General features: G+C 41.1%; 4 protein-coding genes across 7 annotated transcripts; 3 read left to right on the top strand and 1 right to left on the bottom strand.

The window, feature by feature from the left end:
- The first annotated feature begins 9880 nt into the window (after positions 1-9880).
- On the top strand, positions 9881-27725 carry smad1 (SMAD family member 1). 2 transcript variants are annotated; one of them, XM_053332429.1, is made up of 7 exons: positions 9881-9963; positions 18372-18936; positions 21613-21876; positions 21980-22096; positions 24375-24596; positions 24836-25092; positions 26056-27725. In XM_053332429.1, exons 2-7 carry the CDS (start codon positions 18537-18539, stop codon positions 26197-26199), a joined length of 1404 nt encoding a protein of 467 aa, XP_053188404.1. In that variant the 5' UTR covers positions 9881-9963; positions 18372-18536; the 3' UTR covers positions 26200-27725. The 2 variants fall into 2 exon arrangements, with proteins under 2 accessions (XP_053188404.1, XP_053188405.1); XM_053332430.1 differs by having other exon boundaries at positions 9907-9968; positions 18375-18936.
- A 2785-nt stretch (positions 27726-30510) lies between these two features.
- mmaa (metabolism of cobalamin associated A) lies at positions 30511-40762 on the top strand. The gene is made up of 7 exons (XM_053332472.1): positions 30511-30545; positions 30864-31293; positions 33117-33239; positions 33459-33629; positions 34893-34978; positions 36152-36301; positions 39770-40762. The coding sequence occupies exons 2-7, from the start codon at positions 30864-30866 to the stop codon at positions 40058-40060; spliced, it is 1251 nt and encodes a 416-aa protein (XP_053188447.1). The 5' UTR covers positions 30511-30545; the 3' UTR covers positions 40061-40762.
- A 15297-nt stretch (positions 40763-56059) lies between these two features.
- On the bottom strand, positions 56060-119891 carry znf827 (zinc finger protein 827). 3 transcript variants are annotated; one of them, XM_053332435.1, is made up of 16 exons: positions 119623-119891; positions 98313-99590; positions 95870-96042; positions 95068-95563; positions 86846-87124; positions 77714-77956; positions 75224-75278; positions 74908-75008; positions 69885-70022; positions 68501-68530; positions 68188-68359; positions 67314-67480; positions 63083-63292; positions 61386-61563; positions 59045-59095; positions 58573-58710 (listed from the first exon to the last, which is right to left on the bottom strand). In XM_053332435.1, exons 1-15 carry the CDS (start codon positions 119663-119665, stop codon positions 59047-59049), a joined length of 3612 nt encoding a protein of 1203 aa, XP_053188410.1. In that variant the 5' UTR covers positions 119666-119891; the 3' UTR covers positions 58573-58710; positions 59045-59046. The 3 variants fall into 3 exon arrangements, with proteins under 3 accessions (XP_053188414.1, XP_053188410.1, XP_053188411.1); XM_053332436.1 differs by lacking the exon at positions 68501-68530; XM_053332439.1 differs by lacking the exons at positions 59045-59095; positions 68501-68530; positions 119623-119891 and adding an exon at positions 104210-104264 and having other exon boundaries at positions 56060-58710.
- A 15354-nt stretch (positions 119892-135245) lies between these two features.
- Positions 135246-138404, top strand: lsm6 (LSM6 homolog, U6 small nuclear RNA and mRNA degradation associated). Its single transcript, XM_053332639.1, has 4 exons — positions 135246-135313; positions 135731-135836; positions 136464-136577; positions 138240-138404. Exons 2-4 carry the CDS (start codon positions 135743-135745, stop codon positions 138272-138274), a joined length of 243 nt encoding a protein of 80 aa, XP_053188614.1. The 5' UTR covers positions 135246-135313; positions 135731-135742; the 3' UTR covers positions 138275-138404.
- The last annotated feature ends 5775 nt before the right edge of the window (positions 138405-144179 follow it).

Below are 144179 nucleotides of genomic sequence, written 5' to 3'. Positions count from 1 at the left end.
CTCTACTTTATTCTATCTATCGATGACACTTGAAAAGACTTTGACTTTTTGTCCTAAATCGTTCACTGACCATTTTCTACCACTAGGTGGTGCTCAAAATCTACTTTTAGAACAGCTGCTCTTTTCTGTCAGTGGACATTTGTGTCTGGTCATCTCATACTTAATGAATTGTTATAAATGATAACAAACAAAAAATGTTAAAGCCTACACCAAATAAAACCTTGTTTATACAATGTTTGTGTTGTATTTATGTTGAATTATTGTTGAAAAACCCGCAACAATAGTATTTAAGCCTTTGGTTAATCAAAAGCATGATCTGACAATTGAGGGAGTTTTAAGGGTGTTAGGTGGAAAACGAACTCAATTTTGTTCATAAGAATATCTTAAATATGCATTTCTGCTACATAATTGTACTCAAATAGTTGACAGGAATTTGTGATGTGACATGATGTGATTTTTTTTACTCATATGGCTAAGTTCCCTAACTCATGTTGTGTGCATTTAATCATCCTATTTCCTTTGTCAAATATAAACTACAACTAATAATACGCATCATGGTCCTATTCTTAGGTTAAATCAAATTAAACAAACAGTTGTGGAGTGGCAGGAAGCTACAAGTTTATATAAACACCTCTCCTAAAAACTCAAGACACAATGAACAGGATAACAATAAATTTAAATAGTGAGAGCTGGAAGGGCTACTCAAACATAAGTTAATATTAAGAAATACACAGCAATTATGTCTCATTCCAGTTGTCGAACAGTCAACACTGTACTTGGTACTTGTACTCGTTGATACAATTTATGTTGTAGTTTAAATGTGGCTCTGTGCTATCATCAAATCATGACCTTTAATGTTTTTTGTTTATATCAGAAAAAGGTAAGCTTATTTTAATACCATAAGACAAACTATTAATATTTATATTTGTTTTGATAAAAATGTCATGGCATTTTGTCATTAACCCTTATGGATTCATGAGGAGCAGGTTTTACGAAGGTGTTTCAGCCGGCAGCAAACTGAGCAGCTGACTGTTGCTCTGATGTCCTGAAAGGTAGGACTGTTGTAAATGCTCGTGATCGATGGGTCTCCCCCCAAGGGCAGAGTCTTTAAACTGAGGATGGAGTGGTGGGGGTGGGGAGAGGAGAGGAGAGGAGAGGAGAGGGATGATGCACTTAGCTGGTTAAAAGCAACACATGACACCTCGCTCACACATGAGCAAAGTCTCAGTTCGTTTACACAAGAATGAACTGAATGAGAGCTGAGATTATCTAATAAGGTTGGGCAGTTAAGTGAGCTGGTCCTGTCATTATCTGATCCTGTTCAAGTCCCTATAAAATGTATCAACCTTGACAACAGCAACCAGGGATCAATAAAAAATTGGTGACATCATCACAGTGTCTGGGTAGTTCCTGTCCCCAAATGAGGAGGGAATTCCCATGTTGGCCATACATAGCCGAGGTTTCACTTAATTTACTGCTCACGCTCCTGCTGTAGTTTGAGTTTTAAGTAAATATTGGCTCAGAAATGTGTTTAAAATAATTTTACATTTTTAAAGTAATTTATCTATAGTTTTAGATAAAGAGATTATATAAGCACAGTGATCATGGATGTGACTGAAAATGCTAAAATCTACATGCTAACATACTCACAATGACAATGCTACCACACAGATGCTTAACAGTCATGTTTACTGTATGTTCACCATCTTAGTTTTTCATTTTAGCATGCTAACATCTGCTAATTTGCACCAGACTCCAAGTATAGCTGAGGCTGCTGGGAACAGCAGCCTCAGCTGTACTTTGAGTCATTGTGACTTTGTGTCATTAGTTTTACTGGTAATTGCTCATAAACCAAAGAATTTGAACATGCTAGGAGATTACTAAAGTGATCAAAATTGTACAACATCCAATTGTTAAAATATATCACTAAAAACTATATCAACCTCAGGATGGTGCTAGAGGAAAAGTCAGGAGACCATTAAAGTCATTAGGACTCATCCCCTAAGGATTATTAATGTCTGTTCAGAATTTCACAGCAATCCATTCAATAGATGTTTCATTCAGACAGACCAGCGCAGCTGTAGAAACATGCAAGTATTATGATGAGAAAGAGTTTTTAAAAATAGATAAATAAGCAAAAAAGTACAAGAAACTGGAGTGTTTCTTCTGGTTACATTCAAAAGTTAACCTTGCACATGTAAAATTAGGTATCCAAAACCTTTGTTCCTAGACCTTTAACAATCACAGACAATGAAAAAAAATGTTCCTCTGTGTTCCACATTTGCTACAAAGACATTGAATATTGGTATTTAATCAATTTAGCCAAGTCGAATCTCATTATCCATTTACGGCTCCTCTCCTTACTATATGACATTTGCCCTCAAATGTCCTTGTGGTTTACCCACTGGTGTAATCATTTTTGCAGCAAACAATCAGTCATCAGCTTTGTTTGAGGAGCGGTCTATTTTTGCCCTGCAGATTTCTCTTTGGAGGCCAAACCAGGAAGAGGTGATGTCATGATGGCTATCGCTTACAATGCTCCAGCCAGCTGCAGATGTACAGACCCCCTCTCTCCTGAGGTATGACCTCAGCCATGGGTGTACAGAGGGAACATCTGCTTGATGATCTGGTCAGCAGGATGCAGATTTGATCTGATCTGACACAAGACATTACACTAGAGAGACCTTTCTTATATGATTTGGAGGAGCATATTTGTGATTAGAACTCATTTAGCTGTGATTGCTGTCTTGAAATAGGTCAGAAACAAGGAAAGCAGTTAAAAGATGTGCATTTGTGTCATCAATCAGATCAGCTCTCTCTTGAGTGCTGGGAACTCAAAAACCTGTGTATGTCTAACAACTGTGTCAGGGAAGATCGCAACTATTGCTACTGCCTTTGAAATCTGTATTAAACCAAAAAACACAGCCAAAGACATGACCTTTGCAGATATCATGGCTGACATTTGGCAAGACCATGAAGGCTTTACTGTTACAGAGAGAAACAGACAACATGGAAATGCCTTTGGCAAGAAGATCCAGCAAAATATTTTATATGCTGCTTGAAAGCATGACCCTGACATTTTTCAACAGTGTGTTAGATGACTCAGTATCTGCTCACTCCAAGGATGATCCAATCTACTGTACAGAGGTGCTACAATATATTCTTCAGACATCTTCATTGACACTTAACTGACATCAAAGCAACTGCCTCTTATCGACCTAAAAATAAGATTACAAATTGAATATTAGAAATATGTGAGTGAACACTGTTTTTTGTTTGCCAACTTACAGACTTATGAACTGTCATACATTGATTTAACCTAATCTCTGCAATATCTTTCCACTATGGTGAGTTGCTAACAATTTGGTGCTTAATATGTTCAAAAAACATAGATGTGAGATCATCACCAGTCTGGAATTCAATGGCTTGGCTTTAAACTAAGTATTTAAAGTTGCTGAATAACCTCTTTCACTATGTTTGATCCATCATTGTTTTAAACACTAATAATAATACCAAGATTCATTCCAAAATTTTTCCAAATTTGCAGGTTCAAGGTTTTGGTAGTGCTTTAAAACCATCTACTAGGGGCTGGTAGATCATGTAAACAACATACCTTACAAGCATCTTTACTTGTTTACATGATGTTGAGAGCTTTCATGTTGATATGCAATGTTCAGTCTAAAAAAATAAATGCCTGTTTTCTTCAGTCTAACTGATGCAACGGAGCAATCATCTGGCACATTAGGTATTGATCAGCTGCTCCTGATGGTTTCAAAGTCAAACCGAAAACTTGAAACTGTAAATTTGCTGTCTCTGTTCTCACAGTAACTCTACTTCTATTAATGGCCCTGTGGTGGCTCTGTTACATTCAGCCTAACACCTGAATTTGCTTTATCACCATGACCAAAATAAAAGAATAATATAACAAAGCATGTTGGTCATGGCTTACATTATAAATAAGATAATTCAGAAGTCCTTCCTATATCTTTTACTATCTGATAAAAGCTGTAAAAACTGTTACAAAATCGCTTAGCAGGTAACAGCAAGCCTTTACTGAGCAGCTGAGCTCATAAGCATCTTCAAAGGTATAACATGCCAAGCACAGATTCATTCATCAAAGAGAAACACTCTGGGACTGGTCGCCAAGCCTTCACAGGGCCAAGGAAGAATACCTGTGGGCAAGTCATAGTCATAATTCTTTTGACTTACGTGTCTTTGCAAGAGGAGAGGACATTCACATTACAGACAATACCATTGAAATGTATAAGTGGGACAAAAAGACACTTTGCACCTGTATAGTGAAGGACAGCTGACCAAGATACAGGTGCATCACCATGTGTCCTGAACAAGCGTCAGCAGTTGGTTGAAGTTCAACATGTTGCCACCCCCTTGTGCAAAATGTGCCACGACTGCTTTGACTGACAGCTGTGATATCTAGGGTTAACTGTCCCATCTAACAAGTGACTGTGACAGCTGCTGTTAGATAACCCCCGACACACACACACACACACACACACACACACACACACACACACACACACACACACTTGAACACTTCTCCTCAATAAACCAAGCAATTGGGAGCTCGGTAGACCACCCTCCATAGCAAGCCTAGGGAATCTCTTTGCTGGGGATGAGGAGACTGTGTGTGTGTGACGATGTAGGGGTGCAATAAGGGGGGTTGTAGATGTAGTCCTCAAGGGAGTCTCATTTTACACAGTAGGTTTAGATTAGAAATCCAGCATTGTCTCGTAAGAAGGCCAGTGATGAAACCTCCAAAAGACCTGTGAGAACAATCAATCATGTCTGATAAAATGAGAAAAAGTGTCTGATAAGGTGAATGTCTGACTTATCAATGAACCTCATTGCATGTAAATGATCATATCTTGACCTTAAAATGTCAAAGTTGTGCGCTAGTAGGGCTTAAGGTAGTGTCACCCTCTGATTGGTGCATCCTCTGTCTCTGTGCAATGAAGGTAGAGGAGGTAAACCGGGAGCCCCTGGAGACAGCATTCAAATATTACCACCCCAGACATTATTTCTAGAAGGACTTGCAAAAAGCCACGCCAAACGAACCACCCGTTTGAAATGTGAGCTGGCTTGATGCGCTGCTGCCATACCTCGCATTGCTGCAAAAATTTCGATGGCCCTGCCAAAAGCCCCGGGATGGCGAAATGAATTGCATGTGTGAAGGAGTGTCATCTAAACACGTGTGTCAGTCATCGTTAAGCATTTCAACCCCCGTGCTAATTCATGGAAGTCTATGGAGTTAATGTTGTAATCAATCCTAACCCATGAGTCCACTCTTCCTCCGTCTGGCTAGAGACAGGCAGCGCTCCAAGGTTTCTAAATGGCTCCCGCTCCTCATGAACCCTGACCTAATAAAGCCTACTACTATGTGGCTCAAATGTTAATGTCCTGTCTACACATTTTGAAGTCAACATATCGGCCTTGTAGTTCTTGCCCCGTTTTGGGTTGAGGGAGCAGAGACGTATTTGACTATTTCAAGAGTTGGAGCTCTTCTTTTAGATGAGGCAATTTACCCTGCATGCCCTCCAGTATGATATCTCTGCATTAGACAGTAAAACTTACTGGGAAAGAAATATTGAGGCAACAGGATACGAAATGAAATTTGAGCATGAAGGGTCATTTTTGACCTTTGGAAACAGAACGTGCAACAAAATAATCTAAGCTTTCAGAGCTTTCAACCAAAATGAAAAATAAATGAAATGCTTTTGACATGGTATGACCCCGTGCTGCTATTGAATATGTGATTCCAGTCTTTATTATTTATACTAAGCTAACCAGTTCCTGCCATTTGCTTCATATACACATGAGAGCAGTGTCAATCTTCTAAATTCTAACCCTCTGCAAGGAGGTAAATAAGAGTATTTCCCAAAATGTCAAACTATTCCTTTGATATATTGGATGTTTAAATTTTGTTCACCTAAAATGATCATTGTTTTTCTTCAGATAGTAATTATACTACTGCAACACTGTTTAATCTCTTGTCCATCCTGAAAGAAGGATCCCTTCTCTGTTGGTTTTTCTCTGTTTTTGCTCTCAAAGGCAAATGTGTCAGTTGTGATTTTGGTTCTATAAACATAAATAAAAGGAAAAGAAATCAGTTGCTAATTTGGGTTTATGATTAAAAGGAAAATGGTGGCACATTAGAAGCTGATTAATGGTGCATTGCTCTGTTGTTATGAACCATGCTAATGATAATTCAATCATGGCAAATTCTGACTATACTCAATTAGAGTGGATTAAAGGTTTATACATTTCGATGAGGTTTGAATTTAACCTTACTTTCGTCACAATTTCTTTCTCCACAATCTTTTTCTTGCAAAATGTGTTGCATTTTTAATAGGTTTGAATCCCATGAAACCTTCCAGCTCTGTGTGTTGGAGTGTCCAGCTAAACCAGATGTAGTTCACACATGCTTGGGGTGGGAAATGGTTCATGTTGCCAAGCTGCAATGGGGCCATACTCTGCACCTTCATGCTCCAAAGTTTGGATTCATTGATGAAAACTTTAAGTCTGTCACATTCTTATAATGTGTTTACACCCAGTTGCAGTTTATTAGGTCTACTTAGCTAAACCTAACATAGTCATAATACAAAACCCCACAATATATCCCACCTATGAAGTTAACAAAGTTCTATTCAATTTAAAAGTAAATACATTTAAATAATAATTCAACTTTGTGGTAATTTTGGAGGCTGTAGTTCGTGGTGAGGTTTTTTACTAATCTGACATATTGACATGTTATTTGAATAGATGACGGAACAGTAAATTTTAGAAACACGTATCAGTACTGGCAACTTTGTACAGAGTGTACTATTTTGTGCGATGAAACAGGAAATCACATTTCAGTTATTAACTTTTCTTAGACCCTGAATGTCGTGATAAGAAAAGACTCCCTAGTTTGCTAGTTACTGCTACAACTCAGACACTCATGAAGTGACACATTAACACACAAGTGAGTGTGTTACAAGAGAGATGGGAAAGAGCTGACCTCTCTGTTGGCCTTTTCTCTTCTCCATCAGTGGTTGGTGTCCCACTGTGTGTGATGGCTCAACAATTGGGATTGTCATCTACTTCTACCCACATTGAGTTCTCACTACTACAGAAGAAAGCTGATGTAAGGATAGGAAATAACAGTAACTTCACTTTGTCTTTTTAGTGTATGTATGAGCATATTATTGTATTACTTTACCAGCACAGCATAACAACACATTAAGTTTAGTGTGAATCATCTAAGTGGGATGTAGCCATTACAAATGCATCCAATAACTTGTGTCATGTAAAATTGAATTGGCTTCCTGTTAGACGTTTCAGAAATGCAAATATTTGCTTTGTGCCTGTTTTATGCGAGAAAATGGCTGACACTCTTCAGCTACATAATCAAATTTACAAGCAAATATTTGAGCATCTGTGTGGCCTTGATGCTACCTCTTCCAGTGATTCCCAAATCAGGGCATGTAAGACAGTGGGGGTTTGCAGGATCCACAAAAAAGGGGCAACTAGTTTAATGAGGCTTTTATTACATTTTACACAGTAAAATGGAAAAAGGTAAAGATGATTGCTTGTAGTGTTTATGGTTTATGGCAACAGTGCAGTGAGATCTCAGATGAAATTCTTTCAAGCAAAATAACCATTACAGAAAACAGCGGTGGAGGACATATTCAAAATCAAAATACCAATACCACTGTGTAAAGATAGCCCATTACAAATAAGTCTTTCATTACTTAAGTAAGAGTATGGAAGTATCAGAGTAAGATTAAATTTGCAAGATCCTTTCAGTGTTATAGGCATGATTATAAAAACTGAATTACTATCATTGATGCATTAAGTTCAGGACTCTAAATTGTAATGAGGTACTTGAGTAGCCCATTTGAGTAAATCTCTCTTTTAAAAAAAAACTTTTCACACACAAGAACAGAAAATAGTCTAATACAGTTTCACAATGTACAGTACAGTTTACCAGTTTAGTGAAACCAGTGGGTACTGCAGATATCAGTAAAACTACATCTTTATTAGTGATGAAGATAATATTACAGGTTTAACACGCTGTTATTATGAGATACAACTGTCATGGTGAAGCCTGCAGTATGAACTCAGTAGCCTCTTATACCCAAAGGTCTACAAATGTTTGGGGTTTAATGTATGTGTGATAGTATGAATCCTTATTATGAAAAAAGTTTGGGGAGCCTTCCTTCCATTCCTACATCATCATCATCATCATCACAGCCCCTCCCTCCTCCTCCTCCTCCTCCTCCTCGCGCTGTGTTTTTTTTTTCACGTGCAGCTCGCTCCCGCCTCACTCAGACATTCTGTCGCCAGCGCCGTGACGTCACCTGCGCCAGGAGCCTCCTCCGCTCTGAACGGTTTCCCTCCGCCGGTCCTCAAGATAATCTAGTCCCCCCTCACTCACCGCGGAAATCCTGAACTTGACTAATGATCTCGCAAAAATGCTGCAAAATGGTTCGATGTTTTTTTTATATCTCACCATTAGAGTTAAAAGAAAAAAGAAGAAAATATCTGTGGATTGATCCACGTCTTTTTACAGTTTGAGTTAATTACTATAATATTCATCATAAGTACTATTTAATGCGTTTCGTGCTCAACATGACTACTTTACAGGTCCTATGATATCTGAACTTGCAAAATGTTATTTGTGGAAATCTACTTTCACTTTAAAACCAGAGATTAGCTTTCCTATTTCAGAAAATCATTCTTGCGATCTGCTTTTAGCAACAGGGAATTCACCTCTTCACCTCAGTTTCGATCAGATAAAATACAACGTTCCCATTGCATCACAAAGTATTATTTTGAATTCCTCTTAAATGTGCCTCGCAATATTTCTCATGCACATAGATGGTCTGATTTAGCTCACATCGGAGGAAATGACACTTAGTGTCCTCTGCTGCTGCTCTGCCTGAGGGCTATTTTCATGCATTAGCATGCAATATTAATGAGATGGTTTGAAGAACTGTCAAAGTTTCACTCTTGACATTGCACAATTATGCCCTTATACCCACAAGAGGAAAAGGGTACCTATCAGGCCTGAACTGGTTGTGTGTGTGCATTATTGTCTTGAGGTGAGAAGTTAGAATGATGGCATGTATAAGCATGCTCTGGTGCTTACCCTGCTGCTCTGTGACACTTTTGTTCCTCTGACAACATAAATAGTGCTTATCATATCACAATCAAAGCAAGAGTGGAACTGAGAGGCAGGCTTAACACATTGCAGTTCAAGAGTTCACTATCAGATAAAACCACAGAGTTCCCTGTCAAAACGTCTGCCAGAACTGTTTTAAGAATGAATGCAAGATTCTGCATTGGTAATGTGCAGTAACATGAAGTTGTTTTATAGCCTGTGTTTAGAAAGATAGTCTTCTAATCAAGGCATTCTCTTATTAGCCCCTATTTAAGATTATTTTTGATGATATGGGCAGATTACCAGGGTGAAATCTGATCAGAAAAAGTCCTTATTGTGCAATAATACAGAACAAAGCAATATCTAAAACCTGTCCCACATGTTGCTGATATGTTCAGGGAGCCTCGTGTTGAGAAAGATACCCCTTCTGCATTCTTTTCTCTCCAAAGTGCATCAACCAGACAACATTTCACCCCCTTCAACAGGCAACAAACTCTGACATCTGAAAGGAAACTCTCAGCTGGTGAGGACCTTTTCTATTTTATCGAGAAAACCGCATTGTTTTACAGTTACATAATCCATTTCCACACAGTGACTGAAGATGTTAAGATGTGTAAAAAAAGTAGGTCTTGTTATTGTCGGGGGCTGCATCCCGCGGCGTGATACTGGCGCTCAGCGTAGGGTTAGACGGCCCCGCGACTCACTGACGCCAGGCCGAGCAGACCCAAGACAGGCAGGCAGAGCGCACACACAGGAGGAGACACAGAAAGAGACAGAGAGCTGCTGTGAAAGAAAAAAAGGTACTGTAAACTTTTCAGGGTTTCTTTTTCTTTTTGTCTGCACCCTTTCGAACATGCTAAATGAAAACTTTTTTTAAAAAATCTTTAATTTCACTATTTGTAGTGTGCACGGCTGTGTTTGCAGGGGAAGTAGATCCCAGCGGTTCTCAACTCAACAGTGTGTCAAACTTTTTTTTCTCCTCCTCTTTTACTCACAGTATCAGACTGAAATAGCAAATGAGACACATTTTTTAGACGTAAATTTATTATTTAGGGTGACTTTTATAAAAAAAATATATGTAACTACAGTAATGTGCAATAATGTAGGCTATCTTACTGTGTATTGCGGGAAAAAATGCCAGTTTCCATAGTAACATTGTTGAAGTGCTGCATTTGTGCCTTAAAAACTGCACTAATTTCGGTTAAATCACTGTAAAGCAGGTATCAGTACAAGCACTTGTAAATATGAACTTTACAGAGGCTTTTCTGCAGGAATAAAATGTTATTCTGCTGTTATTCAACACATGGCACAGGCCACAGTATTAAGCGACAAGATGTGGAGTAATAAGTAGCATTTTGGTGTAATACCCCTTTTCTTCATAATGAATTGAATGTCTGGTCTTTAAAATGACAGTAAATTGTGAACATTTTCAGTTTTATATCGCATGGGAGCATTATATCGCTTGATATATAAGCAGCTGGAACAAGGTAATGTTAGGACTTTATTCACTAAAATGACTTGACATGCCAACATTTGGAGATAAGTTTCCTGTGCATCCACTCATCGATGAATTGACTCATTATTTCCGCTCTGCACTAGTTAGTGATATTTTAATGTCACTAAATCAGTGTATCATGTATGCAGTGCAGCACCCGTTACAAATCTTTACATGCCATCCTTTTACCAAAATGCCATTATTAACTTTTCAGTATTGTATTATCTTCTGACTGATGCAGAGTTAATGCGGCTATTTAAGCTGCACTGGTGTGCTTCACTTGTATCCTGTGTGTGGTTTTTAGTTATGTCAATGTGTTTATGAATTTGTGTGTGTGTGTATGTGAGACAGGGAGAAAAAGAAAGAGAGAGAGAGAAAGTGAGGGAGAGTGAGACCTACAGCAGCTAAGGCTAGATCTCCTGACATTATTGAAGATGACATATCAGATTACCCAAAGGACAAGAATTTGTCCTTGTCCCTGATTTACCTCAATTGTTTTATCATCTTGCTTTCTCAGGGTGTGCAGCTTTAAATTGTGTGTGTGTTTTTTTTCCTGGAAATTAAACAAATGGTTTTTACAGGATTTGAAAGGGCTGGGTTAGTGTTGCTTAAGGGTGAAGCCTCTTTAATAAATTGTAATGTCAGATGCTTTTTTATCGGGTTCATACTCTTCTTCATGCTTACAAAACAATGCATTTACATGTATTTCCCTCAGCATACTTCACATAGCAAACATTACAGTGTTATTACTATCTAACTATCTATTTATGATCATGGCAAAAAAACCAACCTGCTAAACTACAAGGTGCAAATATAGGTTAGCCGCATTCCTGTATCCAAAGAGTCGGTCACAACAGTAGTGAGCAACGTCAAAACCCTCCTGTGTGTGTCTGTGCGGCCCGAACAACATACCCTGCCATGTGTCGGGGTGAAGTGTCCACCCTAACACAACACTAACCCAACACTGAGTGCCAAGCATGGTTGAGATAGCTGCTTGAACCCCCCATGTGTTTGCTAGTTATGTCTGCAGTCATGTGTGGACTGGTGCGTCTGGGACACAAAGAATCTGATCCCAGTTCAGCCTTTTTAAAGTCGTCGCTTGTACCCTGAAAGTACAGGACAATGCTCGCCGTGGTTTTGGTGGCAGGAGGCTTTTCTGGCGTATTTTTGTGTGTGTGTGTGTGTGTGTCGTGCTGGAAGTGGTGCGATGGCTGGATTTGAACTCTGTTGTGCAGTACAGTGTCTTCTTTACCAGGTCAGAGCTGTGTGTGTGGGACTGTGTTTGTGCGGAAAACTGACCCCGATGAGTTTAAGGAGCCTCTCAGGTCAATGCCATGTCTAGTCACTCAGGGCAGCCCCTCATGTCTGAGAGTGGAGTTATTTCAAGCATTGCTCTTAGAGTGTTGTATATTGACATTCGCTTACCACTAGGGCCAGGTATTTAACTAAGTACTTTTCTGGCTTTACTGCCTGAAATGTGTCATTAGTAGAGCCCAACAGATAGATACATATTCTGGGCCAATATTATTGATCACTATTTGCTTATTATATATATATATTATCATTGTTAACAGAAAATGCAGCACATAAATCCCAAATATTTGTTTTAAATCATTTAAAAGCAGTGTCGCTATAACAGGTTAGTCCACTAGAGAGCACTGACAACCTAATTTTTTAAACTCTAAAATGCCCCATTTAGTACATAAAATACCTTGGTCAAAATACTATTAATTAATTAGTAAAATTTTAAGGGATTCTTATCAAAAATGGTAGCGCTTAGTATCGGTACTCGCACTGCAGCACCTAGCTACAACCTGTCTGTGGCCTTGACGTTGTGATGAATATTAGTCGCCTAGCAGTTCGCCAGCTAACGCCTAGACGCTCTGAATCCCTGAACACCTGTTACGCCGGATGAAAGAAAGTGCATGGAATGTGTACTGGGTATTAAATTAAGTATTCAGTTGGTATTGGTATCACTTTAAGGGTGCTTGGATTGGAACTGGTATTATATTTTTTTTAAACGATACTCAGCCCTAGAAATGGGCGTTGGATGTCTGGTCTGATTTATCATCATGTTTATGTATCGTATAGTTCTCGACTTTATTCAAGATTTATTTCCAAATTTAGCCTTTTTATTTCAGGTAAAGTTTTTGTGATTTGACAATGTTGAATATTTGAGAACTTTGGTCTTTTTTGTTTAATGAAAAAAAAGGTTTGTCTATATTGTCAATATAGTATTGTTTTGGTATCTATTGTATCAACGCTAATAAACAAAAATATCAAAGGATAAGTTGTAACGCCTGTGTGTTTCTACAGTGACCAAGAGATTCCAACACAGTGCAACATAAGAAAAGAAAAGAAAAGAAACAAAAAGGCAAAACATAAGCTAATGAAAAAACATCGGTACTACTAGTGCATCCTTAACATATATAAGCCATAAAGTCACAGAAGACACAAGCTAATTAAGAAACCAATTTTCACCAGGTTGATGAAACAATGTCTAAAAGAGTCAAACTGTGCAGAAAACACAGACGAATACTAAAATGCTGCAAGTTGCACAGACATAACAGAAATTACTGGGTACGTTGAAAAATAGTTTTAAACACTTGACAATTTGTGAATAATGTTTAAAAATGAGCCAACGTGATGTTTTCTTCATTTGGGTCTATTTTCTCATTGATTTCAGTGATTTGAGCTCTCTGAGCCTCCGTAGGTCTGAATGAAGCGAGCATCAGTCGTTCGCTTCATGTTGTTACAGATGTGATTTTCCGAGGATGTTTTTGTAAATACATTGAGTCTCAACGCTTTAGTGCCGTTATTAGTATTTATGTAAAAGCACATATAACATCCTCATAGTGTCACTGTTTACTCAGTGAAGACCCTTGAAGGCACTTAATGGAGAAGTGCTCTGTGAGGAGACGAGACACACACATAACGAGCCTCCTCCGTCTCTTTCTCAAAAACACTCACTCTGTCTCAGATCTCTGGCTTTGCCGTCACTCTCACTTTCCTCCCCTCTTTTTCTCTCTGCATCATTTCCCTCTCTCCATCCCTTTTCCTCTTTATCTATCACTCTCTCTCTTCCTGCACTCCTCTGTTTATAGCCAGTGACTCCATTGAGCGGGGGCTAATGGAGGCCCCGTCCAGGACCCTGCTGATAAATAATGTAGCTTCTTTATAATGCCCTGTCCCCGGGGAGGGTCCAGAGAGCATCATTACTGCCTCCTCATCCTACACAGCCCAGGCCTAAATTGATTAACAGACACTGGAGCGGTGCAAAATGATCCATGGGGCTAGTGTAGTGGCTAACAGCTCACACCAGGTGGTTCAAATGCTCCTCCTGTCAGTGTCGCATGATCCCACTCTGTGCTCCCATTAGCCTCAGTTTCTGTCCAGTGGACTAACTGATGGCCATAACGAGCTATCGCTAACGCCATAGCGAGAGAGCATTGCTTGGACTCGGCTGTAGAGAATGTCAGAGTGGTTTTTATGGGGCTGTTGTGTAAATGATGATGTGTGTTTCAGCTTTTATAGGGAGGTGGAGTGCGGCGGCCGAGGCCACTGCAGGCATCTGTGTGACTCTTCATTGGCTCTGTGAGACTCAGCGGTTCATGTCTGCATATTGATGATTAAATTCCGCTAATCAGTGAAGAAATCTTCTTCTCTCAAGGGAAAAAGAGCTACAAGCTCGTTGGGAGCGTTTTCCGAATATCTTTAAAACAAAAAATGTGATAATCCATTGATGGTTTAAGTCATTTATTAAGCAAAAATCTTTGGGTTTTAGACTACCGCTTGGACAAAACAAGTAATTTGAAGACTTTGGGCTTTAGGAAACTGTAACTTCAGTATTTTGTGGCATTTTATGGATGCAAAAATAGTTGATAGATGAATAATATGATGAATAATAATATAATTCATTAAAATATATCAGTTTCTACCCTAATTTGATCAGATCTGAGAAAAACACCAAGTATTCTTGATTTTATAGCTATAAAACTTTCAAGTGGAATATTTCAGATCAAAAGTTGCTGCAGAAATCGTTCCAGCAAAACATCATCGCCTATACATAGGTGAAGGAAAAGGGAGGCACAATGGCGTCTTTGTATTTTGACTGCGTTGCAGACATTTCTAAACTCGTATTGTCCAGAGAACCAACACAAAGCCAGATCAGGACAGCAGACAGACGAACCATCAGACCTGGAAATGTGCGAGAGATTTGGTCTCAGAAATGACAGCAGAGACTTGTGCAGAGGCTGCTCCAGATGTTACAGCGCGTTACATTCATGAATCTTCCATCTGAAACGGATTAAAGGCTGTCTTTCTGCAGCCGGTCCTGAACTGCTGCTGATAGTGCTGGCTGTCACTAAAAGGCCATCAAAGCAGCTCTGCGGGCTGAATGTGGATCAAAAAGACTTGCTGCGTGTCTGGGTGGTGACCCTGGCTACCAAGATGTTGTAGCTGTTTTTTCCTTTTGAACTTTATGTTGTATTGTTATGCCCCCCTGTAAAGTATGTCTTATGCTCTCTGTGAAGATGTTTTGAGTCCATTTTACATCAGACACCCATAAGGTCATAACAGAGCGCCACATACAGCTTTACAGATGTTTAAATAACAATAACAAGAATACTTTATATATGAAGTTTAAATTTCATCTCAATCTTACCTGCTAACTTTTATTCATTGTTTTTATTTTCTTTTATATTGATTTTTCTTCAATGGTCTTTTAAGCTAAAATGTAGTTTAATAATGTCAACAATTCAATGATCCAGCAATTATCGTGTAAAAAGGATTGATAAATTATCATCTCCCAGACTCTCAAATGTGAAGATTTGCTGCGTTTCCTTGTCTAAGTAAACTATGCTATTTAAATTCAGTCTGGTATGATATTTAACAGTGAACATTTTAGAAGCTTGTTGTTATTAGTACCATATCAGCACTGCTTTTGTGAATAAAACTCTGTTCATGAATTTTGAGGCAACATCTATGACAAAGCAGGTTTGAACAGGTGCTTTATCCACATGACATTTTAAACCTGTGCTCCTCCACTATTAACGGTTTTACTACAAAGAAAGGAACCTTCATGGTGTGAGGAGAACAAGAAAGGAAGATAAAAGTCAAGGGGTGGGAAGTTCAGGAAACTCCCTTTTTCCTCTCCCACCCTGCACCTGTGGAAAAAAAACCTGCAGGTCTCAGCAAAAGGAAGTGATGAAAGATATGAAGACATAACTGCGCAGCATGTTTCCTGTCGTTCTCTCTCAGATGGCTGTGAGTAGCACACTTAAGGTGCTAGCATGGTGTAATGTCATAGTTGGTTCTTGATATTCTCCTTTGATCTTCCACACACACATACACATAGACACACCCTCGCCCCCCCGTACGTCCCCCCCTCCTCCTCCTGTTCCCTCCTGTGTTTAGAAGTTCAGCGTCACTTTTTAGATGAGCCAATGTGATTCGGGGGCCAAGCTAAGTATAGGTACAAGTTGCCGCTTTCCTGTCAGTGAGGTTGGCAATAGTAAGTGACTAGGGCCTCCACAACACACACACACACACACACACACACACGTTGTAAACAGCACCTGTTCTCATCAAACTTCCCTGCCTGTTTGTCAGTATGATGTAGCCTACACACGCAGTAGCCGACAAAGATAGAAATCGCTATTCATCCCTTAATCTGAAGGGCCAAGAATAACTCCAGAGCAGCCTTAATGATGTATTTGTTCTTGCTCGTAGGAAATCCAATATACTGCGGGCTTTACTGTCAGAGAGTGATGCATCCTCCTCCTCCGTGAGTCAGTAGGGATGAAAAGGTGGTGGATTTCTGACATGCTGTTTATTCGATTCTGGCGTTACATCTGCACATTTATGCTCAGCCAAACCTCAACCCGTAACTACGTTTTTATCTCCCTAATTGCATTCAGAAAAAAAAGAAAAAAGATAGAACTGGGAGAGCTCAATGCCCTGTTGTTTTCTCCACCCTCTTTTAAAAAGCTCGAATGCGTGCACCTCCTGGCTACTGAATTGCTCCTGTGGGACCCGAGTGAATGGGCACATTTATCCTGGGGTCCACACACGCACTTCCTTTTTATTGTCCCACATTTTGCCAGATTCCTGCCCCCAAAAACCAGTGTTTGTTGGTCTGTAGTGTTGAAGCTTTGTAGGACATTTGCCTCAGCAGGCCACTCATTAAAAGTCTCCTTTCTTTTTCAAACCTCACACATTTATTCAGAGCTGTCAGGAAAACTCCTTTCTCTGCAATGACTGCTTCCGACACACATATGCACGAAAGAGAGCGATTAAGAAAGAGAGTTTTAAAATCTTTCGGTTAAAATAAGTAGCCAGGTAGGTGATATGGATAAAATATCATGGTGTATGTAACTCAATATTGTGATATCAATTGTAGCGGCTCAAGTGGTGAAGCGGGTGTCCATTGATTGCAGGGCTGGTGGTTTGATTCCCGGTCCCCTCCCTTCCGTCCTTGTCCATATGTCAAAGTGTCCTTGAGCAAGGCGCTGAACCACAAATTGTTGATAACTCTGCTGCCATTGAAGTATGAATATGTTTGAGAGGCAAATTGTAAAGTGCTTTGTCTCTTAAGGGATATAAGTAATTGTCACATTAACCCTTATACGGATCTACTATTCCGATCAAATTCATTGTTTTACCCTGAAATTTGATGACTTTTGTCCAAAGTTTTGGCTTTTGCCGGTCAAATTTGATCCATTGACATGGCTTTTGGTTAAATGAATAGTTAATAAGATAGTAGTTTATGATGATTTCTTTTTATGATGCAGCAGTGAAGACTGATGGCTCTAATGGTTATACAATAAACTCCACAGCTCCATAAAGATCTTGCAATTTTCACTTTAAATAAAATACATTTAAATCATTCTTGCTATGTTATATTTTGATGTCTAAAATAGGACATGATATTGTGTTATAGTAGGTGTTTTTTCTGCAAAAATGAGTGGTTTAAAACCTAAAAAATACCCCCTCTCTTCTCTCTGAAACATTAATCAAGGTTTAATCACCCATTTATTGATCAGTCAGATCAGCTGTTGAGGTATTCTGAATAGATATGTGGTTCAAAATTTGGTAGAGACACTTTTTATTAGGGGATTCTTAGACTGGGTCAAAACTGAACCGTAACATACTGTGGGGGTGTAGAATATGAAGAGTATGTAAGGATTAACCAATGATTTAAGAAAATGCTTAGAAGAAGCTCTGATGGATAAATAGATCTTCAACAGTGCTGTTTAAAATTCCTGCAAAGTGAGTCAGGTGTTTAATATGAAGCCTAAATTCCTTCCTAAAGGTGGCGTAGGCTGTGTGCTATACGTGAAGTCCTCTCCTGTGACATTAGTGAGCAATGGTAATGTGACAAGCCATACAGACAGGAAGGCATGTGGAGAATGTACGGTTGGGGCTGATGTTCACAGGTGGGGCGTCCCGTTGTGACTCCCCTCTGCCAGTTTCCCAGAAGCCGTGACAGGCATAGCTATGACAGCTTTAATGGTGACATCATTAGCCCAGCACTGTTCGCTGTGGGTAAGACATCACAGCTCATAAAGCAAAAGAGGATTGGAAGAAGTTAACATCCATCACAAGTGCTTCAACTTTGTGAGACAGAGGATGCAGCGAGCTAGACTAACATGCAGAAGTGTTGTGCATTTTTAATTATCTAAGCTAATCTACTTCTTCTTTTCTTTCACGCAGAAGACTCGATCTGACGTGCTGGAAGCTGAGGAATAACTGAAACTCCAAAAAAGACGAACAATCACTTATTTCAGCCTTTGTCCTCTAAAGCTGGACTGTCCTCCACCTGCTTCTCTTAACTTCTTTTGAACTGAAAGGAGAGGGGAGGAGGGCGGCTTGTCCATCATGAACGTCACCTCGCTCTTCTCTTTCACCAGCCCCGCGGTCAAACGGCTGCTGGGCTGGAAGCAGGGAGACGAGGAAGAGAAGTGGGCAGAAAAGGCAGTGGATGCTCTGGTTAAGAAACTGAAAAAGAAGAAGGGAGCCATGGAGGAGCTGGAGAGGGCTCTCAGCTGCCCCGGTCAGCCCAGTAACTGTGTGACAATCCCCCGCTCCCTGGACGGACGGCTGCAGGTGTCCCACAGGAAAGGTCTGCCGCATGTCATTTATTGTCGGGTGTGGCGCTGGCCCGACCTGCAGTCCCACCATGAGCTGAAGGCCCTGGAGTGCTGCGAGTACCCGTTCGGCTCCAAACAGAAGGATGTGTGTATCAACCCCTACCACTACAAACGTGTGGACAGTCCAGGTGAGTGATGTGCTCCTGAAATAAGGTGGATCAGATTCTCTTAACACCTCAAGTTGAGGTATTTGAATTGGGAGAGTAAAAGTTGGATTGATGCAGCACTAGAAAGTACGACACAGATGTTGAAATTATGTAAAATTAAATTCTGCAGAAGGAATCTCTGAATTAAGAGACTCAGACCATGTATGGTGATTGTACCTAGTTCGATTCCAGTAGAAATATTTTCCCTTTTAAAGCAAACCAAAAAAAAAAAAAAGACTCCTTCCTGAAATCCCTTTCTTTTCTTTTCTTTTCTGGTAATGCCTTCTGCACATGTTCACTTGTTGTACTCCACTCCTTTATCTCTTATCTTACTGTTGTCCATCTGTTTAAAGCCACACACACACACATTTCACTCACAAGATTTATTTGAGAAATTTGACCTTACTAGAAGAGGATGTTAAATTCAGGGTCGAGATTCTAGTGAGCTGCTTCCCGTAGTGTAGACGCGAGACAAATCAAACACTATTTGGCCTCTTACTAAACAGAAAATGAGGGTCAGCTGACAAGATAGAAACAGCTGTGTGCCGGGTGCTAGAGTAAAGGGCTAAACGGTTGTGGTTGTGTGTGTGTGTGTGTGTGTGTGTGTGTGTGTGTGTCTGTCTGTGTGCATGCATGAGTGTGTGTGTGTGCGTGCGTGCGTGGAGCAGGAAATTCCATCCGGGGAGAATGAGGGCTTTGTTTTGGGCATGCTCTGTACTGCTTGCTTCTTCTTTTTTTTTTTTACATTTATGCACACATTTACCGCACTCAGGCACACATACACACGCACTCTCACACTTGCACGCGTGTTACGAAAAAGGAGGATACACACACACACAAACCTATGACCACACGCACAGTTTCTCTGGAACAGGAAGCCAGTCACCCACACACAATGGGAGGAAAGAGTTGCTGCCTGCCTTGCACACTTTTTGTTTTAGCAGCGAGTGGAAGACTGAAGCCTAAGGTGATTCAACTCCAGAGCACCTGTCTGTCCTCTCCCCCCTTCTGCACTTCTCCCCTAACACCACACACCCACACACAAAAAAACACACATCCTGTCAATCTCCCTGGACTATTCTACCAAACACCACAGCTGTCCTCCTGCTCCACATATAACCTTTTGAAATAAACTGCTACATTGATGCATTGGCCCGCTGCAGCACACATGGGCTACCTGCAGGAACACTGACAGCAGCGCGGGCCCCGTCTAACATTTCAGCACAAGCTTTATTTATCTGGGCAGGTATTTATAGACACAAGTGGAGCGTATCTCTATGGTTTGTATGTACTGCACCTGAATAGGCCTCACATCAGCCAGGATATTTACCCCAAGTGATGAATTCCTCAAGATTGGCTCGCCTTAAAATCTGAGAGTCTGGCCAAATACTGCTGGCTAAGACCAACAGGCTGCAGACTGACATTTGGAGAATGCAGAGACATCTGCGCTCCGAACGTAGACTGATGGAGAGCACCAGAAGGAGATTTCTGCATATACTGCAATCAAAGAACTCAGTGCTTATTGAGTCTGTATCTTTACATTTGTATAAGTGTGTTATTGTGATTGTGTAGTGGTAAAAAGATCTGTTGAATAAATAACAATGAATACATAAATGTATTCATTAAAACCCAGTTGGAAAATTGTTGGTTATATCAGCTAAGTTACATAACCCCTGAAACAATGAGAAAAAGAAAATGTAAGAAACAACCTACAATAAAACCCATCAAAACTGCACACTTAAAAGAAAGAGGTGTTACACACTCAAATGTTTTTTTGAGCTGTAAACTAAATGAGATTTCTGTACTGTGTTGAAACACATCAGTGCTGGTATTACTATTGACAGACACCAAATTTATAAAAAATCGTCCGTTCATGGGTTGAAAATAGTTAAAATATCATCATCTGCTGTTTAAAATCAGCCCGAAAAAGGCGGGGCCAATGCTGACGTAGAGTCAAAATTTATATAAATGGCACAATGTTTACACCCACCTCCTTCAGCACCCACCCTTGAGTGTGAATATGTGAGACCCTGCAGCCCACTCGCGCTCATTTTCTAATATAAGCTGATAGAGACAGTGCTGGAGGAAATCTCTCCAACTGTGACTATCCATGGGAGGAAATGCTGCTGGCAGCCACAAAAACAGCTGAAATCCTCTTTGCATTTCGTCCTGCAGCTCTTTCAGTCTCCATCTGTCTGTTCCTGCAACTATCAGCTGGCAAAATCTTGTTTTAAAATGTTAAATTGCAGTGTAACCAGAGCTTCACTGTTACTGAACATGTCTGCTGCGGAGTGCAATTTTTAGTAGTGTTACCTGCATTCAGGCTGCCCCCTAAAGATCCAAAGATAAGGTCAACAGTCAATATCACCTATGGGGTCAAATAAAACAATATGATTTTAAAAAGACTGATTTCAGAAAATAGTGAAAAACTTCCATCATAGTTTACCAGAGTCTAGAGTGACATCCTTTTAAAGAGACTTGAAACTGAAAGTCTGTGGCACTTTTTTTATAAATGACTTAAACACATTGTTGATTTTCAAAACTGTTCCAGTAGTAGTGTTTTATTCTGCTTATGGGTAAAGTACAGTTTCAGCTAAAGGATTGTTGTTGGACAGTGTCTGAGGCCTGTTTTAACTATTTGTCTGTCTTTGTTCACAGTGCTGCCCCCTGTGTTGGTACCAAGGAACAGCGAGTTCAATGCCAAGCATACGATGTTGCCTCGCTTCCGCAATCCTCTACAACAGAACGAGCCACACATGCCCCAGAATGCCACCTTCCCCGAATCCTTTCCTCAGGCCAATACAATGCCTTTCCCTCATTCGCCAGGAAACAGCTACCCAAATTCGCCAGGAAGCGGCAGCAACGTCACCTTCCCTCATTCACCATCCAGCTCCGAGCCCAGCAGTCCATTCCAGATGCCAGGTAACATCTGTACTTTTTTATCTTCCATTTTACTCCTCTTCTTCCATACTGAACTACAACAACTAACCTCTCTGCTCTTTGTTCTGCCTCCTCCCTGATGCAGAGACTCCCCCTCCTGCCTACATGCCCCCAGAGGAGCAGATGACTCAAGATTGCCCCCAGCCAATGGACACCAACCTCATGGCACCACCCTTGCCCCTAGAGAGTAACAACCGGGCAGGTAACCATGGTAGTAACTATCTCAAATACACAAATGTCCTTGTGTTCACAGTGATATCATCCACATAAATCTGTCTGCACCTGCTCTCCTTGATCTGCAGGTGCAAAGGTTTTCGGGATACTTCTTGTTTTTTAAAGGTTTTTTCTCTGTTGTGGCCAAACTCCAATTATACAAAAAAAAAGAAAAAACTCAGTTTGGTTAGTATCCCATATCCTGTCAGACAAAATGTGAACAGTGTGTGGAAAGGATCCGTTAGTTTACAGTGAGACTCTGTGGGTGTGAGCCCAGGGGAAGCTCAAAGCCTCAGCAAATTAAGCCAGGCCTCAGAACAGTTTTATGAGGCCTATAAAAGCAGGGGCTTATGTCATCTCTGCTGGTGGTAATGACTTGAAACTCGTTAACGATAAGATTCACTAATTATCTCCAACTTTCAGATCTGAAATGCGGTGCAATAATTGCTGCTATCTCGACTTTGTGGTTTTGCCTTTATTGTGCGAGACAGACACATCTGAACCTTGCGTTCATGAATACGTAATAGACAATGGACATATAGGAGACTCAAGGGCCGTCTGATTTAAAGGGAAAATCTGTAATTCTGGTAGTGTTGGCCATCAGTTCAATCTGTAATAATAAAAATGTATTCACCAAGTTATTTCCTGTGAACTGGGACCAGCGTTGCTTAAAAGTGTGGTTGGGTAAGGTTTCAAACAAAAGCCCATATTAGCAAAACATATTTCAAAGAGAAAAGAAACACAAATAGTTAATTTAGCAACTCACCATTATAAGCATCCATCACAGTTTACAGACCGACTTCCTGGTTCAACTTTGACCTACACACAGTTTTTATGTGCAATGAGGGATTATAACAGACATTTCAAGTGTGTTCACTTTAAGGTTTTATGTATAGATCTCTCTTCATCTGTCTGAAGTAATTTAGATAAGTGGTTCCAAGCATTTTTGCTCTTGGTCCCTTAAAACAAAGCAATGTTTACTTTGGACTCCTCATCACAACATGCACATCCATGAGGTGTAAGCAATCAAAGAGGGATTTTGCTTCCTCATAATAATGTTAGAGACCTTAAGATGTAAACTGTTAGTTTACAATGTAAATATGTCAAAACAAAATACTATGAAAATCAACAACTTTTTTTTCTCATTTTATTGTCTGGTAATCATCTCCATTGTTGGGGTCCAGATCCACAGAGTGGGAACCTCTGGTTTAGATAATCTGGTTAAATTGTTAGCTTGTTTACAACCTTTACAATTGCTGTCAGACTTTAGGTTAGGGTTATAAATTGGTGTAACAACATCAGTGTGTTCCCAGATCTCTGCATTTATTTTGGTGAGCGTGATGTTACAACAGATAGAAATGATGACCAAAACAAAAGAAATATGGCCCAAGTTGTAAACCTGAATGTTCCTTCAGTGGTTACATTTTTATGAAATATAGTAAGAGGCTGCTGCTGGATACACACCAAGCAGATGTTTGCAGTTAAATTATTCTCACTTCACGTTGGAATAACAGCTGCCAGAACGTTTGTTTTCCACAGCTTACACACAAAATATTTGTACTTCTGTATCATCATACACCCCAGAACCAAAAATCATGCCCACACGTGGTGACAATAGTTGCGGGAAGAGATGTTCAAATGTTTGCTTGGAGTGGGAGTTTGGGGAGTTTTTAAGTTATTTTCCACAAGCTGCATCCTGTACAGAGGAGCTAGCTTCTATTGTAAGCCAGCTCTGGGAAGAGGACAGACAAAACACACCTGCTAGCCACTGCCACGCTACAGAGGAAGTTCAGGAGAAGTATGCGCTTAGATAAACATGATTTATTCCTCTCTCAGAGAAGCTGAGGCCAGCTGGCACTGCCTCGTCCGAGATACCAGGCACACAGGGCATAGCCAGGCACCTTCTATTGACTGTTTGCCTGCTCAATAAAAGTTGGCACACTGTCCACAGACAGTCTGCATGCTTTAGGATGTGTCTGCATTGATTTTGGTGAGCATTAACATACACAAATGTAGCCAGTGGGTCCTATGTTAATGCAAATCTCTATTATGGGCTACAGGGGACAATTTGGAAGAAATAATTGTGCGGATGAGTAAGATTTACAGCTGTGCCTCTACTGGCATTAGTGGCTCCTGGCAGCTTGTCTGCACAGGAGTCAGCACAGAGGAGTCTTAAATGTGCATTAAGTGTGTCTGTGTCTGTCTGTCTGTGTGTGTACAGTGTGTTCAGCTCACTCCTCTGACCTTTTAATGTGTTTCCTGTGCAGATGTGCAGCCAGTTGCCTATGAGGAACCCAAGCACTGGTGCTCCATTGTTTACTACGAGCTCAACAATCGTGTTGGAGAAGCGTTCCAGGCTTCCTCCACCAGCGTGCTCGTTGATGGCTTCACAGATCCCTCCAATAACCGCAACCGATTCTGCCTCGGCCTGCTCTCAAACGTCAACCGCAACTCCACCATTGAGAACACCCGGCGGCACATCGGCAAAGGTGCAGTATGCAGAGCCTGTCAATGATTGCAATGCACTGACTGTCATCAGACGAGACTAAATCAATTCATGTTGTCAATAGATGCTGGCATTGGGATCTACAGTAGAAAAAGAACAATAGCAACAACTTAAGCAAACATTTTAGTGTATTGACTGTTAACTGACCACACTGATTTTTTGGGGCTTTTGCTTTTGTCATGGAAAGAGACCAACACTTTATCCTCTGCTGCTTCTTCTCAGGTGTCCATTTGTATTACGTTGGTGGTGAGGTGTATGCAGAATGTCTGAGTGACAGCAGTATCTTCGTCCAGAGTCGTAACTGTAACTACCATCACGGCTTCCATCCCACAACTGTGTGTAAGATTCCCAGCGGCTGCAGCCTGAAGATTTTCAACAACCAGGAGTTTGCTGAACTGCTTGCCCAGTCTGTTAACCATGGCTTTGAGGCTGTTTATGAGCTCACCAAGATGTGTACCATCCGTATGAGCTTTGTTAAGGTAGGTTTTCAGATTTAAATGAGAAAAGGAAAGATCAGTATTATTTTTGGGGACTGCCTGATATTGATAACTTACTCTACTTGAGTAGACGAGTTGAGTTTTACAGTTGAGTCACTTGTAATACTTAAAATCAACTTGTTGTTAGGGCTCCAAACTTGTAGACATTTAAGAATTTATCAACATTTATTTTGATGATTAAACACTAGTGAAAACTGGACTTCAAAGATCAGTAACACTAAATGTCAGTGTTAAGCAACATCTTGCAGTGCCAACTGACTTTCACAGTGCATGTATACGTGCATGTGATGTATACAAAAATTTCTCTTTTCCTTAATGGATCAATTTTGAACTATTCTAATCAGAAATTGTGTGTTACGATGTAAAGTGCAGCTAACAGTATTTTCTGAGATTAATTTACAACCTTTGGAGGCTTGAGAATGTAAGATCAATACTCCATTTGAAATGGTATTTATCTACAAAATCTCTAAAAACATCACTTCAACACCTTAGCCCCTTTAACCTGTAGCCCTTTGCTGATTGCTGCACTACAATCTACTCATCTCCCTTCAGCTGTTTCTTACTTTTATAATAAGGACTTCCTTTTATAGCACTTTTTTGTCCTTGCCTCTCTTGTAAGTTGCTTCAGATAAAAGCGTCTGCCAAGTGACAAAATGTATAGTAATGTAAAGTAAATGTAAAAACAGTGAGTTTTGTCTATCGTTGGTACACAACTAAAGCTACCACTACTTTGCTGTCTGTAAAAGTGTCTTACTTTGAAAACCCATTTGACGTTCTGAGTTTGGTATATACTTCAGCCTAAACATCTTGATACAAAGTTAAGTATTTACATGGACTAAAGTAAACCTCTGCATTATACAAAAATCAACAAACAACTAATTAGGTGAAAAGAAAACATTTGTGTCCTGATTTTTACACTAAGCCATGTGTTTCCATTTGTTCCAGGGCTGGGGCGCAGAGTACCACCGCCAGGATGTGACCAGCACACCCTGCTGGATTGAGATTCACCTGCATGGTCCCCTGCAGTGGTTGGATAAGGTGCTAACCCAGATGGGTTCCCCCCACAACCCTATATCCTCTGTGTCCTAGGCTTCACTGTCCTCAGCCCTGTGGCTGTCCATACCCCAGCATTTTGGTCTAAGTAGCAAGAATAGGGGCTAGTTGGTCCCAGACTGGTTTGTGTTTTAGCCAATCTGCTTCTTTTTTTTTCTTGTACCTGATGAGGTTTTGACTGAAACACAAGCTGATCTTGGACCTGTAAGGCTGCGCGGGTTGTTAAATGGATTGGTTTGTTCTCTACTTGAAGGACGTCTGAATTGGGCACATTTACAGACTGGGAGAGGAGTAAGCAAAGTGAGCGTGATGCAACTGGAAGATACTTGATCTTTGTGACCAACTGTAATAATTAGACCATCACACTCATCATAACAGAAGTATCCTCCCTGATCTTGCTCCCACAACTTCTCTTTTTCATTGTTCTATTATTCTGACTCATGGTGACTAGTTTGCATCTAAATATTCCCTCAGAAATCCAGATATACATGTGTAGTTACAATAATTATGGGACATTCCAGGTCACCAAAATTGCAGTTGGCCGCTCTTTACTGTCTGACTGCAATGAAGTTGGCATGAAATGTACTTATGACATGTACAAAATTAGCAGGGACATGAGGATGACCAGTATGACTGAAAATTTTAATCATCCCCAGATACTTATATAAGTATGCTGTTTCCTCAAAGTGTTCTTTTTTAAGGTAGAGCTAAATGAATTAAAGCAGTGCAAAGTTAATATAACATCAAAATGAAATCCCATATTTACAGATCATGAGAAAATAATACGAGGGAAAAATTAGGGGGAGTTTGAGAGTTTAGGGTGGGGTTTAGTGAGGGGCATGGCACTAAAAGGGCATTTCAGACAAAAAAAGACTAATGTTTAAATGTCGCTCATCTTGTTTTACACTCGTGTTTCAAATGAATTTTAAGAAAAAAAGACTAGTATTTAGATATATTCACTCCTAGAATATGTGCTGTGCAGTCTGGTTTTGCAAAGCATAGTTTGGTTAGTGTAGTGCTACACATTAAGACTGGTATCTGAACACCAAGCAGAGGCAAGTACAAGTGCAGCTTTATTAGCCCCTTACTGTATCCACTACAGCAAAATCTAATGTGTCAAGTACAGAGTCACACTGAGGACATAAATATTTCAGTGACTGTGCTTCATTCTCTTACTACATTGACTGAGCAAAACTTGTTAAATGACTGTTATGGGAAAATGTTGAGCATTCAAATTTTAATTGTCGACTGAGAAATCCGTTACTGATGTCCCAATATGATTTGTTTTTTTTTTAATAAAATGCAGATTTTGCCATTCAGTTCTTTTATGCTTTGAGCAATCTTACTTGCTATTAAACTGTTATACTCTTTACATTCTTTTTGTATTTTTGAACTTGTTTTCTGTTTTGTTTGTCTGCACTTTGACACATTGCATCTTTGTTTGTTTTGTTTTGTTTTTCTCCTTTTTTCCTGTTTTTGCTCAGTAAAACTCCCAGAAAAGCAGTTTTATTCCATGAATATCAAGTCTCTACTGGAAGATTCAAATAAATTTGTTTCATTACTTGCAACATGTCCGTCTCTTTTATGAACAGTTAGAACATGTTTATGTGTGTGTGTGCATGTTAGCGTGTCATTGTGTGTCTGTTTAATAACAGGCCACCCATGCTAAGAAAATATGCATCATGGTATTGTCAGGGATTTTCAAAAACATGAACCAAACTCTTTGTGTGTGTGTGTGTGTGTGTCTGGAGGTAGACCTTCAATTATAGAGGCACAATGATTAAAAGTGCATCTGAAAGCCAACTTCACTAATGTTAAGTGTAATTGCATTTTCCAGTAAATTGCATGAAAACGCACAAAATAATGTGTTTTCTCTTGTTTTATGGGACAAATTGTGACAGTCCTGGCACAGTTAGAACCAGCTTCCAGGAAGCTCCCCTGGAAATTACTAATTTAAGTGTGTGTGTGTGTTTGTGCGTGCAGGGGTTTCATTTGACTGTACATGACTTGGGTGGCATGGTTAGTCCTGCGGCCTCCTAAGAGTTTGCATGTTTCTCCCAAATTACACACACAGGCACATCAAGTGGACTGGAAATTCAGGATGTCTTTGACTTAAAATGTCTCCAAGTGTGTACCTCGAGTGTTATAGGCCTGAGAAGAACTGACAGTCTGTCAAAGCTGCTTCACTGCCCTGTGTCCTATATATTGTAGATGTGGTTTAATCTATTTGTTCTGTATCTATTTAACTGAACAAAAACACAGATGGTATACTTAAAATAAACACTGGCAGTCTAAGTGGTATATAATCAAAGGATCTCTTTCCAAATCTCATCCAGCCTTAGTGGTGCCCTTTAAGGATGGGTTCACAATTCTGTCTTAAAACAACAGTCAGGTGCCTAAATGAATACAGAAATATGGTTAGCATTCTTCCTGTTCACAATGACCACAAACAGATCTCTGCCTAATGTGTTTACTATGTAAGTGATGAAAGGAAATCCACAGGCCTCCTTCTGTGCAAAAATGCATTTAAAAGTTCATTTGAACTTTTTAATGTAGCTGTCCAATTTAGTCAAACCAAGTAGACATCTTACGAAACCCCCCTCCACAGCTCAACAGGGAACCACAAAGAGGGAGTTGTATATTAAAAAGACTATAGCTTTTGATATCTGCTAGACTAACTCTGTGACTATAAGTGTAATTGTTAACGTAGCTTTGACTATGACAGGCCTCTCTAAGAAAGGTTTCAGGTATTCAAAGAATATAACCCATATAACCAAACATCCATTAATGTTACAAGAATCAATTCTAGATTACCAATTGGGCAAAGCACACCAGGTCCTGGATCCAAGATTTGATGGATTTATCTCTTGACCCTTTGTCAAAATATAGCTTTAAGACCTTAATTATTTAAAATTGTTTTGCATGGTGCACATTCCTAAATTCATTTGTGTTTCACACAACTCCCACACAGACAACCTGGGGCTATTTAATATTAGAACCTCAGAATGTGGGGGTTAACAGGGGCCCACCTGCTCATTTTTGGATATAAAGTCAGTGAAAATGTTCAGTGAGGTTTATGGGCACAAAACAAGCACATATTGGTTACCCGCAAATAGGCTACAATTTGTCAATTTGAGAAACACAACAAAACATCATGCAAGTTGTTTCAGATGTCATGCTAAATATTGAGCTCTGCTGCCACTTGCTGGCTGAAACTGTCATCACTTTGTTTTCATTTTTATTATAATTCGAGTATGTTTTGGGAATGTTTTTATTTTCAAAAAATAGTAAGGAATATGATATGATATACATATAAAGATAACTGAAATAAAAGTAAATAGTAAATGAATAAAATAAAAAAGGTGGGGGAACTTATATATTTACAGGCTTGAGTGATTTTAATGAAGAGTCCAACTTTATGAGGAAAGGTCCAAATTTATGTGATGTATATGAATAAAAAAATGCATAAAGAATTACAATATGAATCAGATATTCTGCAGTCATGGTAGCAGATGATATCTTTGAGGTTAAGGAAAAGAATATGCAGTTGTGAGTTCAGAGCTTCAGAAATGTGAGACTTCAGATGAGTCCAATTCTGATCTCAACAGATGTGAGATAATTTCTGTATCATGTTTACAAAAGGTGAGACACATCAATGTTCATGAACTTACCAATCAGATAATTAGGTTGGGATAGGTTACTTTGTAAATGTAATAGGTTACAGTTTACTAGTTAATTTTTGATTAATTTTCTAATTTTCTAACAAATGTTGTCAACTGTTAGGATAAGTGTTCCCATTAAACCTTCCAAAATCAGGTGTTTTTCATGGATACTGACATGATTTATAAGGGAAATCATTTCTTAATTTATCTCTCATTAGAAACTGTTTTCATTAGTACATTTACATTTTGGAATATAAAAAGTCAAAAGTCTAGCATGGGCTTATTGATACTGTGACACCATTTTAGCCCATGTGTGCTCCAAATAAGTCAAAGAAACGTTTTCAAAGAATTAAAAACAGCAATATATGTATTAAGTAACATGTTAAATATTAAACAATGAGGAAATAAAACCCTGAGCAAATCAGATGTAACACCTTTGTAATCAACATTTTCATAAGTAACTGTAACGGATTACAGTTACATTTATTCTGTATTTTTTGTAAAACTAGTTACTCCTGGGTACTGTCTATGGTACTCCCCAGTACCGGATAATTAGTGGGGTACATTTTATTTTGGAGAAATACTTTTATTTTTCTAAATCAAATGACGGAACTGTTAGTAGGGGGCGGTGCTGACGTCAGCGGAAACAGGAAGAGAATGAATGAGACTGCTGTGGATATGTAACCTGTAACACCTCCGTGCAGCTGGTGAGAGGTCAGCGTGAGTTGTTGTTTCAAACTATTATTAACATTTTTGTCTAAACTCTTTATTCGCTTTATTTTTGACAACTGTATACAGTTACAGTATGGGCTAGCGTTGCGTTGACATATGTTTTGTGACTGCTGTTAGTGTTACTGTTAGCTCAGTTGTCGCTATCAGTGTATGTTTTAGCTTTAAAGACAGCTAAATTTAAGGTTCAGAGGAGGCTGTCTTCCTTTGTGTTCGTTACCTAAATCCTAAAACATTGTAGCTCGAGTTAATGACTTTTTTTTTTAAAATCACAACTGCCTCATTGTTTTTCTCTCTTTCTCCTCCTAGATGCCCCATATGTACCACAAGATGGGGCGGTTTAGCTTCTCCCTCCTCCGCCACATCGCCTCCCTTTCCTCTTCACTCACTGTCCCATCAGCCACCAGGACATGCTGCCTCCATCGAGGGGTTTTGACCAGTTCCCACCCCTGTCACCAGACCACGGGCCCTAGTCACAGCTCTCAGCACAGGAGGGGTGTGAGCACAGCCCTCAGCCAGGAAATACAGGACCTGAGCGGGCCTGAGCAGAGGCTGCTGAACAAACTGTATGAGGGGCTGATCGGAGGACAGCGGGCGTCTCTGGCCGAGTCCATCACACTGGTGGAAACCCAGCATCCCAGGAAGAAAGAACTGGCTCAGGTGCTGCTGCAGAGGGTGCTGGCCTACAGGAGGGAGCAGGAGAGTCGTAATGGGGGGAAGCCGGTGGCCTTTAGAGTCGGTGCGTGGTCTGTTTCTGTATTCATCTGGGGATAAGAGAGAAGACAAGGCCAGGGGAACTATACTGCATTGTGTGTGTCTTTTATCCCCTTAAATATCCCCTCCAGACATGTGTTAAGACACACACAAATACTGTGCTTGTCTGATATGAAGTACTTCAAAAAATAATCCTTCTCTCTCATTAAAAATTCAAGTATCTCTGAAAACCCAAATATATTTCACTTCAAAAATTAAACTAATGGACACGAGATGTCTCCAACTTAACTGAAAGTGAATTCTTAGTGTATATGAGGCTTCAAATTTCCACATCACACTTTGTAAGTGGAATATCGGACCAGAATTGGCATTAAAGGACTAGTGTGCAAGATTTAGTGGCATTTAGCAGATCGTAGCTAACGGTATACCCCCCCCCCCCCCCACCAATGACTGTGTATGAATATTGATGTCACGACAGCTCCAGTAGTTAACTGCAGTATAGTATATAGGTCATAAGTCTCGACTCCTCCATGTTAGCGGATGGGACATCAATCTAAACAATCAAAGATGTTTCCTGTTGTTAAGGTGCTCATTTTCCTGATAAGTTTATTTTTAATTAGGTGTTTGACAGTATAAAATGGGTGTGTGACGTCATGATTGACAGCTATGAGAGCCGCCCTCAAACCCCACCCGACGTTACACAAGCAAGACTTAAGCTCCCAGAAACGAGATATTTTGGCTTCACTTTGGCATAGCAGTAGGAAGTGGAGATGTGTCTTCCATACTTATTTACATCCAGTGAGGAGAACGTGCGATGGCTATGAAACTTGTGAAAAACGCGAAAGGCGCTCTCTAGAGCCTGTGTGGAAGGTCCGCTCCCTTTGTACATATATAGGGGTCATTCAAAGGTAACAAAAACACAATGATTACTTATTTCAGGGGATTATACACTAATTAAAACATACTTATTAATATTACATTTCTGCCAAGTCTGCTCCAGTTGTTGCCACTAAATTTTACTCACTGCACCTTTAAGTGTTGGCAGAAATACTACAGAAACTAAATGATTTATATTCACCCACCAAAAGCTTATATGTGGTCATGGTGCTGTTGGCACACATGGTATTTGATTTATTTGCCACACAGGGCTGTCAGCTCAAGTCAGTTCTGATTTTAAATGGAGTAAAAATCCCCCCAAACTGATCTGGATTTTGGATCATACCCACTATTAACCAAATGCAACTTCACTGATTGTGACAGGAGGTATTATGAGCTGGCTTAGAGATATAGTAGATTTACAGTATATTCATTTTTTATTTTGTTATTCTCTTTTTATTATGATTTTACATAGTTCACATGTTCATTAACATTACAATAAACCATTCATCTGTAAACTACAACTGAATCACACAGCAGTACATTTGCAATTCCATAAATAATACAGGGATGAATGATTGGTCCTTCCACCATAGATAAGAGATGAATTCTATAAAATACAGAATAAGAACTAAACTCCCTAGAACAGGAATGCTGGGGTGCACCTCTTTACAGTATATTCTTTGAGGATATCAGGAATATACTTTGGCCCCAGGTTGTAGCGTTATTTATAAAATGGAAACAGTTCTGTACTTAACTAACAGTTTAATAGTAGCTTGCTCTTAATATGGAAAACAGAAATTTGTTGAATGATAACCTGAAAAGATCATACTGTACGATCACAATATGATTTTTGCTTACAGTAAGTATGATAATGTTGAATTATCGTACAGCCCTATGTGAAAAAACAAACAAGCCAAAAAACAAAAAGTAGTTTCATTTTTTTGCTGATTTGATTTTCTGTTTTCTCAGGTCTGTCCGGTCCTCCAGGAGCAGGGAAGTCGTCCTTCATTGAGGTTGTGGGGAAGATGTTGACAGGACGAGGACATAAATTATCAGTGCTGGCTGTTGACCCGTCCTCCTGCACTACAGGAGGTAACATCTGTGATGCAGATCATCAACATATGATACTGATACTGACGGTTGTTATTGGGAGAATGGTGTTTCACAATGTGCAATGGAACTATGTGGGAAATTCTAATTTAATTTTATGAAAAATATTTTTTAGTTGTATGTGATTACTGTGCTGATTATGTTCTGATTACGAATGTCTTTTAATCTCTGCTACAAACTGGAAAATTCTTCTTGTTGCAGGGTCTCTGATGGGTGACAAGACTCGTATGACTGAACTCTCCAGGGACATGGATGCTTTCATCAGGCCATCGCCGGCCTCTGGGACACTTGGTGGAGTCACTAGAACAACCAACGAGGCCATTGTTCTCTGTGAAGGGGCGGGATATGACATTGTCCTTGTAGAGACTGTGGGTAAGACATGCTTGACTGATGCATCTCAAAATTAACTTTCACTACTGCTACACTTACTCAGCAGGCTCAAATTTCCTATGAAAATGACTTTTCATAGGCAGTTTTCTTTAGTTGCAATCAGTTTTGGCTATCAGCTGATTCTATTTAATGTAATATACAAAATATATGACACAAATGTTTTAACAGTGTAGTGGTTGACCGATTAACCAGATATCGTGCTGAAATCTGACATTTTGAGATAATGGGATAATGCTCAAGAGGTCAATAACCTAGTGAGCGATGATAATCATAGTTGTGAATTCTTATAGTAGGTCTTCATTTGACTGCGAGAACCCTCGCCAATGCTGAGCAGTGTGCAGAGATGATTGCTGTGTTTGTTCACCAGGTTTTCATAATATAATCATACAAGCCACCGCCTCGGGTCTTACTGGACAACAAAGCAATCCTGTCCACCCAGAGAGCGGTTAGCCCAGCCAGCTGGATAGCCTAGACGGAGATACTTTCATGCACCCATGTCTCGGTTAAGAAGGTGCAGCAGTTTGTCATTTCTCTGTGGGAGGTCAGAAGCAGTCTTAGGTACTCTATCTTATTGTCGATGGAGTGGATGTTGGCAATGAGCATTGACAGGAGGCCCAGGCGTTGCGGATATGAAAGCAATACTTATTTGATGCCTTATCTTTTCCTAGTATAAATGTAAAAAATGTTTTTCTACAACCATCCAACTTTTTTGCATTAATCAAAATAAGCCAAAACGAAAATTCCTATCAGTGTTCTCCTAACACTGCCTTACAAGAAGACAGAAAAACATTCACAAAATTGCGTTTTAAATGAGGAAATATTTGATCAAAGAATTAAGAAATTAAGAGTAAGAATCTCAGCAAGTATGTGTAGTAACTCTTGGTAGTTATTTTTTGATACTTTATGCTACAGACACATGTTGAGTTTTGATACTCAGCCTCACTCAGACACTTTGATGAGTCCCAGAAGTTAGGTTCTTGCCTTCATTTTTTTTGAGGAAGCTCATGATTATTCAAAACCATTTCTAAACAACTTTTATTTTTCTCTTGTTAAACTGATCAATCGAATGTGCCCTACACAGGAGAACCTGCACTGTAACTCTCCAAGATATGACTTTTAAAGTAACGATTGTGCATTTATCACAGTTTGAAGCTTTTTGGGTGGTAATTTAGTATAATTCGTTGTCATCACATCTTATCATATTGCTGGTTAGCAGTAGTATTTAAATATGTCTTTTGTTTACAGGTGTGGGCCAGTCCGAGTTTGCAGTGGCTGACATGGTTGACATGTTTGTGTTGCTGATTCCACCAGCAGGGGGCGATGAACTGCAGGTCAGTGACAAACAGCAGCAGCACCAAGGAACCCATCAGCTCCAGATCTTGTTGCATCTGTTTGGAACTTGAAGGAAGAGATTATTAGACATGCTTTATTTTAATATCTTATACTTAACAGCACTGTTAAAACACAAATTGTTAATATTAAATTAATTTATGTTACTGTTACTGTAGCCCCTGCTGTCTTTAGTATATCCTGTAATTAGGTCTTGGCATATGAGAGCAGTACATTATACAAACTTCAGGTTTGTTTATTCCTGCATAATCTAGTTGTTAGTTTGTGTTGATGAAGTAAAAACTAATTTAGCTTTTTGCTTCTACTTTCTTACACTACAGATTCACTGAGAGTAAAGTAATGCCCTAATCTTCATTTTTAACTGCATACATTTCTATTTACTAAGAAGAAACTGATTTCTAGAAATACAAGCCGTGTTCATGCATGAGAACATAAGTATGTTGGAAAAACCTATGAGCTAATTGATGAATTAATTAGTTAAATTAATCACCTAATTAGCCTAACTCATTAAGATTAATATTATAATGATTTATTGTGGGACATTAGGCAGCTCAAGCGTTATTTGTTTTAATTATTTTGATTAAATCTTAAATGAAACACATTGCCATAGAAACATTAAAATGAATCATAATAATAACAAACAGTAAACCTTTTGTTATACAGATTGCAAGTACAATATTCCCAACAACAACCAGAATTAAAGTAGTTCAAACTATATCCTGCAAGTCAGAAAACTATGTGTCATACAGACATCCAGTTTCACTGAGATATGACATATTGCATGACTCAAGTGTGCAAAAACGAAGCACAAACAGTATTGACAGCGATAGATGTTCTATATAGCTGTTGTACTGGATACAACAAAAATGAACTGCATCTACTTTCAACAGGTGAAAGGAACTTTTTAGAGTAGTTTATTTACTTTGTCAGACCAAAGCTGATGGGGGATGGGTACAAAGTAACAATAAAATATTATATTGGTTTCTGGCTCATAGTAAACTGGCAGCAGCTGCCAACCATCACCCCATCCATCCATCCATCAGTCTCTCTGAATGCAGATCACTCAGCAGATTAGACGTCTAGACATCAGATTTATTTACAGCGTTTTGAGAAGTTAATGAGCCCCCCTCTCTAATGCCAAAATCTCTCTCCAGGGTATCAAGAGGGGCATCATCGAGAAGGCCGACTTGGTGGTGGTGACAAAATCGGATGGAGACCTGGTGGTGCCGGCCAGGAGGATCCAGACTGAATACACAAGTGCACTCAAGCTGCTCAGGAGAAGCTCCAAGTCCTGGAACCCAAAGGTGTGTGCATGTGTGTAAAATAATGACTCTGCGTGTGTGTGTAGATAGTTTGATGAGAGAAGAGGTCAGAAATAGAATGATTAGGACTTTAAAAAAAAGATACAACATTGTTCAACATTTGACCTACTGGGCAGCCGCAGCACAAGTATTACTGCTTCATAGACCCAACAAGACGTCCTGCAGAGAGGTCAGCTAACCTGGGAGTGAGGAGGGGGGAGGAGGATGATAATGTTGATGATGTTGATGATGTCATAGCATTATGGGTCCAGTACTGCAGTGTCTCACCCCTCCCCAGCACATCCCAGCTCACCCGCCTGCCTCCCTGCCTGGCCTTGTCCCTTTGTTTTCGCAGCCCAATGCAGCATCTGCCCGCTGGGCAAACTGCCAGGCAACACCCCCATCTCCACCTCCCCATCGCTACCTCCCCCCTCACTGCTGCTCTGAATACTCGGCTGCTGTGTCATGCATTTCGCTTATTAGAAGCCCGCACACTCACATTAAAGCTGATAGGCTGCTCTTGTAGTTTCGGTCTCTGTATTCATCCTTACCTTTGCTATCTTTGCCTTTTTTGTTCCTCTCTGTTTGGCCTTCTGTACCATAATCTATGATTTATGTTCGCATTGTCTCAACAGTCTGCCAGTCTGTTTTCCTTGCTCTGCATGAAAACATAAACAACACTTTTACTAATAATCTGCTGATCATTTTCTCAATTAACAGATTGATCATTTGGTTGATGGAATCTCTTGAAATATCTATCAAAAGTTCCTCTTCAAATGCTGTTTTATTCAAGCAACAGTGGAAAACCCAAAGACATTCATTTTACAATGATTTAAAACATAGAAAAGCCTCATCATCACATTTAATGCACCTAATGCTTCTCATCCTGAATTTCCAATCCTCAGTGTCATTTGCCAGTCACCAATCATCAAAGTTAAGCTTGACTATGAACAGTATTCTCTCTTCATGTCTTGGTTTTAAAGTGGCAATCCATTAATTTTACATGTCCTGCTGAGCTTTTGAAAACAGTTGTATAATATCCGTGATACTGAAGGTACTTTGTCAGTCCTGAGAAAATTGCTCAGTTGATATCACTTCTACTCAATTAAAATCTCCTATAAAGACTGATTTGATTTATTCTCAAAGGGATTTTACGATCATTTCTTGCCTGATTTATTATTACTCTAACAATTTAGCTAATCTTCAATGTGCATTTTTATTCAGTTGTCTTTTTTTTTGTGAATTTGAAGAACTTTGTAACTCTGTTCCTGAACAGTGCCATACATCTCAGTTTGAGTTTAAAGACACCAAGTTTTAACAAAAACTCTGTGTGGAAAGCCATCTGAAAGGCGTCTATGAGGCAGTGAGAGTCTAACAAAAACTATTGAATTGGATTGCAGGAAGTGTTTTTGGAGCTTAATCTGTCTCTTGTGAGTTCCCCAACTTTAAGGAAGTACAATACTGATCTGCTAGAGTTTTTTTCCCCCTGTGGGGCAGTTAACCCAAATGACAAAAAAACATATTGTCTTACCTTTGGTGGCATTTATGTCCAAAGTTTTCATTGGGACTCTATCTTTGGTTAAAAACAGTTCAAATGGAAACTGTTCACAGAGAAGTGTGTGGACACAGTTCCCTGGAAAACATTTTAAATGTCATTTTTAACACCACATCAAAATTCTGTTTACTTTTATTGTATTGGGGTGGAAGCAGAAATCTCGCAGACAGATAACTTAAAACATGGACATAAAACCAAAACTATATCTGTGTGGTATCAGAGGGGACAAGTAATGCAGCACGTTGGTTTTTGATTTGTTTTAAATTGCCCTTTAAAAAACGATAATTAGCGAACATGCAGTTCAGTTAGTCTCACAAAGTTCTATTTCCTGTTTTTGCATCAGATTTGAATCCAGTCCTTGTAAAATGATTAACTTCATGATGTAATTAGAGGATTCATAATTGGCTGTTGATCACAGGCCTCCAATATTTACCAGGCTGTCAAATTCAACTTTGGCAGTTGCCAGTTGATGCAAATTATCTCCTAATGATACGTGTAATTTCATTACACTGCCTGGAGATTGTGAAGGATCTGTGAGATTTATTTTACATCAACACTGTTGTCTCTGTCCTATCCTAGTGCTTCCTCTGAACTCCCCCCTCTTCTCTTTATTCACAGTCTGTAATGAAGTGATACATAACAGAAGGTTAACTGTTGTATAAGTATTTTCATGAGTCCTAAATGCACATCTGACTGACCTGACGTTTTCATTTTCCTTTTAATCTGAGGCTCTTTCACTTTTGTGTCTGCTTTGAGTTTGATCGTTACCCTGAATTTCATCATGTGCTCTTGAATCTGTAGCAAGCTCAGAAAAGAGACATGAAGTCACTTATTGAAGTACTAAAGACATAAAATGACATTTATCCTCAGGATGACTGTGTGAACAAGGTGTTATACCAATGCTGCATGTGCAGTGACATGACAGCTTCTTTCAGGGCTGAGGTGCACCGTAAATAATTCTCAAATATATTACAAATCCCATAGAAAGGAAAAGCAACTCCAGAATTAAGTGCCACAGTTTACATTAAAAGAAATGTTTTGCTTATTTGAAAAAGTAGTTTAAATAGTCGCAATCAATCATTGAAGCATTTGGTCTATACAGTGTCATCAAATGGCAATGCATGGCATCAATGGCATCATACTGTCGCATGAAGAAAATCAACAATAGTCACATTGCCAGTTGCCAGGAAGGAAAGAACAACAAGCACATTTTTGAGTGGAGGGGGCTTCCAAGGATAATTAAGCCATTAATCAATTTACTGGCAATTAATTGTTTCAGGTCCAGTTTATTTGTTTATTTATGGAAGACAATGTGCATCAATTAACATAGACATTAAAAATATGAGTGTGAGCGTGCCGGGTTTGTTCATATGCTAATTTGTACCCGTGTTTCCCTACACGATTAAAAACATTTAACATAGTGAAGTCAGAATGAAAATAAGAGAATAAAAAATGTATTGCAGCACTTTGTTCTTGCTAGCTATAACGAAAAATACAGTTGAACAATTATAAAACACCAGATCACTCATGAGTAAATCTTTATTTTTAAGATTTTTGTTGGACAACTGACAGTAGAGACCAAAAAAAGGAGGAGGAGGAGAAGAAAAAAAAGATGAGATGACATGAGACAAAGGTCATCAGCTGGAATTGAAGCAGTGACGCTGTGGTTATTTATTATGTGTTTGGTTACCAGGACAATTTTAACCACATCTTAAGATGAAGTGTCTCAAAGAAGAATTATTCATTTCTCACTGATCTTATATATGAGACAAAAATACATAGATCATTTAAAACTTTCCATGATCCTAACCTTAAGTATGTCTTTGGTGACATCCTCAAGCCAAATAGTTGTCTAGTCTAGAGCATACATACTCACGCATACATCCCGCACCCCTCCCCTCTAACTCCTTCCTCAGGTGGTGCGTGCCTCCTCTCACACAGGTGAGGGCATTCCAGAGGTCTGGGCCAAGATGGAGTCTTACCGGGATGCCAAGTTGGCCAGTGGTGAACTGCAGGGCCGGCGGAAGGCCCAGCAGAAGGTTTGGATGTGGAGTCTGATCCAGGAGAACGTCCTCTCCCATTTCCAGAATCACCCCCGTGTCAGAGAGGCTCTACCACACCTTGAGGAAAAGGTGACAAGAGGAGCCATCTCCCCTGGACTGGCCTCTGATCTGCTTCTCAAAGCCTTTCTATCATCATCATCATAGTTATCACTGGTACTGCTCTTTTTTGAGGAGGATGGATTGGTACCTCGTTGCTGATCAGGGCCACTCAGTGCCAAATAAAGCAGGACAGAGTGAAAAACTGTGACCTTGATTCTGCGGTTTTTGCAAAAAGGAAGCAGCACTGCTCTTTTTACACTGAATCTGAAATTTAAATTACCTGAGATAGAAGTCACCCCTCGACAGAAGCTCCAGCCTGCTTTTATCCACATCAGGGGAGGGCAATTGTCACTTCTCGCCCACCGCTTAAGGGCACATTCACATTTGGACTATAGATGTCAAAATTGAACATTTCACTTGTGAGGAAATGTTCAAACATTGCTGTGAGATTTGAAATGTTTTTCTGCCATTCTAAAACAGATATCGGGACTGTTTTAGTGGACAAGAACACCAAAGACAATCATGAACATTTTTAGGACGATAAGCTCAACACACCGGGAGGATTGTAAAGGCCACATTGATGCACTTGGGGAATAGTTTGCACAATACCCATCGCCTTTACTAACAGGGTCATTCGAGGGTGAAACTGTGACTTGTTCACGCCATAAATACTGACATGACACATACTGTAGTTGGAGTATGATCTATGATGAGCAGTTTTCCCAGCCACTTCTGAACACCCCTCACACAGATAGATCATTAATACACACTACTTGTAACCATAAGGAAAAGTGTTAATGGGAGGAATAAGTTATTGTCTCTTGTTCTTGTTTCTCTTGTTAAACTGCCACGGACATTGCTCTAATAACAAATACAAATTTTCCTTGGAAAAGCAAATGGACTTTGAAAGTGTGTTTTATCTGCTACTTTTGTTTCTGAGTGGAATAATTAAAATATAAAAGAATATGAATCATAAATGTAAGTAGATAAGTGAATAACATTAAATCTGTCGGTGCAGTTGGCTGGGATTTTCTCTCACTTTGTGTTTGCCCATGATATGAAAAAGGGGGAGTGATTAATGTAACCTCTACGAATATTAGTCTAGAGATTTGTCAAAGATCTAATTAAATTTTTTTCTCATTCTGGAGCCAGAAATGTCAGTGCTACGAATGATCAGACTGAGACAGTTGCTTCTAATTCAGGCAAAATATTAAAATAATATCTTCAGAATTTACTTCATAATGCACTGCACTCCCGGACACCACCAGAGATCAAAAGACAAAGAGAAGCCACACACTCATAACCGCTGTGCAGCTACTTTATTAATTTAAATGGAGAGGCCGCTGTCTTTGGGTTAAAGAGGGAGAGTCCACTGTCATTGACTGTGCTTGTATAATCTACAGGAGAGATGATCACAGAAGGTATTTCCCAATTACAGACATCACATTTATTATGAGAATATCCTGCTTAAAAATGTCAGCAATTAGGTTTTAATGTGTCAAATAGTTTTTCAGTAAATCAGCTTATCATTCAGTCTATAAAATGTCAAGAAATGCCCTAAGTTGACATCTAAAAATAGTTTATTTTTGTCAGAACAGTCCAAAACCCAGATATTCAGTTTATGTATTATAAAACTGAGAAAGGCAGTAAAAATGTTGTTTTTCTATAGACTGGGTAATCAACTCATCAGTGCCATTTGTGTATGTGTGACCTCTCTCTCTGTGTTTTGATGCTCTTGAGCCAGCATATCACTGATACATCAGAGGCTGACAAAATAACATGAACATGTCCATAATCCAACACAATAGGCAGGAAATCCTACCTGTGTAAGGCCTTTATGTGTCATATTCGGTTGTTAATAATACATAATACAAGTTTATAAAGCACTCTTTGTAGATGTAGATTTACAATGATTTACAAATGAAAAAAATGCACAAAAACATTGAAACAATACAAAGCAGATAAAGAACAAGAGCAAAAGGGCGATGCTTGTTAAAACTAGCACCTTTATAGCAGTGTATGAACTGTAGAGCTATAACTGTGATTAAAAAGCCTTTTTATAAGAATGCATTTCTTATAAAAAGAAGACTGATCTAAGCTCTTATGGCAGACTATTGCAGAGCTTTGGGGCTCTGATGACAAACATCCAATCTCCTGGGTCAGGAGCTCAGCAATCTAATCAGGTGCTAGTCCTTGGAGGGCCTTAAAAAATATTAGTAAAATTGTATAAATTAATTCTGACACTGAGTAGTTGAATAAAGATGAGAGTGAACAACCCTCTCAAATCAAACTAGCCCTCTCTAATCATGAGTATAGTGCATATACACTAAATAGGTACAGTATATACTGTAGTATTAATGATGTCTACCCCCTGTAAGGTGTGATTTTGTGCTTACTTTAGCCACTAGAGGTCTCCCTTATTCCACTCAGCTGTGGTTTCATTATCCTAATGACTGGGCCCTCAGTGCCAACCACCCTCCCCTTCATAACGCCCCCGCCTCCTGCCCTCCATCCATTCTTCATTGAGGTTGCCTAGGGTGCCAGGTCACTCAGAGGTGAGGACATCAGCAGCTGCCACTCTCCTGGAGCACAGGCTGTACTGTAGTCCTCACCCTCGGTGACAAACCCTCCTTGGCTATTCTCAGTCCTCGTTGAAAAACAGAAAGGAGCAGTGCTTCTTAGTACAGGACAGTAGTGTTGAGTGTGCCACTGTACAGTCTCTGAAAATTTTATGGGGTTAAAAAAAATTGGTGTATTCTGCACTAATCCACGCTTGTCCTTGCTGGTTTGCTTTTGGAAATACCGATTCTGAGCCCCCCAACCGCTGGACGGGTTCCCAGGTCGTTGCTCGTTTGCTCCCGCCTGCGTACGAGAGGAAGAATGCCCCTTGAATGCAGATGGATTCATTAGGTCTGAATAACACCCTTCTCCTCCATCATGCTGACACAAACACATACACACTGTAACTGCTCTGGCTTTGCAAAAGGGAACAGTGAGTCCTGCAGCTCTGGACACTACACACACACACACACTCACACATGCACACACAGTTGTCTCCAGTGTAAACAACACCATGCGGTTTCACTAAGGAAGATTAACTCAAATGCTGCCGGATCGTGTTCAGCCATTTTAGCCTAAACATAGGGCCCATCCACATGTGTTTAGCATTTCGCTGGATCTCTTGAATGTAAGCAGAGGACAGAGACTGGCTCTTTGATGAGGTTTTTTCATGTTTAATGGAGGGGGTTACATTGACAGCCTTTCTTTGTGTCAGCAGTCTGAAGTCAAAATGCTTTCCTGGCTCAGGACAAAACAAAACGATGCCCTCATACTGTTGTAATTGCAATCCGAAAACTCAGCTTTTCCCCTTCAAAACCTCAAAAGTCTGGAATGAGCGCTGAACAATGGGCCGCTACAAATGTCAGTAAACAAGGCAAGCATATTGTAGCACGGATAGACGTTTATGTTTTTTTTCTTGTTGGTAGCGTCAGTATTATATTTTGGTTGTTTGCTGGTCAGATCAGTGCGTGAGGATAAGCTTGACACTGAGGGAAATGTCAGACTGGCCCTCCTACCAGGCTGATTTGGGAGCTTGTGTATGTGTGTGTAGTGTGACAACCGGTCATGGGCTGCTGATCCACAAAGCCTCAACCCGTCACTGCTATGTTTGCTCTGCTCCTCACACATAAGCACATACCACCACACTCACAGTCACTCACCCTCCCCTCTCCTTTTTTTTTACACACACATGAACACCGTTCTGCTCACCTCCTACACATCTTGTACATACATACAAGCCTTCCATCCCCTTGTCACACACACACACAAACACACACACACACTGCCTGCCTTGTTGCCCACCCGCTCCGACTCGGCTGGCTGCACTGCTGTCTCTCTGTAGTGACAGATGAGTGTGTGAGAAGCATTTCCTCCAGACTCGGGGCTCACTTTCATGACGGCTGCAAAACGATACAAGGAGCCACACGCTAATGGGGTTGGAGAGCTGCAGCAATGCTCTGAGTGTGTATGTGTGCTCGTAGATGTAACACCCCACTCATTATGCTCCTCTGATGGGTCACTGTGCAGCCTCTTTATAAGGAGACCCTTATGGCAACATGTCTTATTATATCAACTGCTGAGATGGATGTTAATACCAGGCTGCACTGTGTATGCTGTGTGCTCTCTAGCCTGTAGAGTGATGAGATGTGGTTGGTATGCGAAGAGCATCTCATTGCATGGGCTAATTCTACTTAACCTGGTGAAGCCCGCTAGATGGTACGGTCAGAATGCCCTAGGGAGACCAGTATGTACCTCTGCTTTATTACCCACCTGAGGAGGCTGACTCTCCCACACATGCACACTCCACTGTTTGCTATGTGTAATTTACTGGGCAGCCTGTGGGCCAGGCCTTCATCTGCAGGAAGGCGCGAATAGAGCCTTGGCGCCAGTAATTGGACTTTAGAACTGATTGGGGAACTTGATTGACCCCCGGTAATGGATTTGAGTGAATAATTATTTGTAGTTATGGTTGGAAGATGATATCAGGGAGAGAGAGACCAATCCCACCAGTGTGACTCACCCCTGCCGCCAGAGCAGAACGCTGCCAGCACTCAATTAATGAAATCCAGCTGCTCAGACTCCCCACGTGTAGTGGCTGATCAAAAAAACACACAGGGGTCTGGTCAGAAAAAGGGTTATCTTCATCCAACCTTTCCCTTTCGCACAACTGGCAGCCTGTGGCCCATCACAATAGTGATTATAAAATCTTCCCCGCTCCAGGTACAAGACATTAAGGTTGATAATGTCTCCATTATTTTTTAACTGCCTGTGGCAGTGCTCAGCACAGCCCACGGCAGCCATGTTAATGAGACCTCTCAAGATGGCAGGCAGCGCCTCCTCAGGACACAAAATGCAATCACTCTTAATCCAGCACTTTAATTGCTGGCCAAGCCTGCCTAAGTGAATTCAGCTGTTCCATCTCTGCAGGCTCTGCAGTGGTTACATCTCAAGAATTCTCCAACATCATACTCACAAGGATAAACTGGGCTTCAAAACAAATGTAAAGTGATGCGAGGTGGTCTGTCTTGTTAAAAATTAAGCTCATTTTTCTGGTTAGAGGATGAGAGAGACGGAGAAGACAGACTGCACAAGTCAGATTTCCCCTTCTCTTTCCCTCACTGCCTTTAGCATAATTTTTAGCTCTCTTCAGAGGCTTGAGGAGGTAATATGCAGGTAGAACAGCAGCCACCTTCCTTACCTTCCCTCTCTTTTATCTTCTTTCTTTGCTCCTTGATTGACCCACTTGCTCCCACATCATTACCCTCACTGCTCTCCTCTCTACAATAAATTTCTCTTCCCTCTCTTCTTCTCACTCTCTTGCCTTCATCCTTCCACCAGTCCTCCTGTCATATGTCCCTGTCCCCTCTACCCCTCCTATTTCTCCTCCTCTCTCCCTCCGTGTGACCCCTCATTGCCCTCTTGCCAGTCTCTATTATTTCTGGCTGCCCAGTGGCCTGGTCAGGCTGGTGCTCCAGGGCTCCAGACAGCCCGTGTTATGACAGGTAACACTGGGCCGCACACTCTCTCTGGTAACATGTGGAGGTCAGCCTGTCATACCTGTCCACAGCTCCACTGTGTGCACACATGCACATTTGTGCACATACTCAAACGCCATGATTTGCTGTGTATGGATAACTGCCAGACAGCCCCGGCCGTAACCTTAGATTCAGCAGAAGTAAGCGATGAGGCACAGTGGAGAAGACATATACCTTTCCCCATTCTGTTCTTTTGTGCTTGCAAAACAATGTCTTTTTTTCCCCAAAAGGTCTTACATGATGTATTGCTTTTACAGCCTTGGCAACCAGTGGGAATGCCATAGTTGTTCCTGTTTAGCTGAGAGGAGGAGGATTTAACTGGGTAGTGGCTGTTTAACTACCACTCTCTCTCCTGGCATGGCCTGCTCCCCGTGTTAATGACCACTCACAGTTGCTGCCCTGAGAGGGCTGCAGAAAAGAGTCAGCCAACATCAGCCCCTCACAGCACCTCCAAGACCATCCACTCAAACAGCAGAAAATATGTTCCGCATGTTATTCGTCTTCTGCGTCCATTGTCTTTGGCTTGTAAGAAGAGATGCCAAGTTACAATTTGTTTCATTCATAACAGTTTTAATGGGATAGGATTGCTTCTGTGTGGGGTCCAAGCATGTTCCCCTAATGCATTTCCTGCTGGTGATGTCTCATTTCTATCCAGCTGCCCTCTATCAACTAGTGAATAGCCAAGTTTTGTAAGGTTCAGGGCCAGTAATGAGAACAGTCATCCTCTACCCCACCGAACAAGCTCTGTCCGCCCAGGACAAGATGGTAGCGCCACGGTAGTCGATCAATGATTGTTGTTACCATGGCATGTTCCTGGCTCCCCGTCTGATCCAGGGCAGCTCCCCACACTACCAGGCCTGCGAGGGCCAAGGGGCCGGCATGGGTTTGTCACGCCAGGTTGACATTTCGGGGAGCTTTGCCAGGACACCATAGCACATTTCGTCCTCCTGGACAAGTGGTATGGGAGCAAACATGTCAACTCGGGCAGATGGGCAGGCGTCAGTGCCAACCGCACTGGACCATACCGGACCGCTGGCCTGGCAACTGTCAGCCAGCCAGCCAGACGTAGCACTTCCTGGCACGTAGTAGAGAGGCAGGTGTCTCCCTCTAGCAGCAAGCTCTTTGTGTATGCATACGGCTTACTGTATGTATATGTATCTGTTTTTGTATCTGTGAGTGTGAAACAGACAAATAGTTATTTACACACAAAATATCTAAATTGAAAAAATTGTAATTCATTTTGATGGTATGGAAGTCTTGGGCTGCCAATACTAAAATAAAAAATCTCTCTGCACACCTGATTGTGTAACAGATGTGCCGAAGTACAACTTTAACAATTTCATTACAATCAAAAATAAAGCACCACAACAAAATCCATATAACAGCCCCACACTGTTTTTCCCCTCCTGTTTACATCTGTTAGGGTTTGTGTACATTTCAGTCCTCTTGGCCTTCATTTGGACAAGCAACACTTCCTAATATACATAGATATCCTGTGTAAAGAGGATCACAAACATGGGTGTGATGTTTTATATATCTATACAGCACTACACTTTCATAAGGTGAGAAAAAGAAAAGGTGCCATCCTAAATCATAATATTACAGTTTATTCAAACATAAATTAAGCACTACAACAGTATCCATTTGACAATCCCGACTGAAATTAATACACCAGACAGTGCAGCAACCCCAAATTTGATTATAGCAGGCAGAGCAACTGTGGCCAGAAACCAGAGTAGTGGAATTGTGTTTTGAATTTTGTGGATATTCTTCCCAGTGGTTTTGATAATTGCCTTTCGCCACATTTCACAAAAGAGATCATTAAGAATCCTGGCAATAGCAAAAACATTTTCTTTTCATTTTGATTAAAAATAACCTAATCTTAGGATATAATTCATACTTAATGGTCAAATTTGTAGCTTCCTTTTTAAAGTGTGTGTCTGAATAATGGTTGCTGTGTTACGCTTTGGAATACACTAAAAGGTATTTGTAAATGGAGTTTTAAATTTGATGGTCAAACAGGCAGTAGTTATAGCATTTTCAAAATAAAAATCTGAAAGTTTTGAGTTTTTAATGTTATTTTGAAAATACATTTCAATATGATTAGGTGCTTTTATTTTAATCGCAACAATGGACCTCCAAAGATGGTGCCCATATTTAGTAAATGTCCACTGTAATCTTCCTTAAAGCTAATATATGTCTGGGGCAGTTGGAAGGAAAACAGGCTAAAGCTTTTGTTAGATCAAGCGCAGTCAAATATGATTTGTGAGTATATGTATATGTGTTTGGATGTGTGCATACATCTCATTCAATTTCATTATCTGTGTTAGCATACACCTGTGCTTCTGTAGCAGTAAGTCTGTGATGTGCTGCACATCTCAGCCAGGCCTGCTAGGAGGGAGGGCCATTAATCTTAGCTAAATCAAATAAATCAAGTGCACTTTAGAAAAGAACTGTCAGTGTAATTGTTGTGATAGCCATTCCCCAGCTACTCCAGGGGGAGCTCTATTGAAAATTGTGCCAGGGAATGCACACTCACCGCCAGTCCAAAAATGCAAGGGGTCTGAGAAAAGATATAGCCAACGCTGCCCTCTGAATGAAGACATCTGAAACCACCCAGTAACATGATGAACACTGCTGAGTGATGAGATTGAAGTTTGAAGCAATGTGTTAACCACAGAGTCCATCATTGTGGGATGCTCAGACAAGGCCGCTGCAGTCCAGTAGGCCTGTCTTTGTGTTTGATCTTCCCCAATGTAAAATGTGACCAAAACACCCCTAATGCTCTGCGCTGCAGTTGGCATTGCCGTTAAACGATTTTGCTCAAGAGAAAGCCACTGCGGTGATAAAAACATCAAACCTAATCTTCAGCACCATCCTGTGCGTCTGCGCAGAAAGAGCACAGTCTGGTATTTACATTTAAAAGAATGCTAAACCCTTTCAAGGAAGCCATACTGGTGGTTGCGGGGATGAGACAGAGGAGATAATGGGGATGGAAAGAGCAGCATGTGAAAAGGCTGCGCTGGCCTCAGTTTCCCTCTCAACCAATGACGGTTAAATGACTATCTGGGCACCTTGGCAACCATTTCTGTGCTTCTTCTTCTTTCTCTAATTTGGCTGTGAACTGGCTGAACAGGCTGCATTCATCAGTCAAACATGCCTTTGCTCTTCTGTCAAAAATAACAAATCTGCTATTAAGGAGGAATTGCTTGTGTTCATTTGATCTTGCTGGAGCAATTTACGGATTTTGTTTCAGACTTTTCATTGGTCAGTGTTTACTTTATTACAAATATCCTCTCAAGCCTAATATTTCTCCTACATATTTCTCAAGGTTCCAGCAGATGGTGCCAAACTGTGTATGTGTGTGCGTGTGTGTATGCGTGTGTGTTCGTGTGTGGTATGACTTAAGTCACTTTCAGGGACACACACACCAGACTTAAGACCAGCTGACAGGGGACGGCTTGAGCAATTGGGGACAAAACCAGGGTCTCCAGTAGATACGAACGCTGATTTTTGGATCAGTGGTAAAGGTTAGGGTTATAACAGGTTAATGTGTGTAAAGATTTCGGCAAGGGTTGGTTATGATTAGGGTAACTCTGCAGTATATTAATGTAAATACCCCCAAAGTGACTTAAGTAAACCTGTGTCTTTGTGTGTTGATGTGTAAAAGTGTGTGCCTCAAGAACATTCTTGAGAGATGTTGAGAGCCACTGTCACTCACCCTCACATTAGGTATCACAATAACCAGCGGAGAGGAGCAGGACAAAAGAGGTTTTAGATATAAGTCTATACAGTATTTATTCAAGGTTTTCAACTGAATATATTTTAATGACAAGTGCAGCTGTCATCGGTGCGGATGAAAGGTCAGGGTCAGGCCCATGCTTTGCAGTAGAACCACATCGTGCTTATTTCTTTTGTTCCTCTCTGTAATAAATAGTAATAATGAAATATTTGACTCTAACTTTGACCTTCTTGGAAGAAAATAGTCAGGACACAAAACCAGAGGACACATGAGCTGATGAATCCGGCCTCCACTCCAAACCCTCAAAACACTCAAGAGTTGCAAAGTACAACTAACAGGAAAGGTTATAAAATGTGAAAAAAAATGAAAAGACATGGATGGATGCGATCTCTGTTAATTTGTTTGACCCACTCTCTTCTCAAATGAGAATGGATGGAGGGATTCCCGATGTCTTGATTGGAAGATGGATGAGTATGCAGCTATGGCTTTAATTGATTGAAGACAGGAATTCAGTTAGGCATAATTGAATCATGGAAATCATTAAAAGCTCAAGTGCATGAGATAATTAGGAGAGCTAACCAGGTTGTAATCAACCCTCAGTCAAATCATCTTTAGGATGCAGACAAAAAGGAGCTTATTATCTCCGAAGATTTGTGGTTTTATGACAGTTGGTGTGAAACATTAAACTATTCTTGTCACATAAAGGCACATTTAGCTGCTTTGAAGCTGCTTTTTTTGGGTGACCCGGATTATATTTATTAATAAATGACTGCTCTGTTTTACTGTTTCCGTTTACTTTTGTCTAATTGGTCTCTAGGCCAGTTTTCCCTGCTACAGATTCCCAGGGTCAGCTGGGGGTCAGCGTTCTACTTCATTACTCCATCCAGGGAAATGAGGAGCCTGATTAGTTTGGGCTTGACCTTGAGCTATTCTGTTAAGCTCTCTCTAACTAAATCTCCTCACTTCAGATCTCAGTAGACCTGAATCATTGAAATCACTGCGTCTCACAAGCAAAACGGTAAAAGAAAGAAAAACGGAAAAAAAAACATCAAAGAGTGTGTGTGTGGATATGTGGATATTTCAAATCAAGCACCGCATTGTGTTTGAGAAGGGAGACTTTACTTATAAGCTGCAGAGAATTGGTGGGCGATATCTTTAGGTTTGGTGTCACAGGAGATGTGAATGAACTGTTACCCATAGAAACCAACTAACCTATTGCTGGTGACTGTCACAGAATGCCATGGTAACAGCAGAGCGTAACAACAGGGGAGTTGGCTGGCTTGTGCCCTATCTATTTCAAAGACATGATCATTGTTAAGTCCCGTTGCTGCTCTCCCTCTGCCCATTACCATCCTCCTCCTCCTCCTCCTCTTCCTCTATGCTATAATGTGTTTGTCATCCAGTTGGAGTGGCCACGCAGTAGCTTTATATTTGAGGCAGCAACCAGCAGGGGGGGTACGATCTGTCCCCCCCTGCTGATTCAGGCTGCCCTAACTTTGGATATGCCAGGCACAGAGCCTTGTGGGTAATCCCCCCCACCCCACCCCACAACACCCCCTGCAGGGCTTCCTGAATCAGATTGCTGCTGACCCCCGCCGAGTGATGTCTCACCCCAAAGGATGGGGAACAGGCGCAGCAGGGGGGTCGGGCAGGCAGTGATGCTATGCCCCTGGGCTGGGCACCAAATATGCATGTAAATACATGTCCCACCATGCGTGTCCAACCCAAGTCCAACTGCCGAGTGAGTGACACGCTGCACAAGCGCGACGATCATCTCTCCCATGTGCAGCTCAGGTGTGGATTGTCTATTTTACGCATACACTTGAACGTGACATCTTTGTTTTCGGGTTTGCGCTTTTTGCATAAAATATGTATTTTTGAGCAGCCAACATAGACTTTCACGGCTTCTGCACACTGAATAAATACGGAATTGTATTTTTTACATTTCATTTCAGTGCCTAATGTTTCAATGATGAGTGAATTTGCGAATCAACAAGCAGCCTCAGTGGAGCCTTATTCTGCACAGTTTTAGCTCTGGCTTCAACCCATGCCAAATCGATTCCAGAGGTCATTTTCTTCTTTCATTTTCTCTTTCCTGTGCACCAGTGGTCCTGCACTGAAGGCTGTCTATGGCAGGGCCTCTGAGTTAGGACTTTGTGTGTTTATTTTTTCTGGTGGAGCAAAAAAAAAAAAAAAAAAAAAAAAGGAAAAGGAGATCTGTCTCCACTTAGAAAGCCTTTGCTCCTTAGCAGGGTAAAAAATCCAGCGGTGAGTAGAAGTCTTGGAGGTATTGATCCTGAATGAAGCATGCATGGCGTTAACTATAAAAGAGAGAGAAAATGAAAAAGGGGGGAAATTGGGATGGTAAACAGGAGGAGGAGAGAAAAGAGGGTATTGAGGGAGGGGCAAAAGGAGAGATTCCATGGGATAGAAAGATATATATGGAGCTACAAACAGGAAAAAAATACGAGTGAGGTAGCAAAACAGAGAGAAAAAGAGAGACAGAGAGCGAGGCCAGGCAGCTGGGAGCTCCCACAGACACGCACTTCTGTCTAAGCAGCTTTCCTCTCAGGGCAGGGTCACGGCGGGTCACAGCGGGATTACACTTTTGGCAAACAAGAGGGAGCTCCTCTCTCACAAAGCCGTGCACGACTCCCCCATGACTCTCAGCAGCTGTAATAAAGCCAAGGCAGCCTGAACCTACAAACAAAAAGCTAACACGCTATCGATCGACAGCGGCCAACTTTCGCGAGGTGGTGTCGAAAGGTCGACATTGTGCAGACAGCTCGGGCCAGGGTGAAGGGCTATTATTGGGATGAGGGAAAACTCCGCGTTTGGTCTTATCACAGAAAATTCCTCACTTAGTTGACAATTCCACCAAACTGTCAGCGCAGGAATGGAGTTATTGTTATTCACCAAATGAAGAAAAACAGCCCCCTTGTACTGTGATATTCCAATCACAAAATCCAAATGAGCTTTTCTATCCTTTTAATCAATAGCCATCCCCTGCAGTGCCTGCATGTCTCTTCACTTCCTAATCAACACTTCCACTCATAGGGAGGTCAGCTGAGCAGGCGCACAGTGCCCCGAGCGCTGCTTTGAACTTAATTAAGCAGCTTTAAATACAGCCGAAAAGATTCATTAATACACAGGCGAGATGAGCAGCTAGATGAGAACATGCCCCCTCAACAGAAGAGATTCAGCTTCGGATGGCTGTTGAACTCATATGGGTCAACATCGAGGGCACGGTGATGGAGGTCCCACAAGGACTTCCAAATCCTCTATATTTGATAAAGGTTCCACTAAAACTCAATTTCTCCTGCGAAAACTTTACTCTCTTAACTAGTATGAAAGACAAAGTGTATGGCGAGTTTTGGTGGCGACGTAAACAGCAGATTATACTGTGAACACAATATAAAGAGTAGAAGAGAGAGAGAGAGAGAGAGAGAGGTGTAAAGATGGAGGTGTGTTCATGTGGATGGAAGGCTGCAGCGAGCCACCAGGGTGCTGTGAGGCAGGGCCTGTTAAAGAAGCGCTCCAGACCAAGGTGTTCTATAGCTCGGGGGCTAACGGTGATAAATGAGTCCCTTAATGTCGGCAAACACTTTATCTCTGCTTCATCTGTTTTCATTAGGCAGGGCCAACCTTTGGCTGGGCGAGAACGTGCTGTAACTTTCATTACTACAACACAGAAAGGAGAGGGAGAGAGACCTCCCATCGGTCTAATAAAAACACCAGCTAGACACCATGACAGATCCTATTCCTTATTATTATGATGGCACGCCACCCTTATAAATTAGGGAATGCTATGTCCCTCAAAGATGATCAGTGCTTTTCCTAACTCTTACTCCCTGTCTCCACTGAATGATATCTACTCTTTTCTGCTTTTTTTATATTGATCTAAAATACTTGCATATCTCTCTGACAGAAATACTGAATGGGCACCAAGGCATGTGTGTTCCCTGTTAGGTTGTGATTTAGGAATTAATCTATTTCTTTATTGCTGTGGAGAGAAAACAATCTCACCACCAGGCCTATTCAGTAGCTGTCCTGAAGCTTTTGATCATATCACGTGGCCTTCATCATTAGATTTAGTTATCCAATTTGTCACAAAATTGTAGTTGTTTAAATTTCTATTTTTTCTCAGCAAAACATGAACTCCTCATCCATGTTGGATTAGAAACTGAGGATCAAAGTTCATTCTCATCACACTGAGATGATAAGAATGAAACACTGTCAACTTTTGATACTGTATGATTATTATTTTAATGATCTTAAATGAATAATTCCAAAATTATAATTGAAATAAAATGTGTTTGTGTGTGTGATATAATAAATTAGGTTAATGAGCAGGTTATTGTGAACATCAAATTGATAATGTCATGCGATTTTGGATGTATTTGGTGTATTGTGATATATCAATGTCATTATTTTATCTTTTATTTCATCAAAATAATCTTCACTCACCAGCTTTTTCTTTCTTTCTTTTTCTGAAACTAATTGAATGAAGTCTGCTAAGTGTGAAAAAAATAGACATAAAACTGCATGATAATTAGATTTTTGCAAATGAGCGTTCCCGGGGCATGCACAAAACCCCCTTACGATATTGTTTAGCAAATGTTTGGAACATATACGTGAACGAGAGTAAAATGCAACTGTTCCTCTGAGTTGAGTTACGACCATTATTGGGTATTATATAGTGATTGACTATTGATGCATCATTGTGTATAAAATGTGAAAAGAGACAGTGAAAAAAAGCCTCTGATATCTTGTTGCAGCCATTTAAAAATAGCAGAAAAGCAACATATTTGTGATTTTCGCTCAATTAACTGTATATAACAACTGAAAAGTGTTGCCAAGTAATCTTCTGTTGATTAAATAATCTTTATCCTTTTTTCACCTTTACTCTGACTTCATTTAGACTATATATGCGGCTGAAGCAATGAGCATCTCAGTCAGTTCATCAAAGAAATGAACCGTTATATACTATATTTAGCAACACGGAACAGTGTTTGAAGTAGTAGGGAGATCAAATAAAAAAATTTTGACAGAGAAAAGACAAACGACCAACATAATATCTGATGTAAGCTTTACTTTCAAATCCTGTTACATTTAGATCTGGCAAGTTGAACATAAAATAATGCCAAACAAAGAAAACAAATACAAAACCAAAAAAGTACAAATGATCTATTTACCAGTTATCGTCACAACCCTGTACAGCCTTAACAATGGTGTAATAAAAAAAAGCTTTGTACAGCACATACCAATCTTTACCGAGTGCCAAAAGATAAGATAGTTGAGCCTTTTTCTAATCATAAAATACAGCCAAACTTAAAGCTAACTGATTGTAGACAGTGCAGTGTGATGCTAACTAAATGCAACCAAAGGGAGTTAGTTTTAAACACAATTAAGTGCTAAGAACTAGAGAGGGCAATGTCATGCATACTCTGAAGTGCTGAAAAGGTAGTCAAGCTTTTTTTTCTTTTTTTAAAAAGGTCACTGTGCTGCTTACAATTGGGCAAAAAAAATAAAAATATAAACAGAATAAGTGCTTAACAATACTGGTTTTCAAAAAGGATAGAGCCCTGTTGCCTTTTTAAATATTACACTCAAACTATAGGGACTTAAAGAAGTGCAGCCATTCATGATTACGCTGTATTAAAAGGCAGACCAAAAGGGTTGGACACATTCTTTTTTATTTATCTTTATCTTTTTTTTTTTTTTTCCTTTTGGACCCTGACAATTAGTTTGACTCATTCTCAGAAGTCTCAGGTGGTTTCCTTCCACCAAGTGGCACTAGAGTATAAAAGATAACGTAGATAGTACAGGGAGAGAGAGAGTGTGTGTGTGTGTGTGTGTGTGTGCGTGTATGTATGTGTGTGTTGGAGGGATGCTCCTTTCACTCCAGAGACAGCATGCCAGATATTGACAGAGCAAAAAGGAACAAACAAACAGCAGTGTAGAGAGGAAGGGGGGAGACAATCGAGGCTTCACTCCAGAACAGGACATGACGGATTCAATCCTAACATCATATCCTGCGGCGAGTTACATTTTGGTCTTGGCAATTTATGTTCTCTGTCCAATCAACATTTTCTGACATGATTTAAGTAGAAAAATAAAAAAAAGTGATTCACTGTAAGAAAATGCATGATCATAATAGACAAAAGGAAAATAATAAAAAAACAACCCCTTTACAAATAAGGGATTTTTTTTTGCTTGAAGACCACAAGCGCTAACAAATAATGGGTAAAGCTCTTTCAAAACAAAAAAAAAAAAAAGAGAAGAAAAAGTGTGTACTATGCTGCCCTATCTTTCAAACATACGTCCTTTTGCGCATTTTCGGATAAATACATATTCTCATAATCAAAAAGTGCAGCACTGTGCAAAATTGCCTATCACAATTTAGCCTGGGACCTTTAGTTCCCAGGGAGAGCTTGACCTCTACTGTCTAATTCATGCAATTTGTATTAATTTAACTTTCTCCGATTTCACAGCGGCAGACCCTTTGCACTGCCAGAAATGTCTACATGTAAAACTAAAGGGTGTTGATTGAGTCATTTCCAGCAAGCACTTTCAAGCTACTGTCTACTTCACATTATAGTAACTCGATGGATCCAAGTTTGCACTTTCAAAAAAAAAAAAAAAAAAGGAAATAAAGGTTTTAAGTGCTTTTGGCTTGAAGTGTAACTACATTAAGTGCAATTAAAACTCAAAAGGTTGACAGGAGGGGGGGTGGGGGTGAGGACGAAGAGGGGGGGAGAGGGGGGGGTACCATGTCTGCCGGCCTTAACAGAAGCCAGTGCCATCGAACACAATGCTGTACAAGTGAATGGCTTTGCTTCATCATTGCACCTACAGGAGCTTTTTTTCCTCACAATGGGTTCTCTATGAATGTTAGTAGAAAAAGTTTTATTATGATGTAAAAGGCTCAGTAAAAAAAGTAAAAAAAATAAAATAAAAAAAATGAAACAAAAACAAAAAAAACAAAAAGACACAGAAGGCCACCAAACACACTAACTTTCCCCGTCTTTACCAGCACAGAAGACGTTCTCTGTTCACACTTCTGTATCACTTCTTTTTCATGTACATAAACAAAAATACATTCATTCAAGTCATTTTGGAACAGTTTTTTTCTTTTTTTTTGTACACAAAAATTACAAAAAGCTCCAAAAAGCACCATTGAATCGGCCTGTGGTGACCCTTGCTTGTGGGTAAGCTCGCTAACCCAGAGCTGGTCACCTCCACAAAACAGTTATCTCATATATCTCTTCTAAGTATAGGTGCGTGATACATAGTTCTGCATACGATGCTGCACTGATACCCACCTGGTCCCAGAAATAATGAATGAATTTTTACTTCTTGTTATTCGTAGGATTTCGTTGCTTATTCGCCTGGGAGTGCAAAAAACATTACGTAACATTTTAACATCTATTATTCAAATCAGGTAAATTCATATTAATAAATTTATCTTTGTTGTCATGATTGGTCAGATTAAATACTTTCCATATTTACACGATGACAGCTTATTTTCTGTTTGCTTCTGTGAGATTAAAAAGGAAAAAAAAAAAGGATTCAAATTAGCTAGTAAACCATTAAAATAACATTTACAGTATTCTGAGACAGAAGTGGCATCAGGCAGCAGCTATGCATAATATGGTTTCACCATTATACAAAAAAAACAACAGAAATCAAAAAAAAAGATGGGAAGGGGAAGGGCTACAAAACTATGTACAAGATTGATAAATAAGTAAGTGCGTGGTTTGAGGCGTTGCTTTGGAAACGAGCCTTTATCAATGAAAAGCGTTCCGTTTCATTGGTTCTGTCCACGTCGCACCGCTAACACTTCAGGATATTTCGAATTTAGCTTCCTAATGACGTCAAAGCTAGTTGAAACACAGAAACAGGCATGCTATTTCGATGCATAATAGCAATAGACAAAAATGCACTAAAATATAGCACTTGCAAGTTTTGTTTCGTCTTTTTCAACTTTTTATCTTGTCAAACGACTAAAGAAAAATATCTATAAAACTGAGATACGTTAGTTTCCTCAGGTAATGCAACTGGGTCCAAGTCATTCAGACGTTTAAAAACAGAAAACAAAAAAAGGTAATAGAGAGTAGTAGTTGAAGTAGTAATAATTCAATTGATAGAACTGATAAGAAAAGCAGCTTTTTGATATAAATGCATTTTTTAGCATGTACAGCCTTTTTCTCATATAAATGTTTTTTTTTCTTTTCTGCAATATGTTTGTCTGGTCCAGCTTATTCTGCTGGTCTGATTGGAAAAGATGTTGCTCCCACTGCAGTGGTCAAGTGTCATTCACACCACCGTCCGAGGAGTGAGGGGAGGGGGAGGAGAGGAGAGGAGGTGGGCGAGGTCAAACAGTCTTGGCCCTCTCCATCAGTCCCAGGTAGGCCAGGAAGGAGTGTTTGTGGGAGGCGGGTGAGGGAGGAGAAAGGGAGGGGGACACCGGGTTGGAGGAGAAGAGGAGAGGAGATGTGGCGGGCCGCCATCTGGAGTGGAGGTGCGAGTGGAATGTGAAGCGGCTGTTATGGGTGAACAGGGTGGTGAGGGGAATCAGGTGCGCCCGGTCACAGTTCCTGTACTGCTCGAAGACGTGGCGGGAGGAGGGGAGGAAGAGGGAGGGGCTGCCACTGCTCAGGCTGGCGGGGTTTCTGGTGGTGTCGTTGCCGTTAGTGCTGACCAAGCGGTGCAGAGCGCTGGTGGCGTCCAGCTGGTGGGACTTGCCCAGTTTGAGTGACAGAGCGACAGACTGCAGCGCCTGCGATGCTGTTAGACTCATGAGGGGGCTGTTGCTCCCACTCCCTCCACTGCTCCCTCCTCCTCCTCCTCCTCCTCCTCCTCCTCCGCTGAAGAGGAAGTTGTCCTGGCTCCTCCGCGCTGACAAGCCCCCTGGTGATGTTCCCTCAAGTTGCAGCTCCTCCTCTCCTGCCTCCTCATCTTCCTCCTCCTCTTCTCCTCCTCCACCTCCGTCCAGTCCCCCTGCTCCTCCACTCTGGTGTTTCTTGAGGTGGCGGCTGAAGACAAAGGGGTGTGTGGTGGTAAAAGGGCACTCTTGGCAGCCGAAAGTCTGGCGCGGCGCGTGCTTCAGCTTCTTGTGCAGGTTGAGGTTGTCCTTGCGCTTGCAGCTATAAGAGCAGCGGTCGCAGTGGAAGGGCCGCTCGCCCGTGTGCACACGCACATGCTCGATCAGCTTATTGGCCGTCTTGGACAAGTAGCCACACTGCTCACACTTGTAGTGGTTGCCCAGGCGGTGCCCGCGCATGTGGGCCTCCAATGAGGCCTGGTTGGGCCACAGTCCCTGGCAGATGCGGCAGCGGTACTCCATCTTACAGTGCGTCTTAAGGTGGCACTCCATGGCCGCTGGACGATTGGTGGAGTAGATGCAGAAAGGGCACCTGGGTAGTGCAACAAAAGGGAAGCAGGGAGGGAGGGAGAACACACAGAAGCAAAAAGACAGTTGAAGGGGGAGTGTACGTAAAGAACCACGTAACACACCTTGAAATTTAACAACACAAAAGTGATGAAGAGGAGAAAGACAGGTAAAGGAAAGTGTGTGTCATGTATAATTCTGTGTGCTCATGGTGGTATGTGTGGCACTTTAATGGTGGGAGAATTGAGGTGATCAGATATGTGTATGTGTGTGTGTGGGAGGGAGGGGGTGTGACAGGCTGGAGAAAAGTTTGGAGCAGTAGGACATGAAGGGAAATGAAGGAATGGAGTGGCACTTACATTTAAATAGCACCTTTCATCTGCTCTGGGCCCCAAAGCGCTTCACAAACCCTGCAGAACAGAATCACCTCAGAAAAACCTCGAAATGGTCAAGGCCCTCTCTCCCTTTCTACACACTCCTACACATACAGAAAGACTTCACATTGCTCAAGTGTATACACGTGTACACACTGGTCTGGAGAAACAAAAAAACCTTGATCTGGACTTAGAGGGCAGAAATTGTAAGCCATCTGAGTTTATCGAAAAACCTCAAAGTATAAATGCGGTTTACAGGAATTAAGCGACTGTGTAAACCTGGAAGAATGAAGAATAAAACCCTACATGTGCAGATAGAAAGGCAAATATTTTAAAAAGTTCTGATAAATTTAAAAAATATCAGTTTAATCTCAACTGCTTCCACCTCTTTTTTCCTCCATTGAATATAAAACTAAACTAAAATATCCAGCACCTGTTTCTTTCCCTTTTTGAATGCTAGCTTGAGGAAATCAATCTGGCTTCAAAAACATTTAACACCAGACAGAACATAACATTTAACATAACTTTACAAACCCCATAAACTCCTTGTATTCATGAATTCACTCACACACTACAGCTAACAAATCCTCTCGTTAGAAAAGATGCTGTGTGAAGATTTTTAGAACTATGAAGGGGCTCTAGTGTAGTTTGTGTTATCTACAGGATATCTGTATATATATTGCAGGTAAATGTGACTGTGTTGGCAGCTTACTAGTTTACATTCAGTGAAATGCTACTATTTCCAGACATTTAGCAGTGTTGAGCACATCCTAACTCTACTGATGGCTGCACAGAAAGAAGAGTAGAACACAGATCTTTTTGTTTATGACAAGATGAGGCGATAATCATCATGATATTCGATGGTTCTGCACATGCACAGACTGGAGTTATGAGAACAACTTAAAAAACAACACAAAAAAAAAAACATGGCAGACTTGTGTTACTGGAAATGAAACTTCACAAAATGTTTGTAATTCATTCACTGAGATTACTACTTGGCAATCATAGAAGCCTTTTTTTTTCTTTCTTCTTGATTTAAAATGCTACCCTGGAGCTGAGTATGTGTGAGATGTTTGTCTGAGTTTAATACATTATTGTGACTAGCCCAAAATCAAATATTAACATCATCATCAGTGTGCAGTGTGGCATGTTTAAGTCAACAGATGGGCTTCATGTTAGCTGGACAGGCCTGAAATGGGACATAAATATGTCACAGTACAACAAAGGCTCCTGTGGGACTGGAGTATGGAGATGGAAAGGGAAGCATGTGAAGAGACTAGAGCTACATAAACAGTCAGTATTAGAACAATTAGGCAGCCTTAATCAAGAAAAAATAAAAACTATATATTTGGAGGTATTTGTTTGTATATTTGTGCATGAATAAGTGTGAAGTGTTCAGGATGCAAATTAGCCTGTGAATTAGTTCTTTTCATTAGAATTAATCTTTCTACAAAATGCATGCATCAGATCTGCGAGCATATAAGCTTGACTGCATGCGTTAGTTCAGGTTGAGATATATTTAGATTGACTTGTGTCCGTGTCCAGTGTGACAAGAGGTAAGTGATCTGACATTTGTGCCTATCCTATGGTGCACTTCCTTGTTAGTGATCATTCTAGGGGTTGTGCCAAGAAATGTTACATACCATACATAGAGTATAATGACTGTAGCAGGCCTGTAAGCTTTTCTGGATTGCAGGTTTCATCTGATCGTTTTCGTTCTTTGGCATGGCTGTTAGCTGTGGGCAGTGGAACAACAGACCCTGAGGGGACGCCCATTTCCGCTCTCCCTTCTGTTCAGAGCAGCCACTGCAGACCCAGAGACCACTGTCTAATAACTTCTACTTGCCAAGAGAGTCTGTCAAGCAAAACTACAGCTTGTATGATTTCATTTGCTGGCTACAGATAACTGGGGGGGTTAACAGATTACGGACATGTGGCTAGAATCATATTTAAATAAGTCATTAATGTGTTTCTCATACACGTCTCATTGGTTGAAGCTTACAGTGTTGCTGTTACATAACAACCTCACATAACTTATTAAATAGCACCACAATTTGTGTCAGCCAGCTTCATGTATTTACTGATGCATATTTTTGTACGTATGTATTGTAAAATAAGTCAAATTATCAATCTAGCTTTTCAATTCTCCACGTTTATCGACATGAAGCCAAACCTGAAATATCTCCTAATTGGCACATCTCTATTGTTGATCTATGAATGTGTGTATGTGTGTGGCTTTTTATTTTGGGTGAGGGGTGGGTGAGGGAGGGAGGGGGGGGGAGGACGGGCGGAGTTAGGAACCTCTGTCTGTACTTGCTTTCCTTACTTGAGCCCTCCGGAGGGGACGGTGTGGCACTTCTTGTGCTCCAGCAGCTGCTCGGGCGTCTTGAGGAACTTGTGGCAGACGTCGCACTCAAACATCCGTGTGATGAGGTGGATCTGGAGGTGCCGCTCATACATGCTACGCGTCTTGCACACAAAATTGCAGAAGACACACTCGAAGCCTGGAGAGAGCGGAAAGAGGAGGAGGTGGAGGAGGTGGGGAGAGAGAGGGGGAGTTAGGACTACAGTGTTTCCCCAAGGCTGACTGCTTTGGGGGTGGCGAGGGGGAGGTGCGCAAAACAGCTGTCTCCCTTTAGTGAGCCTGGTCAGGTTAGGCTAACCCATTGTCGCCAACTTTGGTGCTAACCCTCTTCACTTTACTAGCAGTTGGGAAACAACAGATGAGACTTTTCTTGCTCTGGAGAGGCTGCAGCATTAAAGTGACACACTGTAGCCTGTACTGTACACTTACTGCCAGACTGATAACTTACTGCTAACCTTTTCCTCTGCTCCGCTCACATTCACCATCACTTTTCTGCTGCTCACTCTAGCTCCAGTTTCCCAGCCAATGACAGAGGTTGACTCACTTTTTGGATCAGCACTGCACAGGAGCTCCCAAACACTATTGATGTCAGTATAAATAGATATTTGGCGTTATTTTTTGCTTCAAAAAAGCCTGGTAGGGGTTCTTGTTGGCCCGGTGGCCCACCAGGCCTCTACAATAATGGAGGAAACACTGGACTGGATGATTTTGAAATTGATCCTAAACCTTGACTCCACAACTGGGTCATCTTCCAATACTGTACTTCATTCTGTGAGGTCAAGTCTGGTCATGCTCCTGTGGTCTGACTGCACCACCGTGGGTCGGGAGCATTTCTTTTTTTGTTTAAATGTATGCAAGTACACAAGAAAATGACAATAAACTAAATCGTAAATCTTGAAGGAGAGCAAGAATGGAAAAAACCAAGGCCAGATTACCAGTCGGGAAAAGAGGGCAACTGCCCCAGCATCTGCAAACAGAGCGTTGCTAATCTAAACTGCCAAGTTTCTCTGTGATTAATCTAAAGGATCTGAATCTAACACACAGGGAAAAAAACTAACTTTACAATATAATGCCAGAGCAGGGATGTAATGTGACTGTTATAATTCATAAGGCCAAATACAGCGCTGTGTAATCAGACAGAACAGTATGGAAGAGGAAGAGACCACCAGACCGGAGCGACACTACAGCCACAGCTTGACTTCAGCTGCTGAGTTTCTCCGTGATCCTAACACTAACACAAACAAACAACTAGCTTTACAGTATAATGTTGAAGCTTAGATGCGGCGCCACTGTTTACAACTTCTGAGGCCGCATATAGGCGCTGCAGCTGGAGAGGCTGCTGCAGTAATGAAGGTAGACAACAAAACATTCTTGTAAAGCTGTCACTTAAGAACTCATTTGCATTGTTCCTCAAGTATTCAGGATGAATGTGTAAAGAAATCCCCTGTCTTGTTTTCTAATGATCTTTTATCTGTCACTCACAGCCAACAGCTTCCTAACTAAAAGGCAGCAGCCACACAAGACGTGGGTAATTATAGTGTAGGCCTACAAGATGGTTTTTAACTGATGAAGTGTGTAACATTAAGTGTGACTTTTCAAAACTCTACCACAGGTCACAGGTAGAGTATCTGGTTGCAATAGCTCCCACAATTCCTTGCCTTTGTCAGACTTGTCCTCAGTTCCTGATCCCGAGTGGCTTCCGGAGCTGGACTGGCTGCCTGCGGAGGAGGGCGGGGCTAGCAGGCTCTTGAGTTCTTCGTTACCGTGGGTGAGGTCTCCGCCCTCGGAGCTGTTGAGTGAATCGCTGAGGGCCGAGAGGGACGAGGAGGTGCTCTTGGTCTCGCTGAGGGGACTCCTTGAGTTCAGACCTAAGTGCAAGAGGAGAGCGGGCAAGAAAGTAAGATTAAGTATCATAAAGACACACATTTCTAGAGAGAAATCAGAGACAAAGACATTAACTAACTGAAAACCTGTAGGAAATGTGGGGTATGCTTGATGCAGAAAAATCACACACACACACACACACACACACACACACACACACACACACAAACACACACACATACACACATATTACAAACAGCTCCCTCTCCTGCATAGTTCTGTGTTCCAACTAAGGCCCTGCTGCCAGTCCAATCAAGATGCAGTGTGCTTTTATTGATCCCCCCTCTCTAAGTCTGCAATTCACTGGGAAGAGAGAGGGAATTAGAAGGGGAGGAGGCGAGAGGGAGGGGTGAGGAGCGCAGGTCATGGCCGAAGGAGCTAAGATGGCGAGAGCATCTCAGGGCACAGCTCAACAAAGGGCATTCACTCAGGAGGGAGTGAAAGGAGAGAGAAAAGGCTGCGCGGATCCTGAAATGGTTGACCTATCTTTTTAATACAGGCGCGCACACACGACTGAGTCTAAAACACACAAGCATGCACACACGCAGTACACACACACACACACACACAAGGATTCATAGAGTATCCGAAGAAGTGATTAAGTGCCTTCAATCAAATCTAAATACACCAGGGTCATTTACAGCAGTCTTAGCCGCATTTTCAATGCAGTATTAAACAAGCTTGAGGACGCTTTTTACGTCCTCTGCTGCAGTATTTAACATCTCCTTGCCTTCTCAATATCCTAAAGGCTAATGCCTAAGAAAGAAGAAGAAAAAGACGTTTCTCTGGGCCAATGGGCCTCGACCTTGAAACACACCTTAACTGAGAAATAATTCATTTTCTCTTTTATGGAATAGTATCGTCTGTGAATGGCCAGCAATATTTGTGATATGGAAACTGAAATAAAGTAGTAGAGTCTGTCTGCCAAAGTATTCCAGGCCAGATATCAAGGAATACTGACAGATAATTCACCACCTTATTGAGAAGGGAACCCAACCAACCCTTTTCCTGCACAGAGTCCAAGCTTCACAGGAGGTCAGCTTGAACTACGACACCTGCTGAGCTCAGCCAACTCTTGCCTGGGTGTGTCCACACAGTTGACCAGATAACTGCCTTTCACAGTCTCTTAGGATTCCCTCTAAGTGGTGCTCTATCTGCCTTAGCCTCTTAAATGCAGACACTTTACCAAACAGGGCAGGACCTCAGCAAATTATTAAAATCTCCACAAATAGAAGACAGGATGGGTAGTTTTTAGGGGTGTGACGATACACTCAGCTCAAGAGACGAGACGAGACACGATATTAGGTTCACGAGATCGAGACGAGACGAGATTTTAACTATATTTTTTTTAAAAACTATATGACTGTTCTTTTATTTGAAATTCACAAAATGGAAATTGAAATGTTTTAACTAATCATCTTGTAATGAATCACTTCAGTTCTACTTTCTAAATATATAATTATCATATGCAGTATGCAGCACTGTAAAAGGTTTCCCCATATAGACATTTTATAGATGGATCATTTTGGTATTAATGGAAATAACAATCATGAACACAAAAGTTAGATACAATCACAAATACCAAAAAGTAAATTTATAAAGAGTAGAAACAATTCTAATATATAAATATAAATTAAATAAAGAATCCAATGATCACAAATTATAACATATTGCTATAAATAAATAAATAAAAGTAAATTGCACAAATCCTATATCACACACATACACAAGTAGAACAACATACATTATAATTGTGTTATAATTTGGTAGTGTGACTAATTTTACTTTTTTCATCATTAGGCTTCCATAGCTGCTCATCCTAGAGTAGAGACCTGAGGTCAACCTGCTCCTCTCCTCATCTCCTACTATTGACTGAGATCTTCTTAGCAGGTAGAAGCTGCAACATGGTTAATGATCCACACGGGACATTATATAAAGAAGACATGATGTGCAAATGAGCAATCGTCTTATTTTTATTTTTTATTAATTATAGCTTCGAGGCACGAGATCTCGTCACACCCTTAGTAGTTTTTGTAAAGCGTGAGGTAACATAAGGCCTTTAAGCCACTCTCCTGTACATTTGTGTGTTTGGTTGTGATGTCCATCTTGTATGAGACTGAGATAAATGCCAAGCCAGGCTGAGAGACTTAAAAGATGGCCACAGTGGCATCGTAAACCCAGCTCGTCTCCAAAGGACCCAAGGCCTATTGATTTTTTCCCCTCAGGCACGATAAGGGCCAACCTTCTCAGATAAACAAGGCCACTGTGGCCTGTGAAAGACCCCTCAGCTGTCTAGGCCGGACAATCCCACCCACCCACACATAGACACACAAAAAGCGCACACACACACGTACTTACAGGAACAGTGGAAGAGTAAAAAAACATCAGTAATAAACTGGACAAAGCTGTTTTCAACAAAAACACTAGTATTTACCACCAGAGGTTCTGACGAGCAGCTTTAAAAGTCCAAAGAAGGTCGACTGGAGGAGGCTGTCCGACTCTTGTTTGTGAAACATAATTCTACTGCTCATCTGTCCCTGTGTCCTCTGAACTGATGGAGAATTGTGCGTGTGTCATGTTTAAATTACTATTTTGTTACAATATATTGTGTTAAAAGAGTCTTTTATCTTTCATTTGAAGGTGCCCGACTACTGATACACTGTTACTGCAGTGGTACCGACCACTACCTGAGCACTTGTAAAAAATTGTGCTGCAGCTACAATATTGAACACTTGTGCAAGAGTACTCCACCGATGTAGCATTACACTCCTACATAAGGCTGCCAACTACCTGCTGAGTATTTTCTCAATTAATCTGCTGGTTGTTCTATAAAATGTCAGAAAATGGTGCAACATTTGAAGCCCAAGATGCAACCCAAAAATGTCTTGTTTTTCCTGACTAACTGTCCACAAGCCAAAGATATTCTGTTTACTATCATAGAGGAATAAAGGAACCAGAAAATACTCATATTTAAAATGTTGTCTTTTTTCTTGAAAAATGTCTCAAATCGATAAAATGGTAAGTCAGTTAATCAATTAATTGTTGCAGCTCTGCCCCTATAAGATGAATAGTTTTTTAAAAATTCTAAATAAATACAGAGGACCAAGAAATATCACCTTTTTAATTCATTGCACTCTTCTTTGTTGTCAAAATTTGGCAAACTGTTCACTACCCACAATGCAACTCAATCGTCGACAGCTCCCCTGAAAATTTGCATGTGTTACGCTAGTAGCGGCTGATTGTCGTCTCCTGTTCTCGACCAGTGTTATCAGATTTTGCACGGTTCCATCTGGAACCACTAAATGATTTATACAAATTTTTCACATATGCAGTAGCACTCCTCAAGACCTGAACACTGACTTTGATGTGTAAAAAAAAAAAAAAGAAAAAAGAAAAGGAAATAGATGGAGTTTCACTTTAAAGCTGTAAGTCATCTTCCTTAACCACAGTTATCTTTAAAATGAAACCCAATGTGCTGGATGGAGCGCAGAGCCAAAACAATAGAAAATGTGTCACTGTCCAAATACTGCATGGATTCCTATTCTGAGCTGTGAACAAGAGCCACAATGTGTAAGCTACCACCCACTCTAACATGTGAGAGTAATTTTGAAAATAACTCCGTAAATCATTTTCCTAGGGTATCAGTCTTGTATTTTGCTACAGTTCAGTAGATGTTTGAAGTGGGCCACAAGAACAGCAAACAAAAGACACAGGGACATTTCACCACAGCTGAAAGGATGATGAAAATGAATCAGTTAGTTCATCTATTCTATTTTTAATCCATCTAAACGGTTTTGATGATCGATTCATTGCAAAAATATTCAACAACAAAAATAAAAAGTTCCATATCAATTGTAAATTTGCCCCTCTTCCTATGTTTTATTTAACTGTATATTAAATATCTTAAGGTTTTGGACTGTTGGGATGCACAAATAAACACCTATTAAACACTATTTCATTAAAAGCCTCTTCTGGGATTTAACTTTATCATCAGAGACTCTGTACCTGCATGTCCAGTACTAATGTGGTTCTTCATGTCGTTCTCCTCCATGCAGACGTAGTCACAGACGTTGCAGCACAGTGAGAACATCCACTGCTCCTTGTCCACATGGAGCGACATGTGGCCGACAAACTGGGCATTCAGCTCCGTCTGGAAACCACACACATGGCAGCTGGACAGAGAACAGAGCGGGAAAAGGAAGGAAGACAGCGGAGAAAAAAAAAAAAGAGGAGACAGTCACATTTAGTGTTATATTATGCCCACATAAATTGGTAAGTGCTGCAGCTTCGCCACACTTCTTGTACTTCAAAGTATTTGCACTCTTTCAGACATAGTGAAAGTCAATCCTGCAAATTATTAACCACATAATAAAAATATTAAAGCATGATTTGACCTTTTGTGAAATATGCTTTTTTTTTTCTAGTTTATGGCTGGAGATAGGTGAGAAAATCGATACCAGTCTTTAATCTGTCCATTAAATATGAAGCTTCAGCCAGTAGCTGCTTAGCTTAATTTAGCTTAATACAAAGACTGAAAAACTAGTAACAAGCTAGTCTGGCTCTGTTCTAATGTAACAAAGTTTGCAAAAGAAGACTAAATAACTAAACTCAACAAAATGATTAAACTAACAAGATAAAATATGTTAAATAGTGAGTGGTGCTAGTAGGTGGATTTTATTTTTAAACTTTTAAACTGAGCCAGAGGGAAGCTGATATCTCCTGGCTGTAGTTTCACATGTAGCAAATCAGGATTTAATTGTGCATCAGGCAGCAGATTAGGATCAATAAAAAAATCAAGTGAAATTACAATTTTCTGTTATTGGCTGGAGGCATGCTGAAGAGAGAAATGAATGTTATGTTGTGGTCTGTTTCTTTCTACCTGTAGTAGTATGGGCAGTTCTTGCGCTCGGCTGAGTCGGCTGTAACAGCGCTGACGATCTGGTCAGTGTCTGTGTTGACCAGCTTGACAGAGTGGATGGTCAGGTGCTGATTGAGGTTAGCCCTGCACTTGGCTGCGTAAGGACACAGGTGACACTTGTACTTCCTCTCTTCTGCAACGAAATACACACAGACACAAGATCTCCGGGTTACAGTAAACATTACATCAGATAATATTTCATTAAGTTGCGCTCAGCCTCTGAGTCTTTAAAGCAAGCTTAAACCTAATTACTTAATGCCCAACCCTGTCTCACCTTCGCCTGACCCCAACTGAAACTCTGATCCTGGGAAGAGGAGGGGGAAAAAAAACAACCTTGTGATGTCTGACAAAAATCAACTTTTCTGGGTAGCAGCCAGACCTGCTTCAAGATATTAATTTGAGAAACATACAAAGATAATTGAACCTTATTTGTAAGTACTATAAAATCTATGCAAATAACACATCCTTCCATTTTATCCCAAAACAAATCAACATAACAACACATCCTCTCCTCTCCAGCTCCCCCTCAAAAAAACACACACACACACACACACACACACACACTCTCTCTCTCTCTCTCTCTCTCTCACACACACTCCATTTGCCCCAAGGACATGAAGCCAGGCAACCTTTATGTCGCCGGGGAAACCAAAAAGACCATCACACTGACATATGCCCCTGCTTCTGCTCTCTGTGGTGTGGCCAAGCTGTTCACAGCCAGCACTCTCAGATGGTGTGTGCGTGTGTGTCGTGTGTGCACGCAAAAAATGTGAGAGCATGTCCAATTGAGTGGGGGCATTTTGTACACGGGTCTCCATTTGTGCGCGCCACGATTTTACTCTGCCATCCCGAGTAGGTTACATTAATTTCTAATCCAGTGTTAATTTGCTTTGAATAAAATTGTATAAGTGGGATATTCTTTTTTTTCCCCTTATAACGAGCAAGGGGGGAAGGGGTGGGGGGGTTGTGGAAGATGGTGATGGAGTAGGATGGATCAATTGGTAGCAAAGTAGGGCCAAGTTTGAAAAAAGAGTGTAATCAGGGCACAGGGGAGTGTATGTCTTCATCCTGAGGAAGTCTCCCGTGTCTGTGAGAGTGTGAGTGTGTGTGTGTGTGTGTGTGTGTGTGTATGTGTGCACCTACGCTGCGAGCCATCCTTCTAGCTGGGTAATTAGACGGGCAGTTTTCCCAGTGAGACTAATCATGGTAGTAATCTCTTTAAAGGAAGGGTAATCTAGTCTAGTCAACCTTATTTACTTACTGGGGGCAGCACAAACACGAACACATGTGCACAAACAGCAGAGAACATCTACAGTGTACGTTAACAAATAGATGCAAATGTACAATCTGCTGCGTGCCAACGATGTCCCTGTGTGAGTGCATCTGTCACGGGTTACTTTCAGGGACAAATTTCAGACAGAAGACCAGTTTATTGGGATGGCTTGTCCAATTTTGAGACTAAAGCCAAGGTTAGTTTTGGGTCAGTGATTAAGGTTAGCATTAGGCAAGTGGTGGTGATGGGGAGGGGAAGTCTCCAGGAAATTAATGTAGGTCTATGTAATGTTTCTAAAAGTGACCATGAGCTGATATATATATATATGTGTGTGTGTGTGTGTGTGTGTGTGTGTGTGTGTGTGTGTGTGTGTGTGTGTGCTTACCTGTGTGTAGAGACAGATGTCTAGAAAGGGTCTGCTGTCTACCAAACACTTTGCCACAGACAGGACAAGGGAAGAGCTGTTCACTTAGTCTCCACTGGGCAATTCCGTTTCCCGGCTCCCCGTCATCTTTTTCTGAGTCTGAAAAACACACAAACACAGAAAAGCGTACCCGTCATTCACTGCTGACACAATCAGCCACAAAAACATCTGCAGGTGAACAAACGGCAGTGAAGTCATGATGCTACAGACCAAACAAAGTAACCTACATTGATGTCATATGTATTAATGTTGAAACCATAACTAGACAAAGATACATATATTTGAAAGTAGATAGTTGAGACAGGGATAACAGTACTGCAATCACTGTGTATGGTGAGCAACCAGGAGGCCACCAGGATGCCCCAAATTTTTCCATCTTTCATCAGACTTCCAAAAACAGCTAGAAAGACGTCGTAAAATCGGGTTTCTTCCACTAATAAAAATTCATATCTAAATAAAAGAAGGGTTATTTCTTAGAGGTTGACAAATGACACAAATGAGAATAAAAGATGACACAAAATATAGATGGATGACTGAGAGGCAAATAGAGAGGAGTATAGTCTTTCTATATATATCAATATTTTGTATAGTTATTCTTTGAAGACTCTGGTGTGTCAGAAGAAAATTGCACAGAGCTGCAACCGTTAGCCAATAAATGAGTCAATCATTACTTGAAACACTAGTCTTTCATTCACACATTTTGCTTTCTAAGTATAACAACGGTAAAACTGAAAACTACAAGCTCAAGCTCCCTGAAGTATGCAATCCAGAAAAGTTACATTCATTTCTGTTTCAGTGCAACAGCTGGACATTTGATACACTGAAGGCCTAATTTGCAAACCCAAAAGAATGAAACCTGTCTGCTACCATTTGACAGATGCTCCTTGTTTAGCCTGAGGGTGGGATGCAGTGCGAATGCATTCTTAATGTCAACAGCGAGCACCAGTCCTTCGCTCTCAAGCCTACAGCAGACAACTGTACTGTAGCTCAACACCCACCCCCTCCCTGTCAACACCCTGCCTTCATCCACCCCTTAATCAAAGAAATAAAAAGAAGTGAGCGAGAGCATTTTCAGAGGCTTTAGTCGAATCTCAAGAATTGAAAGTTGCTGCTTTAAATTTAACTCCCGGCACATGAATAGAGCACAGTGTGATTCAGGAGAGTAAAACATGCGCTGCCTTTCTAATTGTGCTATACAACTTCCTCAGATGAAAAAAGGGATTTTTATCTCTTGTCTATATTGTTCAGAGGACATGCTACACAGACTGACCTTGACTGAAACTTTGGTATTTGCAAGGCGCATAAAAAGGAAAAAAAGATTAAAAGTTACCCTTAGAGCATTTTTTAAAATGTTTATAAAGGGATGGAAAAACTCTGCTGCTCAGTTGCTCCGGCTCCTTCACAATTTTTGATTCTTTGCAAATGGAAATCAGTGCATATAAAACTTGACAGTTCTGCTTAACTTGACAAAAGAGGAAAAATGAACAAAAAAATAATCTGTAAAGCACATGATGTACAAGTTAATGTTCAAATTCTTGAAATCAACGTTTCTTACAACAAGGCATTTATATAGAAGTTGCTCTAAGAAACACTACAGATGATATGTGTGTGTGTGTGTGTCTGTGTGTGTGTGTGTGTGTGTGTTAGAATAGCACAATGACAGAAAGTAAAGACGTTTTTTTGGCATTTGTGGGCAGGTTTTATGTTAACCAAATGTTAAAGAACAGACTGGCTTTAGATGTTAGTGTGAAAGGACATTTTATTGGTGTTGCACTGACTCACAGCATTTTTTCTGTATTTCTCACATATTTAATCCTCTCTTTGCTCTCTACATGCAAACTAGTGACGTCTATGTTGTGTGTGTGTGTGTGTGTGTTTGGGTTTTTTTTTCCATTTACTTGCTTTCTCTCATCACATCAGCTGTCACAGATAATATGGATGGATGGAATGTTTTAAACAAAATACAGCACAATCTGTTTGATCCAAACTCAAACTATTCATCTATTCATTTTCTAATCTTTCAAAAGGAGAGTGGCTTGTTCATACATGCAGACAACTGAAAGGTAAAGAGCGAGACACAATAAAGGCTGCACAGTGGACTACCTATATCTTATTTTGTCATTTAGATAATATTTGTGCCACAGAAAGATGGTTTTTAATCAAATTTCAATGCACTGTGTTTCTTATGTTATCTTATCTCTATCTATATATTTTCATTCATAGAAATACTGAATTTCTTCTGAGTGGGAAAAAATACAGCTCTTATAACTTGGAGTACAAGAATAATATATTTTAATGAGCTCAGCTTCGAGTAAAAACACCTGACTTCTACTCTCAGTAATGATTACACATTATTTTCAATGTTTGATTTCTTTCTAAGAAACGTAGTCTCCCCTGCTGACATAAATAACAAATTGTACAATCTGCTTATTGTTACTTCAGTTGGATGCTTGAGCTTCACTGTGCAGAATGATGTGTGTGCAGAGTTTGACACTTGAAGGCTGTTTTCACATTCATCTGCTGAAAGTGGAAAAGTTTCTCTGTGCTCACCTTACATCTTTTCAATGAAACAGGAGACATCTTTGTGCCTGCCGGTTCATCTTTACAGACAAAAAACATTTGCATAAATTCATAAATTCAGGATTTTTCAATGAGGAAGGAATTTGTAACCCACTAATTGAATTTTTTGGCAAAGACATATCCATCAGGAATGAACATAGCCAGTAGAATATTACTATTATTATTATTTGTCATAAAACATGTCTGGAGGGTGATCTTGAACTACGATGAGCCTGCTGACATGTAGATTCATTTTAACCATTCTGTTGCTATTGAGTCAACCGTCATGTGAGTCTTTTCTGCTGCAGGTCTGTGACTCACCGCTGTAACGAGGGTGAATGAGGGCATGTGTGTGATGATAAATGCATGTAAGTAGACAAGTGGAAAGCTACAATTGCCTGTAAACAAAGTAGGCAATCAGCAAAGGTGGTGCGCATGTTTGTGGCTCCTCACACCGGTGGCGAAGGTGTCACAACACATGCACGACAGACATGTCAAGAAATGTGAATTACTGCAGGTCGTGGACCTCTTGACCGTCTGCATTAGTTGAAATCTGCCCCTCACCATGACTGTGATCCTGAAATCTCACTATGACCAGCTTTTCACACCACTTTTCTCCAAACTCATGGTCTTTATATGGCTTATTCTGAGAATCCTACACCTTCTTATGGGACTTGCAGCTAAGCACATAACAGCATTAACTTGTCCTGACTCACACAAGTGAGAATAGGGGATGGCCTGGTCACACAAGGTGACGAGAAGCCGGCCGGCAGGGGCTTGGGGCCGTGGCCTGGCAAACACACTGATGATTAAGCCAATTAGGGTGTGGTGTGGGCCTTGAAGTGGGTAATGGTTTAATTAGTGCTATTAGAGCTGGAGAGAGAGGGGGACATAAACAAGAAATGAAAGATTGTGCTGAAACCCCCGTCTGAAGGTAGAAGACGGCAAGCTGCTGAGGTCCCGCTCATGTATTCTTTCTCGCTTGTTTAAAGGGAAAAGCTCACACTTTTCAGCTCTATCTCTACATAATTGTTGTTGCACTCACGCTCCATTAGCAGCCATAACAATGAGCAGTTTTCTGTGTCCCAGAAACACTGCTGATGATGTTACAGTACATCTCCAGTTAGGCTGCTGGCAGAGAAACAGCATTATAGAGTCGCTGAGTGAGTGTAAAAAATTGCCGTTCTTACTTCCTGATTTTTGGCAGAGCTCTGAATATTTTTTCTTCTACAAATACAGGTTCCTTGCCATAAATAGCAAGTTTCAAGATATTCATGATACATCAATTACTTACAAATTGTTTAACATCCAGTAGATGTTTTGTATTAATATATGAATTCAAAATAAAAGTAGCTAAAATTATGACTCTTGATGCTGGATCCAAAAAGGATGATAGCTAGTGCAGCAAATGTGTGATGAATTGACAGGAAAGTATCCTACAAGTTCAAGTATCACTTAACAGAAAATCTGTTTGACTGAATGTTTGCCTCCCTTCAGCTGCAGGTAAAAATGTCTACTAATGTTAAGAGTGTGGGGGTGATGGAAAAAAAGGAGAAAAAGAAAACAGAAACAGTTGAGAGAAAAAGAGTAAAACAGAACTACAGTAAAAAAAAAAAAAAAAAAGAGAGCAGCAGAGGCTGGATCTGAAGCTTAAACACACAAGGGAAAAGGGGAGGTGGGCTGGGCGAATTAACTTTCAGGACACTCTTGACACCCAGAAGCCAATCAGATTTTCATTAACTGGCAGAGGGACAGGCAAAGCTGGCACAAGCTAATTAACCTCTGGATCTCTCACTGCCAAAGGAACGTGAAGGGAAGTTCTGGGATGCCGGAGGAGAGGAGAGGAGAGGGAGACGGGGGATGCCCTAGGCAGAGGCCTTCAGGATGGGGTAATGTGAGAGTGCACATAAAGGCCTGTCGGAGCTCTAAGTATGACATGGGGAGGGGGAGAGGGAGGGGTACACCAGAAACGGGGGTCAAGACCATGTAAAGTTGGAGGTGGTTAATTGTGATGTGTCCTCACACGTGGAGGCAGATGTTGAGTAGCTCGCCAGGCTACGCAGCTTCTGTGTGAGAGAGTTTATGTAAATGCATGAAGATGTATGTGCATGCAGTTTATGTGTATTTATTACATATAACCTGCATCATCAATCACCTCAGCCAACGTGAGAATAACAAGACTTTGTGGATCCTGAACTATGAATTTGACTGTTGACATGATTACTTTTCTGCCTTTTCTTTAGAGAACATTTTTGTGTGAAACTTTGCAGAAAATGTGCACAAATTCAAAAATGCAATATGAGCAAAAATACCACCCCCAACTATCTATTACTTGCCTGAAACTACCACTAATATGGCTATGTTCCTCTACTACTCCTCTAGTAATGTTCCTCTACTGTGCATGTGTTATATATGTGTCTCTTACCATGGAATGCTGCCCTGGTAGAGGAGCTGGCCTCTGCGGGGGAAGAGCTCTTGGAGCGCGAGTTAAAGGGTGATTGTCTGAAGCACTCGTCCAGGAACGGACTGAAACACAGAGACATGATGCCTCAAACATTGACTTACACTGGTGCTGAACTATACAAATATCAAATATCTAAGCTATGTTCAAAAAATACACTTTATTACTAAACATGAAGATTAAAAACATTATAATGTGTGAAACTGGGAAGAAAGTATAGACCATTTAGACAATTCATTGCTAAAAAGAAAATAAAGTATATGAAGTATTAGTGACTCACCTGTTTATTCCCACCATGTTACTGTCTTTATGGTTGTTGGCTTTGCTGACTTTTTCTGAAAAAAACAAAAACCCAAAACGTTAACCAAGTCATTACAATTCCTATATTTGTATTTTATCGTCTTTGCTCCATTTTATTTTAACAGTTGTTGGCTGCTGTTTTTTATCGGTTAAGCACTTTGAGCTTGAGTATTATGTGTATGAAAGTTGCTATATAAATAAGTTAAAATGTATTTTTATTCATATATTGCCAAAGTACTGTTTCCGAGTACAGGAATAAACTTTTACACTCAATTTACGTTTATATCATTAAGAATAGACTGGCTGCCACTATGTCAAAAATGTAATGAAACTTCTCTGCACACAAGGTACTGTAGAAAACAGATAAGAGCACTATATGAGCCAGACTGGTGCATTACTTTAAGTTTAGCTTGGCTGGTAAAGCACAGGTTTGCCATGCCAGCAGGGGTGCACTGGCCATCTGGAGTAGTGGGAGTCTCTCTGGTGGGCCTGCTGACCTGTGGGCTGAAAGTTGGCCCAGCAACACAAATATGAGAAGTTTTTAAAGAATAAAAATGGCTAGCCAGATCTGCATTAGACTGTTTGGATGGCATATGTGCCTGTTTGTGTGTACGGTCACACTCTTGTATGCTAATGGAGATTTTCGATATTAATATTAATTGAGTCCCATAAAACACCAACAATAACTACAGCCTCGGAAACAGCCGTGGAGTCGAATCGACACCTTTGACATAATGTCAAGAAAAATATTTCAAGCTTGAAAAGGTCTGGATTCATTGAGAGGCTGATTTAATGATATTTTACATTACATTCTACCAGTTGTGTATTTCTTGATGCCTTTGAGGCAGTCTCAACGTTAGATTTCTAACAATGCTCACACCCGCCTGCCTGGCGCCTAAGATCACACCAGTTATAAAGGGTCAAGATCACACATTACGCTAATTCTCTGTGACCTGTTCAAAAAGCAAGTGTGAAAATGGTGTAGTATGCATCTGTGGTGACACATATGCAAATGTGGAGTGAAGGCCCTGCAGGCCACCTCTGTACATGTCAGAGATCCTGCTTTCTTATCCCAAGTCAATTATTTTAGCTCCAGTGTGGCTGAAGCTCATCAAGAACTGAATAGCCTGGTTTCTCACAGAAAGGTTGAATCTTAAAACACTAATGATTTTAAGAGGTTTCTAAGTGGTAAATAAAATTAGAATTGTAAAAGAAGATAATATCACTACTTGGCTGGCCAGTGTGAGTACAGACGGCGTGTTTTCAGTGTTCAGCAGTAAAGAGCACTATACTGAATGCCTGAGAATGGAGCCATATGTGTGAATTTCGAGGCGATGCACTGAAGTGAATTTCAAAGCTGCAACCATCTCAGTGTTCAGAGCGACCTTGCTACTGATGTGTCTCTGAGGTCTTACTGCTCTGGGTAATTCATATTGATTGCTCATTGTGTGACAGCAGCCCACTCTGTTCCAGTCCCCCTCACATTCAAACCCAGTTTTGAGGGGGCGGTTGTCGCTGTTGCCAGGCTAGTGATGCCCTGGCCTCCCTGGGTGGGCATACTGTGTACCCCCGCTGCCCTCTCTACCCTCCTTATCCTCTGCCCACCCCCCCCCCCCTTTTTCCACTACAACCCAACCACCCCCCCTTCTACCCTAAACACCCCACTCCGTCACACTGCTCGCCAAGGACAGAGGTCTCTTTCCACGTTGCCATGGAGATGCCGCACGGGAGAAATGTAAAGGGAGGAGGGAGGGAGGGAGGGAGGGAAGGAGGGAGGGGAAGTGCAGGGGGAGAGCGTGTGCAGCCAAGTGTGCTTGAGCCGGCATGTCTGAAAACGAGTCAAGGGAGAGAGAGAGAAAGAGAGAATGAGAGAAAGGAGGAGAGGGAGGAGGGAAGAGGGGGGCATTTGTGCAGACACCGCTCCCCATGGGGCCTTGTGTGAGGAGTGTGTAAAGGTGTGCATGGAAGACTGTGTGGGAAAGAAAGACTGTCAATGTGTGAATTTGTGAATATGTGTTTGAGAGCGAGAGAAGAAAAGAGATTTTACACGCGCTCTATATGGCGTTTAAGCGAAGCAATCAGAGGCTGGATAGAACTAGGGTCACAACCCGGGGAAGACGAGCCTGACCACGCACACACATCTGCACCTTTTTTTACTGTGTGTGTGTGCGTGGAAGGCCTCAAAGCACTGTCTTAATCCAGCAATACAAACAACTGTCTGCTACTTCAATGTCACTTTCATGGCCATACAGGTAAAAGGCAGGATGTCATTACATGGCGTATATCCTTGACTTTACTACATAGCCACCAGAGGATGGAAATGGAAACATGTAGGTTTTATAGTCATGTATTACAAACTGCCCAAGGTTTACAGCGGAAAGGAGGGGGGGGGGTGGCTGTCATGTTGTTGTGCACGTCTGTTGTGGGTCCGCTGTTGCTCTCAGACTGACAGTTTCCTGAATGAGCGTACCTGACAGTTTGAACAGAAGTTCGGAAGCCATTTTGACCGATATGTCCTGGGAGAAGAGGTCTTTCTGGGGGCGGGTCAACGTCTCGGGTAGGTTCGTCATAGGCTCACTCTTCTCACTCGCCCCTAAAGTGCTGAAGGCCAGCAGGTGAGAGGCAGGTGGGGTGAGTTCTGCAGGGGGTGGGTCCACTTCCATGGGCTCCACCTTTACTTTCACCTTCTGGTACTGGGCATCTTTGTTGCTCTCTGCGGAAGATGATTGAACCAGAGGATAAATGACAGGTTAGATTCAGCCATTATACAGTATCATAGACTAACACTCATTGACTAACAAGGAAAACCGAAGCCTGCAAAATTGAACACAATGCAGCAGCCCTGCAAAAAAGTACTTAAAAAATGATTAGTTATTTTTGACTTCTGATACAGGTCATCTCTGAGTTCCACATAACCTTAACAGCAACATTTTATTATAACAAGAAACTGATTGATTTTCTTATTAATGTCTTGTACTTGTCAGATTTGTTAACCCTGTAAAAATTTTATTTATTACTGTAGCTCAAATTCACAAATCACATATTTGTCTCAACGGGTTCTGCAATCTGTAAAATATATCACCCTCTAAACTTAGATTCTGGATTTGGATGAGGAAAAAAACCCACCAAAAATGTATTAATTTTTTTTTTCAAATGGGGGAGAAAACCAAAAATGAACCTCAGGAACACGAGAGAGGAGGAGTTTTTCTTCCAGAATGACCAAACATGCAATAGACATAATTAATATTAAGTTAATATTGAAGACAAACAATTTGAGTCTTAACAGAGTCTGTACAGTTGAGAAAAAACAATTTCTGCTGTTTTCCTCAGATGATTCATTTACTCTATTGGTCTGAATTATCAAAGCAAAAACACTCAAACATAAATGAAGTGTTGAGCATACATGTTTGAAGAAGTTGTATGAATGGAATCAAAGAGAAAATATGGAAATCCAAACAACTCCCAAAACATGAGTGTTGCCTCTAAAGCTGAGCTGAGCCGGTTAGCATCTAGCTGTGCGATTATTAGGGCAAGAGGGCACGGCGAGGTCACACAGTCACTTGGGGAGGGCTCCAGCAGCTCCATGCAAGTTCACTGAAGCAAACAGAAGAGACACTCAGACATTTGAAATGTTAACTAAGCAGCCGTGAATCTTTGTGTAAGATAACCAGATGTGCTGGGTTGTAAGAGTCACAGATTGAAAGTTTTTTTTTTTTTTTTTCCTAAATCTCCTAGCATCAAAAATGCTCCAACGGGTGAAACCGCCACTGACTCACTTCTCATACAAGTTCAAAAGGTGAGACGACGAGAGTGGGCTAAAAATAGTCGAGGGGGAGATGGCATCTGTTAGGAATGTCCCGAGCTGAGCTGCAGAATCAAACGCAGTCCCTCCTCTCTCAAGGGATTTTCTACAAAAGACTAAAGGCCATTAAACCATTAAAAAGAAACTGTGATGCAGGTGATACTTTCTTAATGCAGAACCATTCCGCTGTCAGAAATTGGCTCTCTAATAGCTATATTTACTGAGTTAAATGTGAGCCTACTTCAGGCTACAGTAACTGTGCAGCTGCATTATGTTGGGGGGAAAAAAATAAATTGGATTGACTGGGACATCCCTTAGAGTCTGCATTTCCAAGGTAGCTGATCTTTGACTGGAGTGATGGCAGGAGGCTGTGTCTCAGTGTGGTGACAAGCAGGAGCAAGACAAAGCAGTGGGGGTGATACAGTGCTGCTGACATGGCGACTCAGCACGATTATGGGATATATGAATTTGGCAGGGCATCGGGAGCAGTGGGAGGGGCAGAGGGAGGTTAGAGGAGTTGGAGAAAGAGGGAGGGAAAGAGGGAGATACAAGACAGTAACCCTGCGCTAACCCTGCCACCCCTCCTCCCCTCAAATTCTCCACTTTTAGGCTGAACGAGGCCAGTGTTAGACACCAAGACTGGACCTACAGTGCACTGTGTATATGTGTGAACGTCTACTATGAGCTCAACCAGCGTGTGTGTGTGTGTGTGTGTGTGTACTATACTGTTTATGTGGTAGAATTAAAGTGTAAGGTCCCCCCGGCCTCCTCCCCTAGGTCCAGGTGTCTGGATTATTGGTAGAAGCCAGCATGAGGGGGACACTGACAACCATCAGCCCCACTAATCCCTTAATCAGGTGGCCAGAGTTGGCCAAGAGTAACCTAGGAGAGGCTGATGGAGGGGCAGAGCAGAGGAGGAGAGCGGGGAGGGCGGAGGGGGTAGGGGGGCACTGCGTTGTAAGGGTCAACCAAGGGACACGCAGGCTTCCATCACTGGATCACCACCCTTAACGACAGGGGCTGAGTGGACTGCTGTGCCACAGAAACGCATTCACACGCACTAAATGTTACTATACTGTAAGTGCTTGAGCTCCCAGTTCTGACACAAACATGCTTATAAGCCAAAAAGAGACCCTGCAGAGAGATCACATGACACAGAGAGAGAAAACGGTTCATTGTAAACACACGAGAGGCATCACATCACAGCAGGCCAGATCAAAAGTCTACCTGTCACAAAATTTAAAAAAAATGAAAATATGGCTTCACTCCCACACTGATAATAGCTGTGGCTTATTGGTCTGGGTCATGACCTAATGTTCTGCAGCCATAAAAAGCAGCCCTCAGTCCATCTGAATCAAGCATGTGTGTTTGTGTGTGTGTGTGTGTTCTCTGTGATACACCAGCTGCCTTAAGGCCACAAAATCAGGTCTGAGAGAATGTATGATGTGTTTGTGTGCCCAAAAAAGAGCTTTTAATAAACATCCTAGCTTTGTTGTGTCTAGGAAACGTACTTCTAAAGTTTGATTTCACTACAAAATGCACGTTTTTTCATTTCATTCATTATGTCTTTCTCATTTTGTCTTGCATTAATGCACAAAGTCCTCAGCAGGAGTTTAGGTCGGTCTGCAAGTAGCATTCATTTGATTAAATTTAACAACAACAACACCAACAACATCTAGAGAGGAGAGCACACGTACGCAGACATACCTTCAGATTAATTTGTCATATTTTGTTTTTGTTTTTGTTTTTTTTAAATTCACTTTTGCACAACTTTAACAACAATATCCCTGCAGGCAGTCTTGCTTTAATCCAAAGGTTTATACTGAGAGATATTTCAACTTTTTTTACACCAAATTTGAAAACAGGTTTGGCAATGAAATATAATGTATTTTCATTTTACACTTTTAATTAAAACTGAACCAATTTGCATCTTTATTATATTGGTTGTTGCTTTTGGTTACTAAGAGGCTGGATTTAGTTTCAGTGCTAAAATTTCATATATTTGTTTAGATAGGTGAATACATAAATCCAGTTTGTGAAACACTGCAGGGCTTCAACAATAATGACAGACTCTTACATGGTAAGTCTGTGTGGATTATCAAAATGTCACCCTTAACCAAATAAATGGTTGCAAATGAAAGCTCATATTAGCTCTGTTAGGTATGTAATGCAACAACAGCTCTTCATCATGTGTGTGAATGTGAGCTGTATGCCAAGTTACTATAAATGCACTATACATACCTTGTTCCCTCTGACACAGCACTACTCAGGTTTTGAGTCAGAACGAAAGTGACTGGGGTTTGTGCGATGTTCTGTTTTTAGTGATCAACTCTGACCTCAAGTGTCTACTTGAATCTATGTGGACGTGACAACCTAAACAAATTCACTTAGAGTATACTGTACAGTAAGCACAGGCCCAGGACAGATTTGTAACTGCACTTAGAAAAAAACTGTCACATACCATTAATGATTTAATGCATGCAAAGTCAATTTATTGCAGTGCTTTGATGCGTCAACAGTATCGGAACAAAAACCTGGACGGACGGGCAAGGGTGGGAGACAGACAGAAGGAAGGGTAAAGAGAGGGAAAACATTGTCAAACAGTGCCAGAAAAAGAACACCTGAGGGTAAAGAGAGGAAAGAAGAAAGTGGAATGAGAGAGAAGAGCTGGGGGAGGACAGAAAGATGAGGAATGGCTCGAGCATAAATGACAACCTCTCCACCTCTCCCCCTCCCGTTATCCTAGTCTACCCTTCTCCCCTGCTCTGTTATTCCACATCTCACCATCCCTGCCCCCATCCCTCTCTCTCTCTCAATCTCTCTATTCTCCTGCTCTCTTGCTGACCTGCTCAGACAGGGGTGAAGAGTTCAGGCGCTTCAAAGGCTGCAGTGTGGAGACTGCATGTCATGTGGGAGCCACAGCAGCCTTGCCTGCAGCCTTCACAGACAGCTGCTGCTACAATTGATCCTCGACCAGCTAGTTCTCAGTAGTTCAGCCTCCCAACGATCGCAAACTGCAGCAATATCTGACTCTAGAACAGCATGCTTGATAAACTGCCCATAAAGAGCCAGATATAGACCTTATAAAGTGGTCCTACACAAAAACATTTGGCTCAAATGGCAGCTCATACAAGGCTAGTAAGGCTTTATCAAATAAGGTCAAGACAAAAGAAGACAGTTGGTTGCCTCAGTGATTCTGTCAATCTCTTAAATATATATATAACTAGCTATCCAGGAGACAAGCACAGACACTACACATCAAGGGGCAAAAGGATGCATTTCTTTGAATAGAACTATAGGCAGTGATGAGGAGCGAGTAAGACAGACAGACAAATATGTAGGTGGGGGGGTGAGAGTGGGAGAGGTCAGCGAGCGGCCACACTGAGGGAGCATGGTGAGGACACCAAGAGCAGATTACAGAAAGTAATACTGTACAGTAATGCCTGTGTTGCACATTAAAACGGTCAGTTGCTTATACAGTATGCTGTGATAAGCTTTATTGCATATATGGTGAGTCCTTTCATGTGAGAGTGAAGATAAATAAAGAGCATTACACGGTTTCCCTAACTTACAGGGGACTCAAAGCTTCCTATATTATTCAAACCATTATTAATTCATTTTTCTTTGTCACAAAACTGGTTGCTGACTACTAGTGCTACCGATACAAAGACAAGTTGGTGTTTTCTTCACCTTCACCTGTGTTTTTCTGTCCATCATGCAAAGGCTGGAGTAGTAGTAGGAGCTCGTGTAAGCTCAACAGAAGCTCGTATAATGAAGCAGTGTGAGGGGAAGGTGATGGCAGGTTTAGTGAAAATTGGCTCTTTAAAAATTACACTGAGAATCGGTGTCAGAGGACCAGTTCTGTTAGTGATGGTGATTCAATCATCAAGTGCAATGCAAGTGTGTGGAAATGTGCAGCAATTACATAATAATGCTGAATAATGTAAATAAAAACATTCTACACCCGGCGGACTCACGCTGTGGATGAAACACACATTTAATGTCAATGAGCCGATCCAGCAGTGAGCTATGAATTAACAACAGGTGAGGTGATACTGACTAGTACATCATCCACACCTGCCTTCATCTTCAGTTGACTAATTTCTTACAAATACCTAAAGGCAGCAGGACAGATACAGTGTGTGCTCTGCAACTTTATCCGTTGCATTTTAATGAATCTATTTTATTAGCAACGTGGAGTAGTGCAGCAGAATTACAACAGTAACAGTCTCAAATACATTTTAAAGTGGAAAGTCAGGAGTTGAAGGAGTCTTTGTTGGAGAAAGAAAAGAAAAAAACTCTCTTCCTCTCTGAATCACAAACAGTGAGCTGTCAGTTTATCCGGTCGGCAGTGACAGTATTCAATATCCACTCTGCAGGCCAAGAACACGTGGTAGGTCAGTCAGTTTGGCTCCAACAGGTGATGCAATTGTGTCAGGTTTATTTAAGAGAAAACAGACGATGTTGGCATCCTTTGATTAATAAAAAAAAAGGAGATTTCAGATTTGTCCATTGCTGCTCACGCTTCTGGTAATAAAACACTCATTTTCCAGCTAATTGCTTCGCCACAGTGACAATAACCAATTTTAAAACAAAAGGCATCCACCCTTCACTAGTGTCGTTCAACCAAATCAGACATAACCATCAGTGAACACTGAGCCTACATTTGAATGGTAACCAGAAAAACACTCCACTGGGACGCCTGTGTTTCTCTTTTTTTTTTTAGTTTTTCAGTTTTCTGCCCCTTAATGGTCAAAATATCTTAATACAACTTTTATTAGCGAGGTAACGAGCACTGCAGAGGGGAGAGGGCCTGTAAAATGTTCTCTGAGATGGAGGGCCTGTTCCTAAGGAATGAGTTAAGCGAGTACAAAGTGTGATTTCACACCTATAGCGCTGGTGGCTGCATGGTGAGTGGGTGGCACGGCTGTTACCCACACGATGCCAGTCTGCCAGGGCACCACCTAGGGCCCTGTACCCCTCCTTCCCCCTCCTTTCCTGTGACGCCATGTTCCCCTTGCCCTGCAACACCAGTGCCCATCTGCTGGTACACGTTAGCCGCTGGCGCCAGGGACTATTTAGCCCGGCGTAATTAGCCCCCAGACACCAGCAGCCTGGTTTTAAACAGATGTGGGGGAGGTAGCGCTAGCAAGGCGACTCAACGCGACCAACCAATGTTTGATAAGAAAGAGAGGAGGGGGGGAGGAGGAGGGGGTGTGTGTGGGGGTTGGGGGGGGGGGGGGGGGTGAAGGAGTGACCTAGTTAAAAGGATGATGCAACTCATGTTACAGCACAATGGACAGTAATGATGACAACCCCACTTGCTCCGACTGTCCAATGCCATGGTCGAGGAAGGATGAGTACAAGAAATTTAATTAGGCTGTGTCCATTTGCTGCAGCGACACTACAGTAAGAATGAGGAAATAAGCATGCAATAACAGAAAGATATGGATGTGAACAAAGAATGCCTAGCCCAAACTCCCTAATGTGATTTCCCCATTTGAGTACCCATACTGAGTTATTGTGTTCTGGGGCCGACCTTTATCAGGGGACAGAGAAAGGTTACAGTGTAGATGCCCTTGAACCTCATGACTGTAATCACACGTGACTGTAACGGCAATGACCTTTCCCCAGCTCTCTCCTTTCCTCCTCGCCATCTTTTCTCCTTCCCTCCCCCCCAACGGGTCATTTGAGGGTCCAGACTCTTGTCAAGGCTGTCACTCTAGACAGCCCTCTCCATCTACCGCCCCCGCTGTTGCCATGGCAATGGACGGCACTGCGCTCTGAGGACTGTGTGAGGGGGCAGAGGGAGCCAGTGGACGGATGAACGCTGCAGCATCTTTCCCTAACCTAGGTCAACCTTGCAGAGCTAGTGTAAGTGATGGGAGGGGATAAACGCTGGCCGTGCTGCTTGTGGTCCAAATAAACTGGCAGGATAACGTCAGTGCAGGGATTGGAAGACGGCAGAAATGACAGGAGAGAAAAGATAAACAGTGATAAAATATAGTGGAGGCAGTACAGTAGAGGAATTACATACTGCCCACATCATTCTCTGTTTCTCCCTCTCTGATTTACACACAAAAGGCCAATTATCTAATTTTTTTTTTCCATTCTGTTGTATTTAGAGTTGTAATCATGTCATTTTTGTCTTCCTCAAACCTGCACACAAAAGCACATGCACACACACAGGGAAACGTGACCTGGGGGCAGGCAGCGGAGCAGCACACGTGTAGTACCACCGAGCTCCCAGCCAGCATGAGTCACTCTGAACACCAGTCGACCCAGAGAGAACAATGGCAACCGGTGTGTGAGGTGTCTGTCAAGCACGCACACACTGGCACAGGATGAAGAGCTGTGGATGGAGCAACGCCCCACTGCGCCACCATCAGACTGCCATTTGCTTTGTGGTTTTTTTTTTTCTTACAGTATGTGTCACATTTGTAAATTTTGTGGCTGATCAATTCCAACATACCAACCATGCCAAGGTTGTTCTTAAAAAGAGTCATTCTGGTGTTATGCAAAATATCTACTATAACAATTATTAATACATAATAATTTGTGTATTTGCATTTAGTTGTTTAATCAGAAAAAAGAAAAACAGTTTTTCTAAATATTGAGTAACTGTGGAAACTAGCTCTGTCGATACATAGCGATACATACTCCAGCAAATTTCATTCTTGATAGCCTGTGAGACGCTCTTCAGCAGCCCACAGTGGACAAACAACTGTCCAAAACACACTTGAACTAGACCTGACATCCAATAGTCATTTTGGATGGAGACTAAAATAAGCAGCAGCTTGAAACTTGATTTAGCAGCGACACAAAGTGTATAATAATTGGAAAAAATTAACATTTACATAATGCTGAGTACAGTGGCACACGCAGAGTGTGGCAAAACAATGAACAAAGCTGGAGTCCCTGCCTGACTTCTTGTTACCAATTTATTTTGAGTGCTCAAACTAAAAATGTACAGTAAGAGCTAAATCATCACTGCAACTGTGCACTGACTTATTCCAGAGTTGTATACACATATTGAGATGGGGTGCATGTCAAAAATCTGACTGTTTTACTGTCTATCGCAGAACAAGGAGAAAGTCGTAGTAAAGTTTTAAGTTCAATAAAGCAAACAGATCCAGCACATCATCTCCTAATTGTCTGGCAGGGAGAGCAACTTCAGAAGTGAAAACAATCAACTGCACAAAATAAAACTTCTTCACCAAAAGTTGGAATAACCCGATGCAGACAAGAGTAGAAAGAAAATAAAGGATCAAGACAAGTGACCTGAATATCATCTCGGCGGATACAAAGGCTTTGCAACCACAATCCAGAGCAGAGGCCACAGAGACACAGAGACCATTTCAGCACATATGCTTCTCCCCCACCTTTCAGAAGCCCCCAATTTTAGCTCTGTTAGGTATACAATGGTTGAAAACAACAGAACCCTTTTATAGCTGTCAGTGGCATAACTTTTGGCCTATAGCTAACCTTCTGAGCTGCTATCGGCTGATCTAAAACTCAAACTGCAGACCAGCACAACAAATATTAATAACAAAGAAGATGTCTCCAAAAATCATTTCTGTAAAGAAATGGGCTGTTTCCCACAAATTTAATAAATGCACTATCTACAACTAATACATACACATTTCAAAATCACAGATTAACTCTTCTTCTCAGATTTAGAGGAATCACAGAATTGCAGTGGACTGTTTTATGGGTCATTCTGAGAGATATAAAGCTCATTAGCATGCTTGCAACTTTATTGCAAGCATGCAAAGATCCGTAGATGTGTACACATCCTACCTGAAAGCTTCATCAGCAACTCAGAGGCCACCTTAACGTTGATATCCTGGCTCAGCAAGCTGTTCTTAGCCGGGGGGCTTCCTTCCCTTGGTTTCAGCGGCCCTGGGCGCTCTGCAGCTGCTGTTGCCCCCGTTGACCCGTCCTGGCAGAATGTCACAGGGAAGCTAGGCTGGATCTGGCTCTGCGACCGGGAGGCTGGTCTGGGGCTCAATGCTTCCTCCACTTTGGGCTCTTCCTTCAAGTGGAATGGAGATTTCAACGTCTCCCTCTGGTTGGCCGCTGCAGCCAAAAAGACAGAAGAGATTGAAAGAATGAGAAGAAATTGAGACAAATCATTTGAGGCGGAAAACAAACAGCCCAAGTACTTGTGACCAAACCATTGACGTTTGAGTAGTTGGAAAGGTGAACGTTCAGTTAAGATGTGTATAATAATTAAATCCAACAATAAAAAGAACAAAACAGAAAAGTTCTGAAACGTGGATGCGCCGAAGGGTCACACATTTATCAAATATTGCTTTACAAAGAATTAAATCATAGTGTAATATCCAACAAAGACATTAATTCACATTTCTTTCAAGCAAACCTCAAAAGATACAATGTATAACACAAGAAAAGGAACTTCAACATGGCACCAAGTGGTCAATTGTGGATTTTTATCACTCCAACAGGCACCACAGTTGGGGAGCAGTGGGATAAAACAGAGGTTATAACCTCATGACTGTCCTCCTCTCTCAGTCTTCAGGGCATCCACAACAAATTCCCAAACTCCTCTCCTTCATCTTTTCTCTTTCACACTTCATTTTTGTAGACTTTACACTCAGCTACTTTCCACTTAAAGTCTGGCTCCCTCATCCTCTCCCTTGCCTCTGACATCGTCTGAGTCCATCTCAGGCGTGAGGACATGAAATAATTCCTGTACTTCTGTAGGCTGCGATAACAATCAGCAGAAGTCTTATCTGCCATCTCTGCAGAATGTAGCCTAGGTTAGGGAATGAACTGTCACATGGATCCCTCTGCTCTAAAGTCATCTTCAAGAGAAACTGGGCCACATCTAATCCGCCTTAGATGAATAATTAATAATTAGACATGGAGCAACTTCCGATAGCCGCCAAGAAAAGAACAGCGGGGCAAGCGGCTCTCTTTGTGTCCCTCGTCAGATTCCACTACATTCTGTACTAAAATGAAGGTTTACCTAGGCTACAGTGTACAACATTGTTGAAATTTAAAATGGCCATAATCAGCCAGACAAGCGTTTTTAAAATATACAGCATGTCTGTGCACAGTCACTTCATACCTTAGTGTTATTCAGTGCACTAGAGGACCTGTGAGGAATGTTTAAGTACATCATTCACTATTGTGACCTGATATACTGCAGGTGCACCATACCGTTTTAAAGAAACAATTAAGAGTATCAAGTTCTTCATGTAGTGGATGTTGTTGGCAGAACCAATCCAAATATTTGAAACATGACATCATAACATGAATGCGTTATGTTATATTGACAGAATATTAACATTTCTTTTCTTGTATGAGTCAATCATTTCATTTTTGGACTTTTGGACTAGATAGTTGATGATGATGATCACCTGCTAAAGAAGGAAGTGAAGAAGCTGTGGTTGAAGCTTGTAGGGAATGTGTGTACGATGGGGAAATGTAAGTTATTCTCTGTAATGTTGTTGTGTTTCTTTTTTTTTTCTGTGATGGATGAGTGCAACACTAGGTTACTGTGGCAATGTGATTTTCACACCAGTCAGGATGCAGAACCCCGCTGCTGTGGCAAAGGGCAGACCACCACATATGCTTCTTAGTAATCTCTGACACACTGAATGTGGAGAGCGTTGCTGTCCACATTTTTGTTGTCTTTGTTCATTTTGAAAATATCTCCATCTGAGAGATATTTTCCCCTCACAGCAAAATGTTTGTAATATGATGTCACTGTAATGTAGTGTCGGTAATGCATTCTGAAATGGGCAAATGAATTTGTGGAGGCTGCAACAGACACCGCAGTTAGGGAGCTCCTAAGAAGCTACAAAGTACTGGTGCACCTTTATCAAACTATTGCTTTTGATTCCGAAAATTTTACTTTTTAATTTCTAAAATGTATTCAAATCATTTTTTTTTTTTTAAACTTGAACAGAAGTGTGACATCAACAAACACATCCAAACATCTAACTACACAGATTTCAAACACCCCAACATGTGCAGTCAGTCACTCTCTCTCTCCAACACACACACACACACACACACAAACACAGGGCATGGATACAAGAGAGGCTATCACTCTTGGGCAGACTGCTGTCCAGTCTCCTCTGGCCCCAGCAGAGATCTGCTCCTCTTCTCACCCTACCGTCTCACCTAACATCTCTAACCGCCACAGGCCCGCCGCCCCCTGCCCACATCATCAATCTGTGCCGGCTCTGGCCCCTCTGATTAATGATGATCTATGCCGGAGGGATAGAGGGCTCAGGGACAGGGGATACGGGGCAGGGAAAGGGGACAGGTGCTGGTGTTTTGACCACCCATGTGGTACCATGATGCCACAGTGCCACACCATGGCAGGCCGGGGCTGTAGTTCAAGAGGGGGAGAAGGAGGAGGTTGAGCGTGTGGGGGGAGGAGGGGTGGACGATGACCTTCAAGTTCAGGGGCAGTGGTGCAGGGTCACACGCGGCACCAGCTGGAAATGTCACACCGTCAGATGTCAGCGGGCAGGCTAAGTATAACCTGGTCAGCACCTGGAAGGACGTCCTCTAATTAGAAGCGTGTTGGGCCATGTCGGATCAGACAGGGACAGCACACTTGGTCACTGCTTTACAAACACACATAAAAAAATACACTATCGCTTTACCTACGCAGACACTTCACTATATCTTGGGAGGAATCTTTACTTTGTGTTTGTCGCAACAATACGCATGCTGTGTCATGCTGCACGCCGACCGTATGCAAAAGCTGTGCTGCACATAAGCCGCAGACAAATACAGACTCAACACAAACTTCAGATTCTCCTCTGTGGCCTCATGAGAACAAAAACAACCCCAGGACGTGCACTCACACACAAAGTCACACCACTCCAGTGACCTTTTGGATTGTCGCTATAAATAGAGTGTATTTCCACTCAGAATCTATGTTACAGAACCCAATGAATTATTTAGTAGCCTAATCCAACGGGCAAGTTTTTTATTCCTTCGAGCTGATGGCTCAATAACAAAAAGCCGGAGCACAGTACCAACAGGAACAAATCATGCCAAGCTTACACTTCAGCCTTTTGTCTGTCAGAATTTCACAATCACAATACCATGATGAGCGTCCAGACTCTGGCACATCATCTTGTGAAGTGAGCACAGATCTGAGGAAGAGATGGGCATCTCTGGGTGACTGGGCATCTCTTCTGTGAGCTTCCTGCCTGTGTGAGCACGTACCCCGGCCGATGTCAGCTCCCTGTGCATGATACTGTAAGGCTGGTTCTAGCTCGGGGTTGACGATGCTATCAGTTTGTCTCCATGTTATCACACCCTTCTGACACCTGCCACCAACGCCACTTACATCGCCGTTCACTTCCCTGTTTCTGCCCCCCTCGCCACGCTTCTCTCTCGCGCCTCATCCGTCTCGCTGCCAGGCGCTTGTCCACTCCGCCTCACCTCTCGCTCCGTGGCCAGGGCTTCCGTCAAATAACTTCATTAGCTTTCCACCTCTGTCACGCCGGCCTGCTCCCCCTCTGACAATTGGCTGCTGTTTTCTCCCGGAGAAAAAAAAGAAGCACAGGGCTACATGGGGCAGGTTGAGAACCCAACAAAAGCTGACAGTGTGCTAGACACAGCACAGTGATACTGATGGCTGCAGTGGGGATGTATGGACCAGAGGTCACGCACAAAAGGCCTTCCTGTATCTGCCCATGCAGAGCTGGAAGGCAAGGGACATGCAGATTTAATCTCGATGTGCACAAAGAAAGTAAAGAGAAGACGACTCCAAATTCAAAATATTCTCTGACAACTTGGAATGACTGAAAGATGGTACAATAAAGCCCAAGAATGTCTACAATTAACATACAAATGATGACTTGATGGTGATTTTAAATGACACTAAAATAATGTCTGTGCGGATAGAAAAAAGTGCTCAGTGTTCGCTTCAATCCCTCCAGGTTTTTCATGTAAAACGTTAAAATTCTGCCTGTGGATCATCTCACAGTAGCAAAGCAGTGGATACAAGATACTCTCCCAGGAAAAAGATAAATAAGACAACTGCAGAAGCATCATGACAGATGCAACACCTCCCACAACCCCCTGCATGCCAATTATTCACACCCAGTCAGGGTCAAGCTCGTTGTGCCTGTGTCACCGCAGCGGGGGGAGGGTGGGGGTTGGTGTTTGGAGGGTGTGCAGTGCCCACTGTCATTATTAACTCAGGGTCCACTGGGCACAGGGTAGGGGCTGTGCATTTCAAAGTGCCTCGGTGGCTTTCATCTCTGAATCAAAATGTGGATCACACTGGATAGCTAACGGTTGTGTCAGCGTGCAAGGATAAAAATCAAAGGGTATCAGTATAACACTCAATGGAAAGCAGGGCAGCCCAAAAAATGATATGCTTATTATGTCAGAGGTCAGGAAGAGTTCACTGGCTTTTTATGCCTGGGGAACTCGATGCAACTCCCTCTTTGCCTAGTTCTCCCTCTCCCTCACTTGCTGTCACTTCATATGTCTTTTTTTTATCTTTCTCTCTCCAGCTTTTTATATGCCCCCTCATCCCCATCCCCGTCACCCCCCCTTCACAGGCCTTGTGGGATTGAGGCACTGAGACAGCAGTGTAAAAGCAGGAGGGATGAGCTGCTCGTGTACACACTCAATCTGGGTTGTCAGGGAGGTCAAAAGAAATAGAGTCTAGAGGTCCCAGAAGGAACTTCCTCACCTCTCCCTCACTGGCTGCTCCATGGCATGGGTATGTCTCACAAAGATCTGAGCCCAGTTCCTCTCAGTTTCATAGACCTCTATCTTTAACTCCACCCACAACAAAGGGAGAACTTTGTGATCAAAGCACCGGTATTCATTAAAACCAATCACCATGCATTCAAGTTCAACATCCTCTTGTCCTGTCTTTTTATATCCTCCCTAATTCTCCTTGAATGATGCCCCGACTAAGATGTCCGCCACTTGACACTGGACTGACATTGTGAGGAGCCATCTTGGCTCCTCTGGGAGTTGCCTGGGCTTGATTGTGTAGTCTGAGAGTGAAGTGCAACTGGCACCCAGGGGGCATCCATGTGGAGCCGGGGCATGCGAGATTGAGGGGGAGTTAACTAAGCCGGCCCGGTCCCTGTGCATCCTGGCGGGGTCACAGGATGGCGCTGAGGGTGCTAATCATTTCAAATTATGAATTCCTTTTTAATTATGAATTATGCATACATTTTTAATTAATCTAATGTTCCCAGGGTTTTTTCCTCCCATCCTCGCTCAAGATCTCAATCTAATTACACAGCATTAAGTGGAAGAGTGGCAGCCGTAGCCTCGACCCCAACGCTGAACCTCGGTCAACCTTTTTCCATCAATCTTGCCATTGTCGCCAAGCTCATCCTTTGATATTCTGCAACATGGTGAAATGCCTCTAAACACAGTCGGGACCTAGTATACCTTAGAGCAGCATGTTTGTCAAGTTTGTTTAAACAATGCTGTATCAATATGTTATAAAACTTCGTGTCACATTGCATCTTACCAATGGTAAAAAAATATTACATGATAAAGTTTAAGTCTGCTCCGTGAATGGAAAATATCACCATGATTATTACCACTATTTGTCATGTTAGGGTGCAGAAAACCAGGTACACAGCATTTTTAGTTTACATTACAACAAAAACCTGCCAGGAATAGGGCGACTGTTTTCATTTTTAGACAAAGCTTTCCAACAAAGTAAAGTAGCTCTCTGTAAACAGTCATGCAGGACCTCACTGAGTCTTCCGTTTATGTCTCTTACCATTTTTAGTTGATCTCATTAAGAGCTTTAGAATAGAATTTCTCACCATTGTCAGTCTTTATAATACCTACACACACACACACACACACACACACACACACACACACACACACACACACACACACACACACACACACAGAATTGTCAGCAGGAGGACGATGCCTAGAGGTTACAGATCTTCGACTCCCCTAACGACTTCAAGATGTGGGTCAGGAAAATTAATCCCTGAACAACTATTGTCGAGGTGCCCTTGAGTAAATCATTTAGTCCCCGACTGCTTCAGAGGAGCTAATCTGTGGCCAACAGCAGAGGACTGAGGGTGTGCTATTGGGCAATACTCAAGTGTGATTTTAAAACTCTGTATAAAAGCAGCAATAAAAAAAATGAGCATGCTTGATAAATATAAAAAATGTATAATGTGGGTTTTGTAATGAATATAAGTTAGAAAATTTAATTCAAAACACAACATTTATCCATCAGGTTAGATTTGAGCATGCTGTACATGCTCTGATTTAGGTCATGACTTAAGTGCTGTGCAGTGTTACTTAAGTTGATTTTCATGTGCGTGGTCTACTTGGACACTACTAATCATGAAGGTGCACACAAACTGCATGAAGTGCACTTTCCCTGATGAAAACCAAAAAACAAACAAAGAAAAATCATGTCTGGCCAAGCAATGTTCAGAGCCACAGAAACCTTAGTTTAAAAAACATCAGAAAATTCTCTGCCTACTTAGTCCTTCATCATTGTACGCAGATGTAGCATGACACAAGGAGGGTGCCAGTAAATCAGTGAGATATGCTGAGTGCAACAGATGACTTGTGTATCTACCATTTGTACACAGATTGGGCCTAGATCACCAAGATGTGCCATCTTTTAAAATACAGATTTGCAAAATCAGATCTCATAGGTGACATTTCCTGTGTTTCTCCCAATTCTGCATCAGCTGGGCAGTTTTTTTCCCCAGGGATACTCTGGGAATATTTCAATCCTTAGTTTCTGAGTTTCTTTTTTCAAAAGAAATGCACTGCTACCTAAATAATATATACACCATAAAAAAGTATGTGCATCAGCAAATACAAAGTGAGTAGGAGCCACTTGTGACCGTACACTGTGCTGATTGCATATACAACTTTTACACACACACTAAAAGGCAACATTCCTGTGTCAATGCTTATTAAACAGCTGATAAGGAAGCAGCTCATCTAATGATATAAAATTGCATGATTGCTACTTGCAGGCAAAATGAAAACAACTCAGTTCTATTTGGAAAATATACAGTATTTTGTCTTCCTCAAAAAAAAGGGCAAGTTTTGAATTCTTTGGATGTTGTCCTTACCAGTTTTAAGAAATATGGTGCTTTAAACACACAGAAGGTTGTGAAAAGGTTTAAATCCATGGCCCACATTTCTGCCATACTCATGGGAAAGACACAGAAACCAAGGTTGAGAATAAACATGTGTACCAGTGAGGACATGTTTGACATCCTTGATATGCACAATAGTAGTTAAAAGTCTGAAACGCAACAGCTAAAACATATGTCTGAATTGACCCACATTGTGTAAACTAGTCCTATTCAAACTCACTTTTTAAAAGGATTTAGAAAGTATCTTACTTTTGCCGCCCATGAAAAGTCTAAATATATTCATGCATTTACTATTGTCAAAAGCCAATATTGTCTATTCACTGAGTATTTGCACTACATTCCAGACATTTTAGGCTCTTATTGTTTTAAAATATATCAAAAACAGCTCACAGACACACACACTGCAGCCTTGACCTGAAACTATTAACATAAAACTGTTTACACTTCTGAAGAATGTTATTTCTGGTGATGGTGAAGAATCAAAACAAAACTTAAGGCAAAGGGGAGACAACATTGAGCTGGAGATTAGCACGGATATCTTCATGTTCAAACTTGGGAAGAATTGAAATACTTTTGATAAAATTCGAGCTGCAATGACTGCAATTACAAAGTCAAGTTGGGAAAACAATAGATAAAAGATGTTGTATTATCTGGAGTAAAGCTGGCAGTGTGTCTATGCAAGCAGTGGAGTTGGACAGTGTTAACTTTTAACTTCAGCACATACTATACTGTACATTGGTGAGTTTTCCTGATTTGTGGATAAAAATAGAAATAAAGAAAATTCATTTTACACTAGTGTTTCATCTTTAACTTCTAAGACTTAGAGCCTTCTGCACACTTCTAAAATAGCGAAAAAATAGATATATGGATTCATTAAATTGCATTGTTTGTGCTAACCTGATAGCTTCATAAGCAGGTCAGTGGCCGTTTTGGTAGTGATGTCAGGGCTAAAGAGGGAGGCTGTGGTTGGACCACTAGGACTGGACCGGACCCCGACTCCTACACCAACTCCAGGCAGGTCCAGAGAGTTGGCACTGCTGCTGGGACGTTCCCTGCAGATGCTGAAGGGGGAGAGCACAGACAGCTCTCTCTCGTATGGCTCCTCCTTGATGTGGACATGATTGGAGGAAACCTCGACTGGAGGCGACGTCTGCTGCTGGTTGTCTGAGTGCAGCGGGGACACCTCCGTCCCTCTCATGTCTGCAGAGCCGCTGTCACCCATCACGGAACCCTCGCCCTCCGTGTCGGTAGTGAGCTCCTCTTTCACCTTGACGTCTGTGCGGGGGAAGTGCTGGTGGCAGCGCATGTGAAGCTTCAGGCTGAAGTGACGGGAAGAAGTAAAAGGGCAAAGTTCGCACTGAAACGTCTCACCTCGGTCCTGGTGCTGATGTACCTGGAAGAGGAGGCCAGAATTAAGTGTCAAATCACTACTTCTCTCTGGCACTACAGGACACAAAGATAAAAAGAGATGATTCTTTGATTCATTTCAGTAATATTTATCAGTGAGATGCTACAACAAACAGGCAGTGGTGTTTAATTATTACATGGAGAGGATATATTACAAGTTTAACCGAAGCATGCATATCCTTTAATGTTGACAATTATATTCCAAGAGCCATAATAACCATTGATTAAGATGATGTGGGTGGGGGTTACAAAGGGAACAGGGTCACAAGATGAAGATTATTTATCATCTTACCTTCATGTGGGACTTAAGATTGTCTTTGCGAGCACAGCGGAAGGGACACAGGGGACACTGGTGGCTTTTCAAGCCTGTGTGGATGACCATGTGTCTCTTCCAGTAGCTCTTGCGTTTGATGACCAGTCCACACACAGGACACTGGAATGGTTTGCCACCATCCTCAGGAGAGCCTTGAGGGGACAGCAGGTCATTGTTAGCATTTCACAAACAACATTCAAGGAGTTTCAAAAGCGAGCCTTCAGTCTTTTATGTTCAGTGTTTTCACCTTTATTGCTGTAAAGAAATAAGAATGAAGTCTATCCAAATGCACACTAGAGTTTGCACAGATCTGCCAGAGACAACTTCTGCACACCTAATGGTGAAAAATATCAAGGGAAATACCAGCTGGAAGCAATGGAACAATGGAAGTAAAAACTCAAGCATGTTTTAGTATCTCGATTATTGTTGTTGGCTTCATATCCGGCATCCATTACTGTTTAATTGGTCTTATTAGAAAGAGGCATGATTGCATTACAAATTCTACAAGGGCCTGTCAGGATGGCTTCATAAGTATTCCAGTGCCGTTCCTTGAAAAACATCTGGTAATCAGTGTTTGGTGAAATTACTGTGCTCAGCCATTCATTGACCTGAGGTGTAAAACCTCGAGACTGCCTATTTGCAACAATAAACCGCCATCTGCGGCCCAACCTCTCCAAGCACAGCAGACATCACAATGCAAAAATGACTTCTGCTTACTCTAAGTTGAAGCAAGTGAGGCAGAAATAAAACAGGAGAGTGGAAATGTGTGTGAGTTTAGTACCTTCATCTTGGTACTTAACATGTCTGTTTCCTGTGTAATCACAATTATGTTCTAGAAAAGAGGACTAAGCTCAGTCCATATATATATATATATATATATATATATATATATATATATTCAGAGTGCAGAACATACCAAAGCAATACAGTTTTATAGAAGAACTGGCAAGGGATGACAATAAAACAAGACATGACAGTCAATAATCAAGGTCACATTTTTCAGTCTGGCGACCAAACAACTACCTGCATTTTTACAGCGCTGCTCGACCTTGACGGCTTGCAGGTTAGAGCAGACCCCCTTTTTAGCATGCAGATCACAGAATATTACATCGACTGCCTCATCTGTCTGAAGTCAATTTGATCCAGCCATTTTAGATTTGGCGGGGTTGCGACACCATCCCTCAAAAGTGCCCATCCATCTCTCTGAAAACATTCTGTTCTCCCTAAAGGCTACTTAGTTAGAGCCTGCACTTTGAAGCTTTCTCTCTCCCTGGCAAGAGTGAGATCTTTGTGTGCACCCTTGTTTTGGTTATATGTCTACTTCTGAGTACACACTTACAGAATATACTACATGGCCATTTGTGAGTAACTGAGAGAGTGAGTACAAGAGGGAGAGAGGAAGAGAGAGAGAGAGAGAGAGCGTGCACGCATCTGTATCCAGTCAGTGGAAAGTATGATGTGTTTGGCCTTAAGTCTGCTGTGCTGATCAGTGCAGAGGGCTCTGGTTAGTGGGGGTTGAAGCCAGGAGGAGGCTGCCGAGATGGATATGGACTCCAGGGCTCCCCACTGTGCCGAGCACACACTGACGGCCCCCTTTTGGCAGCACGCACATCCGAGCACAAACGAGCTGGTCTGGGAAGACAGTGAGGTCTCAGTCGGAACCCCCTGTTGAGCCCACAGACCATTTCCCAGACTAGAAGGCCAGCCAGGGCTGTTTTCTCTCGGCTATGCTCTCTGCTCGGCTGACAGTTAAACTGAGGCTACACTACTCGCTACTTCAGCGCTAGTGAGGTGAGAACAGAACCATACAAAACCAGAGAAAACATGTCATGGAAGTTCATAATTGTGTTTTATCTGATGACAAGTAAACCTGTCACTCTACCACTCTATCACAGCAAAGACATATTATCTATTTGGAATTGCATTTCCATTTCAATATTAGCTTTAATTTGTTCGGTTTTCATTCACATTTGATAACAAAAGTGGTGTTATTTCTTTGGTAAATGCTGAATGGAAAGAAGTCTAATGATGTGAAATATTTCTTTGAATACCTTGAACTTCAGGTTTTATTATTTTACAATGAAAAGGGCATGATAAAGGAGGATTAAAACATTTCCATAAATTAAGTGTAGTTGAGATGATCTTGAACCTTTATATTACCTCCCTCCCCTGTAAGAATAAAAGGTCATTTAATTCTTTGTAACAACCAAAGTAGCCTCATTCTGTGTAAAACCCAAAATAATTGAGTGTATTTTAATATTCTGCAACTTTCTCACTGAAGAAAAATATTTTTATCTGGCAATATGTCCAAAAATGCATGTTACCTATGCTGAGTGTTATTCCACTCTAGAGTTGATGCAACCATTATTTCCATTAATGCAGTATAACGACTTCTATATACTTAATTTTTCATTTAGATTACCTGATTGGCTGTTGGGTTTGCCTCTGTTTTTTGGAGTCGAGGGCAACAACAACTCTAGGCTCTGCGTGGGTGTAGATGGCGTGGGTGCCTTCTGGTTCTTGTCCAGCAGGGGTTTCACATCCTCTTGGAGGACCCCAGCGTTCACCAAAGGGGACCCCTCCTTCTTCTCTGCGAGCATGTTGCCCGCTGCTCTGGCTGCCACCTCTTTGAGCAAGGCAGCAGAGGAGGTCATTGACACGAGTGAGAGAAAGGAACTTGCTGAGGCTTGGTGGTCAGTAGCAGCACTGGCTGTTGACGAGGCTTGGCTCCGCTCACTGACTTTCTTGGAAAGTGCAGCTAGGGTGGAGCTGGCTGACTGTGGGCTAAACGGAGAGTTGAAGGCATCAAAGCGCACCACATCATCTCCTCGACCACCCCCTCCGAGGGTGGGCACTGCAGATGAGGCAGAGGTGGAGGAGGAGGAAGAAGTTGTTGAGGAGGAGGCCACGGCATTCTTGTCTTGAAGGACAGCATTCGCTGCTGCTTTTAACTTCTGGATTGCAGAGTCCGGAGACAGGCTTGAGCCGCAGGGTGTGGAGCAGCTGGCCGGCGGCCACTTATCTGCAACACCTGCCCATACAAAGCCACTTCCATTGCTTGGGGTGACAGAGTTAAAAGGGTCAAGGGGCTCTTGCTTAATGTTAGTGACTGAGGGGGCCAAGGAGGCTGGTGAGGCTGAGCCGCTGTTGTTGTTGTTATTGGCCAGTTTACGGGCAAGAGCACTTAACTGCTGGGCATGGTGGGAAGACGGGGAGAGGGTCAAAGGTGGGGCTAGACCTATTGGAGGGGACTCCCCCCCTGCACCTCCCCTCGATGACCGACCCAGGAGCTCCCCTGTGTCAAGTTTCAGCGACCCAGCCTCTAGGAGGCGCCGTAGGTTGCTGCTGAGGGGTTTTCCAAGGGCACGAGATGCTGCCTCGCCGTACAGTGATGATACCACAGAGGAGAGTGTGTCCTGGGCCGAGAATGCACCTCCATCCAGTCCAAGAAGTTCCAAAGAGGCACGACGGACGGGTGTGGGGCAACCCAGTGAGCTCTCACCTCCACAGGTATCTTGATCCCCAGACCCAGCGCTGACGCCAGGCCGCTCATCAGGAGAGGAACCCCTTGGCAAGAGGAGCTCATCCTGGGTGTCTCCATAGGATGATGACTCTGAGCGTGTGTCAGAAGCATTCCCAAACCAACCTTCCTCCTCCACAGGACCGCCGTCAGGCCCTCCTTCCTCGTTGCTGTCCAAATCTGGAAGAGGAGAGAGGACATACAATTTACTCCTGGGAAACGGAAACAAAAGCTGTGACAAAGATAGACGAGGCATTATTGTTCAGCTAAGCACTATGAGTATCCTGAGTAAGAACTGTGAAAGCCAGACACTTATTACTAAGAGTTAAGTAGAGGGCATAGTCATAGCCTCTGTCTGACTGAAGACAGCTTTTAACATTGGAAATTACTATTTTCCATTCTCTTTTATCATTTCCCGTCTGTGCTCATCTGATGCTGCAGAGCAATTAGTGATCTGCGCTATGTGAAAGCCTGACTAGGACAACAATTTTTTTTAACACAATTACTTGCCCAAACCCAAATCAAATGGCCATATTATGCTGCATAAATACACTTCAGTGGTCTGAAAGGACAGCATGTAAATGACTTCCAATACAAATTCACTTTTTCTTATATAATGGCAGCTTTCCACAAGGCGCATCCCAGAAGATGTTTGAGTAATTTAGATTTTTCTCTCCTTTTTTAACCATATTTTTCCCACCCTTGGTCTGGAAGAGTCTAGTAAAGGGGTTACCATGACAACGGGTCCTTCTGGGAGGCTAGACAGCAAAGATTAGGGTAATGGAGGTTACAGAACTAGATTAATATTCATGAGCCTGCAGATACCACCGGGGAGCCAATAAGGATAGGGTTAAGGTCACCAAGGGTCATTAATATACACTTCATGTATCAATATTCATAAGCAAAACATTACAGCTTGCCAGACAAGGACGAACAAAGAAAAGTGAATATTCCTGATACATATTAACAAACCTCCATAAGAATATGTCAAAAGCACCGAGCCTGGCCAAAACAAAATGTCAAAACTGACTTTTTTTCCTCTTTTCTTTGGGTTACTGTACACAACCTCATGAAACATCTGATAAAAAGAAGCTGGTCGAGATTTTTCCGAGAAAAACTAGGTGCTTGTACAGTTGCAAAAACATTAGGGAATGAAAGAATTACTTTAATTGTCTCGCAAACCAACATACATATATCCACACACAGAAAATCTGTCTTCACCCTTGCAACCCTGACAGAGGCCTGGTGGGTCTGCTCTCTGTTTACAGGCAGAGGCAAAACGGTTGCCAGGCAACCCAGACCAGCAACCTGTTAGGATCATTAGAGTTGGCTGACATCTGGCCAGCGTGACTCACTGTGGTCCACAAAGGTGACCACAATCACAACCCGCTATGACCGCTACTCTCCTGCTGCAACAGATATCAAACAGGGTTTACACACTTCGAAACATCTTCTCATCTCTACCTCGCACAAACACTGACAGAAAATGTCAGATGGCAAAAACAAAAGAAACGGATTAAGTTATAATACTGGCCTTAGGGCATTCCCAAAACTGTCTAAAACCCCTTGTCTAATTGAACTCGCCTGGATAAACAATGCAAGATATAACAGACGGATGAGCAAACACATCATCCATGAATCTCCTCATTGCTTAAGACTGTGAAAGAAAACGCCATAATGTGCCAATTGTGAACCCAATTTCCGATGCTCCTTGATTTTGCCACCTGAGTAGGGTTAACAGGAATGAAAGAAAGGGAGAGGGAGAAAAAGCCAGTGAGTCATGCAGGGCAGGGCTTGACCCATTTCCATGTGACATGTGAAAAGCAGCAAGAGCCACTAATGGCTGTAATGTGGTTAGAGGGAAATCACTAGATTGCTGACCCAAGGTCTCAGCTTTGAGGATGAACTCTCTTGCTTCCTAGGTTCACTTTTAAACCTCAGGGTTAGGTGCAGCTGAACACAACACTACACCACTAGGCTTTTGCCACAATGCAACAGTGCACTGATGCACTCCACTACCATGGCTTTGTGTGTCACAGGCGAGCCACCCTGTGGGCGGAATGACATTTCCCAAGGTCATGGTCTCTAGCCCAAGCTCTAAGGGGGCTTCATGTGAGCTCTTTGCTCGCGACTGCTGCTGTGTGCCCACAACACACATGGGGACAAACATATGCACGTGCATACACGTTTGAACTACAAATACACAGCCGAGAGTGTGATTTAATACACAAGTCCTTCCCCACACTGCATTTTCCTGACACACATTCAACTGCTTAGCCTCCAGTACGGTGGCTGGCTCGGCGACATTAACTGCAAACCCCCTCCAGTGATGGAGGCATGGAGATACAGGCCGAGGCGGCAAGCGTCTGCCACTGAAAGGGAACCATTTAGCGGTGTAATGGCGGGGATGACTTGCATGTTGAGACAAACAGCTGCGGGGTGCTCAGCAGTCTGGATCTGTTATCACACACACACTGGTGATTCAGTGGTGCAGCGGCCAGGGATTTTCTCTCTGGGCCACATGGATGTATAGCGCCACCACTTTATAGACAAGGGGGGAGCCATAACAAGTCAAAGTAGAGGCTGACGCTTCATAAAGCCAAAAACCAAAAAGCTTCCAGGCAGGCCTTGAGCTTGACCGGAGAGAGACACAAAAAAGCTAAAAATATTTTGATGTAACTTGCAGTGTTTGGAAACCTGCATGTTGTGTTAAACTGTCACAAAAAAAAGAGCCAGGGAGTCCATCGCCTGTAGCTGCCACTAAAAACAGTTTGACATTACAGGTAGTGTACTTGTTCATTGTTTTACCACGCAGTGCTGTCAACAATCTCCATTTGTGAACTTGGCAGGATTATTTTGGCCATGGCTTTCTAGGTCAGAGAGGGGGGCATGTATGTGTGTGTGTGTGTGTGTGTGTATGCACATACATACGAGTTCAACACAGGAGTCAGCCAGATTTAGGCTAACCTTGTCACTTGTTAGAAAAGGGAGAGAAGAGCAGGGGACTGGAGTAAAGGTAGGTCAGGAGGTCACCCACCACATGACTTCTGTGAGGCTGCTGCTGACTAACATATTCCTTCTCTTTTTCTCTCTCTCTCACACATACACACTCACACACACACACACACACACACACACACAAAAAGCTATTCTGTGACTTAGCCAGGCATGAAAATTGGCCTCACTGACCCCAGGCCCGAACAGTGGAGGGAGAGGAGACGGGAAGGCGAAGGAAGGAAGGGACAGATATAAGGATGGTGGAGGGAGGGGTTGATTTGGCTGGGCAGGAAAGAAGAGGAGGCCATTAGCCGATTAAGGCTGGACGGGGGTGCATCAATACTGTGGCGATGTCAAAAGGAGAGCCATGCCCATGAGCTAATATAGCAATGAGAGAGAGAGGCAGAGAGAGAGGAAGCAAGCAATAGAGAGAGAGGTGGTGCGGGTCAGGGAATCACTAAAAATCGCAAAGAGTGCTGACCGCTAAGCCATAAACAGTGAGACAGAATAAAGGACTGCTACAACATACCAAGACTAAAGCCATCACATTCACATTGCCAAAATAATTAGCCTCACATTTTCCTTGTGTGACTGCGAGGGAGATAGTGATGTGTGTGCGCACGTGTTTCTTTCGGGGTGAGTTAAGGAGCTAAGACCGGGGGAGGGGGGCATAGGAAGGAAGGCAGGGAGTATGAATGTGGTGAAGAAGAAGCCATAGCGTTAAGTGTCCGGCTGGGCTCTGGCGGGGGTTGCCACGGCCGCCGGCTATGCTAATGAGCACGCCCAGCGGTCAGGGCTGCCTTATTAGCGCTCACTGGACAATATGGTGGGAGAGACGCTCTACTGGCGGGCTCACGTCTCCGCAAATGACTAACAGTCCTCCCGAGGAGGAAGGTAATTCCATTAATTGGGACACACTGGATCAGGATCGCTTCCCTTCCCTTTTCCATAATCTCTCACTTGCTTGATCTCTTTCACACCCACATGCTCCTTTTTTCCTTCTTGTAAATATCTGCCTTCATCCCTCTTCCTCTTTCTCCTGTCTCCAGTGACTGGGAATACAAATATTAAAAATAAATGAAATACAGATGCTCTAAATCCAGCTGGATGGGTGGGAGCTAGGAGACATATATTTATCCCCCCTTTACATAAACTTATGTACCATCAATCTGTTTAATGCTGTTGTTCTTTTGCAGCTTCAACCTGGTAACTGCACCAAAGTTTATCCATCATGCTATTTCTGTTAGAAGTTGATGAAACATGACAACCACTGAGGGAAAATGTCACAGTCTTTCTTGAACTTGGTATTGGTGTAATTCCTTGTGCCTTGAGTTAGTTAGTAACACAACTCTTATTTAGCCAATTAAATGAAGTGTCCTTCAGATAAATTGTTCTCTTATTTGCAGTGTTTATGTATGCAGTATGTAGTCAAGTAGTCAAGGCCTTCACCTTCAGTAACCTGAAAAATTATACCTATTTATCTTCAATGCTTTAGATTTAGACTGCTAAACATCATTCTGGCAATTAATTATGCTGACACAATGTCTTAATGCACTTAAAAAGATTCATATTCATATTCATGTTGGACATTTTAACATTTATGAAAAGTCTGAATCAACTACTCCCTTTCAACTCCAACTATCTATTATCCTGTCCAACTGGTAGTCTGTAACAAAGACATGAAGGGCCTATCTTTTAGTTGTAATCTGAGGTGAGAGGATACTCTCAGTAAGGATCAGGGTTCAGGCAGCAGGGCTATATATAATGGCGGTTGAGTCGTATTGAAATGTAGTGCAAATTACCATCTGTGTATTTTCGGCCTTGGCCTCCGTGGTTTGTGGGTACTTTAGGCGGCATGCCAGAGGTGAAACAGGAAGGAGAAGTGTTCTTGGAAGAGAATGAGACGACTGAGAGCCCCAGACCTCTGAAATTCCTCATTGCAGATGAAGTGCACTTTACCCCCTGGTTTATTTTTCCCTTCCATTTTTAGCATCTCATGTTAAAAAAAAAACAAAAAAAAACAAAAAACTTGCACATAACCTCAGATGTGTCATCAAAGCTATGAAGCTGAAGGAGAGAAGTGGTATGTCTGTTGAATTTCTGCAGCATAAATTGACACAGGAGATAACAACTAAAATAATACCAGACACTTTATCGTCCTGTTCTGAAATAATTCAAATGGGACTTTAAATTAGTTTGCCACTCAAGTTTCTGACCATGCTGCGGAAAAAACATGTCATCATTAGAGTTGTACATGTGGTCGCTTTATGGCATTATGGTAATAGTAGTAATCTCTAAAATATCTTTTACTGAATGTTTGTGTGGTTGTTACATATACTGAATTAAATAGGTGAGTAAAAGTTAAATGTTAGCTATGCAGTTCATGTTGCTGTTTCAAACATTTTGCCACATTCTTGAACAAACAGTCATTTTCCACTGCACATGCAATATCTTGACTTGTGAATATAGTGCAAGACCATTAGAGTAGAGCAAAGCCTGCCTGATCAACCTAATCTAATTGACCAGATATATAGGCTTACAGCAATTTAAACACATTTTTCATCTCGCTCAAGAACATCCTCTGTGGTTAAAACACACACAGTGTCTCACTAAGTGAACAGAATTATCATACTGGCAATAATTTCCACCCCAAGCTTGATAGCAAACTGCATTACAAAAGCAAATGACACTAATTGGTGAGTAAAAACAGGCCGGTGTTCGCTGTCACCGTCCCAAAAACGGAACTATGAGATACTTTTCAAGTTATGATAGTTGTGATGGACTTTTGAGGTTATGATAGTGTATACAGTCTTCCTCTTTTTTTAAAAATGTTCAATGTGATGCAATGGAAAAAGTACAATGATGCAAAGTCTGCGAGAATAGTTCATTTGCCTGCCATTGCATGACTGGAAAAGTGACTTCTTCAATTAGTTTGTGTCAGTGTTTCAGTTTCAAGGCTAGTATTGGATGATAGAGCTCTACAGCCACCAGTTCTTAGATCTCTCTGTAAAGAAAACTATGGATAGTATGCATTAAAATAGCTTTTCTATGTGCTACCTGAGTGGGGGGGAAAAAAAACACACCGTAGCTGCTATGAGGAGGGAGAGCTGCAACACTTAACTATGAAAAACTAAAGTAATATCTTGACAAACTAAAGGCCGTCAGCATAAGATATGACCTGTACACTCAACGCTCTGTAAATGTTGCCCAGTATTGAAAGCCTGTCAGACATATAGAAGCCTGTCAGGATTTGTCAGCCTGATTAAATCAGAAGAACTTCAAAAAGATACGGTTGTCTGGACAGATTTGTAAAAAAAGAAAAAGAAAAAATGTTTTGATTTTGTTCCATTCAGAAATTCGTGTTCTTTGCTAATTTTATACAGCCTTCACAAAGAAATCTTATCTATTCACCTTGCCTCTCCTCATTGTAGCTTTCAGCAGTTTATAACAGCATGAAGAGCCTGAATTCTTTCTCAACCCCTTTGATCAGCTGACTTCAGTTGTGAATGTAAAAATATCAAGCGCTGAATGTCAACACAAGGAGTGGCATGAAGTACATCCCTTTTATAATCATATCCCATTTGCCGACAGTCAAAAAAAAAAAAAACTAATAGCAATCAAGATCATCAATGGCAGCCAAACATGATAGAAAATTATTTCCTTACTCATTATCTCAGAAAAAGATGTCTTCTATCAAATCAAGAGAGAGGAAAGTGCACTAACATTAGATATTGCCTCAGTTAACCACTTTATCACCACACAGAGTTGGTGTTGCTTTCTCTGGTCATGACTCATGGTACCGAAAGTGTATGTGGTAAGTGAAAGTGAAGATGTTGAAGTGATACCTGCAATGTTCGCGCTTCAGCACCTTTATGTCTCTTCAGTTTGACCTTTAGTTGTCTGTAATAATGTTCTTGAATTTTTTCTCAACTTGTCAGCGATGTTGGCTTCGGTTGTGAAAGCAACATGCAAATACTAACTGCCACTCGGAGGGTTCACATACCAAACCAGTCCTGCCGTTAAACAGTCCAGCTCATTGATTTACAAACACAACAACTTAACATACCCAGAAGTTTATACCATGGTTTATAAACCGTATGACAAAATCTCACAATCCCAAACAGACTTTTACCAAACCAACATATGTAAGCAAAAGTAGTTTTATTAGCAGTAGTACTGTAGTCTAGTAGTAGTAGAGCAGTAGTATTGCAATCAGGTAAATGCTAGCATATAAACTAGGTGCTGTTGTGGTCGTGTAATGTGTGTATTTGAGCTAAGAGATGGTGCCGCTTAAAATTAGCCAGATTAAACTCACTAATTATCACTGGCCAAGGTGTGATATGTAATATATATGCCATAAGTGCACCGATGTGGTGACATGAGCCCCTCCAAAAAGCTCAACAAGCTACTGGATCCCCGACTGACCCTGAGGTGACACTGATTCTTAACTGGGCACAAACAAGCACAACACAGAGGAGTGGTCAGTGCAGAGAGGAAAGGTTTAACTGGCTAATTACAACGTGAGAAATACTAAAACCGACATACTGGTATTCCCAAGGCACTGGTTTGGCCAATCATCTGTCCCTGGCCAGCATTTAACTGGCCCTCGGCAACTGGATGATTTTTACTGTCAGGATGACTGACAGAATTTATCATTTTTTATGAATGACTTATTCACTGCTTGCAGTGTTTTGGACAATGATGACTCATGCTTTTTTATTGAATCTGTTTTACAAGCACTGGGAAATAATAAGCAGCCATTTAAAAAGTAGATCTCTGGCCCAACAAGGTTGTACACATACACCCTCTTATCTTTGAAAGCAATTGTGTGTGCAACTCTCTATTTAATGAATAATGAATAAATAAAACTCAAAATTATTTTGACTGACATACCCAGTACTACAGAGCTGATGGAAATGCCATTAGAACTAATTAAGAACTAATTAGTTTACTAATCTACAAAGTTTTAAATGTCAAAGGTCAAACATACTTTGTAGTACCAAACCCTTCCACTCATTTGACATCCTATTTCTGTTTGTTGGTGGAAATGTAGTTCATTTCCTAGTAATGTTTTTACTACTTAACAGCTGTTAAAAGGGCACAACAGGTTTCTATCTACAGAGGAGTTCAAGGAAGTAATCCCAAAACACATGAGTGTATGTTGGTGTCTTAAACAGCAAAGTGCCAGTGACAGGTATTATTCCAACACCATAAATCTAATCCCAGCATTTAAAACTGCTGAGTGGCCATTCTGCTCATAAGAGCTGTCTCTTGATCACATGGGTATGCCAAGAGCCACATTTATCAAAATATGTTCATGTTGCATTGCACCATTTTATCCATCATAATCTTCATGATTTTTGTCTACTTTAGTTGCTTCTTTGGGTTAGCTCTTTTTAGTCCTATATGCTCATTGTTTGCTTTATTGTACCAAATCTTGAAGGCTAAGACACAATACAATATTGCTTTAATTTAAATAAAAAAACATAGTCTGTGTCCAACTGGTTAGCATTTGTATGGCTATCACAAATCATGATATAACACTCCATTTATTGTGAATAAAAGCAAGACACAAAGTGTTTCACTGGCCCAAACACAATCCTATCCTTTTTTAAAAGTGGTGGGCTGTTCACTCAAGCGTATTAAGAATATTTGACCTCATTTAAATCATTTAAATAAAGTAATTACTGATTGTACATTAGATATTGATATACATCATAGATTTAGTTGGCTGTTCTTTGTCTTCAGTTTATATCCATGGTAATAAAATACTCATTCTCTATGTGATTGCTGGAATAAGTAAAAAGGTCTCAGTGTTCAAGTGTGATTCATAATTGTTTCTGTGCATGTCCAGTAAATGTCTGAACAAGAAAAGGGGGAAATTCATTCACAAGTTCCTTGATAAATGGGGCTTATTGCCAGTACAGTGTCAAAATACTATATATCACAGTCCAGTCTCTTGATTCTGTGTGAAAGAGCTGTTCATATTCATAAAGACTTCAGCCGTGCTGTCTCATAGAAATAGGCATATGTGGGTGGCATCCTTCTTTGTGATACTGAATACAAACACATGCAAGCACACTTTAAAAAGACCACATATGGCAGAAAAAAATGACTTAGGTGTTGTTACATGCACATGTGAAAAATGCAAGAAATTGTGTGTCAGACGTAATAGGCCTCACAACAGCTCACATTTTCTATTGTACTTCCCATTAATACTCTGTGCTGTCTTGCTCACTTCACATGTACTTGTAGCATTACCTTTGATTGACATAACCAGATCAATTTGCTGTGCTGCAGTGGTTGTTTTACAGCGTATCATGTGCACAGTGCATCCAACAGACTGGCGTAGTAACAAATCCAGACGACAACACAATGATAACCAGTTTATTACAGCTGCCATGGAGATATTAGTCATTTTTCTGCTTTCTTACTTTTCATATTTTTCTCTTCTCAAACAGGAGTAATTAGCATGTGCCGCCAACTGTACAGCTAACACAACTCCCTCACGTATTTGCTTTATTTGACGCAAAATGATCATGAATAAAGCTCAGATTATTATTTCATGCAGTTTTGAAAATCGCTAATTATAAGCTACTGACATACTAGTCAGAATCCATCAGTTTTTCTTGTCAAAGTAAAACTCATTCAACCAAGACATGGATGTCACACTAGCATTCTCGAAAAGACGGGCTACATTCTTTGGAACAAGTGCGAAAAGAACAGGCCATAACCCTGCTGTGTAGTTTTCTGGCATACTGAAGCTCCTCACAGAGGTGATTGTGTGTCTGTGGAAGAGAATTGAGAGAATTGAGAGAGTGAGAGAGAGAGGAGGGGGTGTGGGGGGGGGGGGGGGGGGGTGGAAGGTGGGAGTGTGTACAGCGTCCAATGTATTGTTTGTAAATCACCCTACTGGCAAAAGGGACAGTCGGCTCTATAGCAGCCGGTCCACCCAGGGAGAAAAGGCAAGGTCCGACGGGGGGTGGGGGTAGAGTGAGAGATAATTCTATATGTGCATGTATGTATGTGAGGGGACAGTGTGCGAGAGCGATGGAGGCAGTGTCTATTAGAGACACTCAGAAAGGACGGCACGGGAGAATGAGCAGAGGAGCGAGGAAGACGAAAGGAGGAGGGAATCTTGAGAATTAAGGGGGGTGGGAGGAAAAAAGATGCCTTTTTTTATGGTGGTATTGGTTTGACGGCTATTTGGCAGAGGCGCCCTAGGCAGTGCCTGCTTGGATTTTAGCCTGTCACTTAGGACAGGGACACTAATCAGGATTGGTCCCGGTTCCTACCCAAGGAAAGGGGGAGCACTTTCAGGCCATTATCAAAAAAAAAAAAAAAAAAAAAAAGGAAAAGAGGGAGCAAGAGAGGGAGAAGAATTGCTGTGGCACAGCAGGAAATGCTAACCGCTAACCTCATTTACATGCAGGTCCAGGGAGAATGGGGGGAGAGCTTATTCCGTTTCCAATCTCCATGTTAAATGCTGGCCAGGGCAGCTGATGGGAATGAGAGGCATTGTTCGCCCCATGCTGCTCTTTCCCTTCTCTGTTACACCAATACCTGCCTCGCTTTCTTCAAAGTATAAAAAGAGACATTGCCTGTAATTTCAATCTTGACTAAAATCCATATGAACCTGACATGAGATGTATGCGGCTGTTTACTTTGTGCAGACTGTGTACTGCAACCAACCCTCATAGGTCTATCTTTTCTGTCATAACCAGGTTGTGACCTGAGGCTGCCGCATTCAAAGCCATCCTTCACCCACTGAGTCTGTTCTGTGGTATAATGATTGCTATGACAACCATCACTTAAAGCCACGGGTAGGTGGAGGAGAGATGTCAGCTTCTCGTCTACTCTTCTGATGATCTCATTTCTGGCTGGCAGGTACAACAAGGTCAAACCACTGAAACTGGAAAAGTGGCTGCTTGCTACATGCAAATGACAGAACCAAGTTTCCAAACAATTACACTGCCCTGTCCAAATCAACATGGGGCTAAGCTCTGAGAACCACAACGTGGGGGGTGAGGGGGGGGGGCAAAAAAAAAAATCACAGCCGTCAGAGAGAATGAGATGTAGAGGGAGGGATGGCTCTCTTTGGCCAGTTATGAGCACAAAGTCTGCTTGTGCGTGCCAAATGAGGTTTTTAAACGGTTTTTCTGGGAGGATTTGTGCTAATCTAGAAAACCTTCTGGAGGAAGTGCAAATACATCTGCTGCTGACCACTCCCCTGTAGAGTACGAGGGATTAATGACATGGCAATCTGAACCAACATGGCCCCCATTCAAACCACTCGTGGGGAGTGAGAATACAGGCAATCATGAGCTGAACCATCTGATTCAGATGAATAGCTCACTACCGACATTGATTCATTAATTAGGTGACTTAGTTAATTTATCCAGCTTAATCTGTTTCTGCATATGGTTATTGTTCTTGCAGGTACCAGAAGCTAAAAGGGCTCCTCACTTAGAATGAGGGTTGGGTATCAAAACCTGGTGGCAATATACAACCGGTACCTACCAGACAAAATCACAAAGCAGACTTTGGTTCCTCATTTCAAGACCAGATTGTGTGTGTGACAGTGATGTTGGCAACTGGAGCAGAGCAGTGAACATGTCAGTCCAGTGCATGTACAGTCCAGACTGCATGTCAGTAACTCAACACTGCAACTCGTCAAAACCCAAGCCATGTTCCTGTGTCTTGCTGACCACCTGCTGATTGCAGTGAAGGGGTTAGCCATGAACTTAGCAGCAATGAGTTAACCTGAACAGGCTCAATTGAGAGCCGCGAGAGTTCATATATTCAATTTCAAGTTCAAATTTGACTTTGCATTTTAAAAAAGCTGTTTTTTAAAACTGCCAACCATCATTTTGTGCTTTATTTTCTAAAAGTATCAGTGAAAGCACAGTTTATGAACCACTGCCTTTTTTAAAGTATAATTTTGACACCGGTATCAGAAAAAGCCCGAACAATACCCGACCCTACTTAGAAGGAAATATCCAGTGATTAGCTAATCTTATTAGCATCACAAGGGCAAATTCAAGTGACCAAATGCCCTTAGTAAACAATCAAAGGATGCGACCTGCGTCACGTCATTCTTTTAATGTGCAAGGCTTAATGAGATGCAAAACTACAATGTGCAAATGGGGAAGCCTTCTCTACAACACCGAATGAGTCAAGACACTCAACTGCATTTCCAGCATCATAAATAACCTCACACTGCACTGACAATGGCTTTCTCAAAAATGACATCACATCGATGATTTTAACTTCTCTGGATTTTTGTCCCGCAGCCAAACACTTCCACTCTCCTTTTAGAGGTGATATATTGTTTCCCTGGAGAGCTGTCACTGCCTTATGGTTCTACTATCCTGTGTCTGTAACAGCCCCCCCACCCCACCCGCTCCCTTCTCTGTAGTTTTAATCTCCCTATTAAACTGATCCTATGTCCCAAAAAGCTGCAGACACACAGCTGTTAGCCCGGCTAGTTAAAGACATTAGCCCGTGCTTTGCTCTTGACTGCCTAAATGTGCAATGTGGAAACACTTCCACACCAAGCGGAGAGAGAAGGGTTAGCCTGGCTAGTGCACTAAAGGCTAACTAGAGCCAGGCAGCGCTTGAAAGAGAGAATGTCTGTGTACATGTGTGTGTGTAAGAGGCCTCCTGCCCTCTTCTACCCACACAGGAAGTGAGGTCATCTCATAGCACTGCGCCGTGCAGAGTGCATTCAGCGAGGGCGACAAAGATCAACGTGTTGGCCAGAAGCCATTTTAAGCCCCCTAGCAAACTATACATACACTGATGGCTTACGCAGAATTACCATGATTTAAAAAGCAGCTATATGGGCAGTTGGTGTATAATATGCTAGAGCAGTAAGTTTGAAGGGACAGCCAAAATCCAATAATCAATGGCTAAAAAGGTAAAAAAAAAAAACCCAGTGCCATCATAAGCCAAAAACTTTCCCATTTCACGCACTAGTCAAACATGCTGCACATGCTCCAAATTTCTTCACAGCCCACAGGCGATGGTCTTCCTTCTAAGATGATTGAGGAAGTTCTTTATTTCTCTACAATGTAATTTTAGTGTCTTTCTAGGAGTGAAACGTGAGACAGAGTCCAACAATAAATCACATCCCTGTTTAGAGCGGGCGTCTGGCACGACTGGCCGGCTTCAGCTCCCTAGACCACCACCACCTCCTCCACTGCCTCCTCCTCCTCCTCCTCCTCCTCCTCTTCTCTCATGCTCTCCATCCCTCATGCCTGTTAAAGGCTTGTCCTGCAGGGCCTGGATGCACTTGTGTGGTACAACAACAGAGAAACCGCCCAAAGCTCTTAACAGCTCTTCCTCTCCACTTCCTCCCTCCCTCCATCTCCACTGCTACCACCACCAGCTCCTCTCTCCCTCTTCACTCTGCTCTGTCTTTCCCAGCTGCACCGGCGAGCTGTTCCGTATGAACTGCTGCCAGCTGAAAGCCTGCTACTCCTGTGAGATTGCTATTACTCAGTGCAAGCAGGGCTCTGTGTAGCCAAAGGGCTGCTCTCCGAGCTGTAGATCTCCATGTTGTGACTTGTCAACACGGGAAAAATCGTTACCAAGGCTGAGGCACTTCCATTCCACACAGAGGGGGTTCTGATTGAGACCATGCAGACAGGCAGGTACTGTACCGGAGGTATTAGGACGACTACTGTGCTGTAAAGGATTCTCTGCTAAGAGAAGGCACTGTGAAATTATTAAGACGTCTGAATAAACTGTTATATTTCCACTGTGAATTTCAACTTACATGCAATTACTGATACTGAATGAAGTCAGTTCAAATCAGATGCTGAACAAGTTGACACAGTACTCAGATGTTTTCATGTTTGTTCAACATTTTAAAAAGGTGACAGTTTCAGGCTCTGTGGTGGCCTAATGGTTAAGGTGTACACCATACAGCCGCGACCTCCAGTTTGAGTCCTAGCCGGGGGACCCTTGCTGCATGTCACACCCCTCTCTCTCTTCCCTTTTTTTCCTGTCTTACTATAACAACTCTCAAATGGCCAAATGTCAAAAAAAAAATCTTACAAAAAAAGTTGATCGTTTAAGTTTTAATATTATGACTACAAACTAAATTGTGGTGTAGAGTGCAAGAGTTTGTTTTATCAATCTGCTACAGACAAGTAAAACCACTAACTGGAAAGAAAAAAGTATTTTAACAGTTTAACAAGATACAAGTGTACCAAACGACCTTCTTAAACCTTTACCTTGCTGAGTGTAAAATAGTAGAAGTAGAAATATGTTTACCTCTTGATTATTCCTTAAAATAACCAAAATGTATGTGCATCACTGTTTATGACTATAAGCCTACATTACATGTGTGTTTAAAGTCAGGCAACAGATTACAATAAAGAACAAGAAAACTACACCAAGAATCTGATGGAACATTCAGAGGCAACTTTTAGTCGACAGTCTTCTGAAGTGTTCAAGTTGATACCTAGATAAATTAAACCTTCTAAATGTCACATTTTAAAAGTACTTATATAGTGTTATTATACATAATGATATATTACAATCACAAAAATATAATAAAAATGATCAAAACTTAAAGCAGAACATTAATTTTCTTTTAGTAAAGATTTTTCTTTGTCATTTTTTTTGTTGCTTTGCAGTTTAGTAAGTAGCTTACAGACTTACATGCACATAAGTGCACTTTATCAGCTCTTCTGCTGAAAAGGCGTTTGTGTTACTAAATTATTAACTAGTCAAGGATCCTTCAAATGACCTTAAACATTTCTTAATGAAGAAAATATGTAGTTCATGAGACTAAATAAGAGCAACAGCTTAGTCACAATCAGCCTTTCATTTATACAATTGGGAGAAAAATTGGTAAAACTGTATAGGCACTGCACTACCTCAATGGACCGGACAAACATTTACCTAGATAAATAATAATAATAATGATAAAGAATTTAGATAACAACCCGCACACTTTGCTTGTGGAGTTTTCAATTCTGAATTTATGTTTTACAAGTGCAGCTCTTCACTTGTCAAGACTTACTTAGTCTACGTCCCAACAGAAACTACCTACTGTATCCGTCACAGCTGCACATCTTCATCCTCATTGTTGTGCATTAATCTCACTCTGCTGATGCAACAACTTGTGAAAATAATCAATCAAAAATTCTCTCTAGAGGTGGTATTAAAATACAAGGAGGATATTTAAATACAAAGTGGGTATGAGTATTTTTCAGTGAAGAGAATTTCCTACATTAATGCTATGTTACCCGTGCCAGTTTACAATGGCTTCTTTAAGTGGCCTTACTACAAGGTCCACAGTTAGATTTTCTAGATACGCACAAGAAATCTGGATAGAGTGAGTCATCTCCTTCAACAACAACTGGCAATGCTGTACTGAACAAGGTACTTGACCCCCTGTTTTAAAATACAGGCTTGTTTCTTTTGGTTAGGCTGTACTCAGTAGGTCCCCAATGATAACGTTTGTCTTAAAAATCTTTATAAATACAAAAGTGTAGGATGGGGAAGCAGGAAAATGTAGTGATGATACTTTTCACTTGCTACCTGCATCAGTATTCAGTCAATCACCACAATTAACAATTCCAAGCATTAACCTAGTTTTATAGTGACACTATAATATACTGCGTGAAATGAAAAGGCACATTACCTCAAAAGAATTATTGAACAGCAATACTTGTTATATCGTGTTATTCTTAGATACTTCATTGTCTCATTGAAAGCTTTGATTCCTGAGAGACATTTATTTTTTTAAGTTGAATGAACCCTGAAAATTATTACTGAAATGATGATAAACCTCCCTACTGTACATGTGCCTTCTCGGCTCTCTAAAGTGCTAAATGAGACTAACAATTATGTAAAAGTACTGATTCAAAGCTTGAGGCTTCACTACTTTATCAAACCAGGCCCATTAAACCTTACAAAACTAGCTCCTAATTCACACTACCCGCAGTGTTTTTAGATACTATCATGTAAAACATAAAGCCGAGTCCGCTTCAACCAATGAATATGAATATTCACTGAAAGCAGGTTTCTATGTGCTCTGTGACAGTGTATGGTGAGTGAGGCATTCGCCACCTTTCCACTGCCCTTAAATTCATTTCTAAGTTAAAGCCTGTGTATCATTATTCGTTTGAGCTCCACTTGGCCGACACCGGCTGAGCACCCAAGCCCCATCAACTTGAGGTGGGGGGGGTATGTGGCGGTGGTGGTGAGGTGGGGGATTCTTGGCAGAAATTCCCCACAAATTTTATGCCAAGAGCGAAATGGAAACCTCCTCTCATTTTCCTTTCCCCTTAATCCAATGTTTTCAAGCCCCAGCCCCACCAAGGTCATTATAATCATAGCAAGTGGAAGGGAGCCAGTGACCCGCCATTACGGTAAGGTAGAGAGCCACCCAGTCAGTCAGCTATTGGCTGACGAAGGGGAGCAGGACTCTGTGTAGAAATGTTCAACATCTTTCCATTTCAAATGTAGATAAGCAGCGGAAGAGGACGAGGTCTATAAGCGTTCCTCCCAATGCACTTAAGGTTATGCCTTTTATAATATGGACTCTCACTCCAGTTTACATTTTCAGCATACTCACCCACTTACATGAAAAGACTTTTGGGACAGGAATGACGCTGAGTTGGGAAATGTTAATGGTACTTGTTTGAGCTAATGACACCATAGGCTATCATATGTAAATTTTGCCATACAGTATGCCAGAAACAATACTGAGTGGGAAAGTCCATGTTGAATTTTGTTAAATCAGAAATTCTAAGACACATAATATTAGTGGTTATGATCCTTTTGACAAAACCATAACTTTTAATAGAGAGTAATGAGGAAACAAAATTACATAAACAATAACACACTGCAAGGTCATAAAGAATGTCAGTTTTCATTGTGGCACCAAAGGTCATGTTTACTTGTCAGAGTGAAGGCGCCATACTGTACTGTGACCTCCATGGCCAGCTTACGAACCCCCCCACCACCACCACTGCCACACACATACACACACAAGGGTTGTGTGTTCACTTTTGCATGTGCATGCCTTGCACACACACTTAAAGAATAGTCTCCTCTCACAAGCTGTGCCACAGACAATGGAACAGTGCACACTGGGCTACACAACCCATATATCTGGGTCTGTGCAAAGATAAAGCACCTCCAGCATTAAAGCCAGTGTATTAGCTTGCCCTTTTTCACCACAGATGAAGAGATTTGAAGCTCGATATTGTGCTTGTTGGCTGGTACACCACCAGGGTGTTGTTGGCTGAATAATGAAAACACACAGACTGACAGCGAATGGCATGAGGTGACACTTCCATTCTGGAGTGGGAAGATCCAAAACAAAGCGCAAAAAAGCTTCTGACAAATTCATACTTTTCAGAGACAGTTTGTTGACTGAAGAGGGAAACAACTCCTAAATCAGAAAAGGCTTTCATTTAAACCCAGGAACACAGGCACAGCAGTGCTTCAGTACAGTGCCTACACAGGACTACATGATTTCAGATACGTGGGTGAAGAGTATTTTTGCTACAGGCCAATTACGAAGTGGCTTAATTGAAAGGTTGATATGGGCTTACTTTGGTCTTTGTGCCCAAAAGATGAGAAAAAGAAAATATTGGACTTCATGTGTGACTGATCCAGACTGCATAATGAAGACGCTCTGCCAAATACATCTTTCACCCTAAACTGGGCAGCTTTTGAAACGCAAGTTGACCAAAATCAGGAAGCTTTAGCGAACACAACCTCGTGCATTTTCCCTGTCCGATCTTACATTTATTCAGTCCACCACTTTTCTGATGATGAAGACAAATGTAGCCTATTCATTCCTTAACATCTGAAACTAACAAAGTCTGTAGTTAAATATCTGAGTATGGCTTGTTTTTAAAAAAAAATAAAAAAATAAAATCCTAGTAGTGAAAATTCAACATCATGGTACATTTGGCTGCTGAAATGGACAATCTATTAACCTTGGTGGATAACTAGGTGCTAAAACATGTTTTTATGTCTGCTACACAAAAACATGCAATTTATTTCATTTTCTATTATATTTAGAGACTACTGACTCATATCACAAAAATATTCAAAAACTATTAATACACATGTGTCCCTGTTAACAAGGAGACATGTCATAAAATCCTACACAATGAGTCACTTCTTTTGACCAAACACTCTTTTTTTAAACTTGGAAGAAAAATGCACAGCTTATCAAAGTATCACTGAGACTATAGTGTTTAAGAAGGTCATTTAAAATTAAGGATAAGAATGCCACAAACCATGAGATATGTGATGGAAAAGTACCTTGTTTTAAGTACTTAAATAACCTACAACTGGGAACAATTCATGATTTCACAGAACACTCAACACACAACAAAAGTCACAGGTTTTGATAAATGATGAGGGAAAAAAATGTGCAGTGGACAAGCACCCTAAAAAAAGAAGCCTATCCTGACCCTGCTCTGTGCAGCCTAACCATGTGGCTTACATGCTCCTTATGCAGCGTATCAGCGAGGGCTGTCCAAATATCTCTCTGTCAGTCAGTCACACACACACAGTGATACACTCACAGTCAGCCACTGCACCCACTGTCACCCCAGTCTCCACCTCTATGCCTCCCAGCCAACCGCTGCAATTTCCCAAGTTCAACCCTAGGTCAAACACCTGAGCAGTAGATCAGTAGATATCAACAGTAATAAACAAAATACTGCGTGAAGCCACTGTGCAAAGAATCACTCTGCACATTTGTGTCAGGCGTGTTGAACTGTGTCAGGTCCAGGAGCTCACTCCACTCTTTTCCTCCTCAAAACACTCTGACTTTAAAAAGAAAAAATATATATATGTCAGTAAAGTGAGGCAAAAGGAGCAACTTGAAGTGTCTTTTCATCATGTCTGGTTATGCTGAACAGCTGGCATGGTCTGACATTTAAGAAATAAAGAAGGTAGTGTCATAAGATAAATGTTTCAAGCCGGCAGTTGACTTAAAAAAGATGAATCACTCAATTATTCATTTCATTTGCATACCAATATGACTAATTGAGCTGTTTGCTTACGCATGTATTGAGCAGAAATGTGAGAGAGAGAGAGAGAGAGAGAGAGAGAGAGAGAGAGAGAGAGAGAGAGAGAGAGAGAGAGAGAGAAATGTCACTCTCGGACAACTCCTTTAATAATCGTTTTCATTGCCCACTACCATCTGCAATCCTCTGGTGGCCAGAGTGTGTCACTGCAGCTTTTTCATTATCTGGACTGATAAAGGCACAATACGAACATCCAAGATACGGTGGGTCATATGTACGAAAGTAAACCAACCTCCAACCAAAATCAACTAACTACAAGGGGGGGGGGGGGGGGGGTTGTTACAATAGGAGGCTGCTGCGGCACAACATTAACGTGGTGGAGAGTTAGTGTCGTTTCCCCTTTTTTCTAACCGCGTTATTGATCGTAGTCTGTCTGCAATGAATGGCTGCAAAGGGAAGGGGGGAAAAACCCTGAACTTCAGGTGACCGACCATGGCTCTGACATAGCCTGCATGCAGACTGGGAGGGGTAGAGAAAAAATACATTGGCTTAAAGAGAAAGAGGGGGGGTGGTGGGGGGTAAAGAGAGAAAAAAAAATATCTCCATACTTTAAAAAAATAAAAAAAAGTCGACGACAAACAAGCGCGAACAAATTCGGATAGGCGATATGGACCAGCAGAAACTATGAGGCGAAAGTTACACGTTTATTGCAGAGGAAATGAAGTTTACTAGATAGCGCTATTGCTAACTAGGAACACCAGGGTACGGGTAGCCTGAGTCTGGCTTGTCTGATCCGACTGACCCTTCATTTTATTGCGGCCAGACTCCCAGATCCTCCCCTTTCTACCCGAAAAGCGACCAAGCAGAGGCGGACACATTACCCGAAAACGCTCGGCCGTCATTCCTCTCACACACACACACATTACCGACACATATGCCATACTGACCACAATCTTTAGCGGAACCGGACCTTTATCGATTATACTCTTAATAATAAATTTAAAAAAGCCACGTATCATTTATCCACTCACTGCCTTGGCTAACGTTACCCATCGCCAACAACATGGCTGCCTCGCTCGGACCTAAAAAGGGAGAAATAACCTACGCCGAGTCTTTTGTCTGTTTCACCTCTTTAACCCTAAACTACTGCGCAAAACACACGGAGACCCGATAAAATAGCACAAATCGAGCGAGCGACTTACGTGAAGGCAGGCGCTTGGGTTGCTCCTGCTTCCTCCTTGGCATTTTCCCCCGTTTTTAATCACATTCTCGTCCTTGTTTAGGGATAAGAAGAAAAAAGGTTTTTCCCATTGAGACTGGAGGCGCCAGTGATGGCAGGGACTTGGTCGTGCACCTGGCTTTGCTCGGTTTAAAGTGTATTGTTGGGGGGGGAATGGGAACACAGGCGGAGGAGGTGCCGCTGTTGTTGTTGCCGTGTCTTGACTATGGCTGCTCTCGGTGCAAGTGTGTCTCCGAGCCCCTAACTAACACTAATGCAGGGATCAAAGGGCAGCAACAGCAGAGCAGACACACGCACGCACACTCACACTCACACACGCAGTCACTCACACACACACATTCACACGCTCTCTCTCTCTCTCACACACACACACACACACATACACTCAAACACACACACTCACACACGCACACACACGCTCTTTGCGCGCACGCACACACTCGAGGAGCTCGCCCCCGAGAGCAGCAGCGTACGGACAAGGTGCCCCCAAGCTTTCAGGGTGTATTGCTTTGGAAAAAAAAAGAAAGAAAATGTATTAGGGGAAAAAAAAAGCGAAGAGGCTTAATTCAGCAGAGACACCATGTTGATGGAGTCAAATTACATTCGCGGGAATCTGCTTTTTTTTTCTCCCTCAAGATAATATATATTAAAAGGTAACGATAATGACAAAATGCAAATGTATTATGAATGTACATCTCATTTATGACTGCTGTCAAATACATAAAACATTGACACGTTTTTAACGCTTGAATTTAGCGTTCATTAGCAAAATACTCTGCTGACAATTTACCACTAATCTTTATGTTAATTAGAAATTAGCATCCCTACAGCTGCATGGTAAAAAAAAAAAAAAAAATGATATTGAAAAATGAATATTATTAAGCTATTATTGACTGGAGGACTGGAAGAATTATACAGTTAACCCATGCTGCTATGCATTGAGAGTAAATGTAATACTACAGAAGTAGTAATTTAGAGTATTGAATATGTTATTACCATTTAAGTGCATCCAGGGTGTTCTTCCACAATTCAAAGAGGTACACATTTCTAGCTTATTACACACATATGCACACTTTTTCACAAGCGACTACAAAATCATGATTTAAAAACTATATAAAAGTTTCATTTTGCTATCATTAAATCCTCCAACTTTAACTATGGATTAACTAGTTCTTTAAAAAAAACCTAATCATCATCACCACACAATTTAGTTTATTTTTGTCATCGCCTCCTCCTATCCCCTTTTCTCACATGCAGGCTTCATACATGTCAGGCTGCTAATTTAAAAACTGCCTGCTGAGTCGTACCTAGAATTTGTCTATTAAAAGAACTGTAACAAGGTACATTGTGTGGGAAGTGGGAACCAGTATTAAATCAGATGGGGGCAATAACAGGTGTCAGTGTCAGAAAAATGTCCAGAAATTATCCAACCCAATGTAGTCATCTCCTCATCAAAGTTGAGAGTCCAAAACTGGCCAGAGCTGAATCCTCCTCCCTCTCAGCTGGGTGTTGGGGCTTTTTCACAGCGCAGGCTGTCCCCCACTCCCTGCTGTTGGACTCCTCCAGGCTGCGTTCTGTTGGCCTGCCGCGTTCTTTCACACCTCGGCCGTGTGTGAGGAGAGCTGTGTCTTCATCCCTCCATCCTTCCATCCTCCAGTCCTCCTCCTGCCATGCCTTCCACCCACCCCCAGCGGAGGCGCAGGAGGCTCGTTACCGTGGCAATTAGCGAAAAGCCCAAATTAGCCCTCTTGGCTGTCCACAGGTGACAAAGACACTTTGCATTTCTGCTAATTAGGAAACAGAACAACATGATTAAATGGGGCCTATCAGGAGGAGAGTGGACAAACATGCTTCACAAATAGAAAAAGAGTTATATATTATTGCATCTCCTGCAAGAAGTGATTAAGACATCCTATTAGGTTTTTCATTTGTGAAGAGGATAATGTTGGGTTGTGATACTGAATAATACAATGGTTTACATTACAATTTTAATAGGGTTGCGTGAGTGTGTCTCTGTGTGTAGACAGCTGTGTGTCTCACCTGCACCTGCAGGTGGACAGTCTATGTGCAGGTGCTCTGTCCAGAGAGCAATGAGCACAAGAAAGAGGTCACATTATTTTTGGTTGTTTGTTTCTTGCACATTGTATTTGTGTGGACAGTACAAAATATGTAGATGGCAAGACCTTTACATAATTTCTTTAACTACCTCAGGGAAAAAGAACTCAATTTCTTCATTCCGATATCTACTTACAGTACATATACCCGGGGATATGCTATACTTCTGTTTTTGTAACATTCAACTCTGACAAAGAGTTATTAGAGATTCTGTCCTACTTATGTATAAATATATGTTTGTGATTTCATGCCAGACTACAGACAAACTGAGAATGAGTTTTAAAAGATGGAAAAGGGGACTTAAAGATCACACAAGTAATTTTGTGTGCAAAAGTGCATTTTCTGGTTCACGTCAGTAACCATATCTAAATGTATGTAAGAATTATTTTCTTGACTTCACTGAGTCAGTCTAATGTGTCAGCTCTGACATCTTGACGAAATCGCAGATACATGTTTTTGTTCTGTGGGTTTTACTAGATTTGTGAGAGTGATGTTTATGAATACAAATTTTCAGTGAACAATCTTTGGGCAAATTAAATTATTCTTTAAGCTTTGTCGACTGTGCTTAGTGTTATTGTGTGTGTGTGTGTGTGTGTGTGTGTGTGTGTGTCCATCCTTAGCTTGTTACATTGTACTGGTAATTAATGATACCAAATTTAATTTACCAGGGTAAGTTATTCTATTCATAAATAAACATAGACATTAAGACTTAACCATACAGTGCCATGAACATACTCATTAATAGCAAATAAGCTATAATAGAATAGTTGTGTTTGTCTTGGTGGTGTTTTTGTTCCCAGTTGAGTTTGGTCACTGTGGGGAGGTCACAGCCTGTTCTCTGACCCCGACAATGCCAGGCAGCTGAGGTAATGCTGGCAACGGTACAGTCTGCTAGATAGTAGCCATGGCAACACTGACATGACCTCACTCAGGGTTGAACCTAAAGGTCATTCCTCATTGCTCCGGGGATGTGCGCACCAGCTTTATTACCAGTGACAGCTCTCAGATTTCCCTGCTGTAACACCCATACACTAATGGGAAAAGGCTTTCTCTGAATGGCCCTTAAATAACACCACAATAAGTGCTGTGCATTTGTGAATACATTTCTAATGTACAATATATGCAAGGTCAATTAAAATTGTTTTGTTTCACATCCTAATAACTGGTGCAGGTTCCCTGCTTTGAAAGCAGCTCATATTGTCAGTCGGCATTATTACTACTTATTAAAATGGTTCCCTATAGTGGCACAACAGTTAGTAGGGGCTAAATTAGTTTCAGGTGTTTCAGTGGAGGATGGAGCAGACTGGAGAGAAATGAGCTAACTTGCTTATGTGCCTTGGGGGCAAACTGAACATCCTCCAGTTTCTTCTCCTTTTCTCCGTCTCTTTCTCCTCCCTCTTCCTCCCTCTCTCTTTCCTCCCAGTCCCTGTCCTGTGTGGGCTAGGCTTGTTGGGCTAACGTTAGGCTCGGCCAGTCAGATGTTGCCCTGGGGTAAACAGAAACATCTGTCCCCTGCCCTGCCGTGACTGTCGCTGAGTGATAAATCCTGGGGTGGCTTGTGCCAGCGCTGTCCAGTGTGCCACCTGTCCCCCTCCTACACAATATCCCCAACCCCTACGCATACACACACACACTTCACCCTATTTGCACTCATCTGCCTTCATCCTGACAGTGTGACAGAAGCAGGTGGTTCACTCCCTTTTTGCCCTCTGGCCTTCTATGCTCTCGTCCTCGGTTGGCACATTTATGCAGGGAGCGAGAAGGGTTGTCGCCTGTAGCAAATACCAATGGAGAGATCCCTGTACCGGGTTACTCAGTGGTGGTCCCGGAGAGCACAAAAGCCTATAGAAGTTGCTTCCTTTAATGAAGCATCATAAAGGTGAAGTGAGTTATGAAGTTTCATAAAGGTCTAAAAAATTGCAAATTAAGAAGAAAAAAGCCATCAGAAAGCATGCTTCAAGATTTAAGAGGGACTTAGGCTAAATAGAGTTTTTAAAAAACATTTGTAAGGATTTCTGTGACCACTTGAAAATCCAACAGTCAGAGAAAAGCATGCACACGTACTGCATTTACTCATACTTTCTTTCTTTCCGGCTACTGCTTCCTCTCTCTCTGCTCTACTACTTTTACTAGTGTGACAGAGGCAGGTGGCCAACTTCCTGCCCTTTGACCTTCAACAGTTTCCCCACAGTAAGGAGACAGTACAAACACACACATGCACACATTTGCGTATACACAGAGGAGGAGCCTAGGTTGCCCAGGGTGAACTGGGGCAGAGGTCTTGCAAAAGGCCCTGGAGGAAAGTGAAGGTCTTTCGACTCAGGGACAAGAGTTATTTTAGCTTGCAGTGCCAAACCTGACAGGCTGAATAATCATCCCTGCAGTGCCACAAGCTCAGTGAATGTGCCCATCAGAAAGCGAGAGATGCAAATCCACCAGTCCTATCTAGTGCAAAACTGAAAGGAATCAGTGAGCTGATCAATGACACACTCCTTGCAATCACAGTTCCTAAAAGAATGTGCTCTTTTATCAATTCAAGTAGTTTATAGTACATTTTTCCCCCCAGAAAGTCACAAAGCACTAAGACAGTAACACCGCCTGCCACCTGCCTCTAAATCACTTTTTATTCCAAAAGCTGGGTGAGCAAAAACAATTACAAAATGTGTTATGAACAACTATTCATTTATCCACCTCTCTGCCCTTGGTTGCTTGACTATCTTTTTTTCCCCCCTTTACAGTATTTCTGAATTTATTCAGCAACAGGCCAGTGATAAATTCATTTTACAGCTTAAAATAATATCAACTGAAAGAGCACTTCAACACTCATGTTCTTTTGTGCATGTCTGTGTGTATGATTTGCATGTTTGTTTTATGCCTCTATGTGTGTGTAAGAGGACCCCGACTGATTAATGTCACTTCATATTGTAATGGAGCGTGCTGCGCATGTTCTGATATCTGTAATGTGTTACCAGTCTCAGCTTGATTTTATTGCCATGGTCTAATAGGATATTGCCACTATCATAATTTGGATTAACTTCCATATCAGTGTGTGTGCACACAAATAAATGATAGAGAAGGAAGTGGGGATGTCTATCAGGGTGGGCTGCTCTGGTCGATTAATTTCACATTCAGCACCTCTTTCATAATGTGTCTCTTCTATTTGTCACCACAATAGTTTTCATTATGAACAGTTAGAGCTGCTGTTTTTCCTCTCATTGATGCAGGGTTGTTGGGGTGGGGGGTGGGGGGGGCTTGTTTTGACCCTGTGTAAGATAAGGCACTGCTGTCTGAATTGGCTAAGGGGGATATTGTATGAGCAAGTGCTTTCATTTTTTTGGACCAATCTTTTATGATTGGCTTGTCTCTGAAACACACACACACACACACACACACACTCACACACATTCACACACATTCACACACAGGTATAACGAACCCTCGCAAAGAGGTCTGGCAACAACATTTTTTTGTCAGCAGGGAGCAGGGAACTGTATGCAGAGGAGGCTGCCCTTGCTCTGTGAGTCCTTTGTCTCCCTACATCCCCAAGCTCCACCTCTCTCTCAGCCAGCCCTCCAATGGGAGAGCCTTCAGGTGTTGACCTTATCGGGTGGAGGTCAAAGCCAGGTCAGGGATCTGTTGCTAGGCTACCATCAGATAAGTGGCTAGGGTAGGCAGCAGTGGGTAGCTCTGTCATTCAGGGCTTGTCATGTAATCTTGTTCATTTGCAGACAATTGTCTGGACGTCAGAAAGGCTATCTGGCCCATACTGTTGTAATGAAACACATTAAAATATTAAAACCAGCCATGCTGAGCATTGGCAGCTCCACTTGGCACATGCCTTTTTTTTACAGTCATGCCAACTGTCATGCAGTAACATGAACCCCTTAAATACGCTTGTGTGCTTGGCTGTGTTGAATATTCAGACTTGTAGCAGATAGGGTGGTATTGATTTTTTTTGTTTTTTGTTGTTTAAAAAAAAAATCAGTATAATTCTGTAGTTTGTTTACAGTTACATAAAGATCTTTTATTGTGCTCAGATTGCCACACTTTGATTCAACAGATATACTTGATCATTATCTAATTGTACTGCAATGTAACTAGAAGATGTGTTTCCGTATACATTTTCTAAGTCATTTCTGAATTATATATAATATAAACTATTAAAAGTGCTACTTTAAGAAAATAGGGCAACCTTAATAATAGTATGAACACAACCTTAATTTAAGAGAAATAACATAAGCAGCGATCAAAACTTGATATCTTAATAGGAAATAACTATATAATTCTATCTGTCTGTGTATGTATGTTTTTATGTATGTATTTCTCTTGCAAATACTGTACATAAATACATGGATGAATTCATTCATGGCTCATGACTCATTTTGGGGTACAGGTGGGAAGGCATCTTGTTGTTTGCTAACCTACAACCTTTAAATAGAGTACAAAGAGTGCTACAGAAGTCTGTTTGAGGAGGGAGGGGGGAGGGCAAGGGAGGGAGGGGATGGGAGAGAAAGAAAAAAAAAAGAGAGAGATAGTTGTTGCATCTTCACACAAACATAGTCTGTTCTCCCACTCTGCCATTCCACCACCTGGACCGAGCTATGTGGGAGATTGCGCTGCACAGTGATGAACGACACCAAACAGGACGATTTCTGTTCACACTGCAGGTCATATGGAGTAAGACGGGTTGACACAGCATCTGTGTGATATCACAGGTTCCTCTTTGGTGACATCTGCATTTTGTCAATGTCACCCACTCAGCCGTTCAGGTTAACTGCCAGGTCTGGAAGGAAGTGGCCTTCGGAGGCTGTGTGAGGAGCAAGACCTCAGACAGTTAGACATAAAGAGACCTAGATAAGGCACGTGGCAATTTATCCATGCCAGTCCTTGTGCTGTAGCTCCAACATGGGATCTCGTCTGTTAGATTGGCGCATTGTGAAAAGAGGTTCTCAGTGTCTGGGCGCTTGCCAGCTGACATTCCACGGAGACAAATTGAGAGAGAGGCTCCGGCAGATTTATCGGGCCATTGGCTCGCCTCAGGAATTCTCTTGTAACATGGCACTCCTGTGAAAGGGATAAAGAAATTAGTGTAAAACAGCTCCCCATGCCCCCCTCTCCCACAGCACCCGTTTATAATTTTGCTAGTACTAGCTTGTATACCCCCTCAACACACACATATACACTTCCTTTTTTATATAAATGCGGATGGATACAAGATGGATGGATCTGAGCTTCATTCCTCTTATTTCTATGAATATTCAAGAGGGTGGGCAAGAGAACGTTGTTGTATTCTGGCTGTTGAGTCACAGGTCCTCAGTGGCAGGAAGCACTGCTGGTCAAATGACAGAGAGAGAGACATGGAGGAGAGAGAGATATGCGTGTGTGTGGGATTTGAAAGGAACTGCTCCTGGCTGTCTTGGATATTTATTCCTTTTCTAAAGCAATGAGGTGTTTGGAGAAAGAGGCCAGCTATGTTCTTAATGCTACAGTGAGAACAGGGAGCATTCTTCTGCACTCGCCTTAACAGACTAAAGTCTGTAAATGTGAGAGCATGTCTTCACCTCTGACCTCTTGTTAATCAATAGAGAAATTTGATTGACTTTTTCCAAACTGTATGGAGAACAGCATCCTACAAATTCAGTGTAACCTTCTTGTTAAATATTCATATAACCATACATCATATACATCACAAAATAACAAGGATGAATTATTAATTACTTGTATAAGCAGCATCACTGTTGGAAATGCACTTCCTGGTTTTGCATACAATAGAGTCCTAATGCCATCCCCCATATCATCTGTCAGCATCTAGAGGTTATCTGCCAAGTTGATGAACAGAGAGATTGGCTATGAAACACAAGGTGTGACAGTATGGCAATATGTTATAGTATGCAGGCAGAGCTCATCAGGAAAGAGAGGACGAGTGGCTTTGTTCCAAATGTCACGATGCATATTTATGGGCGCACTGGAGTGGCTCCTTGTATAAGCACCATTCACCATCTATCAAGCAAAACCACTACAGTGTCTCTTTGACAACTTGGTAGGATAGTGTCGAGTGACAAACTGATCAAACTGGGCGATATGCTCATGGCTTTAGCCAAATTTCTTGTGAAATTGACTGTCATTTGGACAGTCTAGACAATGTAGCATGCTGAGGTTAACAAAATTTAATAATTAGGTTGTATGCACGTAATTATTTTATGACATGATGCTTCAAGGCAAACACATTCACACAAGCTTGTCAGCTTCGTGGCAATTGTTTATTTTAAGTGTTTTGTAATGTTCTTTTTTTCTTCCCTAATGTGACCAAAAAAAGGGATCCTAGATGTGAAGCTTTAAAATCCATTTTCTCCTCAGCTCAGATTGAGATATTAAAGTGAAGTGGGAGAGGATAAGATGACATGGGAGGTTGTCAGACAGAAAGAAAGACAGGCAGATACAAGCAGAGCCCTCAGCATAAGCTCCACTGAGCTCTCTTTCCACTGAGGAGAATCTCAGGAGAGTTGTGTACTGGCTGGCTGCGCCTGGGCCATACAACACAGGATGGGCAGTCTGACTGTCTGCGGTGCCACTCCTTAGGGAAAGAACTCTAGGGCTGTAGCTGATTTGAGATAGTCCCAGGACTAACCCCTGGGGGACACCAACCAGGCAGAATCGGTTTTCTGAACCTCTCTTTTCAGATTTCTGCAAGCAGTGGAGCTCAGTGGTTGTGGAGAGACAGAACAAGAGGAGGGCTTTCATCTTGACTGTGAGCAGCTCAGTGGATTTTCTTGAAATTACAGGGAGTGATTACATCCCACCTCGTCTGCCTCTCGCCACCCCTTTCCCTCAGCATGAGGCCCCCAGGCCAGCCAACCGCTGTCAACTGTCAGTGCTCACAGCTGAGTCATTAAGTGGAAGTTGAGCGACGTGTCATTGGAACAGAAATAATAAGGAGCAAAACTGAAAGCACAGGGACGCATGTTGCATCTTGTGGGTAATTCACCACAGCTTGAAATTTCATTCCTTACTATACAGTTAGCAGGTGTGGTAAATGAGAATCAGAACTCATATACTGGATGCATAGTGGAGGAGAAGGTCTGACCAATTGGTTTGAGGCACATTTACTGTTTTGTACAATCAAATTAACAGGGATCAAGCACAGAAAGAGTCACAAAAGCTTTGAACACGTCAGCCATTGAGAGCAACCCTCAGTGATACAAAAGCAATAGATGCATGCACCAAGCCATGCAGCAGTTTCCTGGCCCCTTTCTGATGGAAGAAAGGTTTCCCACTTCACTTCCAAGCTATTACCTCCATACAGATAGGGATTATATAGAAGGAAGAACAGGGACACTCTGTCTACACATCTGTTTTTTTATTTGAAAACTCCCCCAAGCTTTTCCATTATCTTCTCCATATCAAGCTTGACCTGAAGAAAAAACCTGGCTTCAGAAGGGTCAATGCAGTCTAGACTTTCTCCTCATCCTACACCGCCAACCCCCACCTCTGCCCCTATACTGCATGTTGCTTTAGGATACAAGAGCGATGTGCCCCCGCCCCCATTCTCCCTTCTCGCCCTGATTCCCACTCACCTCAAGCTGCTGCATGCTTTGGTCCAGTCCCCCATTTCCCACCTACAATAGCATCTCTCGTCACCATAATCTTTCTATTTCACTAGCCCGCCCCTTAAGGTTAAGGGGTCTGGAGATGGAGCTGGGATTTTTCTTTCAATGGACAGCACTGCTTTTGTGTTTTCTGGCTGACCACTCTGTCATAAAATGTTTGATCAATGTTTGTCTAGACATTAATGTTTTAGATGTTTTTTTTTCAATTCAAGCTGCACTGTTGAATAGAAGAGCCAGGTATAATGAAACTGGAAATAATGCTAATGTTATATTACGACTACTATTAATACTACTACTGTATCTTAGGAATGATATGTTGTTGGTTATTATGACCCTAAGATAACACAGTATCTCACAAACATTGAAAAGTGTTTTAGTCCACAGAATTAAAATAAAATAAATAACAAACAATGAAAGCAAAAGCAGACATCAGAATAAAACTACATTACAAACAATAAAAAAAAATGCAGATGCTTATTTCTGACACATAACACAGGAAAGTCATGTGCATAAAAACATCTGCAAAAAAAAAATTTAACTGAGTGTGAGGTTAACTCAATTAAAGAGTGAGGCTGCAAACTAATCTTCAGAGGAAATGAATTTGTATAAAAATATATATGCATAAAATAAAGTGCCTATAGTATATTTCAAATACTGACTGGCAATCATCAGGCTGGTTAGAAACTAGAAGCAGAAACAATGCCTACTAATGCCCCTGTATTTAACTGCTATTTCAGGTAATGTAAAAATGGCTTGCAATTTTATAGATGTACTCCTACACACTTTAATTCTAAGTAATGTATAGGCTACTGAATGTGTGCCCATCATTGACATGTAATCTGTGGTAAAATGGGATGTGATGTTGACGATGATTTTAAACCACGGTGTCAGTGTTTACAATTAACCCCCATTTCAGCTGAATTATTATCTACCGTTCATGGATTTTCTGTAGGTTATGAGCAAAACACACTTATCTCAGAGCCCCTGGATACCATGATCTACCTGCGAAAGATCAGTTTAAGCATACTGTCTCATCACCTGCCAATTTACCGAGCTAAAAGCTAAAATGTTACTTTTTTTCTTACCACAAATTTGATGACATAGGAAATAAATGTCACATAATTATTACATTATTGGTTCCATTAAGCAGTTAAATTATGGTGCATTCAGGGACAGAACTGCATAATGAGTCTGCCACATTTTCAATAGCAGAAAGCCACTTTATATTACAACTAACGCTGTGTATTATGATAACAAAGGACAAGTAAATGAAAGTGCACAGAGGTCATTTGTGAAGGCCAGAGAGATAAACTGTTGGGGTTTTTTTTTGTTTTGTTTTGTTTCCAAATTTTCCTTCAAAGCAAACATCGACGAAGGGAACAGGGGACAAAAGGAAAAAAAATCTTCACTGAATATTCATTAACCGGTGCCTAGGTGTATACATGGCTCTTAACCACTCTTGTTTATGACTTAAGGACTTGTAGTACTGACCTTAGTTTAACACAGCAGCAGATACCAAATTAACCTCTAGCCTCCACAGGGCTAGCCATGCCCTGCTAACAAGCAACCTGTCTAGACACACAAGAAGTACTTTATGATCCCACCTCTCACAACCCCCCCACTTTCACTCTCTCTCTCTCTCTCTCTCTCTCTCTCTCTCTCAACCTCTCTGTCTCTGTTAACACGTACTGGCACATCCTCCCACCCTCTATCCTCTTCTATCTTTCACCTCTCCATTTCTTCCCTATTTCCCCCCCCTACACCATTTTTCATGTACCTCCCAAGCTGTGCAGTGTTTGGGTCATGCACCCAGCGACCACAGTTTTATCTGATGTTAGATTTCCTCTTATCCTTTACAACACAGCACAGACATAGCATTATAAAATAATGAAACGATATTAAAAACCACAATGGTGATTAAATTTAACTACCGATACATAAAGTTATAATAGTAAACCTATAAAATAGTTAAAAATTACACATCAATGCTGAGTTCCTGCGATATAACCATATCACACTACCAAGGAACACTGTGATTACTGTAATAATTATACAAGATAAAAAGAAAATTGTGCAATAAGGTCACTAAATTCACTTTTGAGTATCACAGAGTACAGCTCCAATCAAGGTGTATACTGAATATTCTTATAAATTCTCTGATAGGAACTAGACTAAGCAAAAAAAAATCTAAAATGAGAGGTAATGAGTGTCAATTAATGATAGACTTATTAGTTGAAAGAAAATATGATGCCCTCTTCATGTCAGGAAAAATAGATTGATACAATAGAGGACAAGTTACTGTACTTACAGTCTGTACTACATCCCAGACATTGCTTTCCTTCCTTGTTGACAGATTGGACCACAACCCAGCACCATAAATCTGGTAAGCAGCTACAAGTTCAGCACCAGCCAAGAGTTTGCACTTTGAAAACCCTGCATTGCACAGAACCATGAGGTCAAAACCTACACTCCGATTTTGTTAAATATATGTCCATGTGTGTGATTCAGTGTATTCTAGGAATTACACTTGCTTATGGTACAGCAATAGTGCCCATAAAAAATATTTGGTGCTGAAATATTCATGTTAACAAAACTGTGGTTTACATTTCTGTTCAAAATACTGAAAACAAATGAAATTTTACAGTACTCTGCAATAGCATGATATCATAAATTGGGATACAGAATTTTGTTCTAGTAAACTGCAAAAAAAAAAAATGAGCACAAGTTTTGAATTTGAATGCTTAAATACCTAACACATGAAGATCAAGTGATGCTATCTATCTACAGGGATGTTGATAAAAACATAATAAATGCACTTCTAAATACGGCCCAAAAATGCCAGGTATGTTTTTCCTTTTAAAGAAAAAATGTGTTTTCTTATTATTACATCGCTTGGATGTTTGACCTTAAGAGTGCAGATGGTGTATGAGCAGAGACAAAGGCTGTTTTAACATTCATCAGGCTGCATCATAAGGCTGTTTTCAGGGAGAGAGAGAGAGAAAGTCTCTGCGCTCATATTAAATATGAGTTTTAGGCAGGTACCTGTGAGCATGACTTGTGACATCACAACTTATTTGGAGGCCAATCATGGTCCAGTAAGCAATTTTACAAGAGCGCTGTGGTTATTCCAGAAAGACAGAATAATGTGTAATGTCATGATTTTTTTTGCGGAAAAACTACATCAGACACAAATCAGTAGTTAAAGCAGAGTATTTTATAGCCTATGTCTTAAAAGAAGTCTGGAGGGGATTTTAAAAATCTGTTATGTTCTTTTTTCTAGTAAAATATGCCTCACTAAAGCTGGAGCTTAAGATCTGAATACTGTACCTCAAAATAGTTCATAATCCAGTGATTAACTTAAAATTATCTTTTGTTATCTAAGTTTAGATAACTTATTTTCTGGCTGCTTGTTTTAGTGAAAGGATATGGGGAGGAGTAAAGCAACTGTTAACAATCTGTTGACTGAAAATGTGTCTTAAATCATCCATCATTGTCAAATATATATTCAAGCAGGCTATACTGTACACAGACATGAACACATGCATATACTGTACATAATCCCTTACTACTACTACTACTACTACTACTACTACTATTACTACTACTACTACTACTACTACCATGTACATAAAGTAACGTATTACATAACCCATTCAATAATTATTTCAGCACTATTTGTACTCTTACACACCTTCTCTCTATTTGTGTCCTTGTACATAGTAGTCTTAATAGTCATATGTGAAATGAAATGAAATATGTTTATGTTTACGCATCTCTGCTCAGCTTTGTTGCTCTTGTTTTGGCTGTATATCCACGTGTCTCTTCCTGAACATTGCTGTGTGTAAGCACATTGAGAACCACTATAAACTAAAGTCAAATTCCTTGCATGCATAAACATACTTGGCCAATAAAGCGGATTCTGATCTGATTTTTTTTCACTAAAGTAAATCTCACTAGGGATTGCTAGAGTTGGGTATATTAGTATTACTTGCACAGCCTTAAGATCTGAAAACTGTACTTCAAAGTACTTCAGAAACAAGTGAGTCATTTAATATGATCTTTTCTGACCTAATTTGGGGTTAAAACTTAATTTCTAGTTGCTTGGTTAGTGCACAATGATAAAGTAAGCTGTAAGCCTATAGATACAAAGCAACTGTGAAAATGAACAATCTGTTGACTGAAAACCTGTCTTTAATCAGTCATCCATCACTGTCAAATATATGTTCAAGCAGGCTGTATATTGTACACAGATCTAACATGTGAATGTACTGTACATAATCCCTTACTACATGTAGCCTATATAGAGTAACCCATTCAACCCATTCAATATTTCTTTCAGTTCTCATTGCAGCCTTGCATACTTTTGCAGTACTTCTATCCTTGTTAAGAATCTACAAAAACCGTTTGACCTGTATATAACCACTATATGTTGTTGTATAATTGACTTTTAACTTGTGCTGTACATTTCATTTTTGTTCACCTTCTTGATTGAACATAACAGTCATGTATTTATATCTCTGCTCAGCTTTGTTGCTCTTGTTTTGGCTGTATATCCATCTGACTCTTCCTGAACATTGTTGTGTGTAAGCACATTGAGAAGTACTAGAAACAAGTCAAATTCCTAGGATGCATAAACATACTTGGCAAATAAAACTGATTCTGATTTTTTTTTTTTTTTTTTTACTGAATATGTCCCACTAAAGCTGGGTTATTAAGATAGGAAAAGATAGGATATTCCTTTATTAGTCCAACGATGGGGAAATTGACATTATTGCAGGCAGCAGCAAAGTGGACAGTAAAAATAGAAGAGCATCAATAAAAAAGGACAAAAGCAATACAAACAATAGTAATAAAAGATTAGTAATAGTAACATTATGTACAAGAGTAATATTGGTGTTGAGTGATAATATACCTGACTTTAATAGTTATTGCACTGATTTAAAGTGAAAAAAACCCCCAAAAATATATTGCACACATATTAGTGTTATAAGTTGTGCAACCCCAAGATCTGCATACTGTACTTCAAAGTACTTAAGAATCAAATAATGTGGTTAATATGATCTTTTCTGGTGTAATTTGAGGTAAAAACTTAATTTCTAGTGGTTTGTCTAGTCAAAGTCATCTGTAGGACTTCAGGTGCAATGCAGCTGTGTTGAAAATGAATCTGTTGACTGACAATGTATCTTAAACACTGTTTGAGTAACTGTTTGAGAGATACTTATGAAATTGTTGATGATTACAAAGGGGGTTACATCTGGAGTCAGACCTTTAAGATTTTGCTCAGGAGGGTTTTAATATTCAACATGTTACTGAATACATATATTACTGTTTTTAATTCTTTGAAATCAATATATTTTTTATCATGTAAATCAATCATGATGTAGACCTTATTTGGAGCACACATGGGCTTAAATCCTGTCATAGTACCAATTAAGCCCATGCTAGACTTTTTCATAAAATATCTTTATTTTATATTCCAAAATCTACATGAACTAATGAATACATTTTAAAATGAGAGACAAATCTTTACTTTATAAAAATGATCTCCCTCATAAATCATGTCAGTATCCATAATAAACACCTGAACTTTCAAATAAAATAAGTTACATTACTTTGACTAAGTAATTGAAATAGTTAGATTACTCATTATATTTTAAATAAAGCAACTAGTAATCTGTGACCTATTACATTTCCAGAGTAACCTTCCAAACCCTGGTCTTGAACACCACGAACACATAGAAACATGTGATACTCTCAAGCTACAACATACCTACAGTGTTTCCGCCTGTCTGCTGTCTCTCTTTCATGTTGACTGATGTCTCCTCGGGGGTGTCGCACCGCTGCTTTGTTGAGTTTTGTCCCCTCTGAGGCGCCGTATATTACGAGCCTCTGATTGGTCTACACTGAAAACGTTTTGAGAACGGACAGCAGGTACGTGAGCTGCTACTCATTTAGCTATATCTATTAATTATAAAATAAAAGCCAACTTTTATGTGCATGGTGCAGTCTGCCTCGACTCCAGTGAAAGTATTGAATGCACTCAAAAGAATAATGACCTCCTTTCACATCGTTTAAAGCAACAATATTTAATGGATAGTTGGCGTGAGCGGCCTAGCCACACTAGCAGCTAATGCTACCCGCACGGGTTTTTATCACTTACTGTGTTAGTGTTGGGTCAAATCATTAACATTTCTCAAAACGCACTGCTACATGTAATACTCATGAATAAAACCCAGCAGTTGCATTGAACGAGTGACCGACACACATCACGAGTTAGTGAGTTAGCTCGTAGGAAGCTAATGTTGCTAATTGAAATAACCTGCGACTGTGTGTTTTCAACTCCTCCAGATCACAGTCAAGATGAGTCTCCGAAAGCAAACCCCGAGTGACTTTCTCAAGCAGATAATTGGGAGACCTGTGGTGGTCAAACTGAACTCTGGTGTCGATTACCGAGGTAACATATTAAAGGACGGGTTCACAATTTTTCAAGGCCGACGCAAAACAATATTTAATTTGTTTTTCTTGTTGTAATCATTCCTATTGTTCATACTGACCATTAGACGATCCCTTCATAATGCACTGACAGTATAAGTGACTGGGGACAAAATCCACAAGCCTTCTGTGCAAACTTAATTTTAAGTTTTAATTAGTCAAATTAGATAGATATCGATAAAAGTGTTTTTAATGCCAAAGTTCCTCTTTTTGGTACTATGTCCATCAAAGTGTAACAGGGAAACACTAGGAATGTAATTTCTTGCTAAAAAACACTGTAAATATGGATATCCAGATATCCACTTGACTAATTCAGACTGCTGATCTTCAGATGCATTTTTTGCACAAAAAGACTGTGGACACATTGTGGATTTTGGCCCCAGACACTTACATTGAAAGCACATTTGAAGGAGATCTTTTAATAGTCATTATGAACAGGAGGACTGATTACAGCAATTGAACCTCTTTCAGTGTTCATATGGGCACCTGGCTGTTGTTTTAAGACACTCTTATTTTAATGTTGTCCATTAATTGTGACACAAACGTGCACAAAATAACCAAAACTCTACACATGTGTCTGTTTCTGCAGGTGTCCTTGCCTGCCTGGATGGCTACATGAACATTGCCATTGAGCAGACTGAGGAGTATGTTAATGGGCAGCTCAAGAACAAATATGGTGATGCTTTTCTAAGAGGAAACAATGGTAAGATTCTTCAATTTATACACAATCAAGTATTATCGAGGACAGAAACAGGGAACATATGTACAGGTTATCGACACAGCTTATCTACTGCTAATGCTGAAAACCATAAACCTCAAAATCAAGTGTTTAGGCCGTAGTGTGACAAGGCTAAATGAGGGACAGGGGTTGCAATATTGTACTCAATAAAGTTGATCAATACATTTCATATAATGATGACTTTAAATTGTCTGTGATGTTAATGGAAAAATGCTGAAGGTTATTTTATCAATGTACAAACAATTTAACACTCAAGAGCAGTTTTTAGTTTACACATCAACTTTCCATCATCCATTTCTTGACAGTAATGTTAACAGTAATGACCTGCTATTGTAGAAAACAGCAGGTCAGATGGTCATTATATAATTGTGATAATTGGTTAATGAATTTCTAGCAGAAAGTTATATATATTTAAAAAAGCTAATGAAGCCTAAATGTAAATGTCTTCTGTGGGCTCTAATAACTTGTGGATGGAAATTTGTTTTGATTTTTTAACATTTGTATATTTTTTTATTAAGTCTGAGCTGTCCCCTTAAACCCTATGAGTCAGGCTCTGCCCTGATGATCCTTTTATAACGCTTGAAGCCACAGACATTGGAAGCTCTCGTATCTTGCGTGCTGTCCGCCCTTGACAAATAAAGGACTGCAATAGCACAAAAACCGGTCAATAAGTCATTGTCCATTAATGATACTTGAAACTGTTTCATAAGTTCTGCATCCACCATCAACCACAGTCAGGACTTTTGTTAGAAGAGTCTGTTTTTTGAACTTTTGTCCGTATCCTCATCCCATCAGCTAAATTTTCCTGACATCAGCCATGTATCATATCTACTGTATGATTCCCTCTTGAATGTGAGTCATGCTTGCCAGTGGAGTGCTCGGTGAGATGAAAGAGCCAACAACCATAGATGGGGCTATTTTTGTAAAAAAAAAATGACCAGGTTGATAAAGGTAGATTTGAGTAAAAGTAACAATGGCAACTGTATTAAATGCAACTCAGTGCACCCCTCAGCTTAACATCTCTATCTACAATCCCATAATACTGACCAGTACAAAACAACACTATTATATTTGGGATGATAAATGATTGTTTTTCATAGTTACATCTGGTTCAATGGGAGAATGTTTGTCACAGGTTAAGAATTTGTTTGTGGTCAGCCATGGGAAGTGGAGGGTGGGGTGACTGCAAACCGCAGTGTCAACTTTCAATTGCAGCAGATTTTTCACTAAATCTTCACGTCTGAATGCTTTTATGTAAAAAACTAACTAAAGCTTTTTGGTGAGGATCGAATTGAATGGGCTTGTCATATGAATATCTGTGTAGTGACTAATCAGTGTTTATTTTCTGACTTTCTGAGTTTTACACTTTCTGCTTTTTTAAACACCAAAATTTGCTCTGTGTTAAATAATTAACATTTTATATTTTAATTTCAATTATGGTAACTTTGCATATAGGTTATTGTTCTTATAGAGTACTTTTATCTGAACATGACCATTTGATGCATGAACACATCAAATTACCCTAAAATAGGAAATTTAAATGTCAAAAATGTCTTTGGTGTTGCTCAGTAAAACTACAGATGTAGAAGTCATGTTTATTTATTAATTTATTTCTTCTCTCCACAGTTCTCTACATCAGCACCCAGAAGAGGAAAGTCTAGTGAAGACCATTCTGTATTTTTGTTTTTATTTTCAGAGGACAAGTGTTTTTTTTAGTTGTGTAAAGGTTCAATACTGAAGAATGTTTGTTTTTTGTAAAAGTGGAATAAGTTAATAAATCCAGAGTTTTGATTTATGTCTGATCTGGTGAATATTTTCATATTTTGTTGTTTGGTGTTAAGATCACAAGCGAAACGACTGAAACTGCATGACGATTGGAAAATATAAAATTCAGGTTAATAAGAATTTGCTCTCCATTAATCCCTTTTGTACTTCCTTAAATGTAAATGTAGGGTTTGAAGTAATATCATTTCAACAGAAAGATTGGGGGGGTGCAATTCTTGTCGTGAGTTGTAGTTTATATTTTAATATCTTTGCTTTTAATTCTTGAATAGTGTCCATCAAGCTTCTCCACTGCCAGTGGGACTTAAGCTGTAAAATAATGATTGGTGCTTCTTTTTTTTTGTACTAAATCTTTCACTCTTATCCCCAAAGCAAGCAATGAAGTCCAGATCTACCACTGTTTTACCACAAGGCTTCAAAAGGATTAGAACATAATATTGTAATTTGTCAGTACTAATGTGCTAATTTTGTAATTGATCTTGATAGGACAGGCTTGCAGAAACCCATTACCGAATGGCCTGTGTACAAATGTACACATCATCCCTCATTTACTTTATTCCATCAGGTAATTTGATGATCGGCTGTTTGTATTAGTCCAAATAGAACTATTCAAGTAATGTGCCTCAATAAAAAAAGATAATTTCTAATTGAAAGCACAACTTCTTTTAATCCCCATTTTAGCTTTTATCTCTGGCTAATTTTGTTTTCAAACGGAACATGAGTAATGTTACTGATAGTATCTGCACAGCCATGACTCCACTTCATTGCTTTTTACTGATGGAGCTTTCGTTTCAATCCAGTAATGTAGCTGCATTTGAATTGAGGCAGTATCTGGTAAAGTAAATGTCAGAGCATATGGCTGCATGATGGACTCCCATGCATACAAAAGTCACATGTTGCTTGTTTTAATGCAGCATTGTGGACAGATTCAATATCTACCGCTGTAAGAAAATCTTCACTTACTGGCCATTCAAAGATCCATTACTGTATAACACAATGAGAGTGTGACTGCAGGACTAATCTATAAATGGTGCCACCTGCAGGCTATGTCAGGCTGCATTAACATGTAAACGGATCTGTCAGATCAACTCCCACTGCCCTCTGCTGCAGTCTTCCATGTTTTAGTGCTGTTGAATGTCTCGGAGCGCACAGATTACATTTTTGTCATTTCTGACGGTACATAGATACTCTTTGTTCACAAATCGGGTTTGGATTGTCTCTGCTGTCCCCATCGACGTTGCCCTGTGAAAATGAATGCAGGAGCATATGCAAGAAATTGGAAGTTTATTCCATTTCAGTGTGGCCTGTGGTAATTTAGCAAATGAGTTCAAAAGTGGCATCACCTCATTACGCTAAGATAAGAATGCTATAAATATATGATTCATTAGGCTCTTAATGAGAATGCTGTGGTGTGGAGGCAGTGAGGGGAATTCTTTTCCTTCCAAGGGTGGATTTTTTGAGAGCCTTGTTTTCCAACCTGTACATGCGCACTCTGGCCCCTGGAAGGAGACAAAAGGCTGCCAAGGTCAGGCCCGACTTGAGAATGAAGGACGCGTTATTGATCAAACTCTGCCGAGCTGCAGCTGTAGAGAGGGAATGTTGGGGGTGGGGGGGGGGGGGGGATTGAGCTGCTACACAGACACACACAGGCAGACATAGGCACTGAGTGATGTGTACACAGAAACGCATTGTACACAGTGCAACACACAAAGAATCATTATGGCACCTAGTGAGGGTTAGTACAGGCAAATATTTACCCACTGGAATCATAACCGAGCCGCTGGCTGTGTGGCCTCACCGGGAACCCAATTAATACCATTCACACAAATGACCTAGTGGTAGATATCATGCTATTGAACCCTGCTCTTAAAAAAACACTCACACAGACAAAAACACTGAATGGATGCAGTCACTTTTCTATTTTGCATCTCCATGTGCGTGTCAACATTTGAGTATTGAATTTAGCCTCCCAATCCCTTTCCAAACCCACATTTTTTTCTTTTGAGTCACTGAAATGAGGTGCATTATGAATGTGAAAAATAACCAACCCTCTTTATTTCACATGGTGTTATTTAAAGATTAATTTTACTCTCTGGCGGGTGTAGTTGATGTTAGAGTACTGGTCCCCACTCAACCCAGCAAAGCAGACTGGTTCAGGGTCTCGGCGGAGGATGCTGCAGAGGCTCAGCGTTGACGTATGGAGGTGAGTGATGGAGGGGAGAGGACAAAGGAGGATAGAATAGGTGACAGCCTTGTTATGTAGGAGAAACGCGAGGGGAGACTCAAGTCTTACAGCACCACCAGCTGCCAGAGCTACAAAACTACAGTAGAGACACAGGAGGGAGGAGGGAGGGAAAGTGGAGTATGACTTTGACCCTGACTGATCACTGCAGCATGACTGTCTAGCCTTTTCACAAGGGATCAAAGGATGACAAGGACAACCTGAAATCAGTGTGTTTTTTTCATGTTTGGCTGTACCATATTCTCATTTGGACAAGGACACATTTCTGACTTCCTCTATGCAAATCTATTCAGTCTTTTCATATGAATGGTTTTGCCAGGGTTGACGGAGTCTGCTACACATAGGGAACATTCAAGTTACCTTTTCTCTCTTTTTTATTCTTGTTGCACATATTCAAAGGTATCAAGGTGAATCACTACATGGTAAATGAATGCATCGTGTGTGTGAACGCATTAAATAACGTGGTGAATGTACAGAGGTGGACAAAATAAAAAAGCACCTTACTCTACTGCATAATGCAATCACAGCCTCAAAAATGACTGTTAGGTTTGATCAAAACCTCTCTGACACAAGATAAATACACAGTAAGTTAAACAAAGGTCATGCTTATTCCACTGTATTATATAATTGTTTTTTTAAGAGACCTCTCTCCTCTCAGTGTATTAGGATCTGCACTGTCCTGTGTGAACTTGACCAGCTTTAACCTCTGCCTGACAGCCTGTCATGTGTTTAGGATGTAAATGATGGCGCTGACCTCCCACATTGCGTCTCTCCTCTTACATTCCACCGGCTGGGTCAGAGGTCCTGTTAGGTTAGCACTGAATAAACAAACACCTTAGGAACCGCATAACAATAGCAGACTAATGTTGAAAACAGCTGCTACTGATTAATAAACTGAACCCTCTGTGTTTGTCTATTAATACATCAATCAGCTATAGCTACTCCTCTCCAAATATATCAAGACTGAGTGTGTGTTTATGTGAATCACTGAGGTTTTAATCCAAAATGCTTCCTGCTCCACTTCGTTGTCTTTCAGTAACCTAAATCCAAGTTCAAGTTTGATGGTTGTTTTGATCTTAATTGAGTGTGAGAGCCTGCGCTGGCCTGTGCTGCTCTGCAACCCCTAGGCTCTTTATTTAGCCCCGAGGACAGTCAACCTTGGCCAGAAATGTGACCCTTGACCTTCTTATCTGGAAGAAGCTATTCCCAGCGTGGACAGGGGCTTCTGTGATTTATCTTGGCTCCAGAATGGCAGCATGATGCAGATGGTAAGGTTAGTGGAGCATAACTAGGTACCCTTCAGGAGGCCAGAGAGCAGTGCTGTTGCTCTCATAGAGAATTCACAAGTTATGTGTTGCGCAAGAACTAATGCTACAATAATAGAAAATCTAAGCCAGGAAAACTCTTGTGTTGTACAGCAACAGCGAGTCCTTAAAGCTTGACCCCAAAGGCACTTCCACTGTCCCCCAGATAGTAGAGTTGATTTTGGAAACACGCTTTCCCAAAACCTAACTTGATAGATGTCAACCATATTAAATTATTGACCATGACCTGACCCATTTACACCACAATAAGCTGCAACAACATGAACACAAAGCACATCATCTATATTCTTCTCGATGGGGCAAATGTTGTTTTGTTGGTTGCATCATCCAGCATGTCATACCTGTGTCAATAAGAAGAGGTGAGGTTAGGGGTTAGAGTGAAATGTGGCATACTTGATTAACTTGTATCCTAAAATGTAAAAAAACAGAGCTTTTGCTGAATGGTTATTGAGAATACATTTTGAAAGAGCCTTTTATATTAGTTATGAGTGATGATTATGAGTTATGATTAAAGACTTTAACTAGAGTCTGCCTTAAATTGCAAAAGTGAGAACTTGACACACGACCTGGGCATGACTGAAACTTTACTTGCTTGAGACTTGAAAGCAGAATCATTCAAGTTTTGTATTTCGACCTTGTACAAGACAAGAACAATCAAAAATAAATATATAAATCAACCGGAGACATATCTTGTATAGGCATAGAAGTTGAATATTTAATTGATTGTTAAAAAGGCCTTTTCAGCTTTATAAAAAAAAGACAGCTTCAAAATGTACAAATGTGTAATTCACTGGTCAACCTTCAGAGATCTTAGAGTTATCTTGCAGATTGCTTAGGAAGAGAAATGTACACAAGAAACAAATAATCAAATGTAAAAAAAGTCTTGTCTAACATGCACTGTTATATTTTTCTCCTTCGACACATAGTTTGTTAATCCACGTTAATTCCAAAACCAAATTATCTATCACTCTGGCAAAAAAAAGGAAAGATACATGGTTGCTTGGAAGCATGAAAATGAATAAGAAGTCACTGAATCGCACAAAATAGTAAATTTAAGAATGGGGTCATCAGTGCTTGTGAACAATAATTAGTGAATATGGGGTAAACAGACCGTGTCAGAGAGCCATTTTCAATTGCCTTTTTTGCTTCAGAATGGCTACTGCCTGTCCTGTTTGTCAGCCAAGTCTCACTACTATACACATGAGATTTGCATGAAATACAAACTAACCCTGCACTCAGGCAATTAGCCTCCATTACACTGGCGTTCCGATTGCCAATTTGTCTGCCATGCAAGGTAATCCGGAGTGTTGCTGGCAAGCACCCAAAATGGTAATAACGGTAGTGCAAGAGTCTTTTGTTGTTGTTTCCTCTCAGACTAACGGCCACTGGCGGCTGTTGTGTCACTGGATGAAATGTTGAGGAAGTGGAAATGTCTGCACAGCGGTCAGGAGTCAAGACATGAACCTTTGCCCTTAAAAACTACAGTGCAATGGCTTTTGGGCTGTTGTGGTTTTGGTCTTACTATTACTACTACTTCTTATTTTGTTATTCAGTTTTTGGTGTTATTCTGGCTACAGTACAACTAAGCAATTGGAGGTGCATTATTATTGAGAAAGCACATATATAGCATCACCCTTTCATAGGTTTTGAATAAACAAACAAAAATAATAATAATAATTACAACTCAGTTCCTCTTTTTTTAAATAGTTGTGACCATTGTTTCTCTGGGTTATGATTATAATCACCAATTTTATTGCAAAAAATCTGAGAATAAGGGCAATTTGAAAAGGCAAGGAACAAGCAGTCAGATGAACATACAGGTTTTAAATGAACCACAAATTTAGAATAAGACAAAGACAAAGAAAAAGATTAACAGTAAAGTTATATAACAACCCAAACTCTCCACAAGCATCTGTCACACTTTACAGACTGGCTGTCTGGTGGAATTATGACCAACTATAATTTGCATTTTATTTTGCATTTTTATTTTTGTATTGCAACAAGAGATTATTATTGACATTTTAGGAAAACTTGCTTTTATGTTTTGTATAAAATAGTTCAGATGATTTGGCCAAATTGGTGGGCTGTTTGCAACCTGTTTGATTGCCAGATGTTGTCGTGTTCTCAGATCTCAGCAGTCAATTTGCTAAGTAGCCTACAACAATTATCATATTCAATACAAACAATTGCCAAAACTGTGAAAATAACACCCGTGCT

This window comes from Scomber japonicus, chromosome 2 (genome assembly GCF_027409825.1).
Source record: "Scomber japonicus isolate fScoJap1 chromosome 2, fScoJap1.pri, whole genome shotgun sequence".
Classification (NCBI taxonomy): Eukaryota; Metazoa; Chordata; class Actinopteri; order Scombriformes; family Scombridae; genus Scomber; species Scomber japonicus.
The sequence above is the reverse complement of the archived record's forward strand: the minus strand, read 5'-3'. Positions and strand labels throughout refer to the sequence as shown.

Bases quoted from the DNA above. Each gene is read 5' to 3' on its own strand.
- smad1 (XM_053332429.1), top strand. From the start codon at position 18,537: ATGAACGTCACCTCGCTCTTCTCTTTCACCAGCCCCGCGGTCAAACGG. The intron at 24,597-24,835 runs GTGCAGTATGCA...GCTTCTTCTCAG, and splicing joins CCGGCGGCACATCGGCAAAG to GTGTCCATTTGTATTACGTT. The intron at 25,093-26,055 runs GTAGGTTTTCAG...CATTTGTTCCAG, and splicing joins TCCGTATGAGCTTTGTTAAG to GGCTGGGGCGCAGAGTACCA.
- mmaa (XM_053332472.1), top strand. From the start codon at position 30,864: ATGCCCCATATGTACCACAAGATGGGGCGGTTTAGCTTCTCCCTCCTC. The intron at 31,294-33,116 runs GTGCGTGGTCTG...CTGTTTTCTCAG, and splicing joins GCCGGTGGCCTTTAGAGTCG to GTCTGTCCGGTCCTCCAGGA. The intron at 34,979-36,151 runs GTCAGTGACAAA...ATCTCTCTCCAG, and splicing joins CAGGGGGCGATGAACTGCAG to GGTATCAAGAGGGGCATCAT.
- znf827 (XM_053332439.1), bottom strand. From the start codon at position 104,264: ATGCCGCCTAAAGTACCCACAAACCACGGAGGCCAAGGCCGAAAATAC. The intron at 75,009-75,223 runs GTGAGTCACTAA...TCTGTGTTTCAG, and splicing joins AACATGGTGGGAATAAACAG to TCCGTTCCTGGACGAGTGCT. The intron at 70,023-74,907 runs GTAAGAGACACA...TGTGTTTTTCAG, and splicing joins TACCAGGGCAGCATTCCATG to ACTCAGAAAAAGATGACGGG.
- lsm6 (XM_053332639.1), top strand. From the start codon at position 135,743: ATGAGTCTCCGAAAGCAAACCCCGAGTGACTTTCTCAAGCAGATAATT. The intron at 135,837-136,463 runs GTAACATATTAA...CTGTTTCTGCAG, and splicing joins CTCTGGTGTCGATTACCGAG to GTGTCCTTGCCTGCCTGGAT. The intron at 136,578-138,239 runs GTAAGATTCTTC...TTCTCTCCACAG, and splicing joins TTTTCTAAGAGGAAACAATG to TTCTCTACATCAGCACCCAG.